General features: G+C 44.3%; 4 protein-coding genes across 5 annotated transcripts; 3 read left to right on the forward strand and 1 right to left on the reverse strand.

The window, feature by feature from the left end:
- Positions 1-4,144: 4,144 nt before the first annotated feature.
- On the reverse strand, positions 4,145-112,229 carry ACSM5 (acyl-CoA synthetase medium chain family member 5). 2 transcript variants are annotated; one of them, XM_047087472.1, is made up of 14 exons: positions 112,170-112,229; positions 25,169-25,387; positions 22,844-23,054; positions 20,084-20,291; positions 18,010-18,153; positions 15,468-15,621; positions 13,044-13,123; positions 11,311-11,434; positions 10,633-10,713; positions 10,390-10,491; positions 7,199-7,326; positions 7,015-7,114; positions 4,650-4,769; positions 4,145-4,255 (listed from the first exon to the last, which is right to left on the reverse strand). In XM_047087472.1, the coding sequence occupies exons 1-14, from the start codon at positions 112,227-112,229 to the stop codon at positions 4,145-4,147; spliced, it is 1,842 nt and encodes a 613-aa protein (XP_046943428.1). The 2 variants fall into 2 exon arrangements, with proteins under 2 accessions (XP_046943428.1, XP_046943429.1); XM_047087473.1 differs by lacking the exon at positions 112,170-112,229 and having other exon boundaries at positions 4,195-4,239; positions 25,169-25,372.
- PDILT (protein disulfide isomerase like, testis expressed) lies at positions 39,385-73,980 on the forward strand. Its single transcript, XM_047087474.1, has 11 exons — positions 39,385-39,586; positions 51,653-51,859; positions 57,748-57,881; positions 58,719-58,856; positions 62,017-62,127; positions 62,210-62,335; positions 65,012-65,209; positions 68,270-68,390; positions 70,608-70,786; positions 72,197-72,286; positions 73,744-73,980. The coding sequence occupies exons 1-11, from the start codon at positions 39,385-39,387 to the stop codon at positions 73,978-73,980; spliced, it is 1,743 nt and encodes a 580-aa protein (XP_046943430.1).
- On the forward strand, positions 81,743-94,342 carry UMOD (uromodulin). The gene is made up of 10 exons (XM_047087471.1): positions 81,743-81,836; positions 82,988-83,761; positions 83,869-83,976; positions 85,170-85,378; positions 86,331-86,479; positions 88,358-88,603; positions 91,505-91,667; positions 92,271-92,352; positions 93,086-93,127; positions 94,281-94,342. Exons 1-10 carry the CDS (start codon positions 81,743-81,745, stop codon positions 94,340-94,342), a joined length of 1,929 nt encoding a protein of 642 aa, XP_046943427.1.
- Positions 100,264-114,492, forward strand: GP2 (glycoprotein 2). The gene is made up of 10 exons (XM_047087475.1): positions 100,264-100,360; positions 102,690-103,076; positions 103,932-104,042; positions 106,215-106,426; positions 106,925-107,073; positions 108,263-108,508; positions 109,384-109,546; positions 110,397-110,481; positions 111,725-111,769; positions 114,434-114,492. Exons 1-10 carry the CDS (start codon positions 100,279-100,281, stop codon positions 114,490-114,492), a joined length of 1,539 nt encoding a protein of 512 aa, XP_046943431.1. The 5' UTR covers positions 100,264-100,278.
- Positions 114,493-144,179: the final 29,687 nt, after the last annotated feature.

Raw genomic sequence — 144,179 nt, forward strand, 5'->3', positions numbered from 1 at the left:
TCAAAAATAATGAAATCTTGCCATTTGTAATGACATGGATGGAGCTAGAGAGTGTATTTCTAAGTGAAATAAGTCTGTCAGAGAAAGACAAATACCATGATTTCACTCATAAGTGGAATTTAAGGAACAAAACAAAGAAGCAAAGGAAAAAGAGAAAGAAATAAACCAAGAAACAGACGCTCACTATAGTGATCAAACGTGGTTACCAGAGGGGAGGGGGGTGGGGAGATGGGTGAAATAGGCGATGGGGATTAAGGAGTGCACTTGGCATGATGAGCCCTGGGTACTGTATGGAATTGTTGAATCACTAATATTGTATCCCTGAAACTAATACAACACTGTATGTTAACGAACTGGAATTAAAATAAAAAACTAAAAGAAATAATAATAAGAAAAGGAACAGGGTGAAGAGTGTGAGGAGAAAGAGATGGGAACCTAGAAAAGGTGGGCAGGGGTCTTGGCAGAGAAAGGACAGAGGTGGAGACCCAGGGAGGGGCTGCTGTGCAAAATGTCCCCAGCTTCAGTCTTTCCATTTGTTAAATAGTGATTTTAATGCTCTCTTCTCAGGATTCGAGTGGGAAACTGCTTGGATCCGTTTTCCCCAAGATGGCTCTTGCAAGATGATTTTGCTTGAGCAGTGTTCACGTTCACTTTTTTTTTTTTTTTTTTTTTTTTTTTTGCTGCACAAATGCATTAGGAAAAAAATGAACAGGACTCCAGACTCATTCTCTAACATATATATATTGCTTAGGGTGAGGATACTTTTGTTTAAATGTGAGTTGATTTATAGCACAGATGATATGTGGAGACAGCCACATTTCTGAAGGTAACATGGGAGTGAGTGAAGGTGAGAAATAACAGAGTTAGAGGACTTTAGCAGAGCATCTAGCACAATGCCTGGCACAGAATAGTCAACAGAGGGATGGTAGCAGTTCTTGTTGGGGCTGTTGTAATTACAATGACTTCTAAGGCTGGGGCTGCTGGTGGGGAAGTGTGGGGTGCTGGTGCCTGGCTCCCAAGGGTGCAGCTGCAGTTGAGTTTTGCCTTTTTCGTTTTGGAGACAAGCTGGGCTGGGGCGACTGTGGGAGAAATGGCTGAAGGGGGGAGGGGCGGTCAAGGGTATCAGTTTGGGAGGATTCTTGGGGGAGGGTGAGTGGGCCTCCCCATGCCTCCACCCCTGCCCTTCATCATCCTTGGCTTATACTGACTGAAGTCTGGACAAAGGACCCTGGGTGGGGAGCTCTGATTACCGCTAGAGAACAGACTGGCTCAGCCAAGGGGCTTAGAGGAGAAGACTCCAGTTCCAAGTCCCTGGCTTTTAGGGAACTGACAATTTGCGGGGCTCATTAGGAATTCCAGCAGTGTCTTATACATGACTCCAAACCCCTGCTAAGAGCACTAATGGGGTTGCAAAGCCAGACCTGTTGGGTTGGGGTAAATCACCAAAGCCCTCTGAATTTCCACCTTTAAAATTAAGAGAATTAAAAAAAAAATTAAATTAAATTAAATTACATTAAATTAAGAGAATTTGTCCATGCCATAAAGGCAAAAGACTTAAAAACAAGTAAATCACTTTTGACAAGTTTTTTTTTTTTTTTCTTTTTAAGAGCTAGTGAAACTTTAAGAGGATTATTTCACGCCATAAACCTTCAGGGGCTTCTTAGCACTCGTTGAAGACAAAATTCCTAACAAGCCATCCTGAACTCCAAATTGCATAACCTCTTTGTTCTACCTGTAAAATGCAGATATGTTATCAGTACCTATTCAACAAGATGGTTGAGAGTTAAGACATTTGGAACTGTGTCTGGACATAGCTGGTGCTGAGTGTGAGCTGTTCTTAGAAACACAAATCTATCTCTCCCACCTCAGGGCCTTTGCACATGCTATATTCTTTATTCAGAACACTGGGTCCCAATCTTTTTACTTAGTTTCCTTCCACCTTTCAATCTCACTTCACCAGGGACTTCCTTATGGAAGGCTGTCCTGATATCCTGAGTCCTCCCATAGATTGATCAGTCCCGTCAATCTATGTTTTAACTAAACTCTTTCCCTCGTGGCATTTATCACAGTTGTGCATTATGTGCCTTATTCGTTTGATGAATAACATCAATGTCCCCACTGGACTGTAAGGCTAGAGTCATGGGCTGAATTGTGTCCCCCAGATTCATATGCTAAAGTACTAATCCCCAATACCTCAAGTTGTATTTGGAGATGGGGCCTTTAACGTGGTGATTAGATTAAACTGGGGTCACCAGGCCCTCATCCAATCTGACTGGTGTTCTTATAAGAAGAGGATATTAGAACACAGACACATACAAAAGAGGGAGGAACATGTGAGGACATAGGAGAGGATGGCCATACAACCAAGGAGAAAAGTCTCAGAATTAAATTAACCCCACTGACACCTTGAACTTGGACTTCCAGCCTCCAGAACTGTGGAAATAAATTTCTGTTGTTAAAGCCACACAGTCTGTGGTACTTGTTATGAAAGCCCAAACAGACTCACATAGGTATCAACTGAGTTGGATTTTGCTTCCTTTTGTATTCCCAGAGCCCAGCACTGAGCAGGTGCTCCATAAATATTGACTGGTGGGTGAATGGAGGTGCTGGGGGTCAGGCAAACAGCACTAAAGATCACTTTGAGCTTTTATCTGCTTTGCTGCACATGGCTGGTCTCAGCTGCCCAGAACCACCTCTTTCTGTTTCTGGGCCTGGGACATGGCTTTGGGTCTTTATGTCTTTCCTGGGCACAATGTAATACACTAGCACTTGGGGGATGATGTGTTGGTCTGTGGAGGCAGACTGTGGCTTGGGGGAGTTGTTTCTTTAAAATAATTTTTTCTTTTTTTTTTTTTCAACGTTTATTTACTTTTTGGGACAGAAAGAGACAGAGCATGAACGGGGGAGGGGCAGATAGAGAGGGAGACACAGAATCGGAAACAGGCTCCAGGCTCTGAGCCATCAGCCCAGAGCCTGACGCGGGGCTCGAACTCCCGGACCGCGAGATCGTGACCTGGCTGAAGTCGGACGCTTAACCGACTGCGCCACCCAGGCGCCCCTAAAATAATTTTTTCATTAAAATAGTTAACAGAGACTCACTGAGAAAGCCAGGAAAATAAAGAAACACACAGAAAGGAAAGAACTATCGTCCACTATTTTCAATCCCCAGGAATATTGCTCTTAGCACAAGTATTTCCTTTCAGGCATTTTTCCATAGTTTTCCCTTTCCCTTTCAAAGTTTTGGTTCTCCACTATACATACACTGTTTTTATTCTGATTTAAAATTAATTTAGCTCAAGTTTTCCCCAAGGCATATTTTTTAAAGCCTCAATATTTATTGAGTTAATCTATTACACTTGAGTTAATCATTGCCTTATTGGTTGGACATTGAATTTTTCAATTTTTTTCAGTTTTAACACAATGCTCCAGAAATGTCCTTTGAATTCTTCCTTTTTTTTTCTCCCTAAGTTTATTTATTTATTTTGAGACCGAATATGAGCAGGGGAGGGGCACAGAGAGAGAGAGAGAGAGAGACAGAGAGACAGAGAGAATCCCAAGCAGGCTCCGAGCTGTCAGCACAGAGCCCAGCGCGGGTCTCTATCTCATGAACCGTGAAATCATGACCTGAGCTGAAACCAAGATTTGGACGCTTCACCAACTGAGCTGCCCAGGCACCCCTGACTCCTTTCTTTTGTAATGACTGCTAAACAGAATTTCTGAGCTAAAGGATATGACCAATTTTTTATGACCCTGGATGTGATTACCAAATGGCTTTATCAAAAGGGTCGAGTGGTTATACTCCAACGGGCAGTGAATGAGATCACAGGTGCCCTGACTCTGTGATGACCTGTCCTTCAGAGAGCCGGCTGGAAGGAAGACCAGTAGGCAGCTGCTGAGGATGCCTCCAGACAGAGGAGGGGGAAGTCAAGCCACCAAACACCACCACTAGACTGGTGGTGGATGTGCACTCTGGGTTAGTGACGTTCTTCTGCTCTCTTCCTCCAGGGTCCTCCAGGTTCCTCCAATGATTCTGGAGATGCCCATTTGGAAGTGAAAGCCTCTGATACTGTAAGGTGGAAGGGATGATGCTCCAAACAAGGACTAACCAGTGATCGCACCAGCTCCTCTTAGAAGCTTCTGAGGCCTATGGGGCCTTTCGTGGGCTGCCTCTCGTCTCCCCCCACTCTTGGCTTCTCAATTTACTCCTTTGGATCTTTCCAGAAACCGTCTTGGGCAGTTCTGAAACAAAGGTCACCTAGTGGCCATAAACAAAAAACATTTTGAAATCATCATTTCCCAGAAAGACTTCTGTCTTGAGTCATTACCCTCTGCTGCTTCATTGGAAGACCTCTGTGATTCACAGATTGCTCCAAATGGCAAAGACCAAAATGGCTAGGGCCTGGGGCATATGATCTTGCCAGCAGCAATTCAGCACCATCCCCCTAAACCTGGTTTATGCCACTTTTTAGGGTCAGAACAAACTGTAGTTTGGGGTGGGCCCGATGGGGAAATAGGGAGAAAAGGCTGAAGCAGCAGGTAGAGTTATTTGTATCTTCATCCCCCCAGCACCTGACCCTGAGAGAGAATCCACCTAGTGTATGCTTAGGTGATTTCCCAGCTCATCATGTCCTAGAACCCCCGACGTTTACCTTCCTGGGGTACTTGTATGGAGCAGTCACCCTCTTCACATGCTCCTGGAGCTCCCGAGTTAGTTTCTCTGGATCTTGAGAGGAGTAAGTTGGAGAAAGGACTATAAAAGCCTTCACCACCTGCCAGAAAAAAAAAATCCAAAACAAAACCCCCCAAACCAGAAAGAATCAGGCCCTGTATAACAACTCTTTTCTCCTTAACCTAGCCTTGTAAATAAGTGCTTACACTTGCCAGCCCAGCACGAAAATCCTGCCAGCAGGATTCAGCCAGCGAAATGGACGACATCATTTTTTTTGCCCTGTTGCCTCCTTTCCAGGAACAACTATTGGAAGCACTGGCTTTTATGGAATGATTCCAGGATCCTACCTGTTTCCCAAACTTCTCTCCTTTCCTGAAATGACACCATTAGCAGTCAATGGGCTTCTCTTCCACTGGAAATACTTTGGAGTAAAGAGCTTCACAAACTCCTTAGGGTCCATACCTTCCAGGTCTTCCTGACTAAAAGATAACTGGCAGTGCCCCAGATAGGCAGGATTCGGGAAAATGCAGACCACTCTCCCAAGGGGAGATGGGTCTTTCTGAGCCCGCATATATGAGTGTTTACAATCAGCAAACGTTTTGCTGCACAGCTTCCACGCCAGGCATCCTGAGGGACATTCTGCACCTTGGTAGTTTCTGCCCGAGTCTTTCTTTGCAGGCTGCCTCCTGCCATGGAGGAGGAGTCCTGAATTCAGGCACAACAGAACATGGTTTCTGATAGGAATGGAAGAGTTCAAAGGCCACTAGGTTGCTTATCCACCCCAGCATATAGCTCAGTCAACAACATCCTGTTAGGTGGTGGTTCACCATCCTTGCATACTTCCCAAAGGCGGGCATCTCACTACCATTCCAAGTTCAAACAGATCTGGTTATTAGGAAGGGCTTTCTCTGGCCGTTAAAACTACCAAACATTTATTGAGTACCTTCTACACGCCAGGCTCTGTTCTGAGTACTATAAGCAGATTAACTGTGCACACAGCCATTTGTCAAAACCCCAGTTAATTTGTGGCATACAAAACTAGCTGTACGTTTCCAGCTGTGATTTCTCCAACACAGACATGGGGTTCCCACCTCCCTTTTTCCAAATTAGTGGCCTCAAAGTTTTTTTTCATGTTAACTGATTTATTTTAAGATGGCAGGGAGGGGAGGAGAGTGATGGAGAGAGAGAATCCCAGACAGACTGCGCTGTTATGAACTGTGAGATCGTGACCTGAGCTGATTCAAGAGTCAGATGCTTAACCAAATGAGCCACCCAGATGCCCGTGGCCTGAAAGTTTAATGGGCACCAGGATCACTTGGATAGGGGCTTCTGGTCAAAATGAAGATGCCTTGGGCTGCATCCCCAATCGCTCTGATTCAGCAAGACTGACTTCAGGTCTAGAAATCTGTAGTAAAAAAAATTTTTTTTAAACGTTTATTTATTTTTGAGAGGGACAGAAAGACAGACCATGAGTGGGGGAGGGGCAGAGAGAGAGAGGGAGACACAGAATCTGAGGCAGGCTCTAGGCTCTGAGTTGTCAGTACAGAGCCTGACGTGGGGCTTGAACTTACCGCGAGATCATGATCTGAGCCAAAGCTGGACAGTTAACTGACTGAGCTACACAGACACCCCTACAAATTTTGTATTTTAAACAAAATGATGCAGCTGTGAGTAGTCCGGGGCCCAGATGAGAATCACTCTTGTGGCCCTGGTGCTTCTGAGAACAGAGCCCGATTTTGCACTAACTTTCATAAGGTAACTACACTGTAAGTAGGATTATGTTGCATTTACAGCCAGTGAAAAACACATAGGTCTGCCTATGGGCTTAATCCTCCCATTCTATCTATTCTTCTGGGACCCATGGGAAGAAATTTTCATTTCTCCTAAGAAAGGTCAACTTGTTAAACTTGGCCCATCCTTCCGCTATATCAAGGTCACTTTGGATACTTATTGTGTCTTCCCTCAAGTTGGATATTCCTCAGCAGTCATGTCTGGCATGCTTGCTATATCCTCACCTGCAAACGGGAAAGTACTCTTTATTGGCCAGGATGGATGACAGAGCCTGCGTTCACCAAGATTTCCTGCCCACAGTCCACCTCTTTTGGACCCAGTTCTATGTTCACTTGACAGCAAAGTGTTGGTATCTTCTTATCATGTCCCTCTAGACAGTCTGTCTTTAAATACATGAGGGTAATGCTTAACCAAAAGGAATGTGTGCCTGATGGTGACACTCAGACTTTGTAATATCTGGAGTCAGGGGAAGATATGGGGGAGTTTCCATCTTACTCTGCTGGGTGCTAACAGGTACACAACCAGAAGGAAAAATTCTTGGATGGACTAGTTACCTCCCCTCTGATGGGGTCTGGACTGCTGACCACAGCAGCCTCCAGGACAGCTGGGTGCTCGGCAAGGGCACTTTCCACTTCAACAGGCCCAATCCGGTAGCTGGAAGAGAAAAGCAAATCTTCTAAGTAACCTACCCGCCCCCACCAAGCTTCAAAAAGAGAAGGAAAGAGCAGACAGCTTGACCTTGAGGAATTGATCACATCGTCATTTCGTCCCATGAACCAAAAGTAGCCATCCTTGTCCTTGTGGGCTCGGTCCCCTGTGATGTAAAAGTCCCCTCGTTCTGATGCCTCTGTCTTCTCAGGATTGTCCTGGAAGACAAAAGAAGTCCATGAGGGGCCATCTCAGCACAGCCACTAAAGCCAGCTATGGCCCTAGCAGCCCCATGCAGGAGACCAGGGACCCCTAACAGGAAGTCCACAAGTTCCCAAAGACCAAGCTGGCCAGAACTTCACACTGAACAAGGAGCTATGAAATGTGTGCATTATCTCTCTTTTAGATGGAAGGAAGTGTCAGGAAATGATTAAGGACAGCCCCTCGCTACCATTTTTAGAAGGGTCCAAGGAAACATAGTTGGAACACAGGAAGGTGGCCACAGGGCCACTGGCTCTGGGTTTTGTTTGTTTTGCTTTTGTTTTTTTGCATAAAAGAACACACTCTTTGTGCTCAGAAATCACTAAAGGTAGAAAGTGAGGGCTTGGCCACAAAGCAGGGGTACAGGAAAGATGAAAAACTAAAAATCAAACTCTGATTCTTAAAGATTTAAAGAAGCTACTACCCAATAAGAAAAATAAACAAATTAATTACTGTTGTATGCAACTATCTGGATGCATGTCAAAAACATTATGCTGAGTGACAGAAACCAGACACATAAAAATGAGTACTCTGTGATTCCATTTATATAAAGTTCTTTAAAAAAAAAAAAAAAAAAAAAAAGGCGAGGCACCTGGGTGGCTCAGTCAGTTAAGTGTCTGACTTCTGCTCAGGTCATGATCTCATGATTCGTGGGTTCTGGCCCCGCATTGGGCTCTGCGCTGACAGCTCAGGGCCTGGAGCCTGCTTCTGATTCTGTGTCTCCCTTTCTCTCTGCCCCTCACCTGGTCTCACTCTGTCTCTCTCAAAAATAAATAAACATTAACAAAGAAAATTTAAAAAAAAATAGGCAAAATTTTTCTATAGAAACAACAAATAATTTAGCAATTGCCTATGGCTTGGGGATTGACTGAAAAGGGGCACAAGGGAACTTTCAGGGGAATAAAAATGTTCTATATCTTGATTCTGGTGGTAGTTACCTAAGTGCATACATTTGTCAAAAGTCATTGACCTGTACACGTAACATAGGTTACATACATTTTATTGTATGTAAATTATGCCTCAATTTAAAAACTGCATTCTGAGAAAAAAGAAAAAAGCTAAGCTGTCAATACCTAAAAATAAATTTCATACAAAACCTGAAAGAAGTATACAGAGAAAAAACTCTTTAGAACATTTAAGAAGATACATTTAAATGGAAAGCTAGAAAGACTGAATTTCATAAATATGTTAATTCTCTCCCAAACTGATCTAGAGATGTAGTGACACTCATTAGAATACTAACAAACATTTTCCATGGAATTTGACAAGTTGATTCTACAATGTATATGAGAGAGTAGAGAGCTAAGAGTAGGTAAAACATGTGTAAAGAAGCTGAGGAAGAAAGAGCTTTACTCTACTAAATATTAAAATTTGGGGGAATGTTTTCCTGGATAAGGCTCTATGGTATCAGCACCGGAATAAAACACATGGCCAATTAAATAGAAGAATCTGCCAAAACTTAGCTATCTATGGATATATCAAACGTCTATTTCTGACCAAGCTGACATGACAGATCACTTTTCTTTGAGATTTAATTTTTTTCCTTAGTTGAAAAGGACTCCAGAAGAAAACTAACAGTTGGTGCTGCAAAGAAAAAGTTGAAACAAGATTCTTGTGCAGCAAGTAACTTTACCAATTACTTGACTCCCTCAATGGGCTGATCACAGACCCAGAAAGGTCCTGTATGTGAGCGCTGTGAGGACCAGGGTCATGTCTTCCCTGCCATTGCTGGATACTTAGCGGCATGAAGTAGCCACTCAATAAATAATGAATGTATAAATTATTCAGAAAAGTCAAGGATTTTCTATTGCTTACAAAAATGATTAGAAGGAAATACATTAAAAATTTTATTTTTTTTAACTTTTTTTTTTTAATTTATTTTTGAGACAGAGAGAGACAGAGCATGAACGGGGGAGGGGCAGAGAGAGAGGGAGACACAGAATCGGAAGCAGGCTCCAGGCTCTGAGCCATCAGCCCAGAGCCCGACGCGGGGCTCGAACTCACGGACTGCGAAATCGTGACGTGAGCCGAAGTCGGGCACTTAACCGACTGAGCCACCCAGGCGCCCCCAAAATTTTAAATTATCTCTGATTGGTGTATTACTGTTTTATTGTTGGGAGGCTTTTTTGGCTTTTTTTTTTTTTTTTTTTTTTTTTTTTTTGGTTTATTCTGGTAGGTAAGCTTCTGTGACTTTAAATGAAATACCATGCCATGAAAGACTATTTCTCTTGTAGTCACAGAAGCCACTAAAACACATATACACCACTCTAAAAACAAATGGACTGATTTTTATGTGTTCCTCCCGGTGTAGCGGACTGGCAGCTTCGCATACAGCCAGATAGAGTTCCTACTAAAGCCGTGGTTCTTAACCTTGGCTGCACATCTGAATCACCAGGGGAGCTGATCCACATCCTCAGAAAGGTTGATCTCATTCAGTGGGGCTTGAGTATCAGTAGTGTTTTGAAGCTTCCAAGGTGTTTCTAATGTGCAACCAGGGTTGAGAACCATGTCAATAGAGCTTTATAGAGGAGTCTCACAAAAAGAAAGCCCATCATAAACACCAACAAAAGTGGGCACAAGAGAGAGGTAATTACTGGGTTATCACAGAAACTTAGACTAGAATTCTTGGGCACAAGCCCTGCCAGTAAACCCCTCTTGCACACAAGACTCGAGACAAAAAGAATTCTGAAAATTAGGCTCTGACACAAATTGCAGTTTGACTTTTGTGAAGTCCCTTCCTTTCTCTGAACTGCAATTTTTCATCATTGAAATGATGGGGTCTCCCCTGTGTTTTAAATTTACACTCTCAGACATACCCATGCTCACATCCATGTCCTGTACATACTAGGTGCTTGACATTGGATAAGTCACTTTATCTTCCCAACTTCTTTATCAATAATAATACCAACTTACCTCATGCAGTTATCGCAAGGGTTAAACAAACAGGTGTTTATAAATCTAGGAACACAATGCTCGGCACACAGAAATCATTGTGAAAATGGCCATCCCCTGCCACTTACCAAATAGCAACTGAAGAAACAGAAGGGCCGGGCAGGCCTGACTCGGACAGCAACATTTCCCTCTTCTCCCGGAGACAGGATGTTGCCCTCATCATCCACAATCTGGCAGAGAGATCATAGGGCAGTGTCTGGATATCTGCACAGCCAGGCCACCCCCCAGCTAAGCCTGCTGTCGCTAACCCAGAACATGCATTGTGTTCTCTTTGAACCAAGCTTCAGCAGCAGTTAGGGGAGGCTGCCTACCTGCACATCGTAAGGTGGGGACGCTTTCCCCATGGATCCAGATTTGATTTTCATGCCTTTTGAATTGGCACAGATTACAACCTGGAGAGAAAGTAGTACCAACAAGGAGGAAGCTTATCCCCTTCGCTTCCTTCCTGGTGCCCATCTTTTCTCCCACTTTGCCTTCTAACTCTCCTCCCCTCCCTCCTCTCCTCCCCCCTCTTCCTTTCTGTCTCTTCCTCATCCCTTCCTTCCTTCTCTTCTTTCCATAGTCACCACACATTTACTGAATGCCTACTGGGCACTCAAACGTAAAGAATCAAATGTGTCACTAAGCTGAAAGACTCAGTTGACCACCAAATCTCTGCTGCCCAGATGGCTGTAGGGAATAGTGTCTAAGATCGTGAGTGCTGACCGGAGACAAAGGTAGGCTGTCCTAGTGGACACAAACAGCACCCTTGGCCATGAGAGTTGGTTTGCTGGCTGTGGTGTCATTGTGAAATCACTTCAAATTATCTTTAAACCAAAAGGGAAGAAAAGCTGATGGGATTTTGTTATCAGCTTCTCCCAGTGGGCAGGGCAGTCCCTGACAGGTGTCTGGAAGGCAGGAGGCTCGGTGGGTTGGCCATCTCCCCCTACTGGCCAAGAGCCCAGGTGGAGGTGACCTGTGGCAGGGACCCAGGCCCCAGCAGCACTCACTGTTTCAGACTGGCCATAGCCTTCATGCAGCTCCAGGCCCACTTGGCTCTTCCATTTCTCTCTCACGTCAGGATTCAGGGCCTCTCCTCCGGTCAGACAGTGCCTCAGGCTCTGAAACTGGTACCTTTCTCAGTTGGAAAATAAGGCCACCTATGTCAGGAGTTCCCCATCCCCCACCTCACTCTCCAGTACTGCTGCTCAGGTCTAGACATCTAAACGCACTGGAGGGTAAAAGGCAGGCTTTATAATCTGTTCCAACTACCCTATCCTCTGGCTTTGCAGGCATGTTCCTCAGGGGCAGGTAATTTTTGAAAAACCAATCCTGTCTGATTCTGAAAAATCAGAACCTCATATAGTAGGTTTTGGCATAACAGTCAATTGGCCAAAATAACTTTGTTGAAAACAAACAGACAGTAAATTGCTTAGGAGAGCCACCTGGTTATAAATCGATTACAAATTTAAACAGTAGAAAGTAGCCCTCTAGGAATATGAAAATTGTCAAGAATGGGCCAAAATTCCTACAGATATTAAATACATTGCAAATCTACCCTTCCATTTAACAAATTATGCAAAATGTAACAACTGGTGGTTGCAAATACATTTTCAACCATTTGTCCCCCTTTGGATAAACTCGGTTTGCGTATTAATTAGTATTACCTAGTATCTTTCAACCAAATTGCTCTTGAAAAAAATCATTCAGAGTTTGCTTTCTGTTAAAACCATGATATAGAGGTATACACAACGGGTCAGTGAATGGGATGAATTCTTACATTAGGAAAGAATTCCCCAGGAGAGACATGCAAGAGCTCCCTTGGTGCTTCACGGACAGATACATGGGATGAGGGAAGATGTGGGGAGGGTGGGGACAACTCCCCACGACTTGGGAAAGAACAGAAGAGGCAGACATAGATCAGAGTCAGTAAGGACAACAGATGTTTCTCCACATACCCCAGCAACTAGACTTGTCCTGCTAGCAGATGTCGCTTTGGATTCACCCAGGATGGGAGCCATAGGCACACAGTGTCTTGTTGCCTTCCGTGGGATACCCAAGGCATTCACTCAGAGGGTAGCTGAATGGGCTTAATCTGGGGCTGAGGCATGTAACATCAATTGTGGTGGGCTTGCTAGTCCTTGGCCTTGGCCACAAATCCCATTCCACAGGTGGCTAACAGGTATCCAATAATTCCTCCAACCTCACAGAAGTAGCAGACATATTGATGAGGGAATGGCCTATGGGTATATGATGGAGACACAGCCCACCTCAAGTGCTAAGATTCCAGACTATCTTAAATCTATCCAATTCCATCTGGATGCAAATTCCTGGGTGGGGGAGGGGCAAGAATTTCATTTATGTGGGGCATCTGCAAAGGATATAGATGCCTATGTGCTTGAGTATGTGTGCATGAGAGAAACACAGATATATATAATATTCTAGATATATATTCTCTATATAGAGAATCACAGATGTATGTGTGTATATTATATATACATATATATGTATACATATATATATACATATGTATACACATATATATATACATATACACAGAGAGAGAGAGAGAAAGAGAGGGAGAGAGATAGGAGAGGGACAGAGATGAGACAGAGACAGAGAGACAGAAACACAGACAGAGGTGGTATGACAGCATAGGTGTGCATGTGTACATATACTGTATGTATATGTACTGTACATTCACATACTTAGGTCCCCAAAGCATCTAACAGTTGGGCTGTACCTGGTCAGATCCTCCTGTACAAGCAACCGGAAGATGGTGGGGACACAGCAGAGGGTGGTGATCGGGAAACTGGAGAGAGTCTAAACAAAAACAATTAGAGGTATTGGGGTGGGCCTTTGTGCAGATGGAGCAGGTGAACTGGGTCTTCATACTCTCATTACCAGAGCAGAGAAGTTGAAAACTACACGAAGCATCCAGCCTCCAAGGTGGCTCCAGATGACTTCACTTCCTGGTATTTTACCAAAACCAAGTTTGGTCTGTGTGACCAAGAACATTCGGCACAGGTGACAGATGCCACTTTCGAGATTAGATTGTACAAATACTACAGCTTCTGTCTGGGGTACCATCCCTCTCTCCCCCTATCTTAAGTCACTTGCTCTGGGGAAAACAGGCCACCATGTCATGAGTATACTCGAGCGTATATAGTCAGAAACTGAAACCTTTGGCCAATAGCCAGTAAGAAACTGAAGTCCTCTAAAAACCATGAGTGGGTTTTTAAAGAGATTCTCTAGTCCCAGTCAAGCCTTAAGGTAATTGCAGTCCTGGCAGATGTCTTTCTTTTATTATGGTAAAATACACATCACATAAAATTTATCATTTTAACCATTTTTAAATATACAGTCTAATGGCATTAAATACATTCACATTGTTGTACAACCATCACCACCATCCATCTCCAGAACTTTAAAAATCTTCCCAAACTGAAACTCTGTACCCATTATAAAATATTGCACCATTTCTCCTTTCCTCCAGCTCCTGACCATTTCACTTTCTGTCTCCATGATTTTAACTACTCTAGATACATCATATAGGTGAACCATACAGTATTTGTCCTTTTGTGGCTGGCTTATTATTTCACTTAACATAATGTCTTCAAGATTCATCCATGATATAGTACAGGTCAGTCCTTTTTTTTTTAACATTTATTTATTTTTGAGAGACAGCATGAGCAGGGGAGGAGCAGAGAGATAGGGAGACACAGCACAGGGCCTAACGCAGGGCTCCAACTCAGGAACCATGAGATCATGACCTGAGCCGAAGTTGGAAGCTCAACTGATGGAGTTACCCAGGTGCCCTAAGTGTCATTCCTTCTTTTTAAAGACTGAATAATATTCCACTGTATGCATGTATCACATCTTGTTTATTCATTTATCTGCCAATGGGACTTGGTTGCTTCTACCTTTGGGCTATTAGGAATGCTGCTGCTATGAACATGGATATACCTAGCTGACAGCTTGACTGCTACCTCATGAGAGGCCCTGATTGAGAACCACCTGTTAGACTGCTCCCAGACTCCTGACCACCAGAAACTGTGAGATACTAAATGTTGGTTTTAAGCTGCTAAGTTTAGGGGTAACTTACTACAATAGATAACTAATATACTAGGTAGGGGCTAGAGGCAGTAGAGGGACAAGGTACACAGTGGCTGATCAAGCCCTAAGTGAAAAATGATGATGGTGAGCTTGGTAATGGCAATAATAGTCAATACGTGTTAGCAGCCCACTCTGTGTCAGGCCCCATGCCTAGGATTGTTTCATTCTCCATAGGACTGTATTATCCCTTTCTTTCTTACAGATGAAGAAACTGAGGTTCAATTTTCTCATCTCAAGGAAAGAAGTTAGGTACCTTTCCCAAGGACACACAGCTAGCAAATGGAAGATGTAGGATCAGAGGTCAGGTCTGAATGACGGCATGGTCTATGCTATTAGCCACCAGGTGACACAGCTTACCTCAATGCAAAGAGCACGCACCCGCAGACTGCCCCTCAGATGTTTTAAGGAATGGTGGTTTAGGATGTAGAGGGCAGAAGGAAGGTGCCTTATGTCAATAATTATGGGGTCAATAATTATGACAAAACCCGGGGAAAGTGGGCAGGAGTCATCAGGATACTCCGGCTGGGTGAAATATTCACACTAGGCACCATGGATAGTAGCACATGGAATTGAGGAGTAGAGTATGGCTTTCCCCAAGGTTTGGAAAAGTAACTAGGGTTTTGACAGGAGCACAGGAAGAAATTGGTGGAGGGAGAGGCACCCAATGCAGAAAACATACAATATGAAAATGTTCAGAGATATTAAATGGTCTTGTCCAGGAATCTAGTTATAGGACAGGCAATAACTGAAGGTAGCCAGGTGGTCAGGAGTCAGATATGGATGGTCCTGGGAGCCATTTTGTTTAATATCAGCACCAAAGAGGCCTTGTGGTCACTTATGCCTTTTCTCCTGCAAATTCAAAACCTGTATTCCTTTTTTTAAAAAGCTTTATTTCTTTAAGTAATCTCAACCCCCAATGTGGTGCTTGAACTCATAACCCTGAGATCAAGAGCTGCATGCTCTACTGACTCAGCCAGCCAGGCATCCCCAATGCCTATACTCCACTCATTTCATTTACACCCAACACATAAGCCATATTTTTGTTTCTTACATTCAGAATAACCTTGGCATCAACTCGGGGCAGTTCATGCACAAAAATGCAAGATCCATTAGGCCAGGCAGAGAAGAGGGTCCAGGCTGCCTTCACCCAGCCCGTGTCTGAGGTGTTCCAGAAGATGTCTGATTTGGTCAAGTCCACCCAATGCCTGCCAAAAATTAGAGAAAGTCAGAACCTCCAGCAGTGCTTCTTCTTTTAAAAAGGATTACAGTATCAATGTTACCTTATTTGGAGCCTTGACCAAGGTTCACTTATAACTCACTTGTAGTTATCAAATTGGTACAAGAACCCTAAAGCCACTCTTTCTCTCAACAAGCATTTATGGAGCATATTCTGTGTATTTATGCCATAGGCGAAGGATACAGAATTAAACAGACAGATCCCATGCTTTCAAGAGTTGACAATCTAGTGGGAGTGATCTGTAAAGGAACACATAATCTCAGTACAATGTGATGAGGAAACTTCTTGATTCAGCCAAAGTTTATTCAGCACTTATTCTACACTTGGCATTAGAGTGTAGCAAAGAATGATCAGTCTTGCTTTGAGGAGCCTACAGTTTAGTAAGTTTAAACATCTAGGAAGACCCTGAAGAGCAAGCTTTCAAAGAGTTAAACACAGAGCCATTTTACAATTATGCAATTACGCAATTCTGGAGAATGGGCACCCAACCCAGAGACAGGATGGAGACGGATCTGAGAAATGGTTCCCCAGAGGAGGTGAGGGCTGAGTGAGATGTAAATGATGTGCAGGACCTACACAGGGGAGGCAGAGAAGGAAGGACATCCAAGGAAGGGTGCCTGTGAGCATAGAAAATACACAAGTGGTCATGTTCTGCACTTGGATTCTAGGACACACGGTCTTCCTGGTCCTCAACCTTGGCTGCTCCTTCTTGGTCTCCTTCTCCTAGTTCTCCTTGCTTACCACTTCATTGCAGAAATGCCTCAGGCATTCAGTGCCCAGGCCTCTTCTCTTCCCAGTGTCTTTTACTCTTTGCTGATCTCATCCAATTTCATGGCATTAAGTACCACCTTGCTGACAATTCCATCATGAATATTTCCCACTAACTCTACACATGTATCTCCAAATACCTCCCAATATCTCCTTTCTTAACTCAGGGTATGGAGATGTCTACTAAGCATCTCAAAGTTAGGACGCTGAAAATGAACTCCTCGTGTTCCTCCCACCAAACCGCTCAACATAGTCTTCCCACTGCCAGTTAACGCTTCGAATTGTTCAGGCCATAAAACGAGGCATCACCCCTGACTCTTCTCGCTGTCTCTCACTTCACATCAAACCTGTCAGCAAATCTTATTAGGCCTATGTTCAAACTACATTCAGAATCTTGCCTCCTCTCACTTCCCCTGCGGAAGCCTCCCTCCACCTTTGCCTCTTAATGCACTGGCTTCTGAAGTGGGCCTCTGCTTCATCCTTTGCCCCCTACAGGTTATTCTCAACCCAAACTCCTGACAGATCCTTTAAAAAAGCAAATCACTCCTCTGCTCAAAATACTCCAATGTTCCTCAGAAAATTAAATATAGAATCACTGTATGATCCAGCAATTCCACTTCTGGATATATACACCCAAAAGAATTTGGGTTTGAATAGATGTTTATATACCCATGTTAATAGCACTAGTGATAACAGCCAAAAAGTGGAAGCAACCCAAGTGTCCATCCTTGGGTGACTGGATAAACAACACTGATAAGTTACATACGTTGCAATGTTCATTAATGAGCCTTAAAAAGAAAGGAAATTCTGACACATGCTACAACATGGATGAAACCCGAGGACATTTTGCTAAGTGAAATGAGTTAGACATGAAGGGAAAAATACTGTATGATTCCACTTATAGGTGATTCCCAGAGTAGTCAAATTCATAGAGACAGGAAGTAGAATGGTGGGTGTCAGGGTTGAGGAGGGAGGAAATGGGGAATTAATGTATAAATGGGCATAGAGTTTCAGATTTACAAAATGGAAAAGTTCCAGAGATGGATGGTGGGGATGATTGTATAACAATGTGACCGTCCTTAATAACACTAATTCTACACTTAAAAAGGTTAAGATGGTAAATTTTATGTTATGTATCTCTTACCACAATTAAAAACAAAAACAAAAAATCTCCAATGGCTTCTCACCTTGCTCAAAGTAAAGCCCAGGCAAGGCCTTCTGATTCTACCTGAGTTCACACTTTGTTAGCTCTCTGACTTCATTCTTCTTTTTTTTTTAAGTTTATTTATTTTGAGAGAGAAAGAGAGAGAGAGAGAGAGAGAGAATGAGCAGAGGAGAGGCAGAGAGAGAGAGAATCCCAAGCAGGTTCTACACTGTCAGCTCAGAGCCCAATGCGGGACTCGATCTCACAAACTGTGGAGATCATGACCTGACCCGAAACCAAGAGTCAAACGCTCAACTGACTGAACCACCCAGGTGCCCCATGTTAGTTCTCTGACCTCACTCTTGCCACTATGCCTCTTACGTTTCTCTGGCTCATTCCCTACTTTCTGTTACTTGACCTGCCAGATGAGCTGTCCCCTGGTACCTTCCACTGGCCACAAAACCCAGTCCATAGCTGGCCTGGGAGTGCTCAACCATCTTGGGGGCCCCAGTAGTGCCACTTGTGAAGTAGATGGCCAGTGGGTCTTGACTCTTGGTCCTCACACAGTTGTGTTCTGTGGATGCCTCGCTGTAAAATATAAAAATCCTAGGTGGTATTACAAGTAGTAAAAATAGTCATAATAACAATAATATTTACAACAACAATACTGGCTACCATCTTATTAAATACTACCTGTGAGGCACTGTGCTGGAAGCTCCAGTTGGCATTGTCTCTGAGCCCTACAATCACCTCATGGGGTAGGTACTATCATTATAACCCTTTGCAAATAAGGAAATTGAGGCTCAAAACTGGTGAAGCAACTCACTCAAAAGAGCCTGTGCTCCTCCACCTGGGCATGAGGACTCTCTGGCGGATAAGCACATTTCTGTGTCTATGCCTCTGCACAGCATAGCCCTCACCCCAATTCCAGGTAATTTAGGGCTGAAGGATTCCCTAAATTTGTGGGTTTGAGATCTGGGTAACTCCTAAAGTTCTGTGATCTGGCAAATCTTCTCACCCACTGGTTCTCAATCCTGGCTGGACCACAGGGGCATCTGGTGAGTTTTTAAAAGAAATCCCATTGCCCAGGCTCTACCCTAGAGAAAAATAGAAGCTTTGATGGTGGGCCTGGGGCACTAGGATTTTTTTTTTTTTTTTTTGTATATTTTGGTTTTTTTAAAAGCTCCTCGGGTAATTCTAATGACAGCCAAAATTGAGAATTCCTGGTCTAGGCCAACCCGGCAGCTCATCAATGTCATCTGGGCAGATCTCTTACAATACAGATTCCCAGAGCCTTTGCTCAGGTACATCTGGTTAAGCAAGTCAGATGTGGGAATCTGAATTTAAAACAGTACCCAAAGATAAATGGCCAAATAAATAAGTAAAACAAAATAAACAGAATTTTCCATAATTTTTAGTAGAAAGTTTGCATTCTAATATAGGCAAGAACAATCTAAAGATTATTTACCATGTCCTCAAACTTCTAAATGTATCTTTTTTACTTTACTACCTACACGTGCTGAGTATTTTCTGTTCAAGTTTCTGCTGATAATCATTGCAATGAAATATAACATAATAATATATTATAAAAAGTGTCACATATTGGAAATATAATATTTTGGAAAATACAAGATAAATTACTTGCAATGCATGCTTGTGGGTCTTATAATCCTAAAAATCTGTAACACATTTAAGTGAATGTGCACATAGTTCTTTTTCAAATAAAGCTACTGATAAGAGACAAATGTTGATATTAGTAAGAAAAGTAAAATAAAGTGAAACAACACCCAGGTGAATGGGTGGTAGTTGGTCTGTGGAATGTGCATGTGTGACTTCATGGTACAGGACTCTGACAGGGCCCCTTTTTGTTTCTGCCTCTGATCAGGACAAAATCTCAAATGCCAAGGTAGGCTTCCACTAGGGTGTTGCTCAAAGGCAGATGGCTTTTGGTTCTGTCCCAACCATCACGTAACTACTTGTTAGCATCTTGCATAAGCCACTTTACTTTTTGAGTGTCAGTTTCCTTACCTGTAAAATTGGGTTAAAGGGTACTTCATAGGGTTTTTTTCCAAGTATTAAATAAGAGCACCAAACACAATGCTTACACAAAATAGATGTTCATTACATCTTTGGTGCATGAATGAATGTAGGTAAATGCTTACCGAGCACAATGCCTAGCATACACCAAGCACTCAATGCATGGCAGCTATTATTATATTACTAATTGACCACCCACTATGTCCTAAGTGCATCATATGGGTTATCTAGTTTACTCTGGCTACCAGTTCTGTAACCACTAGCACCATGACAGAAGCAAAAGACACCCAGAAAAGCTAATGAAGGATCTTAAGGCAGTCACTGGGATTAGGTCTCAGGTCCACGTGATCTCCACAGTTGAGTGCTCCTTTCTGGTTCACTCTCTTCGTGTACAATCAGCAATACACTCCATCCCCTATTACTTAAAGGGGGAAAACCTTGGCCTCATCTTTATGCTGTTCTCTGGAAAACCCCAACTTACCGGAGGAGTTCCCTGAAGTTCATCCAGCCTGGCCGACTGCTGTCTGACACCAGTAGCTTGGTCTGAAGGGAGGGGCAGTCAGCACTAATGGCGTCGACCCGCGGAGCCAGGGAGTCACTGGTGATAATGGACTTGGCCCTGGATGCCTGCAGCCTGTATTTGAGGTCCTTCTCCGTCAGCTGAGAGACACCCGGAATCATGACAGCCCCTGGCACCACACAGAGAGGGGATGTTGACTGGGCAGCAGGGAAAGAGCCCTGTGAAGAAGTCCAGACCCTAATAGTCCCATCAGAGAAAGGAACAGGAAGGGACTGGACAGGGTTGGAATGCCTGAACTGGAAAAGGTAACAATAATGACAATAATGGAATCCAGAATATGTTTATGGAGCACTTATATGTGCTAAGAATTTACACGCATTATTTCATTTAATTCTCACAACCCTGATGAGTAGGTGCTATTTTTATACCCATTTTGCAGATTCAAACAACAACGACAACAAAAACAACAACTAAGACTTAGACCCTTATGCCTTAATTAAATGAAATAACTTGCCCAAGATCACACAGCTAACATGTGGTAGAACTGGGATTGTGAGTCTAAGAGGTGGTAAACCTAAGGGTCCAAGATCTCAAATACTGTTTTAGAAATGACCTAGCTCCTTGGTTTGCCATGCCTTCACACAAAAGGCTACAATAAATCCTAGTGTTGAGAGTGGATCTCTTGGGGTGGGTGGTGGGAGGGTAGGTACAGTAGGTGGGAGCTTGTATAACATCAACCAAAACCATTTCTGAATGCAGCTGAGTCCATCTCTTCCCAAGGGGAAGGGATGTGGAAGCATAAAACATGGACAAATTTTATCAGACACCTGAAAAGCCACCTGAGTATCTCAGAATGGAGGTTGTAAACACCCACTGAGCCCAGCACTCTCATTTCACAGATGAGAAGAAAGAGATCCTAAAAGAATGGGTCATCTTGCCATGGCCAGTGAGTGAGGACAGTAGACAGAGGAAGGGGCCAATCCCAAATGGTGTTGGAGCCAAACCAAAGTTCTCATTACACTTTGCTTTATCTCCTAAGCTTTTACAGGTTTTAAAACCCAGCATGAACACTTTGGGAGGTGAATGGTATCTCTTTACTTCATCCCTCTGCTTTAGCTATTTCCAGAAGTCTGTCCCACCTGGAGTTGTGTGTGCTGTTTTGGGGGCCCAAGCAGATGGTGGACAGCTAGGGCTGTCAGCAAGAGAAATGAGTCTAACACCATAGACTAGAAGACCAGTAATAAGTGCATATCAGGAGAACATGGCAATGTGAGAATATAAGGACATCCAGCTTGGGGATCCTCTAAAATGTTGGAGATGATGTTGGACTTGACATGGTCATGTATGATGTAGTCTTGAACTATTTTATTTGGACATCAAAGAAATGGGTAAATCTGCACAATTGGGGGAACTGGAGACATTTAGATAACAGGAAAAATAATGAAAATAATACCACAAAAAGAAGTTTTGATCATGCAAAGTGCCCAACACACTGCCAGGCACATAGTAGGTCCTCAAGAAAAACATAAGGGCTCCTTTACCTAGGCTCTCATTTAAATAAACCTTATATGCCATGGCAGGATATGGAGAACTCCCAAAACCTGTGGGCCTGTTTCTTTTCCTCAAGCTGGATGTACTATAATGGTGATTTTTATATTTTGTGCAAGAGTATATAAAAATAGAAGTAAAGTTCCTGCCTTTTTTTTTTTTTTTGACAATCCATTCACAAAATGGTTGACTAAACTTGTTTGTATAGAAAAGCTAATTCTCTGGTATGAGTTTGTACCCCCTCTGTTTTGCAAACATTATTTGTAAAAACATCCATATTTCAGACAGTGTTCTATGGACAGGGTTGGAGGGCGTGGTCAACCTTTCAAGTAGTGGAAAGTTCCCAGTGGGTGGAGAAACCAGCTCTCCACCAAAAGTAGTTGTCTTGCTTTTGTAAAGTCAGCATAAGAACTCTAGCCCGTTCAATAAGAGCATCAGAGGGTCAGCAGTGGCCCTCTGAGTTCTATTTCCGCCTCTGCTCCTGTGCTGGAAGAATCACCCCAAGAAGATCAATGGTCCGTTGCCTTGGCCATTCATAACAGCAGGAGGAGGAATCCTCAAGGGCTAATCTTATGGCTTTGATTATTTTGTCCTTCTCTTTCTTCCCTTGGCAGCTGGTAGATGCTGTGGTGGTGAGAGCCATAAAGTCTAAGAGTGAAAGTAATGTAGACTGACTAGGAAGGTCTCTCATGCATACTTGCATTACTCTCCATACGCTCACAGCTCCCAAACCATGACCAGCAAAAAATATGTTTGGTTTGTTCCACTCAGATTTTTTCTAAAGTTTGTTTCATTCTCAACAGTTTTTCTTCCCCCATAAAAATCCAGAGTTTTCTATTACAAAGTCAGAAGTGCTGGAAACACTGGCCCTCATTCACACACGGAAACATCTGGCTGGAGTTGAGAAGCAGTTGCCCCCTTTTGATGAGCCATGTGAGCTGCACTATCCGGCAGTCACTAGTGCTCCCTACCGCCACACACCGACCTGCTTTCCTCAATTACATTACTACCTGGCCCCCCGTGCTCAATCAAGTTTGTGACTGTTAGGCAAAGGGGAAGTAAACAAAACTCCACGTAAAGTTCACTTTGCTCCATCTCCCAAACCATGTGGACTCTGCAAAACTCCGGCAGGTGTGTTGGCCCCAAGTGGTAGCCTCAGCCCTGCTCACTGACCTGTCCGTATACATGCCACACTGACCAGCCACCATTCAGGGAGCCGCGGGAGCACCAGCATCATCCTGTCCCCAGGCTGAAGGCTACACGTGTCCCTTAGCACATTCGCCGCCCTCCTGGACTGCTGCCCCAGCTGCTCAAAGTTCCACTTGACTTCTGCTCCCGTGCCATTGACCCACCAGAATGCAGGGATCGGGGGCCTGTGTCCAGCCTAGATGGCAGTGTAGGCAGAAAAGAAAAGGAAAACATTTGTTGAGGACTTTTGTTTGCTTGTTACTGTTTTATTTGATTTTGTTGCAATAGTGTTTAAATTCAACACAGTGTTCAACAGTGTTCAAATTCAAAACAATATGGAAAGATGCATTGAGAGGCTTCCTCCCATCCTTATGCCCATCTGTGTTGCTCCTCACTTCACCTGCCTCAATGAGTAACCAGTATTATTAGTTTCTTGCATATCTGTTCAGTGTTTCTTTAGGTAAACATTAAGTATATTCTGTTTTCCATACCACTTTTTTTAATGCAAAAGACAGCATATGATTCCTACTGTTTTGTGTCCCCTTTTTTTGAGATATAATTCTCATACCATAAACTTCACTATTCTGAAGTGCACAATTCAGTGGTTTTTAGTATATTCCCAAAGTGCTGTGATCATTGCCACTATCTAATTCCAGAACGTTTTCATCATCCCAAAAAGAAACACTGTACAGATTAGCAGTCACTTCCTATTCTCCCCTCTCCCCAGCCCTTGGCAACCACTCATCTACTCTGTCTCTATGGATTTGCCTGTTTTGGATATTTCATATGGATGGAATCATAATATGTGCCAGCACCACTAGTTGGAAAGATTATTCTTTCCCCACTGAATTTTCTTGGCACTTGTGTTGAAAATCAACTGACCATAGATTTATGGGTTTATTTCTGGACTCTCAATTCTATTCCATCCATCCATCCAGATCTATCCCTATACCAGTGTTACACTGTCTTTTTTTTTTTTTCTCACACAGGAAAAAAAAATACAGTTATTACTATAACTCTGTAGCAGGTTTGAGTCCTCCAGGGTTGTATTTCTTTTTCAAGGCTGCTGAGGTTATTAAGGGTCCCTTGCATTTCCACATCAATTTTTGGAGAAGATTTCAGCAAAGAAGTCCCCTGGGATTTTGATAAATATTACATTGAGTATCTACATTAATTAGAGATGTGTTATCATTTTTTTGAAACATTATACTTTCTGCTTCAAGGGCAATCAAGTTTAAAAAATGTACAATTCAACTTTAAAAAGTCAGACTTCAGGTAATCTGCTAAGTGCATACATAACGTAGAGGGTAACATTTTCTGGCAGTCCTTGTTTCCCTAAAGTTGGAGTTCATCAGATGTGTTTTAAAATTTTCCCAAAATTGTCACGAGGCATACGTTATTTTTACATAATGAAGTAATATCTCAGGGGAATTCTTACGGAGATTTATCCGAATCTTTAATGAGTGTTTCTTTAAGAAACGCTCCCTGATCTATTCCAGCCTTTGGTAAGTCTCCAGAATTTTAAAAAGTAGATTCTGACAATTTTTCCAAGGTTTTTCATTGCTGTTGCTTTTATAGAGGATAAAATTATAGCAAATCCTGATTCCACCATTTTTGCTGATGTAACCCTGTTTGTATTTATCATTGAGAGAAATCTTCTAAGGACAATGCCAGGTTGGAAAAAGAGCTCAGACTTTGTAGACAGGAACAGGCCCTGGCTCCATCTTCTACATATGCTTCCCAGGTGGCAGATGGTATGACTCCCATTTGATACATGCGGAAACTAAAGATGAAAAAATATGGGTGAAAAAAATCCAAAGAGCTTGGTGCATTTATCCAAGGTCACACTTCAAGTGGATGAACCATGTCTATCTAACTGCAACCATCTTCATACTTTACTATACCCACGAAAAGTATACTTTTAGTGAATCCACTAATGGTGTTAGTTCCCTCATTGTTTTTCTTTAAACAAGCTCTTCTTAAAGTTAACATAAACAAATTGCTTTGAGATAGTTTATATTCTCCTGCTCTAAATACAAAGTTAGCACCTTTAACATAAATAAAAAGCGAACTATAACATGCAGACAGAGGCACAACAGACACATAAGGAAGGGAAAATAAAGAAGGAAGCATATGAACGCAAACACAAAAAGAAATCCAGATAATCAGTTCCTAAAACAGTTTAAATTTTAGGACTTGCAAAACTCCTAGGTCAAAATGTCCACCTATCTTGTAGCTCTGAGTCACAGTGGGGTTCCAGAGGGCAGACTTTGATGCCCAAGCTGGACACTAGGACACAGTGCGCCTCACCTTTTCTAGCTGGCTCCACATGTCCAGTACATCGTGAGCAAAGTTGAAGTACTCAGGCACTGGCTGCCTCCCCAGGCTGATTGCTTCCCAGGTGGCCACAATGTCCTGAGGGTCAAGTAGAGGTGGTGGTTGCCCATGAGGCCCACAGAATCCCCGCGCACTTCTCAGCACCTTGAGGACTCGTCCTCTTAGCCATGGCATCATGTTATTGCCTCTGGTCTGTCACCAAAGAGAAGAGATAGAGCATCATGCTGAATTCTGGGCTTTGTGGACAGACTGAGCTTGAGAAGAAACCTGTGGTCAGCCCTGATGGTGACTACAGTGCACACCGACCTGTAAACAGAGTCTTGGAACTCAGTCTTAGTACCACCATGTGATTTTGGTCATTTTTTTCTGAGTCTGAGGTCCGTGTCTTCCACCTCTCGCTGCCTGTGGACCTCTGGGGGTCTGAGGTCAGTAACTCAGAACCCACTTCCCAAGGCTTCCCAAGCCCACTTTCCCAAGATAAACCCTGAACTAGCTGACAAAGACAAGAAAAGCTTTAGAGCAACACTGCACAATAGAAATATATTGTGAGCTACACCTGTAATGTACAATTTTCTAGTAGCTTCATTCAAAAACATAAAAAGAAAGGGGTGAAATGAATTACAATAATATTTTATTTAATCCATGTGAAAGGTGAAATAAGATGGGGTCATTATGTCAAGGGGTTTTAAAATGAGTCTGGAGGCCATTCAGGAGGCGGGCCTTAACGTTCACACCTCACCAGTGGAACCATGAACTTTTGAACTGGGCCAAACCACAAATATTCCAAGGACTCAGCCTGAATACGTGTTACAGTAAGAGACTTTGTTTAGCCTTAGCAATCAATTATATTCAGTCAAGATCAGTTTTCTTCCGCCAACATCAATCAAAATTCGTTGTAAGCAATATATAGAAGCATTCCCTTTTGTCTTTAAAAATCGTTGCCTGTTGCTCCCTGGAGTGGGGGTGGGGCACTATTTGGGTTCCAGCCCTAATCTGTGTTCTCTGAATTGTAATTCTGAGACACCAAATAAACTTTTTTTTTTTTAGCTTTGCTCTTTTTTTTGGTCAACACCAGCTGTATCCTATAATTTCAACATGTAATCAATGTAAAAAGAAATTACTAAAGAGATAATTTACATTTTTGGGGGGTGGAGGTAGAGGATTGTAAATCCTCACAATCCAGTATGTATTTTACACTTACAAACACACCTCACTTTGGACAAGCCAAATTTCAAGGGCTCAACAGCTGCAAGTGGCTGTGGCTACCATATTGGACAGGGCAATTTTCAGTGTCTTGCTACTCAAGGTCCGTCTATGGGACAGAAGCATCAGCACTCCTGGGAGCTTGGGACAACTGCAGAACCACAGACCGCACGCTAGACATGTGGAATTAGACTCTGCACTTAAAGGGAGCCCGAGTGAGGTGTGTGCACTTGGAAGTTTAAGAAGCAGTGGCCTAGAGGCTGCATCCCCAGATGCAGTTTTTTTCCACCAAATTCCTTTTGGTCATTATAATAGTAACAGAATATGGTAATGTAACTGCCAGAGACTAAAAGTTTGAGCTTCCCACCCCCAGATTCTTTTATTAAGTTCTAACCCCCAATGTGATGGTAGCAGGAGGTGGGGGCCTTTGGGAGGTGATTAGGTCCTGAGACCCCAGAGAGCTGGCTTGCCCCTTCTGCTTGTTGAGGAGAATGCAGACCCACTTTGCCAGACCTGCTTTGTCAGACCTGCCTGGTCTGTGAACCAGGAAGGGGGCTCTCACCACACTTGGAATCTGACTGCTGCACTTTGATCTTGGACTTCCCAGTCCCCAGAACCATGAGAAATAAATGTTGTTTGAACCACAGCTGCCAAACAGACTAAGACAATAACCAACAATAATAATGTATCACAATACCAAGAAGAATGATTATAATTGCCATCTACAGAAGACTTACTGTGTACCAAGCAAGCATTTGGAAGGCGCTTTGTAGATGTTATTTCCTTAAATCCTTACAACTCTAGGATCTAACTGTTCTTTTCTCTGTTTTACAGATAAAGAAAGCGAGGCTTAGAGATGACAGACAAGTGACTTGCAGGTCTCAACTCCCAGAGATGCCCAGGCCCCAGCCTCTGTTGTGGCCGCCAGCCCTGGGGCCTCAGACTCCCCCCCTCTGACCCTCTCCCCCCCATTCCTCAGCTCTCCTGAACTCTGCCCCAAGCCTTTTCCTCTGCCTCCCACACCTGGATTCCTCCACCCCTTGACAGCTGATAATTACAGTCCCCAGGCCTCCTTTCCCAGGGCACAAGGCCATTTCAGGCAGGCCTCTTCTGATACCTGTCCTTGAAAGATTTCTCTCTATAGTACCTTGCTCTTGAACCCAAGAAATGCAAAAGGGCTTCGGTGTTCTGCTTCAGCTGAATACAGGCTTTAATGCCTATAAACATTCAGGTTCCTCCAGGACTGCTGGAGAAGGCAATCTGCTGACTCAGCCTCCCACAGGGAAGTTTGGCCCCAGATGCAGCCAAGAGAGAGCAGAGCCTGAAGCCAGCAGAGGACAAGGTAACTTCAACTGGCCAGCAAGCTTGAAGCCTGTGAGTGTGGCTCCACCAACAAGTTTTTCTCAGAGCTCACAGGGCTGGGAGATTAAACTCCAGCTCTGGTGGAACATCTTCCCTGAAAATTCAGTTCACCACGTCATCTGAAAAGAGAACAGGAACTTTATTATGTTTTAGCAGAAAGAACACAATAGTGACAATAATATAAGTCAAACCATGTTCCTTTTCGGCTCCAAACCCTCCAAAGCACAGAGACAAGAAAGTACATCAGTAGTTGCCTGGGGCTGGGTATGTGAACAGGGAATGACTGCAAATGGACACAAGGGATGTCTTTGAGGTGATAGAAATTTTTTATATCGGAATGTGATCACGGCTGCACAAATCTGTAAATGACTAAAAATAATAGCAATAGTAACAATGGCATACTTGAATGAATTTTATGGTATGTAAAATTAAATCTCAAAAAAAGAAAAAAAAAGCTTTTTTTGTTTTGTTTTGTTTTGAAACCTCCTATGTCTCCCTGTCTGACTCAAAGTCCAGGTCAAAGTCCTGCCAGCAGCTGCAAGGCCCCACATGATTTCCTGGCTCTCCCCTCCGGCCCCCTGCTAGCTCTGTTCCACCCACACTGGCCTGCCTGCCCTTTGTTCTCCCTGCTGCTGGTTAACTGGATCTCTGAGAACAAGAGCAAAAAACATCTTGTCTCATAGTGTTTGCCAATATCTGTGGTTAAATATTCCCACCATGGCCAATTTCAATCAACCAAAGTTTTAAAAACCGGCTTGCAAAGTTCCTGATTATTAACTGTCTCTGGCACACCCCTGTGAGCTGGCTCCAGCCCTGCTTCATTCCTTGTGCTCACTGGCTTCTCTGCCACAAATTTCCTTTCACAGGGTTCACTCATTGTCTCACCACTCACACACAGGCCCCTGCTCAGCATGCCTTCTGCCACGGCCCTAACCCCAACTGGAACCTTCTCCCATCTGACACTTCCCACCTTCCTTCTCTGCTTGATTTTCCTTCTTAGTGTTTATCACTTTCTTTTTTAAATGTTTTTTTTTTAATGTTTATTTATTTCTGAGAGAGAGCAAGCGCGCGTGCAAATGGGGAAGGGGCAGGAGGGAGGCACAGAATCCCAAGCAGACTCCAGGTTCAAAGCTGTTAGCACAGAGCCGGACATGGGGCTCAAACCCGTGAACCATGAGATCATGACCTGAGCTGAAGTTGGCCTCTCAACTGACCAAACCACCCAGGTGCCCCAGTGTTTATCACTTTCTAACATTCAATGTATTTTATAAAAAACATTTTTTTCCAGTTTTAATACGAAATGATTGACAGATAAAATTCTATATATTTAAGGTATGTGGCATATGCATTACATAAATGGTTACTACAGTTAAGCTAATTAATACAGCCATCACTTCACCTACCTGCCATTCAATATTTTCTACTCATTCACTTTTGCCGTCTGTCCCCTCCCCCAACCCACACATGCACACTAGAATATCAACTCCACCAGAACATGGATTTTAGATGTTCAGCCGTTTCCTCAGGACTTGTAACAGTGCCCTGCCACACTTTAAGAGTTTAATAAATACTTGTTGAGTCAATGAAGAGTAAATGAGAATTAACATTTAGTGAACATCTTTTGTCTGCCAGTCATTGCTACGTGGAGCAAGTACAAATTGACCTCTGATGTTCTCTGACCTCAGATCACCTTTCTTCCTTAGCACTAGAAGTGGTTCAAAGTCCTTCCGATGGAAAAGGGGCTATGAGTGCCTCCTGGAGAGGATGCTTAGGCATCAGCTGCCTTGCTTTACAGTGGTTAGCATCACACTGGGTGTTCATCCTCCACTGTGTTTTGTTCCCTGAGGTTCTGGCTTATTTCCTGGCCAGGCTGCTGTTACCCCTTCCCAAGGAGGCAGCTCCTCTTCCTCCCTGCCAAGCATGGCCATAGCAAATCATCTCTTTGATCTTCAAATTCCACTTCCTCAGTGCCTAGGCCTCTAATGGGTCCCAGGCAACTGCTCTTATCTGCAAATCTGCAGCCAGATCTAAAGATACTTTCTCTAGTCTCAGGAAGGTGGATGGTCAGATGACCTGCTTTTCAGAGGACCTGAAGTCAATTTCACTGCTATCCATCAGTATTTGATAAGAATCCAGCCACACAGAACTGGAGGCTACAAACTCTGACAATAATTCTGTTGCTACTGCTAATAATACAATAACTGCCTTTCATTTAGTCATTCAACAAACATCTTTAAGCACCTATTAGCTGCTAGGCAAAGTAAAGTATAAGGAATTTAAAAGGTGATTGCTACTGTGATGAAAACTAAAGCCTAGAAAGAGACAGAAAGTACCTAAGAGGATTGGGGAGGTTAACGGTTTTAAACAAAGTGACGGGGAAAAGGCCCAGGCTCAGAAAGTGATGTTTGAGCAAAGACTTACAGGAGATAAGACAGTAAACCTGGGTGAAGAGCCGACTATAGAAGAAACTGATATGGGAAACAAAGGCAGAAGGAAATGGCAGATAAAATTGAATTTCTTTATATCCTGCAGCCTGTTGACAAATACTTAAGGCAGGCAGAGTAAAAGTTTCTCAGGGAACTCCCTGCTGTCTTAATGCTAATGCTTTGCTGGAGGGAAAAACAACCTTAGGGTGACAGTCGCTAGGCCTCCAGTATCCTGGGAGTCTTCTTTAGCATATGAACTCCCAAGTATATAACCAGTCTATCCACAGGGTCCTGGGCAGCTCTTTCTGCCCAAGGGTTTTGTCCCCTGGCTTTAATACAATCACCTTTTTGCACCAAAGACATCTTCAAGAATTCTTTCCTGGCTGTCAGCTCCAAACTCCATGAACCCCCCTCATCACCCCAAAACCTTATCAGAAACCACGAGTGCCCCTGAGGTGGGAGAGTGACTGTCATATTGGAGGAGTGACAAGAAGGCCAGTGTGGCTGCAGCAGGGAGTGGGAGAGAGGCTAGGAGAGGAGACAAGGGCCAGCTTTCTGCCCTCCAGGTCCCTTGCAGCTCACTTTGGCCAGTCAGCTCTGTTAACCCTTCCAACAGCCCTGTGAGTTCTATGCCATTTTACACGTGACAAAACTGAGCCTCAGAAAGGGTGAGCGACATGCCCAAGGCCACCCAGCTATTCAGAGACAGAGCTGGGATTCCAATTCCAATGTTTAGACACTTCTGTGCCACCCTGTGCCACTCTTGGCCGGGATGTATTTTGTTTCTGGTGTTCCCTGTGACCTCCAGCCCTACCCCTGTGCTTGGGCAAGCTCCTCTCAGCAAGGGCAGGGCCTTCTTACCCAACAATGGCCATTCTTCTCCAGGGTCACCCTGGTCTCCAGAACCCCAGAATGTGGAACACTGCTGCTCAGGCTGCTGTGGTTCCCGTGTGTCTGGGAAGGGTCTTCATTTCTGCCTCTGGATTTCTTTAGGAAACTCGGCGGCCTCCAGGTCCTACTCTGTCACAAAGGGAAACCAGGAGTCTGTTCTTCAGGCCACGACTTCCCTCCTCAAGTGCCCCGGAGTTTGCTGCCCCAGCTCGGCCCAGTGGGCCTGCGTGTAACCAGACTTCCTACAGGTATGGGCTTGAATGAATGGTATGTGCTCATGAATGCTCTCTCTCTCTCAAAATAAATAAATAAACATGAAAGCAAACAAACATCTGCTACATGGGATACTGCCTGATTCATTAATCATTGAATAAAGCCAATAAGATCTTTAAAATTTACTCAGTTGAATTTTGTTTAGCAACTGAAGGGAGCAAAAAAGTGAACTGTATACATTTCCAGGATACAATGCCACAGTATGGCAATTCTGATGGATGGGCCCTGCCCTGGCCATATTCCTTCTGCCAGGGTGGTTAAAATTTAAGTGTGGTTTACTGCGAAGATGGCTACACATTAGTATCACCTAAAGAAACTCACCGCACCCCATACAGACCAATGAAATTACACCTAGTGTATTTGGGTTCAAACATCAGTATTTTCTTGAGGTTCCCCAAGAGATTCTAATGGGCGGCAATGGTTGAGAATCACTGAAATACACCGTGGGGTTTGTGTGAGAATTAAATTAGATAATTTGTTCATTCATTCATTAAAAAACATTCACTGAGTTCCAGATCTGGACAAGCCACTGTTCTAGGAGGTGGGAAAACAGCTGTGAACAAAGGCACTTACAGGAAAAAGTTTAGAAATATAAACTGTGGAGCCCCTGGATGGCTCAGTGGGTTAATCGTCCGACTTCAGCTCAAGTCATCACCTCACAGTTAGTGAGTTCAAGACCCATGTCGGGCTCTGTGCTGACAGCTCAGAGCCTGGAGCCTGCTTCGAAGTCTGTGTCTCCCTCTATCTCTCTCTGTCCCTCCCCTGCTCGTGCTCTGTCTCTGTCTCTCAAAAATGAATAAATGTTAAAAAAAATTTTTTTAATAAAAAAATAAAGCATGTACACTCAGAAATAATAATACAGGATTTGAAGCAAATGGGGGTGATGTGGCCGAGAATGCTGGAGGCAAAGGTAGTGGGGAGACAGAGTGGCCTGGGAAGACCCCCCTCAGAGGAGCTTGTGTTAGGGACCTGAATGACCAAAAAAGGTTACAGATCAGGAAAAGGGTGTTCCAGGCAGAGGCAAAGGTCCCAAGCAGTGTCTGCCTTAGGAGAGGGAAGGAACCGGCCTGGCTGACATGCTGACATAGGAGGGAGAGCACAGGGCTGAGGTCACAGGAAACGGGATGATGGAGTCCTGAGACGCCACCATATTGTATGTGATGGCAGGCCCCTGGTTTCTCCATAAGACAGTGATGTGATCTAAGCTGTGTTTTAGAAGGAAATCTCTAAATTCTGTGTGATGAATGGATTGGGAGGAGAGCAAAAAGAATATAAGTAGAGAGGAGGCCACTGCTCCAGCTGGACCAGAGACGATGCTGGCTGGGACAGGAGGCTCTGTGTTGGCGACCAGGGACATTTAGTGCTCAGAGCAGTGGTAACTGGTAGAAAGGCCCTCTGCATTAAATACTCTTATTCTTATTTATTCTTATTCATAAGAGTTTTCTATGATGGCACTCCTCCCTGTGTGGGGGTGGAGGGTAGAGGCTGGATCTAGGCTTGGAATTGGCTGTGGCTGGGGCTGAGGGTTCCCCAGAGGGACACAGAGGAGCCACCAGGATTATCAGGCCAGAGCAGTGGGTGCAGGGAGAACCGGGGTTCCGGACAGGAGCAGGGGTCTGGGTGGGGTTGAGGGTACAGTGTCAGGGGTTGAGTCACAATGGGGTCCAGAGTTTGAGGAGGAGCTCTGTGATGAATCAAGGCTGAGCTGTGGTCAGAGAGGGTCGCAGGAAAGAGTAAAGGGTGTGGTGTGGAAGGTGGAAGGTGGTGGAAGAGAAAGAGAAATGGGGCGGGGGGGAGACAGAGAGAGAGAGACACACACACACACACAACCTGCCCCCCTCCCACTCTTTTCCTGGAAATGTATACAGTTCACTTTTTTGCTCCCTTCAGTTGCTAAACAAAATTCAACTGAGTAAATTTTAAAGATCTTATTGGCTTTATTCAATGATTAACGAATCAGGCAGTATCCCATGTAGCAGATGTTTGTTTGCTTTCATGTTTATTTATTTATTTTGAGAGAGAGAGAGCATTCATGAGCACAAGCGGCAGGAGGATTAGAGAGAGAGGGAGAGAGAGAATCCCAAATAGGCTCCCCTCTGTCAGCACAGAACCCAACTGGGGGCTCGATCCCATGAACCATGAGATCATGACCTGAGCTGAAATCAAAAGTCAGACACTTAATGGACTGAGTCACCCAGGCACCTCTTTGCTGGTTTCTTTTTTTTTTTTTTTACAAGTATTCCTCAGCTTTGTTATTTGTATATTTGTTTATTCTTACTGAAATGTAATTAACCTACAGTATTATATTAGTGTCTGGTGTGCAATACGATTCAACATTTCTATGCATTACTCAGAGCTCATCACAATAAGTGTACCCTTAATCCCCTTCATCTGTTTCACCCATCCACTCACCCACCTCCCCTCTGGTAAACACCAGTTTGTTCTCTGTATTTAAGATTCTGTTTTTTTGTTTGTCTCTTTTTTTTTTGTTTATTCATTTGTTTTGTTTCTTAAATTCCACATATGAATGAAATCATATGGTGTTTGTCTTTGTCTTACTTATTTCATTTAGCATTATACTCTCTAGGTGTATCCATTGCAAATGGCAAGATTTCATTCTTTTTTTATGGCTGAATAATATTCTGTTATATGTATACACCACATCTTCTTTACCCATTCATCTATGGATGTACACGTAGGTTGCTTTCATCTCTTGGCCATTGTAAATAATGCTATAATAAACATAGCGTTACTTTATTTTTTCAGATTAGTGTTTTTGTTTTCTTTGGGTAAATATCCATCAGTGGCATTACTGGATCATATGGTAATTTCAGTTTTAATTTTTTGAGAAAACTCCACCCTGTTTTCCACACTGGCTGCATTCCTACCACACAGGATTCCTATCCACACAGTTTGCATTCCTACCAATAGTACAAGAGGATTCCTTTTTCTCCACATCCTTGCCAACACTTGTTATTTCCTGTCTTTTTGAGTCTAACCATTCTGACAGGTATGAGGTGGTATCTCATCATGGTTTTGATTTGCATTTCCTTGACAGTGAGTGATACTGAGCATCTTTTCACGTGTCTTCTGGCCATTAACATGCAGGAATACTCTTGTCAAAGGTCTTTGGGGGAGCCCACCATAGCCCTGATCAGCCTGGCCTGCACTCCGATGCTCTGCCATCCACTCAGGCCAAATGACTCGCTTTGGTTGATTTCATTTGACTGCGTGGTTCTCTCTCTTTTTTTTTTTTTTTTTAACGTTTATTTTTGAGAGAGAGTGTGTGAGCAGGGGAGGGGCAAAGAAAGAGAGGGAGACACAGAATCCAAAGCAGGCTCCAGGCTCCATACTGTCAGCACAGAGCCTGATGCAGGGCCCAAACCCACGAACCTCAGGATTATGACCTGATCCAAAGTCAGGCACTTAACCAACTGAGCCACCCAGATGCCCTGATCGCATGGTTCTCAACCTACAGACTGTAAGACAGAATTATCTGTGATTATCAATGGCAACACATGGATCTCATTTGGACCCCAATTCAATCAAACTTTAAATTATGAGATAACTGGGTTAATTTTCACACTGTTTGGATATTTGATAAGAAGTTATTGTTCATTCTGTTAAGTAGGATAATAGTATTGTGGTTATGTTTTATTTTTTAAAAAATATCTTTTAACTATTCATAATTCATTATTTATGGATGAAATAATGTTAAGATATGGGACTAGCTTCAAAACAGTTCAGAGCAGGAAGTGATAAGAATGTAAACAAGATTGGTAGTGACAGTAAACCTAGTTGAATGATGCTGGAGGCACACCAACCAGTCTACTTTTGCATATATTCAAAATTTTCCAAATAGAAAGTTAAAAATAAAAGAATCATTTGTGGAGCTTTTAAAACATACAGCTCTCTGGGCACTACTCTAGTGATTCTGAATTAGTTGGTCTGGGTGGAGGCCTCACATAAGTACTGTTTAAACAGCTCCATGTGAATTTCAGGATAAGAAGTGCTAATGGAGCACAGGTTCTTTATCATATGCCCACAACTACCTTGGGAGGCAGGCACTACTCACTCATTCTACAGATGGAGATGCTAAGCTCTAACAGTGGACTTACAAATTTGAGGAGTCCAAGATCTAAGGTGTGAGTGAAGTGTAGGGGCATGGGCAGCATGGTGATTTAGACGCTAAGTTTGAGAACTTTTCAGGCAGAGAGGCAGATAATAAATACTTTTGGTGTCATTGGCCACATACAGTCTCTGTTGCAACTACTGAACTTGGCCATTATAGTTAAAGCAGCCAGACAATAGCAAAAGAATGGATGTGGCTGTGATCCAATAACACTGAATTTACAAGAACAGGCAGGGAGTCAGTTTGCTGAACGCTGGTTTACACCACAGGCATTGGGCTTAGATGTACCTGAGCCCACGTGCTCCTTCATCTACCTGTTGGGTGGTTTTGTATGAGTCTCCACCTTGGTGAAGGGGGCATCATAACTGTACCTACCTCATAGACATGCTGTAAGGATTAACAAGATGGTGAAGGTAAAGTTCAAATACTAGCTTAATACATAATGACGTTACTTAGTATTATGGGCTGGCCTAGTACCGGGTACTGGGGCTGCAATGGTCAGCAAAGAGTCAGGGTTGGGGTTTCACTGCAAAGGAGAAACAGGGTAGGGTCCCTGTGATACTGTGATTTGTAAGTGTTACACAAAATTCAGCCTAGGAAATTTGAAGATCTAATTGGTTTTATTAAGCAATTCATGACTCAGGCAGCATCCAATCTAGCAAGTAGAGAGATGCTCCCAGGGGTTGTACAAAATGGAAGGTTTTTATAGGCAGGAGAATGGGGTAACATGTTATTAGCCAACAAATGAAAGGATTGTTTCAGGCCAGAGCATCTTTGGTTGGGAAGGTAAAAGCATGTTTTTTTGCTGTTTTTGTTTTTGTTTTTTTTAATCATGCAGATTATCTTACTACTGCTGATCAGGAAATTCCAGGTTGACTTTTAAAAGGTCACATTCCTATGTATACAATGGGATATTACCCAGCCATCAAAAAGAATGAAATCTTGCCATTTGTAACTACTTGGACAGAGCTAGAGTGTATTATGCTAAGCAAAAAAAGTCAGTCAGAGAAAGACAAATACCATATAATCTCACTCATATGTGGAATTTAAGAAACAAAACAGATGAACATGTGGGAAGGAGAAAAAAAGAGAGAGAAGGAAACAAACCGTGAGAGACTCTTAAAGATAGAGTACAAACTGGTTGTTGATGGAGGGAGGTGGGTGGGGGATGGGCTAGATGGGGGATAGGTACTAAGGAGGGCACTTGTTATGACGAGCACTGGGTGTTGTATGGAAGTGATGAATCACTGAATTCTGTTCTGAAACCAATGCTGCACTGTATGTTAACTGACTAGAATTCAAATAAAAATTTTAAAGAAAAAAATTACAAATAGAAGGTCACATTTCTGGGGTAGGTTGAAACTGCAATTAAGTCTTGCTTCCTATGGGGGGGGGTGCAAATTACTCTATTGGGGCTTGTTTTTCTTTTTTAACATAAATATATATATTTGGGCATTCAGATGACCAGATACATTCTGATATTTATTTGGTCTTCATCCATAGTTCCTGGACCAAAACCCTTGGAATTTCCTGAGCAATAAAAGCAAAGGAGCATCTTTTGTTACAACATTTGGTCTCTTGTCTTCAGTTCCTAAAAAAAATGCTTCAGAGCATAAACCACAGGGTACTCAGAACCCCTTTCTTTAAAAAACAAAACAAACCAAAAAAACCCATTCTTACAATTTGAGTCCTGACTTGCAAGTGCCTGGTCCCTGCTGTGAGTTTCAAAGGCCTGCTTTGCAACCCCAAATCAAAAATCTGGCTCTGTTCTCTGTTGCAACCTCAGCCCTCCCCTCCAAGGCAGGACTTGATTGAATGATGGAAGGTACAGGGTATCAGGGTGGGGGAGCCTCAGTTAATGTCTCAAAATATTGTCCACTGCACCCATTTTGCAGTGGGTCACTAGAGAGACAGTATATCATTGTGGTTAGGGGCATGGATTCTGTAGCTAGATTGCCTGGGTCTATGACCTATGAGCTGTGTGACCTTTCTGTGCCTTGTTTTATAGTCATTAAATGAGGATTATAATAATGCTATTCCTACCTCATAGGGTTGTCATAAGAGATGTGATGGCATGGAAGGCACTGGAACAGTGCCTGGCACATGACAAGTATGTTAAGTACCTTTTTACTCATAAAATTTAGAGCTAGAGTTGGTCACATTCTCTATATTTTAGGCCGAAAAATTACATTAGATCTATTTTTTAAAAGCCTTCAGATAGTCTGACAAACCTATTTCACAGGCAAAAGTCATTTATTCATTCTTTCATGTATTTATTCTCACCACTTGTCCATTTTCCTACCATAAATACCAGGTGCTAGGACTACAGCAGTCAACAAAGAAGTTAAAATACTTATAAATTTAATCCGAAGGTGTGACGTAGAATATACCTGCTATAGGTCATTTCCTTTTCTTTCTTTCTTTCTTTCTTTCTTTCTTTCTTTCTTTCTTTCTTTCTTTCTTTTTCTTTCAAGTTTATTTATTTTGAGAGAAGAGAGAGCGTGAGCAGAGGAGGACCAGAGACAGAGAATCTCAAGCAGGTTCTGTGCTGGCAGTGCTGAGTCCAACACAGGGCTCCATCCCACAAACCGTGATATAATGTCCTGAGCCAAAACCAAGAGCTGGACGTTTAACTGACTCAACCACCCAGGCACCCACTCCTACCTGCTATCAGTCTTCTTCTTCAAGACACTCAGGTAGTCCACGCTACACAGAGAAATAGCTCTATGCTTGAGGAGTACTTACAAAGATCTGAAGAGGTGATTCTATGCTCTAAATTGTTAGGGAAGACAGGAAGACATAATTAGGGAAAGTGAAACTTACAGAAAGGAAGCTTCTGATCCAGACCATTCTACCATTCTAACAATTAAAAAATGTAGAAAGAAAGAAAGAAAGAAAGAAAGAAAAGAAAGAAAATGAAAAAAAGAAAGGAAAGGAAAAGAAAAAAAGGAATGTACTTTTATAGGAAAGTACCTAGAATATATTTCACATTATGGAGTAAGAAAATCAGAACACTGAACAATATGCATAGCTGACTCCATTTATGTTTAAAATTCTACATTCAAATGTGCATTTATATAGGAATTTTCAATATGTATAAGGATCCATTCCAAACTGTTAATAGTAGCCTTCTCAGAGGTGGGACTATGAGAGACATTTTTATTTTCTACTTAACATGTTTTTATTGTATTGCTTGGAATTTTTACAAGTGTGACCTACAATTATGACTTAAAAAAATGTTTGTTTATTTATTTATTTTGAGAGAGAGAGAGAGGGAGGCAGAGGGAGAAAGAGAATTCCAAGCTGACTCCATGCTGTCAGCACAGAGCCCAACGAGGGGCTCAATTCCTGGCACCTCATGACTTTTAAAAGAAATATTTACAGTTGAGAAAAATTGTTCAAAAATCAAATGGGATACATGAATGAGAAGCGAGGTCACGAGCTTCCCATTATAAGGGGCATTCAAGCAGGAGCTGGAGGAGTGTGAAGCAAAAGCTGTGATGGGGAATTTACCCCTTATTTCTGGGGTCCAGAGGCTCATCCCAGGACTCTGGAGCGGGACTCATCTCTACAGTAGTCTCACCTATTGCCTGGGAAGCCAGCGGGCTCAAATGCTGGCATGTGATTTGGCTTCGTGGAGCTCTGAGCAGGCCCCTGCTGCTCTGAACTATCCCTGCACAGTTTACGTAGGGGCTGAGGTTAAGCTAACACTTTGCATCTCTTCCAGTGCTACTGCCATGTGTGGGCACTGCTAGGGAGCAGTGGGCCATGGTCGGGCCGTGTTCTCCATAAACAAACTGGCTGGGCGGGAAAGGAGAGTCGGGGAGGGAATGATGACGTGGTGCCCTGCCACCTGTGTTGATAAGGGCTCCTGTTCCTCCTTGTGGCCCTACAAAATAGCCATGGAGCTGCTATGGATCTCCCTGCTGCTGGCTGCCTCTCGCGGCTCCACTGTCCAGGGCTTCCCAGAGGAGGACGTCAAGGAAGCCAGCATCAACATATCCCAGCCTTTGCATATTGTGGAGGAAGGCAACCTGCTGGTGCTAACACCTGCTGGCCTGACCCAGATGCTGAACCAGACCCGCTTCCTCATGGTGCTCTTCCGTGAGTGTCCCCCACTCCTGGGTGATGGGTGATGGGTAGGGTGAGATCTATCTCTTTGCTCCTGGAAGCCAGAGAAGTTTTATATATTGCTGAACAGATGAGAACACATATTATTAACATATTTAAAATTAATATGGATATACTATCATTCCCGATTTCCAGATGAGAATGCTGAGGTCCAGGGATGTTAAGCAATTTGCAAAATACTACGCTCGATTTAGTCTTGATTTGTATGTTGCTCCTCTGTACCACTGAAGGTAAAAAGCCAACTTTTACTCATCAGTGTCTTTATATTCTGAAATTCAACTTTCCCCTCTGTTACGAGGGCAGGAGCATCCCGACCATACTGGATTGTTGTAAAGATTAAATGAGATAATATGTTAAGTGGCTGGAACACAAGCAGAGGGCAATAAATGGTGGCAGCTATGGGCAAGCTCTTGAGCAAAGATTTGCAGACCATCACCTTTATCTGAACTCTGCCTGTCCACTTTTGTTCTTTGGGCTGTTGTTCTTCATTTCAGTGGACATTTCTTCTTTTCCCTGGGGCACTGGGCACAGAGCTGTGCCCTTGGGAGGGATTTTCATAACAGCTTTCACATAGCCAGTACTAACTGTGTGCTGGGCACTGTCCTTAGTGCCCCACAAAACGTTAAGTTAGTTGATCTTCACAACAACCCAGCATGGTGGCACCATTTGTCTCCCTATTTTATAGCTGAGGAAACAGAAGCTCAGAGAGGCCAAGCGATTTGCCCAAGGTCACAGAGCTCACAAGTGGGGATTACAAACCCTGTGCCGCACCACTTCCCACGTGCAAGGATTGGGAGGATACAGAAAGTAGATGTCAACACTGGATTCCAGAATCCTGCTTCCAAAGCCACTCCTGGGAAATGTCTGGCTGTGTGTCAGTCCCCAAAGACCTGCTGCTGGTCTGTACCTGGCCTGACTAGCATCCAGATTCCCTGAAGCCTGGCAAGGACTCAGGTTCCAGAGCTGGGCAGTGAGGTACAAGTGCTGCCCCTTCTTGGTTTCTGCCCCTTTCCATGCAGCCCCTCCCCCTACATTCTCTTCTCCTCTTGGTTGCTGCTGTGGCATAGCCCTTTCTCCCTTCTGTCAGTTTGCCTTCCACTAACCCTGATGCCTCACAGGTTTCCTTTTCTCTCCAGTGTGACCAGTGCATGTCCTGGGATGAAGTTCAGTGCTTAGAGGTTCACGGTCCTAGGCTCAAACACAGGACTCTGCCACTTACTGGTCAGATGACCTTGAGCAGGTGACCTGGATCACTCTGAGCCTCTCTTTACTTGGCTGTGAAATAGGGAATTTAGCAATAGGATATAATTCCTAGTGTGCTTCTCACAGTGCCTAGTGCATAATAAGAGCTTAAGAAATGTTTTGGCTGCCATTCTCTTTATCATTATTAGATTCCTCTGCACAAACATGCTAATAATGTCTCCCTTGCAGGTTGCTGTGGTGATGAAAATGGGTTCAAGTATGCAGTCATGAGTGCCTAGTGAGCACCCATTGGGCACAACTATTATTATTGCATTCTGGTTCATCCTACTTTTACTCAGCTCTGCTCAGTGCCAGGCCTTGGGTGGGTCCGATGGGAGCCCCAGAGAAAAGAGGCCTTGGTTTCTGCTCTCCGAGACTTTGTAGTTGAATCCATACTCATGCCATTAGAATAGTCTGAACGGTATACACTGAGTGTCTCATGGAGAAGTGACAGCTTGGAATTGTCCTCAGAAATGGTTCTCCAAGCTGCAGACCACTGAGCAGCCTCCTCTGGCTTAACTCCTGCATCCTCGCATCCTAGAATGCGCTAGGGTCTCCAGTCCAATTCAAATGCATCTTGAAACTTGAAGGTTGGCCTGAAGTGAGAGAAATCTTCACTATTTGGCCTCCCAGTGATGCCCAGTGATGGGCAATCTTTAGCCAGAGCAGTGGAGTGAACGCTTTGGAATCTATTGTTACTGACATCAGTATTTACCAAAGACCACATGCCAAGCACTGGTAAATCCTAAAGTGTTTTTTGTTGTTGTTGTTGTTGTTGTTGTTGTTGCTTTTTATAACTTGACTCACCCACACACTTTGTCTATAGATGACATCAAGGTTTGAAGTAAAGTACACAAGTTTGGGAGCCAGGCAAGCCTGAGTATAAAGTTCACTGCCATGAACTAGATATGTGGCCTAAGGTACATTTCTTTGTGTCTCACCTTCTTTATCTGTGAAGTGGGAATAATGAAAGTGGTAGAGTCATTATAGGGATTGACTAAATATCTATGAAGGATCTGGCACATGGAAAATACTCAGTAAATGAGTCTTCATCCTCCCTTGGCCCCAAACATATGATCAACTTTCTATCAGTTAGGACTGGGTTCAGCTTCAAGGAATAAAAAAAAAAAATCTGCTAATGATGACTTAAATCCAAGATTTATCTCATATTCTCGTATGTAGACCAGGGATAGGCAATCAATGGCTGTCCTAGCAGCTTCACAGTATCAAGGACCCAGGCTCCTCCTATCTTCTTGCTCCATCACCCCTGATATATTGTATGTAGCTTGCGGTCACAAGATGGTTGTGACACTTCTTGCATTGCACTGCACATTTTGCTAGGGAAAAAGAGGGACAGGCAAATAGCAAAAGGACAAAATACATGTCAGCCAAGTATGTTCCTTGAAAAAAACAAAAACAAAAAAAACTTTTTCAGAAGCTCCACCAGTGACTTTTATTATATCTTATTGGCTAGAACTGTGCCATGGCTATTCCCAAATGAGGAGTCTGAGATGGTGAATATTTTAGGTTTCTGCCCTCAATGGTTCAGGAAGCAAAGAGCTTGGGAATGGCTGATTCACAGTATTTGCCACAAGATCCAAGGTTGTAGGCTAATTTAAGTGTGCCAAACATTTTACTAGTTCTTTGTACATTGTGGCTCAATTTTTAATGCTAGATGAATGAAGTCCTTTAATGAAACAAATTCTAAAAATGATTGCCCACCTTTGTACCCAAACTCTTTCATTGTTCTGATTTTGATTAGATATTTTAAAGATCACTGTGTTCGGGAAAGCTAACTGCTACAACAAACCCCAAATCTAGTTTTGTAAAGGTTGATTTCTTAAATCTTAGTCTCAGGCAGGTCTGCAGAGAAACTTTGCTCCATACAGTCATTCAAGTGCCCAGGGTCCTTCCATCTAGTGACCCAAGCATCCCTTAGGGCCTAGGGTACTCCACTGAATCCTCTGCCTCCAGCCAGGAAATGGATTGAGAGACACAGGACATGCTTCCGGGCCAGGCCAGCCCTGGAAATGGTGCACATCAGTGTTATTCAAAGTGTGGTCTATGGACCAGCAATGCCAGCATCACATAGGAGCTTGTTAGAATTGCAAAATACCAGGCCTTACTCCAGACCTACTGAGTCAGAGTCCCAGGTGATTCACATTCATATTACAGGGTGAGAAGCACTGTTTAACACCACTTCTGCCTGCATTCCAATGGCCATAGCTCTGCAAGAGAGGCTGGGAAACAAATTCCAGCAGTATAAATGAAGAGGCAAAAGAAACAGGTTTTGGGGAACACGTGGCATTATCTGTCTTAATCACATTATGTAAAAGCCTTGAAACGGCTTTTGATCAAATGCAACCTGAAGCTGGGGTGGCTGAGAGGCAGCTGGGTGGTATAAGATCTTCTAGACATTGAACCACCAGGAACAGTTTTCTCTTCTGGGCAGGAATGTCAGCAACTGTGTCCTACGTAGGGTTGGCTTTATGGACTGTTTGGCTCAGGTTAAGTTTCCAAGGACAAGTCATTCCCAAATCCAATAGGCGCTTGCCAGTCCTCACCTTCCTTGACCTAGAGTACTCCAATCTGAGACCCAACCTGAGTCCCTTCGCTCCTTGGTGCCCATGAGCCCATTCCCTTCTGGTTCCCTTTGATCTCCCTGGCGCACTTCTCCGTTCTTTATGGCTCCTCTTCTTTCCTGTTATCCTAAAATCAAGGATGTAACAGGCAGCCCATAGACACAAGATGGCCAGCAGGTGGGTTATGTTTGGGCCACACAATGTTTTAATTTTTTTTTAAATGTTTATATATTTTTGAGAGAGAGGCACAAGTGGGGTTGGGGCAGAGAGAGAGAGGGAGACACAAAATCCGAAGCAGGATCTAGGCTCTGAGCTGTCAGCACAGAGCCTGACACAGGGCTCAAACCCACAAACTGTGAGATCATGACCTGAGCTGAAGTCAGAACCTCAACCAACTGAGCCATCCAGGTGCCCCTAAGCCACACAATGTTTTAAAAATCGAGAGATTTCACAATTATAATTGAATTTACATCTGCTCTTAAAGAAATAGAAGATCTGGAGGCACAGGCCCACATTCTTGCAATGTGACAACTGGCTTAAGCTGAGTAGAGATTTTCCTTTTGGGTCAGAAAACATGCCTGTTAGTTCACCACATCTCTATCCAGCCAACCCCACACAGTCACACTCCCTGCCTCACCCCTGTAGCATTTGAGTCTGTGTCACCCCATCTGAAATGCAGGTCCCAGTCTCTTCTTATTTGGTGCGGTCTGAGTGATGTTACTTGAATCAGGAAATTCGGGCATGTGACGGCATCAGCTGCCCTGGGTCCCAGAGCCTCCTCAGCTGGCTTGTGCAGCCACTTCATAGCACCGTGGAACAAAAACACTCTTTTTTGTGCCTTTAACCTTGATAGTTCCCAGAAGGGAAAATGTGATTGTGTCATTTTTGCTTCCATCCAATGTGGAGCATTCCTGATGTGTAAAATTCCATCAAAATAGTTCTGAGACTCTGATCTCCATCTAGCCCAGGCTGTTAATGGTTTCCTTCAACCTTGGCGCCAGGGTACATGCTGGGTTTTACTTCGAGCCCATGGAGTAAGATCTTGTAGGGGAGATCCAGTATGGGCTATTTGCACAAGCCTGCGAGCAGGGCAGGCATTTCCACTTTGTTGATTGACTCCTCCAGCCGGTTCCCCACATCTCTCATCCACCCCAGAATGTGGGCCAGCACTTACACATCTGTTTTATGGTTCCTTTCAGGGAAGAACTGAGAACCCTGCAGCTCTATTCCACCTGAAGTAGAACTGTAAGCTAATGGTTTGCACAGCTCAGACATCCAAGAAGAAGACCTCTGTCTTTTCTTTTTTGCAGCTGATCCTGGACTCTCAATGTTGAGCCATACACTTTGCATGACACAATACACATCTCAACACACATTTACCCTTCCAAAACTGGTGCAGCAGACACAAAAGAAAAGGAAACTGTCCTGCCCACATAAGAACACAAATCTCTGCCCAAGTGACTGCTCTGTTTTAGTCAGGCAGAAGGGGGAGTCCATGGTTCTTCGAGGCTTTAACTGACATCTTATAATTCAGGGATTGACACTGAACCTGGGGCTACAGACAGAGTCAATCAATTTTACATTCCTTAATGACATTTAATGACAACCAATTTGAATACTTTAGACTTAAAGCATTCCCATCAGCAGGTATTTCAAAGCAGTAAACACCAGCAGAGATGTTGTTATCCAAAAGAGACAGTAAAGCTCATTACATCTGAATATTTGACTCCTTCCAATACTCAGTTTAAGTCAAAATGAGTTTTCAAAACCTGGCAGGCCTTCTAAAGTGACCTTTGGAAAATCTAATCCCTTGGGGAAAGTATGATAAACAGTTTTTTCTAGGAATAAATAGGCTCTTTACAACAAAATATTTTTCCAATATTGTCCCAGGGACATACTATATAGTAAGTCTCAAATCCTTAGTTGTTGCTCACTTCTTCATCTCTCTGAGGACTCCAGGCTAAAGAGTCAATTGTCAGTAGGACCCTTGCTCTTGCATGTCCCTCACATGTCTCAAATGCCACATGTGTTCAAAACAGGCCTCAGCATCTTTGATTTGCTCCCTACAACTTGCTTTTTCTCATGCCCTGCCTTAACTGATAGCACCACTATCCACCCAATGTCAAAGTCATGAATCTCAAGGTCATTCTTGACTCTTCTCTTTTCTCACATCCAACCCATCACCCACCAGGTCCTGTTAATACCACCTCCTAAAGCCCTCTGCACTCTCCAGATTTCGCATCCCCCTGCCACTGCCTTAGTTCAGGTCACTGTGTTCCCCACCTAAAACACTGCAGTAGCCTTCTCAAGGGTCTCCCTGCCCCCTCCAGTGCTGTCCCTACAGCACACCCAGAGGTATTTTTTTTCTGAAATCCAAGTCTGATTGGGTCACTTCCTGATTAAAAACCCTCAGTGATTCTCTAAGACCTCAAACTCCTTAACATGGTTACAGTGTCCTCTGCTTGGTCTAGACTTGGCCAACTTCCCCACTTCATTTGAGAGCTATGCTCTAGTCCCTGAATAATTTGTGGTCCTCAGGTAGGCCACATTGGCTCAAGCTTCAGGGCCTTTGCATTTACAATTCCCTGTGCCCACAGTGTCCTTCTTATACTACCTCATCTGGATTGTGAGGTTTAAGTTCATGAAGCCACCTTCTCAGGAGGCTATGTCCACCCTTACTCCCACCTACACTGACTGGCAGGCCCTCCCATGCCGACACAATCCTGTGTACTCACCCTTTCATAGCATTTGCCACACTGTATTGAAACAGCTTTTAAACTTGTGGGCTCCATGGGGGGGGGGGCAGGGGCCAAATCTCATTCATCTCTTGATTAGTAACATCTGGCATTGTGCATGGTAGGCCTGCATGAAATGTTGAATGAATGAGTGAATGAACTGAACTTGCCTTTGGCCATAATGTTCTGCATGAATGAGGCAAGGAGAGAAGGGTAGGCTACCTTTAGTGGGGAGAGGCCAAAATGAGATTCATCAGGAGCTGTGTCTAGGGTCATTTAGGAAGTGCCTCTAAAGCAGAGATGGCAAGAGTCCTGGGAACAGGTTAGACGATGATAATGATGATGATGAAGATGGCAATATGGATAAAGGATGGTGATGAAGATGAAGAAGATGATGATAATGGCCATTTATTGAGCATATGTATTCCAGGCACTGAACTTGGTCTCATCATCTCCATCTTACATTATGAGGTAAAGGCTTCTTAGAAAGGCTGGAAAATTTGTTCAAAGTCATACAATTGATAAGTGGTATAGCCTGGATTTTAGACGAGGTCTGACACCAAATGTACAATCCATCTTATAAAACTGTGCTGTAACTGAAATACTTATTTAGCAACTTACTTACTTATTTTTCATTCATTCATTCATTCATTAATTCAATATTTATCAAATACCTGTTATGTGCCAGATAGACTTCTAGGCACAAAACAGATGGACATCCTTGCTTCGTGGCACTTAGGTCCTAAAGAGGGGAGACCCAAGATAAACAAATAAGTAAAAAATATAGTATGTCTTATGGTTAAAAGTGTTATGGAGAAAAACAGAAGAGCAACAGGAAGTGCAAAAAGTTAGTGGAAGTGACGCTGCAAGTTTATTTAGGGTGGTCTGGGAAGGTGAAAATTCAGCAAGGAACTGAAGGCAGGAAGGCAGCAACCCATGCAGATAGCTGGGAGGAGCGCATTTCAGGCAGAGGGAACAGCAAGTGTAAAGGCCCTGGGTGGGAATGTGCCAGGATGGCTAAAGCTGAGGTGCTAAAGAAAGTGGGAGATCAGATCAGAAAGGAAGTACAGTCCTTTAGGGCCTTAAAGGCCATTATGATGGTCAGAGGAATTTGTTGGCTGACCCTTGAGGAACTAAAAGGGACGGATTACCATCCCGAAGTTCCTATCATCTGTGAGCACTTCTATACACTATACTGGCCCTTTGGAATGGGAGAGGATTATTCTCAGAATACTTTTCCATGCTTGATCTAAAGTAGGGTTTCTCATATTCAGCACTACTGACACTTTGGCTGGATCATTCTTTGTTGTGTGTGCGTGATGGGTGGGGGATGCACTGTAGGATGTTTAGTGGTATCCCTCACCTCTACCCACTGGATTCCAGCAGCACTCTAGTTGTAACAACCAGAAATGTCTCCAGATATGGCCAAATGTCCCCCATTGAGAACCACCATCTAAAGAAAGGCAGACTCCAGTTGCCTGTGCTGGGAGCTAATCTCCAGTCCCTACACTCACATTTCCCCATCCACCAGCCCCTCCCCTGATTCACACTGGCTTCTCAGAAAAAGGGAACCCATGGTTATCTACTAAAGACCCAGGCAAATATTGATCCTTGGTCCATTAGCCATTAACACATCTACACATCACACAGACATTCAGAGACCAATTCCCTATTCTAACATGACCCTGGGTCTCATTTGCTTACACTAAAACCAATGTGAGAGCCACAGAATAGACCCAGGCTTATACTGGATGACTTGGTGCTAGTCACCCTTGTGTCTCTTTCCCCAAGAACCAGAAGATCTGCTGAGGATCCTGACATTTCTATAAGACTCCCCCTTCCCAGAGAGAACCTAGTCAGAGCAAGATCAAGGGTTCCCCCACCTATGTCATCAAAATAGTTAATGTTTTTCAGGCACTTTTGTGCCAGAGCTTTGAACACCTTGTCTTACTGTGTAGGATCATCTTAAGGTATAGGATCTGTTAGTATCCCCATTCTGTAGATGAGGAAACACAGGCACAGAGATACTTAAAAAAACAACCTCCCTGAACTGCAGGTGCTATAAACCACCATAACTGTCTCTGTTTTATGAAACAACCTAATGAAGTTCAATGAGTGCCATATAGTAGTATGTGTCAGACAATGAACTCTCTCTAGGTAGAGCTTAGGACCCAAAGAAGCCTGTACTTGCAAGAAGTCTCAGCCTCCCAGCAGAGGGCTCCCTACACACCCACAGCCCACTGGGCTCCACTCTGCCCAAGCAACAATGTACATCTGAATTGTTACCATACCCCAGCCAAACTGGCATTTCCAGTTGGCCAGGGCAGGACATAGGCACCAAGACCTGAGGAGTGTACACATTGATTTCATCTTTACAAGCTTGGAATTCAAGGTTCCAGAACCACAGGGGTAAAACTGATTTGCAAATTTTAAAAAGAAACCAGAAGACAGGACTGTAAATCATAAAGAGTGGATTTGGCTCTACAGATACTCTCTGTTCTGATGGAAACCACCCATAGCAGGGGAGATGGAAAATGCATCCCATCCCTCCCTCCAGGAAAAGAAATCTTTTTCAGATCAGCTAACCTATATGGTCAGTTAGAGCATGAATCTGGGAGTCATCCAGTCTTGGGGCTGAATCTCAGCCTAACTGTGTACCAGCCATAAGACCTCTGGATTTCTATCTCTTGTCTGTAACATTCCTCACCTGGAATGGTAGATAACTCAGAGGTTGTTATGAGGATTAACCAGGATAAAGCATGTAACATTTAGCAAAGTGATTGGCACAGTGAGTGCTCAATAACTTGTAGTTGTTGTTACCTTGTTATCATCACCATCATCACCATCACCACCACCACCATCATCATCATCAGTGGAGTCATCCTTGACCTCTTTTCTTCACTCACACTCCACATCCAATCTATCATCTCCTCCCGTTTCTCTCATCTATCTCCAGTCACCTCCTCCTTCAAAATGTCTCCAGACTTTGACCAGTTCTTACCCCCTCCATTGCCATCACTCTGGCTCAAGCCATTATCACCTCTCACCTGGATTATTACAGAGGCCTCCCACTGGTCTCCCTGGATCCACCCCTTTCCCCTTCAGTCTAATGTTCATATAACATTCAGTACAATCCAGTTAAAAATAAGTAGGATCATATCTAACTCTGCCCCAAACCTTCCAGTATCTTTCTACAACCCTCAGAGAAGGGGTTATTCAGGGGCCAACAAGGTCCTATGTTATCTGACCCTGACACCTGTCATGCTGCTCCAGGCCAGACTCCTTGTCATTCCTCAAACATGCTGCACATACTCCCACCTCAGGGCCTTTGCACTTATGGTTCCCCTGCCTGGAAGCTCTCTCTCTCCAGATATCCACATAGCCTGCTTCCTCACCTCCTTCAGTCTTTATTAAAATGTTGTTTCTCAGTGAGGCCTCCCTTAGCCTCCCTACTTAAACTTAATCCCCCTGACACTCCCAACGTCCAGCTGCGCTTTTTTTTCCACTTAGCATCTAATATAGCATATATTTTATTTCTTGTTTATTTTCTGTCTTCCCCAACAAGAGCAGGGATTTTTATCTATTGGTTGTTAAATCCCCAGTACCTAGAACAGTGTCTGACACATGGCAGATCCTAAAAAGGATTTGCCAAATGAATTGTGAATGACTGGATGAATGGACAGATGAATGGGTGGATGAATCTCCAAGGCTATTATTGTTAGATCCTGTCCAGCTAGCTTTCAGATCCCAGCATTCCAGCTATTACAGACTACTTCTCTCATTTCTTCCATTCCGGATACTCAAGAGCACTGGGCTGTGGGTGGAACTTCTAAAAGCTCCATCATTTGGACAATCATTCCATGTGTTTCCCTTGCCCTGAGCTGCTTCCCTTAGAGACTCAGATTTGGACAGGAAGTCAATCAGCAACCCTGAGCCAGGCAGGGCCAAATCCACAAGGAAGCCAGGGGAGAGGCCTGAGGGCCTGAGCAGCTGGCAACAGGCCAGGACCTGCTGGTGGTGATGGATTGGGGGCAGTGGGTATCAAAGGCAATGACGGTGACAGAGCAGGCAGTGGAGAGGCGAAAAGTCCCACTTCCTGTTCACTGATTGGGAATTTAATGAAAACCATCATTCACTTTCGGGTTCCATCGCAGGAGCAGGTGTGCTGACTGATAGCGGGGCGTGTTCCAGTTGTCCTGAAGCAGGCTTTCTGGGTTTTGCTTTATAAAAGACCTCTCTGTTGGACTTGGAATTTGCCCAGGCAGTGGGGTCACTTACACTTTTTCCAAGTGCTCCAGATGGACAGGAGAGAGGTGTGGGGGCTGAAAAGGGGAATGTGTTCTGACTTGAAAGGGAATCAATGACCCCCCTGCCCTGGCTCAGTCCATCTGCCACAGACATCAGGGCACTGAGGGGCCTGCAATCTCAGTGTTATCAGGAAGAAGGAAGGCAAATATGAGTGCCTTTTCGTCCCCTCTCATTTAGGCCAGGAAGGCCTTCTTCTGCTAGGATCACATTCCGGCTCCCTGCCGCCATTTTCCAGAAAAGGGCTCCCTACTCCTAAACCCCCACCCCCACTGCCCAGCAATATGAGGGGCCAAGGAATCTTAATTGAGAGTGTGAGGTCTCTTTGACACCACCAACCCCAAAGGACAGGATCAGAAAGAGTAGGGGAGCATCATAACCTCTCCCCACCTCCATCTTTCTCACACCTGACCTTGCTTGCTTGAGAGTCCCCTGAAATATTACATGCAGCTATAGGGCAAATGGAGGGGCTCAATTTGGCCTGTAACTCCAGGATTTTCTACCAGATGGTGCGCATGTCCCCTCATTCTTTTCCCTAGAATTTCTGACCATAGAAACTGCTCAATAATAATGGTAGTAATAATAATGCATTAGGTCCTTACCATGTGCCAAGCATTGTGCTAAGGGTTTAACATGCCAATATTGGTTACAGAGCTGATTTAGTGGTTCCAAATCCTGGCTATATCTCACTGCCATGTGGCCCTGGGCAAGTAGGACATTTTGCTGCCAATCAGTTTCCTCATCTATAAAATTCATATAATAACCATACCTACCCCATAGGATTAGATGGCTCAATCCATAGAAATCTCTTAGAAATTAATAGGCAACATATAATTGATTGCTAAATAAGTCTTATTTGACTGACAACTCTATGGGGTAATCACAATTATTTTTTTCATTTTACCCATGAGGGAAGTGAGACTCACAGAGTTGGAATGAATTGCCCAAAGTTGTATTACTTCCAGTGTTGTTGAGCACACAGAACCCTGATGCACCTCCCAAATGACCAATTTCACAAAATATGTCTCCCATCCTGTCACGTTTCTGAAAATTTACCTATTACAGCACAGCATGAGGAAAGCCCAGGAGCTAAGCAAGTGAAACCGAGCCTCCTCCCTGAGAGATGGGGAATAAGAGAGGCTCTAGCAACTTCTGACTTATACTGGCTTTTTCAGATAACCCATCATCCAAGCAATCCAGGAGCCTGGCTGAGGAGCTGGGCAAAGCGGTGGAGATCATGGGCAAAGGCAAGAATGGGCTCGGCTTTGGCAAAGCGGACATCACAGTCGAGAAGGAACTTCAAACGGAGTTTAACGTTAAGGAGGCCCCAGAGTTGAAGCTGTTTTTTGAGGGCAACAGGTCAGAACCCATCAGTTGCAAAGGTAATAGTGGTTGCGTGTCAATCAAGGCAATGTTAGCTGTGGAAACACAAACACCAGCATTTCAGTGGTGTGAAAGAATTACAAGTTTACTCCTTGCTCATGTAGAGCCCAGTTGGCAGTCAGAGGGTGGAGGTGGGGGAGTTCTGCTCCCCAAGTCTTTCAAGGACCAAGGTTCCTTCCAGCTTGTGGCTCTGCCCTCCCTTAGGGCCCCTGAGGCCTCCACCATTTTCTCTCTATCTAATAGTTGGGGCAAGGAGCCAGAGGGTTGCCAATGGTAGTGTTGGTGACCCAAGCTTGGAAGTGGCAAACATCATATCTCTTTCCATTGACCAAAATTCTATTACATGGTCCCAGTCAACTGAAAGGCTGGGCAATATGGCCCTGATCTGTGTCCATAAGGAAAATAAGTTTTGGTGAATCCATAGCTGCCTCCACCACAGTTGTATCTCAGCTGGTGGGTTCTAGAAGTACCATGAGGTGGGATAGTGAGATACATAGCTCATAAACTCCCAGAGACCAGAGAGTGAGTTCCTAACTCCACTACCTACCTACTATCCCAATCTTCTACTTTAGAATGATTTTGACAGGGTCCCAGGACAAGGAAGCACTGGTTAACCAAAAGGGAGACTGGGAGATCATGAAACAAGACAGATTTGGGACAGAGTGACTACCAACCACTTTAGTTTCTATCATCATCGACTTTGTTCATTAACTTGTTCATTCACATAAACAATGATCTTACTGAGAAACTACCATGTGTTAAGACCTATATTGGTGTTAAGGATGCCTGAAGATTTATATGTCTCAGTGTGGTACATGGTAAGTCCTAATTTTTTTAATGCTAAATATATAAATGCATAAATGTGTGCAAAATTGATGGATGGATGGATGGATGGATGGATGGATGGATGGAATGAAACTGACGAATGCCAATGTGCCCAAGACAGCCTGTACTATGTTGGGAGAATGCTCCCCTTATATGTATGAATGACTGAGTCAGGAAACTGAGATAGTCTTTTGCAGGGTCTGACATTTAGCAGGTCTGCAATAAGCCTGTTTCAGTTTTGTTGACAAAAACCAAAAGGGCCCAGAGAGTGCCATCACCTCCAGGAGCTGCAGGATACCTTGTGGTTCTCAGAGTGGACACAAGGAGGAATGAGACACAGACTAGACTTTCAGGGGAAGGTGCAGCAAAAGCACCTACCTCAGGGCAGATTAGAAATAAGACCCAACAAGACCCAGCAGTGTAGTGGCTCATAGCCGGCCTATGGGATAATGAAGAGGCAGGGGGAGGGCAGAGAAGAGATGGAGAGAGTAGACAGGAGCAGTGAGAGAAGAAACACGGTGACTGCTGCTTCCTAGGGATATACTGAGTGACAACTGTCAACAATGGTGACTCAATGATCCCAAGACAGGAATCTTTTGTGATGTGTTGGCTTTGGGGAAGGTGGTGAAGAAATGAGAGACACTGGTTATTTTGTTGAAGTCTATATCTGCTTATGGAGTGGCTTAGGTTCTGGGGTGCCCTCACCTCCTAAAGGCCAGGTGAGGTCTGACTTCTTTTTGAGGCAATAAAGGTGACAATGTGGCAACTTCCAGACTGTCGGAGCCCCTTTTGCTAGAAGCCAGTGCCTGGGACCTCCTCTGCCATACAGGAAGCTGCATCACCACCTCCCCCAGGAAGTCTCCTTTGACTGCCCAGGTCAGGGTGCCTGCCCTCCTCTGGGCTCCCACAGCACCTGTGCTTCCTCCTTCAAGGCCCTTACTTCACAGAACTGTATTTGTACTTAGTTGTCTGGTGAGAGCACAGGGTCAGGAGCTGACCTCACTTCCTTTCCCAGGTCCTCTGAAGAGGCTGCCAGAACTGGCACACACCAGCTGGCTTTAAATCCTTACTACATGCCTGAAGAACAATCACTTCCTCTTGTCAAATTTTAATTTCCTCATCTGTAAAATGGGGATGGTGCAAGTATCTACATCCAGGGGTTGCTGGTTAGATGAAACAAGTTTATAAGGCACAAGCCCTGACACATATCTGAACCATTTACTGTGTTCCACCACTGTTCTGGCCCCCTTTTCATATGTCACAGCCCAGTGTAGGGGCTGGGGAATCCGAGGCTTAGAGAAGTGGAACAACAACTTTCTCAACAATCCCCAGCTAATAAGCACTGCAGAAAACAAATGTTTTCTGTGAGGGGCCAGACAATCTCTTTCACAACTACTTAACTCTGCTGATGCAGTGGAAAAGCAGTTCCACAATAATAAATGGGTGTGGCTGTGTTCCAATAAAACTTTATTTATAAAGGCAACTGGCAGGTCAGATTTGGCCCATGGGCTGCGGTTGACCAACCCCTGCTGTGCATTGTGCTGCACTCTAAAGTAAATGGCAGGTGTGGTCCTTATTATTATCAAACCATTAGTTTCCTGACCCTTGTGCAGTGCCCAGGGACACTTAGGTTCTTCATGAATAGTTTTTGAGTTTGAATGGGATAGAATTGCAATTGCCCCACTGCAGGCAGACTTGGGACAAGGAGCCAGCCCATATTTCTACTAGGTTTGCCCATCCCTCTTCTTCTTCAGTATTACCCCCAACCAGGGAAAGAGGCAGTGGGATACTGGGAGGTAACCAGGGCCTAGACTTAGGACAAACACTAGTTATGAGAATTTGAGCCAGCCTTCCAATTCCTCATTTCCTAAATAGGATGAATACTGTCAGTTCTGCCAACTTGACAGGGCTTCCCTGAGCTAAGACGGGCAACAGAGCTCTGCTAGTCTCCTGCCCCAACTTTTATGAAAACTTCCCCATGCAGGGGTTAGTCCTTATTGGGTCAAAGCTATAGTTCTGGTTCCCTTCTAGTCTCCTAAGGATTAATGGTGGGAGACTTGGCCATGGCCTCCTCACTAGCGGGAGGGAAACTCAGGTTGGCTTCAGGGCCTCAGTTAATGATGCATTCACAGCTTGTGCTTCGAAATATGCAGTGGAACGACAGCTCCAGTCAATCATTAACATAACATTCACACCTCAGTTGTTACCATGTCCTCTGGCTCAGAGTCAAGAGTCAGGGGAGACACATGGCCAGCGGGGCAGTGACTGATCTGCAGACACTCAGGAACAAACTATTTATCAAGTTAAGAGCTACCTCAGTCCCATGGGATCCAGAGGGGCAAAGAAAACTCAGACATCCCAGAGAAGATGATCTGAGATCAAATTCCTTTAAGCCAGCTTATCTTATAATTCATTCACCTCATTCATCCATTCTGTAATTATTTCTTGAGCACCTAGTATGAGCCAGATGGTTACAGGAGCTAGCGAGCAAGCTAGACAAAAATTGTAGTTTCAGAAAAAGGTAGAAAGTTTCAGAAAATGTAATAGATCATAAAATAGAAAATGATATGATGGGGAGGAGGGTGGTGGTAAGAAAAGTCCAAACCTAGGACTAATAAGCCAGAGGAGATGCCCTGATTGCTGAGGAAAAGGCAGCACAGGTGGAGGGACTGGTGGGTGCCAAGGCCCAGTGTGCCGGGGGAAGAGGGCATGGCTGCCGTACGGACAGCAGGAGACAGTGGCACATGAGATCGGCACTATGGTTCTGATGACCTGAAATTCAAATGGACTCGGAGGGCTTTTTGTTCACCTTTTTTGGTATTTTCGGGACTTTGAAACCAGTTCCTTTCAGAGCACTTACAACATTTTTTTTTTTCAGACAAATGCCTGTAAGAGAAACTATTTCCATAATTTGTGCCTGCTTCTTTCTGAAAGATGGCTTAGAACATAGAATAGTCTACATGAATGTGAAAATAGAAACTCAGCCTTGGGGCTGAATCCAGGAAGAGAGGGGGACTGCCACAGGGTGGAGTGCCGTGGTCTGAGGCTGGCATGAAGCCTCCCCCATCTCTCTCTGTCCCTTGAGGCCAGCACATCGTCCTTCTATGAACTTCTATAGGCCTGACTCATTGTGGCTTTTAAAATGGCCTAATTGGTATCTACTAAAGCTGAATGCAGCATCCCCTATGACCAGAAATTCTACTCCTGGGCATGTACCCAACAGAAGTGCATACAACGTGCCCCCAGAGACATGCATGAAAATTAATTAACAGCCCCAAATTTGGAAACAACCCAAATGCTTACCAACAGAGGATGGATAAATTATAGAATATTCACAAAACACAATGCTACACAGCCCGTGCAACAGCCCATGAATCTCACAAATGTAACAAAGCCAGACCCCAAAACACACACTGTGATTCCATTTATATGAAGTTCAAGAGCAGGCAGACTAATGCATGCTGTTGGAAGTTAGCATGGTGGTTACCCTTAGGTAGGGGTGTGTCAGGGGCTAGGAGGGGGCCCAGTAGGGACTTGTGAGAGCCTGGCAATGATCTATCTCTTGATCTGGGTAGTACGCAGGTGTGTTCATTCTGCAAAAATTCATAAGACTATACATTATAATTTGTACACCTTTCTGTATGCAAATATACTCCACTGTAAGTTTTTTAAACTTATATTGTTTATATTTATATAAACATATATATTTATATGTAAGCAAGATGCTGAAAATAGAGTCCTTTCCAGTAGATTTACCACCTGACATGCATTCATCAAGCTGCATGCAGCAATTTGTCCTGCACAGACTGCTTGCTCTGCCTGGAAGCCTTTCCCTCTCCTTCCTTGTCCAATTTCCTTCTTATTGCTGCCTTCTTATTGACTCATTTGCATCCTTCAGTTTTCAGCTCATAAGTGATTTCCTCCAGGAAACCCTCCTTGAATACACAGTCTAGGTCATGTATCTTTGCTACAGGCTCATAGAACTTTGCTTTTGAATACCTACTTTGAGTGTGATTATATGCTTGTTTGTGTAATTATTTGACAATTGTCCTAGTCAACAGAACGAGAGCTGCAAAACAGTGTGATTGTGTTTGTTTCTGCTCACCATTATATCCCCAGGACCAAGCACAGCACTCAATAACATAATAGGTACTCAGCACATATCTGTCAAATGAACGAATGAGTGAAGGAATGAATGCTGAGTGAAGGAATATGGGCCTATAGATGTGGTCCAAAGCTACTTAAAACAAACACTGCTTTATCTCATAAACTCAATTTAAATGCTTCATTTTATTCTATAGTAATCTTTGATAGAAAATAGTATTTTATGTTATCTACCATCATGTGGAATTGATGATTCTAGCAAACATATGTCTATAGCTTCATGTACATTTTGGCACACTATTAAGTCTCCCCAGACATGGTATATGTGTCCCAATTTTAGAAGCTAAGATTTTGCTGTGCTTAGCACCTCCCATATGATAGCTGAGAAATGGAAGTCATGACCTATGACCTTCATGAGAAGGTCTCAATGAGAAGTTGGAGGCATAGGCAATAATGGAATTTTCCCAAAGTCACAAAGCTAGCTGGTATTTTTATTTACATTTCATTCATTTATTTTTTTTTTTTTAATAAATCTATCTTCCTGTCACTTTGGAAGGTAGGTAAGAAAAGAAGAGAAGGCATGCTTCCTCTTGGGTTTGATTCCCAGGTGCACTAGTAGAATGGCCATTGGAAAGTCAAACCTCAGTTTTCTCTTTTGCAAAATGGGGAGGGTAAGAGTATCTATCCCATATGATAGTGTTGTTTTGGGGATATAATATATGCAAATTGCTCAGCAGAGTGCCTTGTCCTTGGTAAGTGCTCAATGAAGTTTAGCTGCTGCTGTTAATGTTCATGCCTTGGTACTGGGATGGGGAGGAGTAGAAGGACTGACCTTGGCCTTTAATGTGTCGGAGTCCAAGACTGAGATGCTGCTGCTCATTAAACTTGGAAAAAACAAGTCTTGCTCCAGTTTAAGAGGAAACTGCTATGAGATCCACTTAACTGTCTCTGTTTCCAGGAGTGGTTGAATCTACTGCCTTGGTCGTTTGGTTGAGAAGACAAATTAGCCAAAAAGCATTTTTGTTCAATAACACCCAGCAGGTGTTAGATTTTGTGAAATCCAGGCCCTTGGTCATCATTGGCTTCTTCCAGGTACTGGGGTCAAGAGGTGGGAGGTGACTTTTCAACTGGTAAGGATCCTGTGTCTGGGAAGGGGGGGGTGAGGAGAGGTCTTCCACTTGGGTTAATTCTATGCCCGTTCTTCCTTTTCCAACAAGCTGTTTTTCCAGGGTTAAAATGAAGAAGGAAAGAATGGAAGGTGAAGTGGTAGGAGATGCTAACCAGAAAGGTGGACAGGAATGCAGAGAGAGGAGAGGAAACTGACATTTATTAAATTGGTTTTGATAGTATAACTGATCTTTTGGAGGCCCATTTAGAACATCACTGAATAATAAATAATTTGCAAATTGTTTTTCCTTGTGCAGAATGGTTTCTCATATGTCTCTACTCATGTCCTGTAACTCTGACGATTCTTTCCTTCCCCCAGTAGAAGTCAGAACTTTGGCATTATATTTTTACATAGGAAGAGTATGTGCCTCTTTCTGTCTCATTTCACTTTTCAGCCCCAAGTTTCTCATATTTGGTGATCCATGTGGCCAGATCAGTCGCCTCTTCTGAAAGCGATTAAGGAATAAATGTTTAAGTCTAAACCTGTGTGTTTAGAACAACCTTATTATAAATAATTGGAAAAAATCAAGTTTATCAATTCTCTTCATTAATCTCTGTGGAGTTGTCTATTTTGGGCTTAGTCATAGCCATATAAGTATTCTGAGTATGAAACATCCATGAAAAGGGATTTAGGGGACCCAGGAAAACCCCAGAACTTGGAAAGGTGAGGAGACAAATTGGTCACCATTTCTACCTTGACCTTAAATAAGCCAGGTATTTTGCTTTCTATCAAAGCCTTACCCAACATCCTTCCCCAAACAGGATTTAGAGGAAGAAGTAGCAGAGTTGTTCTATGATGTGATCAAAGACTTCCCAGAGCTAACGTTTGGAGTGATATCAATTAGCAATGCCATTGGGCGTTTCCACGTCACCCTTGACAGTCTTCTGGTGTTCAAAAAGGTAAGATTTTGATTCTATTGATAGTGAAGTGTCTCCAGTTCAAAATAGTGTACAATGCATGTATCTATAGGCTTTGGGTACAAATTCTAGTTCTGCCACTTGTGAACTAAGTGGCATTGGACTAGGCAGCTGCTGTGAGATCACACAGTCTCCTGGAGTTTCTCTGGCCTTTCTAGACATTTTTTATTTTAAGCTCCTCCTCCTCTTCTGGATCAGTAAATGCCATTCATTAAGGCTCAGTCCTCTACCTTGTGTTTTCTTCTGGTCCATCCTCTCCCACCCAACCTCCAACAGCAAATATTGTTCATATAATCATGACTTACAAATCTCCATCTCCACCCAGACTTCTCTACCTCCAGACTTTCATATCCATCACCAACTGTCTCAATATGACCAAGCCTAACACAATCTCCCCTCCAAATCCTCTTACAGTGTTTTCTCCCTTCTCAATGAATGGTGTCACCATTTCTCCCATGTGAGGAAAGTCAGAATACCCAGGCATTATTCTAAAACCTCCCTCTCCTCCACCCTTCACAACCAGTCCATCACTCCAATCCTATTTATTTTAAGTCTAAAATACCCCTTGAATCTATCTATTTAGCTATATTACTACTATCCTAAGTCAAGTGACCATGATCTCCTATACCCTAATACAACATCTACCCAACTGGTCTACCACAATCTCTCTTGTACTGTAAAGAACAATCTTTCCAAAACTCAACTGATGGCCACCTGCCTCCTTCCCACTGGAAAGCCTTTTAATGGCTTCCTATTATTCTTGGGATAAAGACTCAAGTCTCCAATAAGACCTACATGGCCTTTCACAGCCTAGCCTCTATTACACATCTTCCCCTTCTTCCTCTCTGGGATCTAGATCTGAGCTGCCCAATATGGCAGATACTTGTCACATATGACTGTTTACATTAAAATTAGGTAAATTAACATTCTAGTTCCCCAATCAAACTAGCTACATGTGGATAGTGGCTACTGTATTGGACAGCATAGATATACAGAGCATTTCCATCATCACAGAAAGTTCTATTGAACAGTGTTACTCTAAACACTGTAGTCTGGTTCCTGAAACATGCCTTACTCCCTCCCCACACAAAGCCAAATCCTTACAGTAATCATGTTATTTATAGATATGGCTCAGAGTGGTTAGTTTACTTGCCCAAGGCCACATAGGAGGTGGGTGAAGTGATACCCAGATCTGCTTAAGACTGTGAGCCACTACATTTTTACTTGGGCTCTTGGAAGTCATTAAAAAGTGTTAAGTGGGAGAATAAAATAACCTGATTTATGTATCTGAATGGGACAACATAGAGTCTAAAAATAGATCCAAATACATATGGAAATCTAGTATATAATAAAGGTGATATTTTAGATCATTAGGGAAAATATGTTATTCAATGATTAGTGTTGAGAGAATTGGGTAGCCATTTAGAAAAAAAAAATAAAGCTAAATCTATATATTCTCCTTCCACCAAATTAAATTCCAGATTGATTTCTTATTGATTTAAAAATATAACGATGAAACCATGGAAACACTAGAAGATGTCATGGAGGATTTTGCTTCTAAACTTGTAGTGGGAAAGCCCTTTTATGAAGCATTGACAGAAACCCCAAAATCTATGAAAAGAAATACTGATAAATTTGGACCACATAAAAAAATTATTGACAGTTCCACAGAACAAACCTCATCACAATATCAAAAGCCAAAGAGCAAATTTGAAAAATTCAGTTAGGACAAAGTTGGTCTATTTTTATGGTTAAGAGCATGAGTTCTAGAGTCAGACAGCCTGGGGTGGAATCTTGGCTCTACCTCTCACTAGCTTAGCAACCCTGGGCAAGTCACTTCATTTTTCTGTACCTTGATTTTCTCAACTGTACAATGGAAGAAATAATGATTCACAGCTCAGTGAGATGTTATGAGGATTAAGAGTTCTTGCATATGGCATATTTAGAACTGTGTGACCGGTACAATATGAGCTCTTGATAAGTCTGATTAGTATTATCAGACTATTACTACGACCAGAAAAGGGTTTTGGTTCTGTCCAAAGGACAACAGGGGCTGTGCAGTATTTGAGCAAGAGAATGACATAAGTGCTTTTTTTTTTTTTTTAAATTTTTTTTTTTTCAACGTTTATTTATTTTTGGGACAGAGAGAGACAGAGCATGAACGGGGGAGGGGCAGAGAGAGAGGGAGACACAGAATCGGAAACAGGCTCCAGGCTCTGAGCCATCAGCCCAGAGCCCGACGCGGGGCTCGAACTCACGGACCGCGAGATCGTGACCTGGCTGAAGTCGGACGCTTAACCGGCTGCGCCACCCAGGCGCCCCGACATAAGTGCTTTTTAACCGCATCACTCTGGCTGAAGGTAGGGAATGGGATGGAGGGAAATAAGGGGAGAAATTGGAAGACCATTAGAAGGCTTTTGCAGGAGTCCAGGGAAGGGATTTGGACTAGAGCGTAGGATTGGTGGACGCAAAGAGGAGATGGAGTAGAGAGAAACCAACGAAAAGAGCCACCTCTTTGTTCTCCTTCCCCTGCAGACTTTGATCCAGGGCTACAGGGAATTATTTCCTTCTCTATGCTAATTGCAGTCCTTCTGAGAAGCAGTCATCAAACAGGATTAGATATGCAAAAGATTGGGGAAAATGCCTATGAAGGGGAACAAAGGGAGCTGATGTGGGGGGAGGGGCAGGGAGAACTCATCAGGCCAGGATGTAGGTCTGACCCTTTGGAAGGAAAGAAGGTCCTTGATTGCAGTGGAGTTCTAAGAAAGTTGGCCAAAGTTGCCTACCAGAGAAGTCCTGCATCTCCCAGAAATGAGCTTGCCTTAGTATCCCTGAAACAGTGCATCGGTTAGGAGCAGTGTGTAAGATACTGCTCAGCATCAGTACAACTACGTGGATGGGTTTCAAAGCACAGCAGCTGGTTACACCCCCTGCTTTGTAGATTGGAGATTTTCACGGCTGCCACAGACCCATGTTTCACCCACAGGCTGGCCATTCCTATTTATGAAGTAAAGATTATGGATTACACTTGTCATGATGGTATTCCCCTTTTGTCCAAGGGGAAAATTTTGCTATTTATATTTATTAAGTGTCTATATTACGGAAGCTACTGCCCTCTAATGTTTTTCTCCTTTTGTCCAAGGGAAAAATTGTGAATCGGGAGGAGCTTATTAATGACAGTACAAACAAACAGGTCCTCAATCAAGTCATAAAGCAGCACCTTACAGATTTTGTTATTGAATACAACACCGAGGTCAGTGAGCCAAAAGGTCCCTGGGAGAAGGGCAGCTGGGGCAGCTGTGTGCCTGGATGACCTATTTCCCTGGTAATTTCAGAGTAAGGATCTGATTTATGAATTGCACATCCTGAATCACATGCTGCTCTTCGCCTCTAAAAGATCCGAGTCATTTGGTATGATAATGCAGCATTACAAGTTGGCATCGAAGGAATTTACAAACAAGGTTTGTGGAAAGTGGTATTGCCCTTGCCTGCCAGGCTGATTATAAATTAAGCCAGGGAGAACTTGCATATTCATTTCCATACCAGCTTCCTTATTTACATATTGATACTACATATTATTTACTACTTAATTTTAAACCAGCCTCCTCGCTTCTTCCTGTCCAGTGTCTCTTCCTTTCTTGCTATACCTATGCTTCTTCTTGGTATGTGAGGTTTGGTTGCTTTTTGATGGACTATGCTCCAGCAAGGGTGAGTGGTTGCACTGTGGGTGGTTTTTGGCCTGCAGGTGAGGAGGAGGAGAGACCACCCCTGCCTGAGGTCAGGGAATAGGAACAGCCTGAAGGTGTGAAGCAGAAAGGCTTAAACTTTACACAACTTTTCTTCCTCTTACAAGGGATTTTTGTCACTGAGTTTCTAAGCCTCTCAGTTTCAATCACCTCATGTAAAATGGAGAACTGTGTGTAAGAATTAGAAGCATCGTATGTAGAGCAATGAGCAATGTACAGTGAACACTGCTATCATCATTGCTATCATCATCATTAGAAACAAATCTGTTTTTCTTAAGACCTATACCTGTATTTATGTAGTTACCACCACCTGGACTATGGAGGCAATTAGTTTCTTTTTTTCTCTTTATTTTTTTTATAAGAAGTATGGTAATGGCAGGCTTTTTTTCCTTTTCAAGAAAATTACTCTAAAATTCAAGTGAAACAATTAAAAAGCTTAAACCCCAAAATAAATACAAGTAAAGCCACTAGGGCATGAACATATTTAATGTTTGTGCTACATCCCACCATATTCTCCAGGAAGTTTGTTCCAATTACAGAAATATCTCTGGTTAATATTTTTCCTGCTTTATTCAATTTTAAAATATAGATTTTTGATGTAATTCAGTTGATCACAATCTGATTGCTTCCCTCTATTTCTCTTATGTTATGATAGTCAGTACTTAGCCATATTTCTTCCAGATTATTTTTTTAAATTTAGCTCTTTAATCTGGGTGGAGTTTATTTTGGCATATATTGTTAGACAAGGTTCTTTTTTTTTTAATGTTTATTTATTTTTGAGAAAGACAGACAGGTAGAGTGCATGAGCAGGGGAGGGGCAGAGAGAGAGAGGGAGAGAGAAAATCCCAAGCAGGCTCTATGCTGTCAGCTCAGAGACCCACCTGGGGTTCCATCTCACTGTGAGTTCATAACCTGAGCCGAAATCAAGAGTTAGACGCTTAACCAGTTGACTGAGTCACCCAGGTGCCCCTGAGATAAGGTTCTAAATGCCCTTTACCCCAACTATCTAGGTTCCTGAATGCCATTTATTGACTGTGATCCATTTTAGAGCCAAAGACAATGGATGAATACTATTCAGACAGGTCATACCCCCATATCTTATCCTGTTCACATCTAGCCAATATTTGTTGAAAGTATACAAAGGATGGTTCTAATACGTTGCTCTGTTTTCACAGTCTCCCCAGCACCCGGAAGAGTGTCAGGCACATAACAGGGCCCTTAATATTTTGATAGATGAATGACCTGAGGGTATCAGTGTTTGCTGTGGCCTCTAAGTGGCCTCCCCACTTCCAATCTTACTGCTTCTCTGCAACCAGAGTCATTTTTCACAAATTATTGTAGCACTCTCTGGCTTATTATTCTTCAGTGGCCCTCTATCTTATTCAGATAAAACTCAACCTCCTTATTAGAGCTCTGATCTCATCTCTGACATGTCTCTAACCTTGTCCCCCGTGACTCTGTCCCTCATGATGCTGAAGCCACACCAGCCTTTCCTTTCTATTCAAGAACACTTTATGTTCCCTGACCCCAGGCTTTTGCATTAACAATTTCCACTGCCTGGTTCAGTGTTGTCCTGACTTGTTAACTCATCACCCATGTCCCTGCTAAGATGTCACCTCCTCAGATACTCTTCTTGACCTTCCTACCTAACACTGAGCTCTGACCTGACTTCACCTATATGGTCATGTTCTATCACAGTGCCCTTTTTACTGTCTAACTGGCACTCATTACTATATGAATTTATTAATTTATTCACTCCTTTGTTGTCTATTTTTTCCATTAGAACATAAACTCCATGAGGGCAGATCTTATGTCCCCAGTAGGTAGCAAAATGCCTAGTAGGCACTCCACTAATATTTGTTTAATGATGAGTAAATGAAGTCATGAATTCCCTTGACAGAAGAATAATTTAGAACAAAAAAAGCTGACATATGAGCATTTTCTACCTCCCAGTTATTGAACTAAGCCATTGTCCTGTTTAATTCTCTCAACAACCCTATAAGGTGGGTACTCTTATAATCTCTACAAGATAAGGAAATAGAAGCACAGAGAGGGTCAGTTATGGTTTTGCCCAAGGACCTGGATGAAAGTCCAGGACCTCCTGACTTCCTGTGGTTGTGTGGATGGTACCCTGCACAAGGATGGTGAAACCGGGCAGACGGACAACATCAGCCTGTGCCCTTGGGCACAGGGCTGCCCTGCCTGATGGAAAGGGGCCCTGTTCTATCTTTCAGAGGCACTCCATAGACCCTGCTATTTGCATTCCGTTAGTGATCTCCCATGGCTCTGGAGTTTCTTTTCCTCAGTAAGGGATTCCTTAGCCAGTTTTAATCTTTAACCTTCTCATGGCCTCCAATCCTAGAGGGACACAGGTTTTATTTGATTTGGCAGATCCTTTTCATCATTGTGGATGCAGATGAACCCAGAAATGGACATATATTCAAATACTTCAGGATTACAGAGGTTAATATCCCATGTGTCCAAATCCTAAACTTAAGCTCTGACGCGAGGTACAAAATGCCTTCTGAGGAGATAACCTACGAAAATCTCAAGAAATTTGGCCGCAGCTTTCTGAATAGAAGTGCCAAGGTAAGTTTGTTGTTGGACAAACTTTACCCTGAACCTCAAAATTTCATAATTTTGCTGGCTTTGGTCATCTGAACAGGGAGGCAGAATAAAGGTCAATCTCATGGTTCAAAATGGGGAAATACCCTTATCTCTCCACCTCCAAACTTTTCAACTTTTGACTTGTCCTGACACTATGAGTCCACCATTAATTCTTTATTCTGAAAGGCATTTCCTTTGCAGATACTCTCAACTGAAATGCAGGAGCTCCCAGGGCCAACATCCTATGAAAGGAGACACTTTTCCAACTTTTGGACTCTCCTGTGAAAGATTTAAGGATAGATGGATTTTGGGGGAGAGGGGGGTGGGGATGTATTAAGCCATCAGGATTTAGCCCTAAAGGTTTTAGGGACCTCTTGTCTGGGAGGTTAGAAATGAGCCTGTTTTGCTATAAAAGGAAGGAGAAGGTACAGAAGGATCATACATAACACAACATCTCCTGCTGTTTATGTAGCACCTGTGAAGTCCTTCAGCCACCCTGCTGCATTAGGTGACCATATTTTTTATTTACCAAATGGAAACACTTTTGAGAATAATGGGGGTTGGGGGCATGCAATCTTTAAAAGTATTCTGAAACAGAATAAATTGGAACTTTCCAGGCAAACCAGAATATTTGGTCCCTTTCCCTCTGAGGGTTCCCATCACCTTCTGTCCATTCCCACACAGACACTCCTTCTCAAGTGAAAGCTGTTTTTTTTTTACTCCTATGCACATCATCATCACAGGCCAAGTAGTGAGGCTGGTGTCCTCCATGACATTTCCTCCTACCTTCAAAATGCCAGACCCCACGCATTTGGACTTTTAGATCACCTGCTCCTACCTTCCATTGCTGTCCTCTGATCATGTCCCTTTCACTCTCTGAGGACTTAAGCTCATTGCAGACTTGCTTTCCATCCCTTCTCTGCCATCACCTCCAGAAATGTCAGTATGCAAAACCCTGGTCTCTCTCTTCTCTAGTCACTGTTTGCCATTCCAGCCACCTGCTCTTGTGGCCACATTTTAGAGATGGCAGCCCCTCTGAAAACCTGATTTCAAGCTTCCCATCCCTTTAGTTCCTTTTTCTAGTATCCATATTGTTGTAAATCCTTACCCTTCTCATGGCTTCCAGTCTCCTGATCCCATGTCACAATCTCTCTACTGCCTTCATGAACTTGGATTCCATAGTTCATCGCTCTGGTGATGATTCCCTTAATTCCTTTATCCCTTTATTTCTTTATCTATCTTCTACTTCTTTACACCCTGTAGAATTTACAAGGCAAAATCACAACCCTGGTTGAACCCACTTCATGTCCCTACTGCTTCCAGGCCAATGCTAGAGAAACAGAACACCACCCTGAGGCAGGCTGGTTTCACTGAATCACAAACCTCCTGTGGGCTCTTTGAAATGTCTTGACATATCTATAGAAATTTCTCTTAGTGTGTTCATTTTCTTCATCTCTGAGTCTCTTTGTCCTCATATCCCCTTCCTTCTTCCAGTCTCAGCTGAGCACGAGACCATGTATCATTAAGACAAGGGCCCCTCATTTTCTGTCAACATATCTACAAACCTACCTGCAGCACTACCCTTTCTCTCTCTTCCCTCCAGTTGAACCTCAGGAGGTGTCTGTCTCCTTGTCAAGGGCCAATACATCCACCAAACTCTTGCAATAGAGATGAGCATGCTTCACATGACGTATGAGATGTCACATGCCTGGTCTGGCCCATTTCTAATTTCCATCTTTTTCACCATTTCCCACCTCCCATGTCCAGCCCCCACCCACTTTATGCTTCCTCAGAAAGAATCTTCAAGTCCCTTCCAGAGGCTGGGGTCGGGACGAGGGAAGTATTGTAGGAGCTGGCAAACTGGGTAAAGGCCAGACAGCTATGCATATTAAGGACTTGGTGTCCTGAGAGCAATAGAAAGGAAAATTTGCATGGTGAAAATAAAACCCCACTGGTAGAATAAAGGTGTGGAGAAGACTAGGAGATGCAGAAAGAACTCTGTGGGGCTACTGCAGTGATCTAGGTGAGAGATGAAGGCTACCTGGGTTGGGGAGCAGCAGTGCAGATGGAGAGAAGGGTGTGGATTCAAGAGACTGCAGGAAGCAATGGTTGTAGAGAAAAATATATGTTGTGAGATTTATACCACTTCCTTCAAAAAGAAGCAGAGCTAGGTTCATTCTTCAATGCATTCTCTCACAGAATATTTACTGAGGTCCTACGATGTATCAGGCTGTGCATACTCAGTGATGAAAGACAGAAAAATCCCTTGTGACATTCTGTCTAGTGTAGTAGAGACACATGAATCAAATAACCAGAAAAGAAAATAACGAGAAAAATAAGATATAAATGATAAACTTGAATAAGTGATACAAGGAAAAATATCAAATGTTATGAAAACTTACGGTAGCAGGATCTGACCTAGTTTGGGGAGAGTGAGGGAAGCCCTCCCTAGAGATCATTTTGAAGGGTAAATCTGAGTTAACTGGATAAAGAAAGAAGAGCAAGAATGGGGAGTGGGGAAGGCCCTCCAGACACAGGAATGGCATCAACAAAGGCCTGAGGTGGAAGAAAGCTAGCCCTTTGGTTAAACAGAAGACCAGTATGGTTGAAGAAAGCAAAGAAAGAATGGTAATGAGCTTGGTGAGGCTAATGGGAGCCAAAGGGTGATAAAGGTTTAACAGGTCATGTAAATTATCTTGGTTTTGATTCAGGAAGTAATTGGGAACAGATAAACTTTAGGGGGGAGGTCAGGACAAACTAGTTAAGATGTTAAAGACATGAACCCAACTCTCATCTGAGAACCTCACAAATTACATATTTGGAAGGCTAGAATTCATTCCAGCTTGAAGCCCTACCTCTTCCTTAGCCCTCTGATCTCAACTGGCCCTGAGCAATTCAGGCTGAACATGAGCATTTCAAACTCTTTCCCAAGGCTCTTGTTAAGAACAAGAGAAAACTTCCCATTGTTTCCCATTGGGGCAGGGAGCCCCAACTGCCAACCCTTTTCTGGCGACTGTCAGATCTCTCAAATTTGCTTCCTAGAAACATCAATCCAGTGAAGAGATTCCAAAATATTGGGACCAGGGGCCAGTTAAGCAACTCGTTGGGAAGAACTTCAATGTGGTGGTCTTTGACAAGGAAAGGGATGTATTTGTGATGTTCTGTAAGTATCTCTGCAGAGGCCATAGAAAGCAGTGGCCCAGACATTACTTTTTCAAGTGTTGCTCCTGAATTCTTGGGCCCCCAAAACTCAAAAATCTATCAAAACACTATGTGAAGGATGGTTTTCTAACATCCAAAGAGTTTGGATTAAGATGCTATCACCCACAGTGCAACTCTTCCTGAAAATCTAATGCTTGGAACATGTGGAATACCGTCCATATAATTCAGGTCTATGGCTTTTACAACAATAATATGCTGATGGCTAACACTGATTCAATGCTATGGTATACCAGGCCTTCTGCTGAGCCATTCTATACTTTATCTCATTTAATCCTCACGACACACTTTTGAAAGTAGCTACTACTATTGCTCTCACTTTGCATATGACTAAACAGAGTCTCAGGTGGGTGAGGAAACTTTTCCAAAGTCAGGCAGTGACTAAGTACTGAGAATAGGGATTGGAGCCTAGGCAGCCTGACCTCAGTGCCTTGGCTGGTAACTGCTGTACAGAAGAGCAGCTCTGACTTTAAGTAACTTATCAAATGGCCTGTATTTAACCTACCTGAGTTGGTGTGGCCAAACTGGAGACTCAAATCCTGTAGGAAGAGAGCTTAGCAGTGTGTGGCATATTGCAAGCACTTGATAAATAACAGCTATTATTGCTGCTATTATTGTTGTTGTAATTATTTCCAGTGCTTGCCTAAGGACTATTGCCCTTTCTCTACTCTTTCTGATTTGCATGTGAGAGTCCAAACTGGGGACTTCACTCCTACTCTAAGATACAGAGAAGGGTGATAATGAAGTTACTTCAGACATCTCTCTTATTTACTATTTACTGAGAACTTACAATGAGCCCGACATGAGTTGGCTGTTCACACACCTGCTCTTTTTTCATCCTCAAAACAAGCCTCTTAGGAAGGTCCAGTGGATTTCTCCATGATACAGATCAGGGAATTTAGTCTCAGAAAGATTAATTACCTTACCCCAAGTCACACAGTAAATTCATTGCAAGGCAAAAAATTCAAATCAAGCTCTGATGCCATTACTTCCTGAGGGCTGGAATGCAATGTGCAGACCTTTAAAAATCTCACTGAAATGGACTCTCATCCACAGGGTGAGGTGTTTAAGGTCTGCGTGGTTGAATAACCATGATCTGTTCCCTTTACGTGAGAGGGTGGGCAGCTTTTCTATACTTACCTGACACTGGAGTTATGAGAATGCTCATTTGGCTCTGGTAAAAGGCAAGAGCAGCCTCATTTTCTTGGAAGCAGGCCTCTCAGATTGGCCCCCTGGGACTGTGACCATTATGCCCCCTCCTGTTCCAACCCAGGGCCCATTGGGCTCCAGGGGAGCTGCAGGGAGAGCAGATGGTCATGGAGGCACTTGGTTTGTAAATGGAGGGATGATCATCCAAATGTAGAGTGTCAGGGCCCTGAAAGCCACCCCTCCCACAGAGCCAGAAACTTTAATGCGACCACAAAGAGCAGGGAAGGTTCAGTTTCTTTCCATGCTAGAGCTGGTCCATGATTCTCTCCAGAGGGCTAGGTGCTTGGGCCAGACTCAAAGCTTAAAGGAACTGTCCCTAAGGAAGTCCCCTTTCCAGGGGTCATTGTACTTGTTACAACTTCCTGTTCAACCTCTTAGGTACATTCTCTACCATGGGACTAAAAGGCAGTGTACTATAATAGTCACAAGTCAAAGAAGCCTGACTTCAAATCCCACTTTCTGCTTAATTACCTGGGTGACCTTGGACTGTGAGCTTAACTTCTGTTGGAAAACTCTTGTGCTCTCACTCTCTCTCTCTCTCTCTCATATTCATACACACACACACACACACACACACACACACACACACACGATTTCTGGTAGAACATGAGGAATTATCTAGCATAAATATTTTTCTTGTTTTTTTTTTTTCTCTTCAACTGGAGTGGAAAGCTATGTCAAAGGAGAAACAAAGAATAGAACAAAATGTTCCAGCATGCTTAAAGTGTTAGTGTCTGGGTGGAAGGGGACTATATCAGTTTTTTTCTAATTTATTTAATAATGACCAGGTGCTGTGATTGAAATGTAAAATAATGTAATACGGTGTTAAAAGAAAGAGTGCAATTTGCAAAGCAACAGAACCATTAGTAAAATATGGTGATGGTGTTTATGGGGGTAGTATTGACTTTCAGTTTTATTAATGTGAACTTGAGCAATGGCCCTTCTCTTTCAGATGCACCCTGGTCAGAAAAGTGTAAGGAACTCTTCCCAGTGTTGCAGGAGTTGGGCAGAAAGTATCAAAACCACTCAACAGTCACCATTGCCAAGATTGACATTATGGCAAATGACATTCAGCTGATGTACTTGGACCGGTACCCCTTCTTCAGGCTCTTCCCCACCAACTCTCAACAAGTGAGGAGCTCTTGGGACCCACATACCTGGAAATGCCATTATGTCATTATCAGAGAACCAGTTTCTCCCTATCTCCAGCTCTGCCTTCTACCCAAACAGCTTCATCCTCAGCTCAAGCCCCTATTATCCTCTCATGTTCAGGTTGAAGAGTGTTTTCCATTAGCTTCCCCACAAGTCCCAAGACTTGCTGTAATTGGGTCCAGCTTGGGTTAGCTGCTCTTCCCTTACCCAGTGTAGTCAGGCTGATGTGAGTGTCTTGATTAGTCAGGCCCAGTTTCCTCTGGTACTGGGGCTGAGCTCTACCCAGACTATATGGAATAAGGTGGGGGAATTTCTACGTGAATATTGAGGGTGGGGTGCTATGAGAAGAAGGAAGATCACATGATAGAAAAGCAGTTAATGTCTTTTACACTTCAGTATTATAATCAGCAAGCATCATCAATGTCATGGAACATACTCTCCATGCTGCTCTGCTTTGGCACCTGGAGAAGGGTGTCCATCAAAACAAAGCAAGCCAAGATTCCTGCTCCCAAGAAGAGTATGACTGAGTGTGGGAGAGAAGTCATGATGTAGGCCCACCTCTACATGCAATTGGAATTGAAGGGGACAGATTCTGGAAGGCAAATATTTCATGGAGACATGAGATTTTGAAGAATGCTGAGGATTTAAATCAGATTAGAAGAGGGATGTGAACTACACATAGGAAGTATAATATGCATGAGGATGTGGGCAGAAGGGTGGCCATAGCACTCTGAAGGAGATGCCATCCTTCTGGTACAGAAGATGCATGTGGAGGAGTGGTACAAAATGAGGCTGAGTTGAGAGGGTGGAGGTATCTTAAGTCTTTAGTTATCTGAAAGGGAGTTTAGACAACCAGTGGGCAGTAAACAGCTTCATAATCTTCTTAAAGACTAAAAAAGGAAAGGGAACTAGTGTTGACTGAGCAATGATCATGGATCAGATGCTTTGTAAAATAAGAACTATTCTTATTCTTCTTGTTATGATAATAATGTCAACTATATGTAGTACTCACTATGAGTCAGGTACTGTTTTAAGTGCTTTTCATATAGTAATTCAATAAATTCTTATAACAACATATATGGTAGGTACTGTTGTTATCTTCACATTACAGATAGAAAAACTGAGTCATAGAGAGGTTAAACAGGGTTTGAACCTTGACAGTATGCTCCGAGGTCCGTGCTCTGAAGCACTACATTATAGCCCTATGGTGGAAGAGTTTTTATTATTCTTATGTTAGAGCCATGGTAATGGAGGCTCAGAGAGGTTAAAGAACCTACTCCCTGTACTCAGGTTGTCAGGGATTTGACCCTGGACTTATCTTACATAGCAATCCCTGGATATTTTGCAAGAAGAGGATATTGTCTTGACCTTGTTCCATTTTCTTCCTAGGCTGTATTGTATAAGGGAGAACATACCCTGAAGGGCTTTTCTGACTTCCTGGAAACTCAAATCAAGACCAGGATTGAGGATGAGGATGGGGTAAGGTGAAACAGCAGTACCTGGATTATTCTGTCTCACATAGAACATCAAGAACTCAAAGGACTAGGAGAGGGTGTGCCAAGAGTCCCATAATCTTGTACTCTGGAGATCATTGACGACTCGGTGAACAACTACCCATTTTGGATGACTTTATTTCAAGGGCACTTATTACAAGGAAGTAGAAATGGCAGACTTTAGAAATGAAGGGAAAGACAAAGGCTCTGAGGTCTCCTAAGGTTGCTTCCCTGGCCTCTGTTCCTGAGTCAGTAACCAGATGTCTTGACAGGATCCAGCTCTCTGGCATTATTTTCCTAATGGATGAGATGACAATCCCCATTCTCTCTGAATCGTGTTCCTGCCTCAGTGAGGCCATCTGCAGGAAGGTGCCATCTCTATTAGTTAGGACCCTTTTGTTTGCAAATATCAGAAACACGATTTCTTTCGTTTAGGCAACAATGGGAACTTAATCCATATAACTGCTAGAACATCAGGTAGATTCAGAAGCTCAAACTCATTTTCTGTCTCCCCATCTCTGTTTTACCTTTGTTGGCCTTATTCCCAAGCAGTCACTTCCCCATGGAGGGTCAAAGATTTCCCCACAGCTCTAAACTAATATCTTCCCAGCTTAAAAAGCAAGTGCCTAGGGGTGCCTGGGTGGCTCATTTGGTTGAGCATCTGACTTTGGCTCAGGTCATGATCTCATGGTTTGTGAGTTCAAGCCCCACATCAGGCTTTGTGCTGACAACTCAGAGCCTGGAGCCTGCTTTGGATTCTGGGTCTCAGTCTCTCTCTGCCCCTTGCCCACTTGTTCTTGTTCTCTCTCTCTCTCTCTCTCTCTCTCTCTCTCTCTCTCTCTCTCTCCATCAATCAAAAGTAATCATTAAAAATTTTTTTTAAAAAAAGAAAGAAAAGGGGTGCCTGGGTAGCTCAGTCGGTTAAGCACTTGACTTCAGCTCAGGTCATGATCTCACTGCTCGCAGATTCAAGCCCCGTGTCGGGCTCTGTGCTGAAAGCTCAGAGCCTGGAGCCTGCTTCCAGTTCTGTGTCTCTCTCTGCCCCTCTCCCACTCATGCTCTGTCTCTTTCTCTCAAAAATAAATAAACATTAAAAAAAATTAAAAAAAAAAAAAAGCAAGCAGGCACCTACTTCTTAGTAGTCCTAGGAAATGTCCTGGATAGGGATTCATGATAGGCCTGGGTCACATGCCCAGCCCTGGAGTTAGAGCTGGGGCAGCCACACGTGTGGCCTTAGAGTGGAGGAAGCAGGTTCCACAAGGGCTTTCTTTCCAGAGGGGCAAAACCACAGTTGGGCTCTGGCATCTATGAGGATGCTCCAAGTGCCTCTCTCTGGGCATTTCCAGAAAAAGAAGACTTGGTAATTACAATCACAATTACCACATATGTCTTGCCTCTTTATTTCTTTATCCTACTTCTTCCCTCCCTTCTTTTCTTGAATAGCTGTTGTCTACTGAGCAAAGTAAAGTGACAGAAGAGGAGGCATTAGCCGAGGAAAAGGAAGTACCTATTATCAAGAAAGAGTTACGTGACCAGAAGTTGCCTGGGATAGAGAATGTGACAAAGCTGGAAGAGCCAGCTGGGCAAAAGGAACCAGCCAAGGAGGAGGAGGAGAAAGTGGCTAAGCCAAAGGGACCTCCAAAAGAAGAGAAGAAACCAAAAGTGAAGGAAGAACTGTAGCTTCTCCAAAGCTAAGAGCCATTTTCCATGTCCTGGCATCATTTTCTAAGTGGATCTGCTCTAAAAAAAAATGATATATCATTGCAGTGGGTGGAGGCTGGATAATTAAAAACTCCTGAAAGTCTTTGGCCCTGTTCTTTGCATTACCTCTTTTTCGTGGTTGGTGCTGCCTTAGAAAAGCTGTTTGGCCTGGAATTCAGGGTTGCAAGCGAAGCCATAACTGGAACATTTAATGAGTGTTTACAACATGCCACACAGTCATGTAATTCTCACATTACTTTCATTATCCCCATTTTACAGATGAGAGATCTGAGGCAAAGAGAGGTTAAGCAACCAGTCAGGACCACATAGCCAGAAAGCCCTTGAGATATGATCCCAGGCACTCTCACTCCAGAGACTACATTTAACCACTCTACCCACCACCTTCACTAGGTTGGAGTCCCCAGAGTTTGGCTAAAACTTACAAATGAAGTGGACTGATTTGTTTAGGCTGTATTTTAGCACAGTAAGAAAGAGATCAGCCCCAAACATGTCCCCAGTCTACTATATTTCAGTAAGTGACCCACTATCTTAAGCAGCAAGGCGCTAGGATAATCCTCAAGCCCCTTTGTTTACTACCCTAAAAGTAACTCTACCAACGCATGTGACTCCACCCACTTGCACTGATTCCATCCACTTCTGTCCACTGACACGTGCCACTTATCTCCATGTGACTCCACCCACTTCCCTCCACCTCCACCCACCATTCTCAGCCAAGGAAGTCTCTCCAATGGTGCTTCTATTGCCATTCTGTAGTTCCTTGCCCACCCCTCACCCCTATTCCATAAAGCTGCTGAAATTCTTTTAAAAAGCCATATTCTTGAAAGCTTGCAACACTACCTTGTTTTAACTCTGTAATGGCATCTTTATCCCTTTTGGAATAAGATTGGTCTGCTCACCATGTCTTCCAGGCCTAGAAATTTCTGGCCCCACAGATCTCTTCTGTTCCCCTCTCTCTCTCTGTCATTTTCTAGGCTCCAGTCATACTTCCTGTCTATTCTTGAACAGTTCAAGTGCTTTGTCTCCTTATGGCTGTTCCTTCTGCCTAAATGCACACATGATGCACTCCCATAGATCTTCATGCAGATGTCTTTTTTATCCTTCAAACCTCAGTTCAAATGCCACCACCTCAAAGAGGGCTTCCTAGATACCAACATTTGAAAGCACCTTGTTTTGCTGTGCACTAATATACTGCTTGATTCCCCCACTGTTGGGTAAGTCCCTGGAGAGCAGATATATCTATTCTCTTCCCCACTGTATTCCTAATGCCTAGAATGCTGCTTGGACACAGTAAGTGCTCAGGTAATAAATATCCATGGATCAAATAAAATTTGATTTCAGCCAGCACCCTGTCTCTGAGATACATGATTTCACTGTCATCCCAAAAGGGGCAGGTGCTGACACAGTGTTGCCTGGAGACCCAAATTAGATTCTATATTAGTTTCCTATTATTGCTCTGAAAAATTACCACAAATTTAGTGGCTCGAAAAGTACCAACTTACTCTCTTACAGCTCTGGAAGCCAGAAATCAGAAGTTAATTTCACTGAGCCAAAGTCAAGGTGTCATGAGGGTTAGTCCCCTCTGGAAGAATCCCTTGACTTGCCTTTTCTAGCTTCTGGGGGGCTGCCTGAATCCCTTAGCTCATGGGCCTGCCCAGATAACCTCATATCAAAGTCTTAAACTTAATGGTACTGCAAAGTCCCCTTTGCGATGTAAGGTAACATTCACAGATTCTGGGGACTAGGACACAGACATCTTGGGAAGTCATTATTCTGCTGACCACAGACTCATGCTGCTAATTTGTGTTAATCATTTTGGCCAAGTGGCAACAGAGCTCCTCTTGAAAAAGGGGGCATATTATTTTACCGACCAAAGTCTCTGCAAGCCATCTAGGCCTTTCTACTTGCCACCTATCATGTGAGAGAAAGGCTGTTTATACTTCTTCAGGCTCCTGAACCAGCTCCTATACCTCCTTCTCCCACCCCCAAACCTGGCGTGTCCACATCCAGACTAAGCAGGGAACAGCCTGGGGCCCTGGAATTCACCTGAGCCAGACTGCCCCAACAGGAGCAGGTGTTAGTATTCAGGACATGGTGTGAAACTCACCTGCCTCAGCCTTAAGGCTACGTGGCTGCCGGTCAAAGGAGGGGTTCATGGAGGCTGCTAGGAATAAATCACATGCAACAGAGTTCCTAACTGGCCACCAGCCAGAGAATGGATGTGCTACCTGCAAGTCCCCCACATGTATTTGGGGCCTCATGAAGTGGGGGCTCAGATTGGGATAAGCAGTTATAGGTAAGGCTGGTGGTGACCCTCTCTTGGAAAGGCCTTCCCCCTTGACTCATTTTCTACCCCCTCCCAATACACAGCACTCTCACAAAAATCCTTTGCATTCTGTTTAATCAATTTTTCAAATTTCTTCACAATTTAGCTTCATTACCTGAAAAAAGGACCCAAAACCACCTACCTTTCATTGCTAAGCATGGAATGTTTTTTATCCCCAAGGAGTGCAATGCATCACAGGAGTAAATCTGAATAAGATATGCACTTTAGTATGGATTTAACACAGGCTAGCTGGGTAATCTCAGGGAAGCAACTTAATCTTTCTGACCTACAGTCTTATTGGTAATATGTGTTGTAACAATTATTGTATGACACAATAAACATAAAAGCATTCAGTACAGTGTCTGGCCCAAGAGAGGCACTTAGTAAGTGACAGCTGTCAAGATTATTAAGATCAAGTCTCCTACCCATGCTTAAAAGTTGAGAGAAGAGCATTCCAAGAAAATGGGAACTTCTGATAAATTGAGTAAGGTTTGTTCAAAAACAAATATTTTTGACTACTCTTCCGGAAGCAAGATAAAGAAAAAAAAAGTGATTGAATTTGGCAACATGGATGTGTTTGGTGATCTTGATGAGCAAAGTCAATGGAGCTGGCAGATCAGGAAGCATATCAGTGTGAATTTGAGTGGAAAGTGTGCAGATAAATCTTTTGTGAAGTTTGGCTATGAAAGGTTGGAAAATAGGATGGTGGCTGGAGGGAGTGTGGGGTCAAAGGAAGGTTTCTATAGAAGGGACTAGCAGATGAGAATACTCTCAAGTGACTCCAAGAAGAGGAAGTTACAGGAGGAAGGAGTAAGCGAAGGTGAGGAAAAAAGCTTATCAGTGCAGGAAGAAGGATGCTGCCTCATCATGACAGGAGAGGAGATGTGGAAGATGAGTCCAGAGACAGGAAGACGGAGAAGATAAGGGAGGCATTGCTTACTGGCTCCCATGAGTACACTGTGATGTCATTAAATGTGTGGGGCTGAGAAAGGGTGGGAATTTTGAAGAAAGAGTGGAAAAACATCCAACTAGAGAAACACCACAGGACGATCCAGCTGCACTGAGTGCAGGTGATGCTTATTGTTTTAAAATGTAGGTTTTATTATTATTCAGGTATTGCAAGGCCAATAGATGAGAAAACAGATGCCATTGAAAACACAGTTTATTATATTCACAGATCCCAACAGGAGGGGGCACACAAGGTCAATCAGGAGGTCAAGGGAGAGGGGGGAAGATGAGCAAGAGCCTTTTTTGTGGTTTCCATGGGAAGGAAGAGGAGAGGCAGGGTAAGCAGGTTTAGGACTGGCTAGTTTGAATAAATTTCAGTGGGCCCTGGGAAGTGGGAATTGGGAATCCTGGGAATCATCCCTGGTTGTCTGGTTCTGGCACTGGGGTGATTAGGGCAAGGGAATAGTGGCCCTGAAAGTGAGGGGTCCTGGCAAAGGAGGGTGTGGGGGTGGACTCTGGGTGATTGGTTTGCATATGAAAAGCAGATCTCAGGCCAGCCCATTGCTATCTGTAGAAATTAGTTAGCTTGGGAGGGGCAGTCCCTCCACGGTCAACAAAGCCCCAAGATGTAAAAGCATCAGAGAAACTAGAAAAATATGGTTATTGGACTTATGAATAGTCTCCAACACAAAGGTTCCGCCCGTGGCCTTTGCCCAAACAACTCCAGGAGCCACCCAGAGCCTCCATTTTAATCTTTTGGATATCTTTTAGATCTTTTAGATAATCTTTTAGATAATCTTAAAGATACCTGGATGTGGGTTTAGACAGGGCCTCATTTGCACCAACCAGAAATGATATTCCCAATCCAAAATGGAGAAAAAGATTATTTTCTTCTTAAGCAATAGGAGGAAAAAAAAAAAAAAAGGAAAGGACACAAACTGCCAATTTAGAAAAGAATTAATAACCAACAAATGAAGAGACAATGACTTCTCCTTTCATTGAAGAACTGCAAAAGTAAATAATGAGATTTCTCACTTATTTTTTTGACAAAGATAGAAGAAAGTGTACAATGTTCAGGGTTGGTACTATGGTGGGACCATAAAATAATTTTTAAAAATCTCTCTGGGGTGCTGTTTGGGAAGAAGTATCAAAATTCGTAAAACTGCACCACTTCTTTGACCCAGAAATTTCACTCCTACAAAATTATCCTGTGGAGATGAGTACACAGTGCTGATGGTTACCCTTGCCACTAAATGAGACAGGATGAAAAAGATCCTGAAAAAGTACATGCAGTGGGTCATTGTTCATTTCCTACTCAGCCCAAGTTCACACATATTCAATTTTTCTCAGTGGGACTGACTCTTAAGACTGAACTGTCATCTACATGGGCCTGGGTCAGGAGTCATGGAGTCGAGCCCAGGCTCTCCCTTTTCCTACCCCTGTGACTGTCCATCAGCAAAGCAGCATTGGCAGTGACTTCCGCGGGTAGAATTGTTACTACATGTCTGTCCTTACATCTTCTCCTCTAATCACCATAACTACTCTAGGAGATGGGCACTTCCCCTTTACAGACAATAAAAATGACCTCAGAAAGATTAAGAAATGAGCCCTCTGGCACACTATAAATGGCTGATCAAGAGCCAGAACAACTGACTCAAAAGTCAGTATACCCAGTCATGAAGTTATCCACCTCCCAAGGGGCCTGTCCTCATGGGAACTCAGAATCTTTGTTTCACAGAGTGGGTCTGGTGCAGTGATGTCTGAATTATCTTCTGGCTCTGACCTTCAAGTATTTTCAGCTCCTCTCCTGCCATGCCTAGACCATCGAAGAGCTTGCTGAGCCCGTAAGGATGGAGTGTGCTTCTAAAGGGTGCCTTCTCCAGGGTAGGGAACCCAAATGGCCACAGGTACATGTCCTAATGGGGACAATAAACACCCCTTTTTTTGGTCTCCTGGGTCACTCAGTAGGTTGGGCATTTGACTCTTGATTTTGGCTCAGGTCATGAACCCAGGGTCGTGGGAACCAGCCCCATGTCGGGCTCTTGCTGAGCATGGAGCCTGCTTAGGATTTTCTCTCCCCAACCATCCACTCTCTGTCTTGCCTCCTCTCTCAAATAAAACAAAAACAAAAACAAAAACAAAAACACCTCTCTTCTTCCCAGGACAGCCTGGCTTGGGATACTGGCCTCTGCTTGGCTCCTTGAGTCCACCTTGTCCTTCTCATTGAGCAAGAAAAAGCCTAGTACCTTGGCACTGCTTTTGCAGTTAATTTCTAACTCAGGAATCTCTTTATGTCAAAAGGTGCAAAACAGAGGCCTTGTATTTGCAGGCACAAGTTTGACCCCCAATGTCAATCATTTGGGGTGTCTACATATTAGGAAAAAGAACAACAACCTGGCAACCTAGGAAAGGAAAACACTGTGCCCAAAGGGGAAAATATTCCACCCTCAAGAAAACAATCTCAAGAAACAGAACCAGAGGATAATTGGAGGAAAGACTGCCAGCCAGGGGTAGATGTATATATAGGAGGCACATACTTGTAAACAGATTAATTCTACCTTTCTGGCTTCAGGTAAGGCTATCTACAGCTCTCTTTTCTTCTAGCCACTTCTTCCCACCTAGCTGTCTTCTAATTCCCATTCTGCTTGGGAGAAGGGGGAAGAAAATCAAGAGACTGGACACTAGGGTCAGACCTAGAGTGAGTCCTTCCTCTGTTGATAATTGGCTTCATTATCTCTGGTTGGCCAGTCTCCCTCTCTTTGAGGCTGTGCTCTGTGCTTTTCTAATAACAATGACTACTATTTCTTCACTCATTCAATGCATGTTAATTAAGTGTCTACTATGTACCAGGCACTGGGAATATAGCAGTGAACAATAGCATTGGCTCTGTGCTAGGTCCTGCTTTGAATATATCATCTTAGTTAATACCCATGACAATATGCAGTCAGTTATTACCCACCACAGTGTTTTCAAAGTATAGATCACAACCCATTAGTGGATCATGAAATAATTTGTGGATTATATCCAAAATCTTCTTTTAACTAAATACTATAGACAATGTCAACAAGCAATGTACACAGTAACGAAAAGAATTTTTTTTTATAAAACTTCTAGTGTGTGTGTGTGTGTGTGTGTGTGTGTGTGTGTGTGTGTGCGTGCAGGCACATACACAAGCAACTGCACCAATTTAACTTTTTTTTAACATTTTTTAAAATATATTTTTGTGAGACAGAGAGAGACAGAGTGTGAGCAGGGGAGGGACAGAGAGAGAAGGAGACACAGAATCTGAAGCAGGATCCAGGCTCTAAGCTGTCAGCACAGAGCCTGACACGGGGATCAAACTCATAAACCGTGAGATCATGACCTGAGCTGAAGTCAGATGCTTAACTGAGCCACCCAGGCGCCCCAACAACTGTACCAATTTATGGCAAAAAATATTTTCTTTATAGCAGATCCTAGTCATAAAGGCTTGGAAAATACCGCACTAGAACACAAGTTCTTTGATCACAGGGACTTCAGACTAAGCCTGGCACATCACAGGCACTCAGTTTGTGGAAGCAATGACCCATATTTCATAGATGAGAAAACTAATTCTTCCCGAAATGAAATACCTTGCCGAAAGTCACACTGTTAGTGGTTGGTAAAACAGGGATTTGAATCCCTGTTACAGGCTCCAAGTCCCGCACATTTAACCACCATGCTACCCTACTTTGCTACTGGAAAAATTAGGGTAGTATTAGTAGTACCCACCTAGGATTATTTCACCAATTGAGTGGAATAATAAGTGACTGCTCTGGAAACATTAAAATCCATTGTGAGGGTTAATCGCCTCTCAAGTTTTTATCTCAAGCTATTTCTTTGTGATATGTGAGTTGCATGAAGTCAGGGATCTTGCCTATCCTGTTCATTGTTTTCTTTGGTGTGTAGCTCCCTGTTTGGCACAAGGTAGCTACTCAATAAATGTTTGTTGAATAAATAAATGGATCTGGGCAAGCTGAAAGTTTCCCAGCAGGGATCAGCAGTTGGCTGTTAAAACCCAAAACTGCCTCCTATGATGGTGAGTCCAGAACATTCTACCCTATCTTGCTGCTTCCTGTTCCAAATGAGACTCAGTTCTTCCAGATGCGCTGAGACTTGGGGAGCAGAGGATGGCATGTGGGTGGGAGTAAGGGTGGGGTCACAGATGAGAAAACTACCAAAGCAGGGGCCACAGCACTGCACACTTTTTGTAGTTCATATAAATGGCATCTTCTGGAGCTGTGCAGTGCACAACCAAAGCACTCCTCCCAACTGTGGGGAGGGGAGTTAGATCATGCGTTTATCCCATCCATCTCTGTTCACAGGACTCCTCAGGCATCACAGACTGGGAGGAAAACCCAGGGGGTCAACCTGTCCTTGTCTTCGGGCAGGTCTTCCCCAGATCAGAAGTAGCTGTGAAGAGCAGAAGGAATGGGGCGGCTTTCTTCTCTGACCCTGATGCGGATGGTAGTGGTGGTAACCTCTTGGGTCATAACAGCTGTCACCATTGAGACCTCAGAAGCAAGTAAGTGTGTGTGTGTGTGTGTGTGTGTGTGTGTGTGTGTGTGTAGGGAACAATGCCACTATTAGCAGAGGAGGTCATGCTCTCTCTCCTGTCATGCTTGGAATTTGATTTATTCTAAATACAGTTTGATACTTTAATGTATATAGGACTCAGATGGGAATTTTGCTAAAATGCAGGCTCTGATTCAGTGGGTCCTGGGTACGGCCTGAAATTCTGCATTTCTGACAAGCTCTCAGGTGATGCTAATGCTGTGGTTCTTAGATCGCAAGAGTCTAGAATACCACTAAGGTCCCCTGCCACTTTACTGGAAAGTCGGGAACATACTTAACCACACAGGAGGTTTAAAACACCTAAGTGGCTCCCAAATACCTCCCCTTGCATTCTTAAGAGGTCTTTCCATTGGGTCTTACATCACCCTCATGTAGCTTTCAGCTTCTCCATGCAAAAGGGAGCTGGGCACCTCCCATGAGCTGGAGTACTCGGGGGCACAGTAAATGCCATTTCAGTGTCCTGGTTAAGAGCATATACTCTGTGGTCCTGCCACTTGGGTTTGTGTCCCGGCTTTTACCAACAGAGCACATGGCTTAAACCCTCTGAACCTCAGTTTGCTCATCTTTAAAATAAGGGTAAACACAGAAACAATCCCCTAGGGGCCATTGGGGAAGATTCAATGAGATAATGAGTGAAAAGCACACATCCCAATTTAAGTGCTTAATAAACAACAGCTCATTATCTTTATGGCTTTTATTGTCATGGAGGATGTCACACAAAGTGTGACTGCCCCTGTCAGGGAGAGTTGGGGAAGTCTTCAGGGAAGAGGCAGGGAAGATCTGAGCAAAAGGCATTAAATGTTCAAAAGTGGGGAAGGGGTGACAGGGTCACCTAAATCCTACCAAAGTGTCAAGAACTCTGTATTATTCCTCTGGATGTAGAAACATGGATATTTTAAAAGAAGACACAGTTTGAAAGCAATGCTTAACACAGAAGAATGCACAGTGCAATCATAAGGGGAGTTTTGTTTATTTGTTTTGGAGGGAGTCCTCCAGGGACCAAGTCTAAAGAACATGGTACCCAAAGGGATATAGGAGGACTCTCTTGGTGACCACTGGTCCAGCTGTCCCTACTCTGAGGCTGGGCTCTTCTGTCCGCAGGAAGCTGCTCTGAATGTCACAGCAATGCCACCTGCATGGAGGATGGGGTTGCCACAACCTGCTCCTGCCAGGTGGGTTTCACCGGCGACGGCCTTACGTGCGTGGACCTGGACGAATGTGCCATTTCTGGGGCACACAACTGCTCCGAGGACAGCATCTGTGTGAACATGCTGGGCTCCTACTTGTGCACCTGCCCTGACGGCTTCCGCCTGATGCCTGGGCTGGGTTGCACCGACGTGGACGAGTGTGCTGAGCCGGGACTCAGCCGCTGCCACGCCCTGGCCACCTGCGTCAACCACAAAGGCAACTACTCATGCGTGTGCCCCGCTGGCTACTGGGGTGATGGGTGGCACTGTGAGTGTTCCCCAGGCTCCTGCGGGCCAGGACTGGACTGCGTGCCTGAGGGCAACACGCTTGTGTGCGTGGACCCATGCCAGGCGCACCACATCCTGGATGACTACTGGCGCAGCTCTGAGTACGGGGCAGGCTACACCTGTGACTCAGGCCTGAGCGGCTGGTACCGCTTTGTGGGGCAGGGCGGCGTGCGCCTGGCCGAGACCTGTGTGCCAGTCCTGAGGTGCAATACGGCAGCGCCCATGTGGCTCAACGGCACGCACCCATCCAGTGATGAGGGCATCGTGAGCCGCACGACCTGCGCCCACTGGAGGGGCCACTGCTGCCTGTGGGACACACCTGTGCAAGTGAAGGCCTGTGCCGGCTACTACGTCTACAACCTGACCGCGCCCCCCGAGTGCTATCTGGCCTACTGTACAGGTGAGTGGGTGTCTTCCCCCCACCCCCACCTCCACTCCAGGCCTGGGTGGGCACCACAGGAGCCTGGGGAGCATCCCTGCTGACTGTCTGTGTCTGTGACTCTGCAGACCCAAGCTCTGTGTTGGGGACGTGTGAGGAGTGCAGTATAGACGAGGACTGCAAAATGGATGATGGCACATGGAGCTGCCAGTGCAAACAGGACTTCAACATCACTGGTGAGGCCAGTGGGAGGAGGCAAGGTGTTGAGAAATGTCAGCAACTGGGGGAGGGACATAGTCCTGTGCGATACATATCATCCAATTTGAGTGAAAAGAAGGTCCAATAATATCTATTAAAACCAGCAGAAGCTCTCTAGGCTCCTGGTCTCATTTTAGTTGGCCCCAAAGCTCCCAGAGCTTGAGGGACTTCCTTATCCCCACCTTCTTTCTGAGGCTCCCACACCACAGCAGGACAGGGGAAGCTGCTACCTGTTGGCCAAAGACTACCTAAGCCATATTTCTGCAGCCCAAGAACACAGGACTGGTGACCAGCCTGCGGTTTCTTCCACTGACCCCTGGAAGACCCATAGCAGGGCTCTGGCCATCTCTGAGCCTCAGATTCCCCATATGTACAATGATTGAAGCAGGAAAGTATCTCCCAAACTTCAGTCATGATTTTAGTCACATCCAAGTTCCAATTTTACAATTTTTCTTTATGCAAGTACTAGCTTATACTGGGATTTTTCTTAGTAACTTGTTTTTCTTTAAATTGATTGAATCGTTCTTCTTTGAAATAAACTTGGGACATTGATGGTCACTACTGCATCTATCTGTGGCACGTAACACCTTCGACAGAAGGTAACAGTAAAAATGAATACAAGAAAAGAAAATTATTAAATTCTAGCAGCTGTGTAATACTTCAATTTTAAAGTAAAAAAAAAAAATCCAGCTAGATGTTATTTTGTTCCCCAAACACTTAGCCTGATATCTGCATTCTGTTGTTTTGAAAGGGAAATTAGTAAGTGCAGAGCATTAAAAACATTAGTAACTAGTGAGGACTATCTCTTTGATATAGAAAGGATGGAAAGATACTATAATTAATGTGTTGTTTTGTTTTGTCTTACTGAGATTCAATGTATTTAATGCTGGGGGGTGAATGGATCAAAAATGTTTTCATTTGTATACAATCCACATAGAAAGTTAACAAGGGGCTGATGGATGGCCACCTGAATCCATCCAGTGATTCTCAGAGTCCAATCTTGTGTCTCAGTCCCTATGATAGGGAAGACCACAGCAAGAACAGACAGAGGCTAATCTGAGTGCCCTCCAGGTGGTGGATAGCCCAACCAATTGGGCCCAGGGCCTGGAGATGTGGTGGACCCCGAATTGTGGTCACTGGCTTCCAATCCCACCTTCCCTGCCTATTTCAGATCTCTCCCACCTGGAGCGCAGGCTGGAGTGTGGGGCCAATGACATCAAGGTGTCCCTGAGCAAGTGCCAGCTGAAGAGCCTGGGCTTTGAGAAAGTTTTCATGTACCTGCGTGACAGCCAGTGCTCAGGCTTCATTGAGAGGGGAGACCGGGACTGGATATCTGTGGTGACCCCAGCCAGGGATGGCCCCTGTGGGACAGTGATGACGGTATGTGCTGGTCAGTGTGGGACAGGGTGAGAGCACTGCCTGGTTCAAGCCCTAGCTTTATCATTTTCCAGTTGTATGAGCCTGGCTGTGCCTCAGTTTCCTCAACTATAAAATGGGATAATAGTACCTACTTCATAGGATTTTTAAGAGGATTAAATGAGTTATTGTATGTGAAGTGATTAGGACAGTGACTGGCACAGTGTAAGTGCTTAATAAATGTTAGCTTCAAATAAAGAGAATGATCCTGATGACAGTTCCCCATTTTACAAATGGGAACAGAAGGGCCTACAGGAAAGTAATTCTTCTCAGCCAGTAGGTATTGGCACTGGGCTCAGAAGCAGGTCTGTCTATCTTGGGTGATCCTGGGAGGCAAGGTCTGCATCACTGGTGTCTAGAGAACCAGGACTTCACCTACAGAAACCTCCTCAAAAGGGACCCAGAGGTCAATGTTTGAGTGAACACTGCTTCCCCAACTCCCTCATCCCCCGGAAAGAAAAGGAAAGAAGACAAAAGAAAGGAAGAAGGAAGTTTTCATTTTCTGCATGTAGCGTTTAAAATTCCAGTATTAACAATGAGTCAGGACATGGTTTTTAGTCTTTTTAGTGTATGAGAGAGGAAACATGGCCTAAGTGGAAGAGCCCAGGCTCTTAGATCCCACGTCTTGTGGGCAAGTTACTCAGAGTTAGTCAATTTCTATGAAGCCCCATCTCCTCATCATGAGGCAGGAGATAGTAGAGCTTAGGGTCATTGAAGGGGCCAATACAGTGATGCCGGAGGAACATTTCGCTCAGGACCTAGCACGTGATGCATGCTCATAGATGGCTGCTGTTGTTATAACTTTTGATTATGACAGCTGGGAGGACAGCTCACAGGTAGCTAGAGAAACCCATTTGGTTTTGAGTCCTACTCAGATTCTCATGCCCCTTTCTCCCACTCCCACCCTCCAACACAGAGGAATGAAACCCATGCCACGTACAGCAACACCCTCTACCTGGCAGATGAGATCATCATCCGTGACCTCAACATCAACATCAACTTTGCGTGCTCCTACCCCCTGGACATGAAAGTCAGCTTGAAGACCTCCCTGCAGCCAATGGTCAGGTGTGGCCAGAGAGGGTCCCCGGTATCCCTGGCTGGCTCTACCCCACGACCCCTTAACCACCAGGTCCTCAGTTTCCCTGTCAACTGCCAGCCATAAGGAGCTGGGTGGGGGTACTGGGAGCGAGCATTCCCAATGGAATACAGCCCAACTGGGAATACTGGAGCCCAGATTCAAATCCAGGCTCTGTCACATACTAACAAGATGGCTTTGGAAACTGATAGCCCCACCCTGGGTGATGGTCTTCAGTGAAAGGGACTTAGCAGTACTTTATTAGAAGCACAATAGTGCTTTGCATATGTAAATCAAATATTAGGGCCTCTAGCTTATCAGAGGGGCAGGGTGGTTGGACCAGACGGAAGGAGGGAGGGCTCCTGGTCCAGACCTGCTATTTATATGATACATAAATCATATGCCATATTTGAATCTCTGTTTCCTTCCTTCTCTGTAAAAAGAAGGAGTTGACTAAAGAGGGATTTAAAATTATGCCTCTTGGGGTTTCAGGGTCTTTAAGGAAGTGCCTTTGGGGATGCCTACAAGGTGAACCAGAGATGTTCCACCTATAATGGGTGCCACATGTGGTTTTATTATTTACAAAAATAATAAAAGGATCCTGTTGCCAAATAAAACTGAAAATCTCTGAGTAGGACGACTCACAAGCCAATGATGCTGATGTTGGAAAAATTACAGTTGTAATTAGAACAAGCATTTATGAAGAGCTGACTATATGTCAGGCATTGTGCTAACAGCTCTACAGGAAATCTCAGTGAAATCTTAGAGCACCTTAAGAGGTATAGGTATTACTATTATTATTATTCCCATTATACAGATGTGGAAATTGAGGCTCAGAGAAGGTTTAGGAACTTGTCCGAAAGTAGAGTTTAGTAAGTGACAGAGCTGGGATTCAAACCCAGGCCATCAGGCCCAGAGTCCCCACTCTACCATGGCCTTAATTGTGAAGCTCACCCATGGTTACATGCTCTTTGGGCCAACCAGACTTGGGGAAGGGCACTAGGCACTGATGAGGGTGCCTGGCTTACTTGGGGGAAGAAGGTTGCTCATTGTCTGCCTTTGGATGGGTCATCATCTGGTCAAGCAGTTCACTGAAGCAACGTGGTGGCCATGTCTCAGCCTGACAGACTTCAGGGAGCAAAACATCTGTGTGCAGATGTGTCTCTGCTTTGAGCTGGGAATCTTGCCTTACTCCAAATCTGAGTCCAAGCCAACAACCCACTTCTCACTTATAACATGGACTTCTGCATTACTGCGCTTTTATCATACACCTTGTTTCTAGGGTATCAGTCTTACAATGTCCTTTATTGGCTCATCCTGTGAAGTCTACATCAGTGCAGCTATTTCCAGTGTGGTTTACTTGTAACCACAAATAAATTTACAAATTTACAAATTTACAAAACCCCTGTCTTCTGCTGTAGGTAGAACCAGAACTCTGACTTAGGCCTGTAGGACTCATAGTCTCCCTTTCAACGGTTCCAGGTTGAGACCAAAGAAGAATGTAGATGACTCCCTTGAGAATTTGTTTATTGCACTTCTTAAAGGCAAGGGCTACCATGTGAGGGAGGCAGACATGTGATCTATGGATCAGCAGCAACAGCAACACGTGGGAGCTTGTTAAAAATGTAGAACCTTAAGCCCGACCCAAACCTACCAAACCAGAACCTGCATTTCAACAAGATCCTCAGGTGACCCATGTCTGCTCATTGCAGTTTGCAACCATTGCGATGGTGGTGGGTTCCAGTCCTACTGCTGGATAAAAATGCAGAGAGCTACCAAGGACTTTCCAGGACTGTAGACCAGAAAGGGTGGGCCATGTGTTGCTGTTCTCAGATCTGGTTTTCTCACCAGCCCCTCTCTCCCTGTAGCACCCTAAACATCAGCGTGGGTGGGACAGGCATGTTCACCGTGCGGATGGCACTCTTCCAGAGCCCTGCCTACACACAGCCCTACCAAGGCTCCTCCGTGACCCTGGCCACAGAGGCCTTTCTTTACGTGGGCACCATGCTGGATGGGGGTGACTTGTCCCGGTTTGCACTGCTGATGACCAACTGCTATGCCACACCCAGCAGCAATGCCACAGACCCCTTGAGGTACTTCATCATCCAGGACAGGTGAGGCTCCTGGATGGAATTCCAGGGAAGAACGGGGCAATCTCTGGATTGGGATTTGGGGAAAAGTACATCTTTATATTTGTTCATCTCTAGCTGAAAATCTAACATTACCATCCACTATGAACATAGGCAACAAATCATGAAAGTATTAGCAGGACATTTGCACGTGTTAATACTTTTCAGTTACTAGAATATTACAGTTTCTACTAGAAATTATTTAATGTATTATCAGTATGTATTTATATATAATAGATATGTAAAAGGGCACCTGGATGGCTCAGTCGGTTAAGCATCCTGACCAGCTCAGGTCATGATCTCACAGTTCGTGAGTTTGAGCCCCACGTCGGGCTCTGTGCTGACAGCTCAGAGCCGGGAGCCTGCTTTGGATTCTGTGTCTCCCTTTCTCTCTGCCCCTCCCCCACTCACATTCTGTTTCTCAAAAATAAATAAGGGGCGCCTGGGTGGCGCAGTCGGTTAAGCGTCCGACTTCAGCCAGGTCACGATCTCGCGGTCCGTGAGTTCGAGCCCCGCGTCGGGCTCTGGGCTGATGGCTCAGAGCCTGGAGCCTGTTTCCGACTCTGTGACTCCCTCTCTCTCTGCCCCTCCTCCGTTCATGCTCTGTCTCTCTCTGTCCCAAAAATAAATAAACGTTGAAAAAAAAATTTTTTTTAAAAATAAATAAAAAATAAACGTTAAAAAATTGTTATAATAGATATGTAAATACATAATACATATATCAAATGTTTGAATATTTTGAGAACTACACTTCAATTGAACTGGTTTCCTTTATAATCTTAGGTACTTTATGTGTTTAAAACATTATTTTTGAGGAGGGATGCATGGGCTTTACCAGAAGGCTGGAGGTGTCCAGGACTCAAGAAAAGGTTAAGAAACCTGACTGAAAGGTGCACCCACCCAAGGCAGGAGGCAAGCAAGCAGGACTTGGCTGGGAGGAGTGCACTGGAGACAGTTAATCAAGGGCCAGTTGTAAAAGGGAGGACACAGAAGTGCTGCTTTTTACTCCAGAGGCATTGGAGAACCATGGGCCACACTGTGAGAAAGTAATTCACACTGTCATTCAAAATGGAACAGATGTTTCTGGAAGCTTACGGTATACCAGGCTCTGTGGATAACACAGTGCATAGAACAGACAAACCTCTATGCCCTCATACAGCTGATATTCCAAGGGGTGGGGGGAGACCAATAATTAACGAAGATGAAATCCATAGCATGTCAGTGGTAATGGAGCTAAAGGAAAAACCCAAAGCAGGAAAAGGGGAGAGGCATTTGCAATTTTAGTAGCATAGTCAGGAAGACAGTGAGCTATTCCTGATTCAGTTCTTAGAATGTGTCAATTACATCAAGGGAAAAGTCTAAGTTGGGTGCTCATCTGACATTTACACTTCTCTGTTATTTGCTAATCCCCTTTGCAGCAGAAAGAAAGCAGAAGTCTGTTTTAGGGCCTTTAGCTGTGACAGTAGCTAACTAAAATTTAATAGCACTGTTTTACTTTGTATTTATCTGTAAATGGTCATGTTTTGCTTATGGCAAGCGATACTGGTTTGCCATTTGTGGTCAGGATCTGAAGATTCTTCTGAAAAAATTGATGTATTCCAATAAAAATTTACATGTATTTGATGAAAATAGTAAGTAGATAATAATACAGATGTTGGGAAACACAGGAAAACATACATGAAGGTGGTTTCTAGGTAAGGCAAAAAAAAAAAAAAATGGGAAAGGGTTGGCATGATCTTGATTGGGCCATCATGGAGAAATTGGGTTCACATCTTGGCTTTGCTGTTTCTTTGTCCAGAGACACAAGCCATCTCATCTGTCTGACTATTCATGTTCTCATATATGAAATGAGCATATGTGCAGTTGAACATGTACACTGTGGAACGCTTGGAAAGTTTTGAAAAAGAAGCAGGAAGAAATGCTGGATGTGCCTTTGTTTTTCTGTCTGGGCATGTGTGGGAGCTGGATTGGGGACCACCAGTCTGAGAGAGATGTCAAACATCTCAGGATGTGTAAGGAGGAGCTGGCTCGGGAGACAGTAAGAGGGGCTGGATGCCCTGCTCAGGTTGTGTGCATGGGTCTTTCAGGCAGTGGGTCCCCTTAACCTCAGGGCCTTTATTTTGCCAAGTGGAGTGTGCACTTTTGCAATCAGATCTGAATTGTGGGGGACACAAAGCAAAGATGTCCCTTCTCAGTTCTTCCTCTGTGCAATCAGCATTCAGCCCCTCTCCTAAATCAATTCTGAGCAAATCATGTAAAATAGCAGAGAAGATGCCCAATTTGTCTGCCCATGTGTCCTGATCCAGCCCAGCACATACAGGAGTCACTGCATGTGCAGTTTTGAGTTTAGGTGCCATTGTGTACATTTACAGATGGGCACACACACATACACACACACTCCCATTTGGTCATTGCCCCTCAGGACTTGGAAGTTGCCCACTGTTATAGTTAGAACCACCTACATAAAAGATAGCAAAGGAATGGTAGCTAAGGATCCTGAATGTCATTTCCTAGGAAACCAAGCTGACTTCATTACATAGTTTCAACTCTGTGCTGACCACAGTTTTACTTCACCATCATGTATATGTAGCATCTACTATGTGTCATATACTATAGTGAGCACTTTGAAAAGTTAACTGGCTTAATTTTCACAGCTATCTTATGAAATGGGTTACAAATAGTACTCCCTGTATACACGGGGAGACTGGGGCACAGAGAGATTAAATTGCTCAAGGACACACAGCAAATAATAGGGGGAGGAGTGAGAGTTGAACCCAGAAGTTTGGTCATAATTGCTTCTCGGCCTTTTGGCTAACATCAAGTGCAGGAAGTCTGGCCATAGAGTGCTTGTTTAACCAACCATGTTTTATGACTTAAATCTCCCAGATGTCCACGCACTAAGGACTCAACCATCCAGGTGGTGGAGAATGGGGAGTCCCTTCAGGGCCGATTTTCTGTCCAGATGTTCCGTTTTGCTGGGAACTACGACCTGGTCTATCTGCACTGTGAAGTCTATCTGTGCGACACTGTTAATGAAAAATGCAAACCTGTGAGTTGCCTTTTCCTCCCTCAGGCTGCTTGCCATGACCTCTCCCTCGCCCATCTCCAATAACCAAAGACATCTGGCCACAAGGTCTAAAAGAAAATAAACATTTTGGCTGTGTTTCTCTTTTAGTCCAGGAATAGAATGAGCAGTAAGACGGGGTGGGCGTGGCCAGGTAAGAGACCTAAGCTGTTGGGAAATCAGGCGAGATCAGTGCATTGCAACTGGCTGGTAAAAGCTCAGGCTTGTGTTCTGATAACAGGCTTGTGTTCTGATAACAGAAGCTGACATTTTAAAGCACCAGGTGCACCTTATCTGTGTTAATTTTTTAATTCTTTGCAGTAACTAAAGGGGAGGAATTTTATTAGTTCCTTATATGAGCCACTCAGAGAACTTTGGTAACTTGCTTAAGATCATATACCTAACAAATGGTAGAGGTGGGGCATGAGCCCAGGTATGCAGATTTCCTGACAACCCCTGCTTTGACCATCCTCAAGCCCCAGACTGAGGCAGGAGGATGCCCTTGTGAGGAGTGCAGCCCATTCCCCACGGCAGGACCACATTCAGTCTCCCTCATGGAAGGGTTTCTTTGTTGCCCTCTTCCTGCAGACCTGCTCTGGGACCAGATTCCGCAGTGGGGGCATCATAGACCAAACCCATGTCCTGAACCTGGGTCCCATCACACGGAAACGTAAGAAAGATACTCCCTCCTCCCATGCTCCTGGTGGGGAATATTCTCTGGAGATGAGGAGGAATGACAGAACTCAACATGTGGATCTTACTATGTTCAGAACTGGAGCAAGTCAATTCTGTGGGGCAAGGTGGACTACAAGCTGCCTTCCTTTCACCAGTTCCGAATCATGTGTTCTTTCTGTTGCACAAATTTGTTCTTCTGCCTCCTGTGTACTAGGCCCTATACTAGTGGTTGGGGATCCTGTGGTGAGCAAAAGCAGACACAGATCTGGTTCACATGGAACTTAGAGACCACTGGAGCCGACATTATTCAACTGAGGAGGGATTAACTAAGAGGGGTCAGGGAAAAGGGGTGAGGGGAAGGGAATCTCAGGGTACAGAGGGTACAGCATGGGCAAAGGGCCTGTAGTGGGACGTAGCCCAGCCTGCTAGAGGAACTGAGAAAAGGCCGGGCAGGCTGGAAAGAAGAGGATGTTGGTATAGGATAAGCTGATGTAGTGGGGTCCAGACCATGTGGGGACTTACAGTTGTTGCTAAGTTTTGGGGCCTTTCTCCTGAAAGTAGTGGGGAACCCCTGAAAGGTCAAAAGCAGGGAAATGACATGATCAGGCCTGGGTTTTAAAAAGACTACTCTGGCTGCAAGGAGAAGAGCAAATTGAAGGGCTTTCTCTCAGGATTTTTGCCAACTGCATGCCTTCTCCTCACACTGATCCTTCTCTTTCCATCTACAGATGTCCAGGCCGTAGTCTCAAGGGCTGCTTCCAGCAGCCTGGGTAAGTTCAGGTCCCCTTTTCAGGGGGCATCCACGAGAACGTTCCTCTGGGGCTTTTATCTATAAGCCCAGGATGTGCTGGAGCACCTGGCCTGGTTGGCCTGAGCTCTGAAGAGGTGACTACACCTGTGGAAATGCCTGGTCCTGGGGATGTACATATGCACATATATGTATGCTGTCCCCCACTAGTGCACATGTGCACACAGACACAGGCATGCATAGACAGGCACCCCAGAATGTACATCACCCAAACATGTTTGCACACACACAGACACACACACACACCAGGTCACATGCATATATTCATATTTGTACACACAGATACACAGACAGCTAGAGTTGCATGCATGCATATTTGCAGGTACAGACACACACACAGTTAAACAAACTTATACCTAGTAGACATGCACACACTAGATCTGCATCCTGGGCACCTCCTGAAGCTTTGTGATTTATCTCTAACACTATTTTCAGGATTCACTCAGCAGGTAACAAATATATGTTCAGTGCTACTACATGCCAAAGACAATGCTTAGTTCCAGGATGAACACAATAGACAAACAAGAAACCCTGTTTCTCTGCTTCTCTGATGACAAAAGCCAGGGACAGGTGGCATTTTATGGCCTTTGACTGACTTGTCTGAAAATATGGATGAAAAGTGAATTAATGTAACTGTTGCCCTTCTTGGCTCCTGGTATCTAGATCTGAAGGAGTTGTTACACCAACCTAGTGTTTTACCTGAGCTAGTCCAACCCTGTACCAGTGACCTTGGAGCTGGAGATCTAAGGTGTTCCTAAGAGGCTTCTCCTCTGTGAATATCTCAAGGTTACAAAGGATGCCTGAGTAGGTTGGGCCCTGCACATCAGTGTCCTTTTGAGGGGCTACCAATGCCCTTCCTAATGCCAGAGGAAAGACTGTCTTCTTCAATCTGGTCCACCTGAGAGGGCACCTTTCTCTATTTTTCTACTCTGAGTGGCACCTTTCTCTAATTGGATTTCAGAGCAGATCAAGAGAAAGAAGTTTCCTTTTTCTAACTGATCAGCCCACAGAGGGTATTCTTTCCTAACTGGTCAGTCTAGAGGAGGCACCTAATGTTAGTTTTGCACAAAAACACATCCGTGTTAGCAGCAGCCCTATAATTGCTTTCTTTGCAGGGTTCCTGAAGGTCTGGCTGCCTCTGCTTCTGTTGGCCTCCTTGACCCTGATGTCTCAGTAATAGGCAGCTGGAAACCCTGTGCTCTGCGGCTCTCACTTCCTGATGGCTGTAGGTGATGCAGTTTAGTGCTCCAGCCACAGAAAGGGAGCTCACACTTCAATCAACCTGCTCCTCTTGCCCCGCCTTTGATCCTTGCTATTGCAAAACGGCCTGTATCTTTAAATTCTGCCATCTCTCAAAATGGGACTTGTGATGTGTCTGCACATAAGGTCCCATGTCTCCTTAAAAAGTGTGGCAAATAGTAATAATTTTAAAAGCTCAGTCTTTGAAGTCATTCATTCATTATTTTTCATTGAGCATCTACTATATGTAGGAACTGGTCATAGTGCCAAGGATCCTGTGGTAAAAAAAACCCAGGACTCATGGAGTTCACACCCTGGTTGGAGAGACTGGGTTTAACTGGTTCTGCTGTGTAATCTTAGACAAAATACATGATCTGACTGAGCTTCATCCATCCATCCATCCATTTATTCAAGAAATATTTGCTGAGCATCTCCTCTGTGCCAGGCACTTCTGGGGATACAGAAGTGAGCAAGTAAAACACAATCCCTCCACTCCTGGAGTTTACAGTCTGGCAAGAAACGGAGTGAACCTAAAAGGGCATGGTAGAAACGGAAGGTATAACTGGGGGGCTGCTGCTGCTGTATAATGGGACCAATAATGATGCCCTCACAGGGTCTATTCAGCTTTGCAAAAACATTTATGTGAGCACCCAGTACGTGCCAGGTACCATGATGGGAGCTGGGGAAAGACCAGTGAATAGGATAGATGCAGTCCCTGTGTTCAGGAGTCTCACAATCTTTAGAGGTGATGCACTGACACAGCCTACAGACTTCCTTCCTTCACTGCACTTGTCCCTCTCCATCTAGAATATGTAGGCCTGTTTACACAGCCACAGCAGCAGCAGCAGTGGAGAGAAGACCCACTACCCCCATTGGCCAGGGAGGCTTCACAAGGCAGGGGTTGGTGGGGTGGGGGGCTCCAGGAGTCGCACTGAAGGCACAACCAGAAATAAAGAGGCTCTTGGGCCCAGGAGACCCAGATATTCCAAGGACTCTGGACTTGAGTGTCAAGTGGGCCAGTAGAAGCCAATGTGATGGGAAATGTCTGCCCTGACACCAGCTGCTTCCTGGAAGTCCAGCTGTGGCTTTTCAGGACAGACCAAGGCCCTGTTGCTTTATTAGAAACTTCTGACCTCAGGGAAAACCACACGTGTGTATCAGCAAACAGGGCTATGGGGACAGTGTATCTTGAGCTAAAAGATCTCACATGCGGGCACACAGACATGCACTGAATCCCCAGGCCTGCTGCCTTTGCAGAAGGGCTTTATGTAGGAGGACTTCAGTGCTGAGCCTGGCCCTGTCTATGGTCAATCCATGCTTAGTGGAGCCTGGTTGGATCGTGTGCAGATTTACTTTGACTCAGGTACAACCAAACATGAAGAAAAATAAAAATGCCAAAGGCAAGAGCCAGGGAAAAGAAAACACATCAGAATTAATCCTTTCGTCCCTCTGCTCCTTTTTTCTTTTCCTTTCTTTTCTTTTTCTTTACTTTGCTGTTGTTTGTTTTTTTTAACAATGAAGGAGCAGACTTCTGTTTATTTATTTTGAGAGAGAAAGAACAAGAGAGCATAGCATGAGCAGGGGAGGGGCAGAAAGAGAATCCCAAGCAGGTTCCACATAGTGTGGAGCCCGATGCAGGGCTCAATCCCAGGACCACAAGACCATTACCTGAGCCAATATCAAGAGTCAGATGCCTAATCAACTAAGTCACCCGGGTGCCCCTACTTTATGGGTTTTTTTTAATCAGTTAGGTATTCAACTGCAACATTCAATAGATACTTTAAGCATAAATTAAATGCTAGGCACTTTTATAGGCACCACAGTAATAGCAAGTAATCAAAACAGAGTCCTTGCTGGTAAAGAGCTTAAGTTTAAAAGGGGGATACAATTAAACAATAACTATGTGAAATGCCAGTGACATGCACTTTGGTGTAAAAAACAAGGAAAAGAGAATAGAGCTATGGGGGTGTTATTTTATATAGGATGGCCAGGGAAAGTCTCTCTGATAAGCAGAAGCTGAGACAAGAGAATGAACTAAGGGGATATCTGAGGAAGAACATTACAGGCAAATGCAAGGGCTCGATTTTGTGTCTTCTCAACAAGGTTTCACTAAGAGTTGAACAGCCATAAATTTTGAGGCATGATTTGCAGGAGAGGCTCTGAAGCATGCATGTTGTGATTTTTTCTTTTTCCATTTGTTTACCCAACAAGTACTTACAAGGCGCTGGTTACAACTGCAAAGACAGGGTCCCTGTCCACAAAGATCTTAAAGCCTTCAAGGGAGACAAATAAGTTAGCAGATAATTGAATGGAACTGGAATCATCCCAGACAGGCACAGGGGCAGAGAAGAGAAACACTGGCAAGCCTGTGGTGTTCAGGAGTCTTCCTGGTGAAGGTGGACTTAAATATGTAGTAGGAACAGTATGGGAACAGTATGATCTAGGCAGAGGGAATAGCATATGCAAAGGGCTGGAGGTAGATAAGAGCTCAGAGAGCCACAGATTGGCTGAAGCATAGAATGTGTGGAGAGGAAGCTATAGACGAGGTAGGAGCTGTGGCCAGCTGTCAGATCCCAGGAAGCAGGAAGTTATAGGAGTGGGGGAAAATGCCAAGATGTGATACTATGGCATTTGGCCGCATGGAAGGTAACAGAATCAAAGGAGGCAAGAAAGCAAGCAGGGAGACCCACTAGGCAGCTATTAAAATCACCCTTATCAGATGATGTTGGCCTGAAGCAGGGTTGGTGAAATGGGGCTGAAGAAGGAAAGACCGATTCAAGAAATATTTGAAAAGTGAATGACAAGTTGTGGTAATTACCAGAAATGTGAGCCTGAGGGAGAAAGGAAGGAGCCAGGCAGGTCTCCAGCTTGGGTGACCAGATGCATAGTAGTGTCACTGATTAAGACAGACAATGGGGGCACCTGGGTGGCCCAGGTGGTTAAGTGTCAGATTCTTGGTTTCAGCTCAGGTCACGATCTCAAAGTTCATGGGTTCAAGCCCTGCATCCAGCTCTGTGCTGACAGCATAGAGCCTGCTTGGGATACTCTCTCTCCCTCTTTCTCTGCCCACCCCCTGCTTGCTCTCTCTCTCTTTCTCTCTCTCTCTCTCTCTCTCTCTCAAAATAAATAAATTAAACAAACACACAAACTTAAAAAAAATAAGACAGGCAATGCAATGAAAATGGAGAGATCTGAGTGATGGATGAGTTCAGATTTGAGCCTGCTGAGGTGAAAGTGCCTCAAGCACCTCAGCCCAAGGAGAGAGGTCTGGCAGGAGCTGGGTAGAGAGACAGTTATGATTGGAATGGAGGGGTCAGAAGAGGGATGGAGTAAATGACTGTTTTGTGGGCCCAGATGAATTTTGGAACTCTGCATTTGTGGTGGTTGTAAGTTCCATATTTAGGGGATTTTTCTCCAAATGCAAGAGGAGTAGAGAAGGTGGCTTATAGCACCTTTCTTTGACCAGGTTGGGGTTTACTGGAAGATGCTACCAATGCCAGGACGTCTGTACTCCCTGCCCCCAATAGCCTTGGCTCCTTAAAGAGTCCCAGAGAAACACAGAAGAGGCAGTGACCATTTGTTCTGCAAAAGCTTTGACTCCCTTATTTAAAAAAAATTTTTTTTAATGTTTTTATTTATTTTTGAGACAGAGAGAGACAAAGCATGAGCAGGGGAGGGGCAGAGAGAGAGGGAGACACAGAATCTGAAGCAGGCTCCAGACATCAGGGCTGAAGCAGGGCTCAAACTCACAGACTGTAAGATCATGACATGAGCTGAAGTCAGACGCTTAACTGACTGAGTCACCCAGGCACCCCTTGACTCCCTTATTAATGCCACAATACCATGCCACAAAAGCCGGGTCCAAGCCTAATGCTTCAAAGTCCAAGATCTATGGCTTCCTCTCCCTTCCATACCTTCCAATCTCTAGCGTAGCCCACATATCAGAAGGGATTGGAGAAGAGGTGATTCTGACACTTATTTTGCCTTGGGGCTTTGTCTGTCCTTTGATATTCTGTAATTCACCATCCCCAAATTGGCCCTTCCCAGACTCTTCAACACTGAGTATCTAAAAATGTATAAAGTCTATGGGCCAAAAATAGGAAACACCCATTCCCCACTTCCTTATTTATTCCCTTGCTCTAACTGGCCCTGAGTGGAATGGCATCCAGACAGAAGCAGAAGTGTTCTAAGGTGATTAGCTAAGAACACAAGGTACAATTGGAAATCCATTGTGCAAACAAGTGCTGTTTGGTTACTCTCACTTCCCTTTGGGTATTAAGCTCCCTTTTGATTAGTGTTTGGTTTCTGGTAATAAATATGGCACCAGCTTCATTGGTTTATTGGGGGGGTTGGGGAGCACATACGCTTCTTCCACTATTTTCTGTGGTAAATCACTTATCTTACCTACATACACCCAACAAGATCAATGTATACCTGGGAGATTAACTCCAGTCCTACCTCAGCACCAATCACAGATAGCCACGTGGGTGGGGAAATACAATAAAAGGATGGTCCACAGTAGGCTTTCCCAGAGCTGGACAGACGAGGGCCACCCTGTGTTCTTACCCCAAGGTAAGTCCTACTTCAAGACCCAGCAGGCTTTCTCCTGATTTGGTAGGCGCTCCCCTATCATCTCTGACCCACTGGATGTGCTAGGGTTGTTTATTTCTAGCAACTTTCAGAAACAGCAAGGACTTTGGATCCTGGCCCTATCAAATATTCCAGATATCACTCTGTGTCCAACTCAACCACAATTCCAGCTACCTGCTGGCTACTCCAGGTCTACAGATGCCTCCTGCCTCCTCACCCTGCCCGTCCCCCAGGAACGTAGGCCCCTACTTGGGATCTCATCCCTAAGAACTGCCAGATCTGCGTGCTCTCTAACATATTCATGATATCCCTTCCAGAAACAGATCTCTAGCTTCAACCTGAGTCTTCCAGAGGCTTTAAGAAGTCATCAGAAATTTGTCCATCCGAGCAAAGTTTTCCAGAAAAGGGAATGTTGCTAATTTGAATGTTGGCAGGCTCTTCATAGCTCTTTGTTTCTGCCCTCCCTACCCCCCATTTACTTTTTCATTCACTGCTCAGACCTTTAGTGAGCCCCCTTGTGTGTCAGACACTGTGCTAGGAGCAAGCTATGTGGGGCTCAGTCTGACATGGTCCCACACTCACAGAAACCTACACGTATATAGGGTGCTTCAGGAGTCTCTTAGCACGGCACGTGATACACAGAACTAAGAAAGCAGCTGCTACTTTTGTCTGTAGATACTCACAGCACTGTAACTTTCTCCTCCATCCAGTCTTCCAGAGTCTCTATCTGTACCTGAGCAAGAACCAACCTGGGGCATTCTAGGACGTCCTACAGCACCGGCCACCTCTAAGCTTGCCTTTGGTTCTCTTGATGCCAACCTCATCCCTTTGGCAAGCCACCTACTCTCATTACCCCCACCTCCTTTCTGCAAGTCACGCCTGCTTTAAAACAACACAGTCCTTCACGAAGGAAGTCATAGGTCCGTTTCTGAGAACGTGGGCCTGTGGTCTTAAACAAGCTATTTAATTTCCAGCACAGTGCCTGCATGCAGGAGGAGCTCAGTAAATATTTCTGTGATAAATATGTTCTGAGTCCCATCTCCCTCTTCATCCATAAAAGGGAACAATAATAGTACCTTCCCTGGATGGTGGTTCAGAGCCTTAAATGAGCTAAGGTATGCAAGGGGCTGAGTACAAGCCATGGTGCTGAACTGATGTGAATTTCTTTCTAACCCTTATACCCAGAGGAATGACTTCTGTCACCCTGATTGTATCTGGGTCTTTCCCTCCCCCTAGCTGCATGGAGAGTCTGCATGCTGCTGAGTAACCTACACATCTCAGCTTATGGAAATGATGGTGGGCTCTTATGTCTTGTGGCTGGCCTTGGCCTCCTGCATTCTGACTCTGGCATCTACAGAACAGCAAGGTATGTGCTCTGTTCATCTGGCATCTCAGATGGCCCACCAAACCTGGGGAGAGGGGGAGTGTAGAGAAGGCAGTTCAGGGCCAGTGAGGAGAAGAGGGACATGTCTAAAGCAAAGACTCAGCAGCTAGAAGTCAAGGGGAACAAGATGAGAGAAACCAGAATGCAGCCATAATCTCTCAAAGACTCAAATCAGAAATCCCCACCGTGAGGACCATGGAGCCAGTTAATATAACTTCCTATGCCCAGATATGTGGAGCTCAGATAGCAGATTCATGGGGACATGAATCGCCCAGTCACTCTGTGCCCTTGCTTTGGCAAGTACCTTCTCCTTCCTCTGTATGTTTGCTCATCTGTAGAAAGAAAGGATTGCAGGTAGTGATTTCTTGGGGTCCACTCAAAGATCTGTGGATTGGGCACCTTAGATGGTTGTAGGAAATGTCCTCAGGCTCAACACCAGGGTGAAATCTCTGCCTGTATCAACTGTGGAGGGGGCTGTGGGGAGGGGAGAGGAGGGACTCAGCTCATGGTGTCCCTTGGGAAAACACATCGTGTGGGAGGGAAATAATCCAAGAACAGCTAGTGCAGCGACTTATTTCCTTAAAACAAGCACATACATAAGCAAGGCTTGAAAATCTTTTTTTCTAAAAACTCCCTCTACCGTGTATTACAAGAATGCAATCCTGCGTGTGTTCTTAGTCCATAATTCAGGCTCTCACACCGTTCAGTAAATCAGAACTGGAGGAGAGCACCAGCCTCAACTCCTCTTAGGACTCAGGTGCTGTGTTTGGCATTTTACACTTATTACCTCATTTAATCCTCTAGCAATGCTTTAGGGTTTTATTTCCTCAAAACAGGGGACACATTCCAGGAAGACTACAGCAGTGCATGGCAAACTCTTAAAAATTCTTTTGATGGCTATGTATATTTTTTCATGTGTATTAAAAATCTGTAACTAGTACAACATACCTATGGTATCACAGATTATTCCTTAGGATGAAACAACTTTATAAAGAGAAGCATTGAAAGAAACATATTAAGTAGATAATTGGATAGGGGGACACAGATGTGGCAAACACCATGACTCAAGGCATGAGAATGGAGGGAGTTTGGGAACCACTAGCAACAGCTGTTGTTTTGCAGATTCGTCTCTGGGGAGTTGAACCACCTGTCAAGGTCATCCAGCCAGCAGGTGTGGAGCTTATTTAAACTCAGAATGACCAGCCCACCCCTTCACTTCTCAGCCTCTTCACACATCATAGTTCCTGAATCTGCTAAAAACAGATCAGCAAAATCAGAAAGGGTCATGTTAGAGCAGTGGTTCTCCATTGGGGGTGATTTAAGCAATATCTAGAGACAACTTCCAGGAGGAAGGAGCTACTGAAAGCTAGTGAGAAGAGCCCAGGGAAGCTGCTGAACATCCTATAATGCACAGGATGCCCCCACCCCCGCCTGCCCCAACACAGAATTATCCATCCTCAAATATCAGTAGTGCCAAGGTTGAAAAACCTTGTGTTAGATCTGTATCTACTGATAATGGGAAAATGTCTATGATATATTAAATAAAAATGTAAGTGTACAAAAAAGGGTGCCTGCGTGGCTCAGTCGGTTAGGTATCCAACTTCAGCTCAGGTCATGATCTCAGTTTGTGGGTTCGAGCCTCGCATTGGGCTGGGTGCTGACGGCTCAGAGCCTGGAGCCTGCTTCAGATTCTGTGTCTCCCTCTCTCTGTGCCCCTCCCCTGCTCACACTCTGTCTCTCTCTCTCTCAAAAATAAATAAACATTAAAAAATTTTTTTTAAAGCTGTACAGCATTAAACCCATTAAAAAAAACCCTATAGTTTAAACATATGCATAGAAAGAGTCTGAAGACTATACAATAAATTTATGGATATTTCTGGGGATGGAATGGACTTGTGACAACTTTCATTACTACTTTATTCAGTGACATTTGAAGTTTTTTCCAATCAGCCTGTATTGCATTTATAACACGTAGACAGGACCATAGTATATGGTTGCACAGGGGAGCACTGCACAACTCTAGAGCCTGGGGGAGGGCACCACGCTCAATGTGAAGGATGCCCCTTGGAACTGTGCAGGGTGGAGACCTTAGTGTTCTTAATGCCTATAAAATACCACACAAAGTCCTCATTATTATTCTGACTCCAAGGTGATGAAGGCTAATGTTTAATGAATGGGTTGTGTGCCTCATGTCCTCATTAGGGTCCTTAAGCATATTGAAAACAGAGTGTGTTGGGGGGAGGTGAGGGGGATAAAAACCCTGTGGGCTCTGAAGATGCTCAGTAAACCCAAGCACACTGTTGCTTTCCAGGTGACAGATACTTCACCAACAGTAGTTCCTATGACCCCTGCCAGAATTACACCCGCCTGGACGAACCCTCCCGAAGCACAGAGAACACGAGAGAAGGCCGGGTGTGTGACAGGGACAAGCATGGCTGGTACCGCTTTGTGGGAGATGGAGGAGTAAGGATGCCAGAGACCTGTGTCCCAATGTACCGCTGCCAGACAGATGCTCCTATGTGGCTGAATGGGACCCACCCCACGCTTGGGGAGGGCATTGTCACCCGCACCGCTTGTGCCCACTGGAGCGGCAACTGCTGTCTCTGGAAGACCCAGGTGCTGGTGAAGGCCTGCCCGGGCGAGTTCTATGTATACCAGCTGGAGGGCACCCCCAAGTGTAATGTGAGATACTGCACAGGTGAGCCGCAGAGAGATGGGGGCAGCTGTGGGGCGGGGCCACCAGCTACCGGGTGACTTGCCAGGCCTCAGCAGAGTGAGTGGAGCAGGCCAGGAGACTAAGCAGAGCAGCCTGGATTCAACTCCTGCCAGTTACCGCCCAGTGGGGATGTCACCCAAGGTTGCCAGCCTTCCAACATTTCAAGTACGGCCAGAAATTCAGATTGGAGGGTGAAATACCCCTGATATACCATATGTGTAGCATAATATGAAGAACTCAGGCTCACTCAGATTTAGATTCCATTTGGGCAGTTCAATTTATCTTTCTGAACTTGGGTTTTCTGATCTGAAAAAATGGATAATGGCAAAAGTAACAGCCAGTGCATAGTGTTTCTGCTCCTATCCAAAGCCCTTTAGACTACTAACTCATTTAATCCTCACACCAGTCTCACGAGATAGAGATACTGTATAACTATACCTGATGAGAGGTCTGGGGCGTTAAGCAGCTTTCCCAATGTCACAGAGCAGAAACATGATAGAGCTGAAATTTGAATCCAAACACTCGTTCTGCAATCTATATGCCTAACCACTATGCTACTTAGTCAAACAGTTACCATGAGAATTGAATGAGCTCATGTGTGGAAAATACTTGAACAGTGTCTGCCACGCAGTAAGCATTAGGATGGCAGCCTCTGGGTTCTCATTTCACTGGATTGGGGGTCAGAAAATCCAAGTTTGAGGCTTGACCCTTCCACTATATATTGCACATCCTTGGGTGTGACTTCTGTGCCCTGGTAGAATGACAAAGTTGGCCTTGATAGCCTCAGATGGCCCTGCTCTGCATTCTGATCCTCTTCCTCTGTGCCTCACCCCCTAGACCCCTCCACTGCAAAGGCCAAGTGTGAGAAGGCCTGCCGCCCGGAGGAGGAGTGCCGCTTTCTCAACGGCACATGGGACTGTTTGTGCAGACAGGACCTCAACAGCTCTGGTAAGTGGCTTGGTGGGGCTGGGATGTGGGAACAGTGCCACCGAGGGAGGCTGAGTGAGGCAGCAGGGAGGGAGCCTCAGAGGGTCAGGACAAGGTATAGACCAGAGTCAGTGGGGATGGAACTGAGATCAGGGAATGAAAGTTCTCAAAGCCATTTGCAAGGATGGGAGAGCAGGGACGCAACAAATTGCCAGGTCAGTCTTCGGACCATGGTCTCAGAAAGCAGCTCTGGCATGGGCCAGCTTGACCCACAAGGGTGAAAGGTACTACGGACAAGCACCCTGCTAGTGTGGAACCTGTATTCAAATATCTGCATGTGAGAAACAAGGGCAGACTCTTTTGCTAGTCCTGGATTTGTGACTTAGTAGCTCTCTGGGGCCTGGGACAAGGCATCTATACTTTCTGAGCCTTAATGTCATCATCTGTAAAAGAGGAATAAGAGAATAGTAAAAATAGCCACCATACAGGGCAATTGTGAACATTAAATCAGAGCAGTCCAAATGGGCAGGCTTGTCAGGTGATGAGGTTCTTGTCCCAGGAGGTAAGCAAGCAGAGGCAGATGACCCATGAGAAAAAATGCCATAAACAAGCCCTAAACCCTGGATGGGGGGTGGATGAGCTTCCCATTATTTCCTTCCCTCCTAGGATTCTAATGAGGGCCTTAGACTCTTGCCCTTGCCACAAGCATGCCTTCCTCTGAGCACACTCCCAGCACACTTCCAATTTCTCTGTGGAAGAGAAAGTGTTATAGACAGAGGGGAAAGCACAAGCATATGTTTGGAAAACTGGGCTGGAGTGTGGATCATGTGGTGCGTGAGTGTGCCTGGCAGGAGTGGGGTAGGGATGAGGGGCAGGAAACTGGAAGGAAACAACCCTGCTCTCCATGAAGTCTCTCTCTGCTCATTGGGTAGACGAGCCCCCAGAGGGTCAGAGCTGTTTCCTGGGATGTGGGCCATCACAGAATCAGAATCAGATGTTGGGCTTCAAGGATGCCCTCCCTGTACCTGGAGACTCCTAGCGCATCCTTGGCAGGTCCTGTCAGGTGACTGGGTGAGCAGGTGGCCTGCCCTCGAGTCTTCAATGGTGGCTACTTAGCAAGTCCCTTTGCTTCCAGGAATAACCCCTTTGTGATCTGGCTTTTTTGCTGACTTCTCCATCTCTTGCACTCCACCCCCAACCATTCTAAGTTCCTGTACCTCTGAGCTCCGCATGTCTGTAAACACACCATCCTCTCCCATCACCTCTGCTGTGGTGCCCTCACTTGCCTTATACACCTGCAAAGCTCCTACTCTCTACTAAGTTTCAGCCCTCTGTGAATCTGTCCCTGACTTAACGGAAAGACTCAGATATACCTTCTTGTGTGCTCCCTCTGCACCTAGCACACACTTCAGTTAGTACTTTCCCCATATTGCATTATAATAAGCTACTGACATGTTGGTTCTTAGGTAAGACCAAGGAATCCTCTCGAGCTGTGTCCATGTTTATTTTTGTGTTGAATGTGCCACCCACATGGAGAAAGTGGTTAGTAAATGTATTTGAATCAATGCATTCATGAATATAATAGAAATGGTATTTCTCTTAATTTACTATCCATCTCCCCTATGAGAATGTTAGCTCTCTATATAAGCGTGGGGATTTTTGTCAGTTTTGACAAACACTGTGTCCCCAGTACCTATAACGGTGCAGACAGTAAATGCTCAAGCAGTATTTCTTGAATAAATGTTGAATGCATGAATGAATGAATGAATGGAATGAATGAGTGAATGAACAAATGAACAAAATACAGTGGCTGTGAACCTGTCAGATGTACTGGCTTCACAAAGCCAGGCAATCAGAGTAGTGTGTGTCTAGTTTTGATTCTAGTCTGAAAGGCAGGATAGTCCTGCTTCCCCAAAGACCCCAATCCCCAGAAACCCCGATTCCTGATCCCTGAGATATGAAAGCTCTCCCCACACCTGCACATAGGATGCTTAGAAATCTTGGGCCAGGGGCCTTGCCAACCTCATCTGCCACAAGCCTGGGTGTGAATCCCACCTTGGTCCCAAGTACCTACTAGTCTACCCTCTACTCCCTGGTGGATATGGGGGCTTTTCCAAAGGGCAGAGAATGTGGGCTCTGCCCATTGCTTCCAGAGCCCTGTCCACTCCACCAATCCTCTTCTCAACTTTCCAGATGTTCACGGTTTGCAGCCTAAGCTGGACTGTGGGGCCAAGGAGATCAAGGTGTCACTGGACAAGTGTCTGCTGGGAGGCCTAGGTTTTGGGGACAAGGTCATTGCCTACCTGCGTGACGGGAACTGCAGCAGTACCATGCAAAGACAGGACAGAAACTGGATGTCTGTGACCAGCCCTACCCAGGCTAGGGCCTGCGGAAACATCCTGGAGGTGAGTGGTGTTTATACCACGGCTGCCAGAGGGTGGGAGCTGGGCTGTGAAGCCCAGTTCAGTAGTTGTAAGACCTTGGTCAAGTCACTTAGCCTCTCTGGGCCTCTGGTCGAAGGCAAGATTACACATTCGTGAACGTGTTCGTTCACATGAATAGTTTAGAACATGTTTGCTGATTGAGCTCAATAAATGTAAGCTACAATTATGATTACTCTAATCAGGGGTGATGTGGGAGGGGTCAACATGGGAGCAAGCATGGTGGTTGCTGATTCTCCCCATGGGCCAAAAACTACTATTCCAGTTCTTGATCTGGGATCCTCACACCCTTTCCCATAAAGTGTCATAGCCACTGGGGCAAGAGGCCCCTGTGCTTCCTTGCAATCAGAAGGTAGGGTGGCAGTGTGATTGAGAGCATCAACCTTGCAGTCAGGCAGGCGTGAGTTCCAGATACATTTACATACACATAACCATATATGTGGTCTTGTTTTTATGTCAAAGAGAAATGGAACCCATGCCATCTACAAAAACACCTTCTCCTTGGTCAATGCTTTCATCATCAGAGACACCATCCTCAACATCAATTTCCAGTGTGCCTACCCACTGGACATGAAAGTCAGCCTCCAAACTGCCCTGCATCCCATTGTAAGGTAAGGCACTGACCCTCACTCTTTGACCCATAACCCTGACATTGATCATATTCACTTCAAGCACAGTTTATGATGTCCTTAGGATGCCGCCTACCTCCTTCAGGAGCTCTCACTCTTACCATCATTCATTCTGCAGATATTTGCTGATCATAGATTAATGTTCAGCACGCACAAGGCAGAAGTAGAATATTTTGTGCCTGTTAAAGATTATTATCATTAAATAATGTAGCAACATGAAATAATGTTAATTAAATATGCTAAGGAACAAAAAGAACACCATGGTTTCATTAATCTTGGGGAAGAAAGGAATTAAGCAACTAATTATATCAATCATTACTCACAAGTGACATGAATGCAATGTGGGAGAAGCAAAGGGCACTGAGGGCTCAGGGAGCAAGGGCCCCTGACCTAGCTTTGGTGGGTTGGGGATGGTGGGAGCAGGAAGGCTTCCCTGCAGATGTGGGATCTAAGCCAGGATCAGCTTTGATTGGATAAGCACATCAAATTCACTAGAAAGAGAACCAAATAGCAATTTGGGTGGGGGTCCATTTGGGAAGAGGCTTTCATCTGTTGTGTCACTGCTGTCTCACTATGCCCGGAATGGTGCCCTGCAGAATGGATTCCTCAGCATTTCTAGACTCGATGGGGGACTTTCTGAGGGTGTCAGAACTCCAGGGTGCCCTTCCTATCCCCTAATTGCCTCCTGGGCTCACAGAGGAGCAGGATTAGGACTAGAGATTTTTTAGTTCAATGGTTTTCAGACTGTATTGTGTTGGGGCCCCAAGTTTCGTAAGAAATTAAAATTAAAGTCGTTTCTATTTTAAAATGGATGTTTCACTGGTGACTGTGGGGTGGAGACAGGAAATCTGCTGCTAAAAATGGTGAATCCACAGGTCTTGTCCCATTGTACAGTGGGGAAGACAGAGGTGTAAACTTGCAGTTACTTTCTGAGTGAAGGAAATATGAATGATCTGTGAGGTGGGGAGAAATGGTGGAGATCCTGGAGACACACTCATGTACTTGCCAAGTTTAGTGCCTAGGGGATACTCAATGCTCAACTTAAGTGGGTGATTGAATCGTTCCTTTAGGGATCAGAGATGTGCCTTTGCCTTCGTAGCCTCAAGCAAGTGTAGGGCTAGATTTATCTTGTTCTCACTGACGGAAACTCTCCTGGCTTTCCTTTTCTCAGTTCTCTGAACGTCAGTGTGGACGGGGCAGGAGAGTTCACTGTCAGGATGGCCCTGTTCCAAGACCCGAACTACACATCTCCTTACGAAGGGGCTGCAGCTGTGCTGGCTGTTGAATCTATGCTCTATGTGGGTGCCATCTTGGAGAGAGGGGACACCTCCCGGTTTAACCTGTTGTTGAGGAACTGCTATGCCACACCCACCAAAGACAAGAATGACCCTGTAAAATATTTCATTATCAGAAACAGGTGATGAGCAACTCTGGGTTATCTTTTGGCCTGAATAAGATTTGGGGGGAAAGTGATCACTTTGACCCTACCTGACAGTTGTGTTAATTGGCTTACGTCTTTTGGAAGATAATTGGGTGTTACAGATCATGACCATCCCCTTTGACCCAGGAATATCAATATCACTCCTGAAATTTTAGCCTAAAGCATTAATACAAAATAGGACAAGGTTAAGAAATGCCAATTATTTTTCAGTTCAGTATCCTTTATAACTTTGGATATAGGTTCATAATTCAAAAATAGGGACTTATTAAGTAATGATGGACTATTATATAGGTATTAACACTGACTAATCAACATGAAAACACCAATGACAAGTGTTATGGGACAAAGTATCATAGAAATTGTTACCTGGAAAAAGCAAAGGGAAAATGCATACCCTATATCATGATTCAAACCATACTAGCTAATACTTATTGAGTTTAGCTATGTGCTAAGCAGTGTACATGGACTGTGTCACTAAATGCTCACATCAACCCCAGGGGGTATGGATTATTGTCTCTGCTCTACAGATAGGAAAAGTGAGGCCCAGACAGGTTAAGTCATTTGCTCATGATCACTTAGTTAGAAAGTGGGTCTAGCTGGAATTGAAAGCAGTCTATCTCACTTCAGAGACTGTACCCTGCAGAAATGAAACCACACGCGCTGATGGATAAACATCTTGGAGGAAACCCAGAGGAATAAAAGTCTATGTCAGGATTGACGGGGGGAAACAGGGAACTCTTTAATTCTCTTTGATGATGTTTTTATACTGGATACAGATTACAGATACAGCCAAGGGCCTCAGGTCCCCTGAATTGCTCTAGAATGTAGACCCTTACCCTGTCACCCTCCAGCTGTCCAAATCAACGTGATTCCACCATCCATGTGGAGGAGAATGGGGTGTCCTCAGAAAGTCGGTTCTCAGTTCAGATGTTCATGTTTGCTGGAAATTATGACCTAGTTTTTCTGCATTGTGAGATTCATCTCTGCGATTCCCTTAATGAACAGTGCCAGCCGGTGAGTATCACTTTAGAGTGAACTATTCAGAGCTTGACAGGGGGCCTAATACCTAGTAGGCTCTCCGTATGGATTTATTGGATTTATGAATGGATGGAAAGAAGGAAGGGAGGGAGGGGAAGAGAGAAGGAAGAGAAGAAAGAAAGAAGGATGAATGGATGGACATTCAGCCTCCAAAAAGCCCATGTGTAGACAATTATTGTGTCCCTAGAAAGCAGAACAGATGAAGGAGACTGTTGATGAGGTTTCCTTGGCACAAGACATATTTTGAATGATTTCATAATTGACTTTTTTAGTGCTTTCTCCTTGTCAGGAATTACACTAAAACTTTCATATGCCTTGTCTAATTTAATTCTCATAACAGCCCTTCACATAGATTCTTTATTGACCTCATTGTACAGTGAGGAACCTGAGCTTCAGGTCTTTTGCCCAAGGGCAACACAGCTAGAAAGCATCAGAGCTGGGACGTACCTCCATCGTCCATGCTTTTAACCCCGATTTGGCAGTGCCTGCTAGTAGTTGGCATTTGGTGGGTGCTTTCTATGTGTCTCTGTGTTGTAGACACACTCATCTTAATCTTCACAACCAGGAAGGTATATTTAATAGTAGTAGGGAGGTGAAGTCATTAGTCTCAAATTAGAAAACTAAAGGGAGTGGAGATGAGATTCAAACTTGGGTTTGTGTGACATCACAGTGAGGATTCTCTAGACTAAGAAAAACACAGCCTCAGAGTTAGGGCCATAGGGTGGGTGGGGTCCCATCCTTGGGCCAGATATGCCCATTGCAGGGGCAGCCTGGATAGCAACTGTGCCTTTAAATGTTGGTATAATGAGATTTCTCCATCCCACAGTCTTGCTCAAGAAGTCACCTCCGTAGCAAAGTAGTGGCTATTAACCCAGCCCAGGTTCTAGATTTGGGACCCATCACTCGGAAAGGTAAGTGGCCAACTTCTGGCGGGAAGGCCAGCTGGTCAAGTGCTGACAGTTAACCACAGATAACTGGCGTCACCATCATAACAACCTAGAGCCTTTTTAGCCTCTTCACTGTGCCCCCCCCCACCACCAGTGAATCTATCTTTACATAAGGTCATTGGTAATAATAATAGCACTTGCCACTTGTGCTGGGCCTCCTGTGTGCTAGAGACCAGGCTAAGCTCTCAGTATCCATATTCTAACTTCATCCTCCTGACTGCATCCATTTTATAGGCGAGAAATCAGAGCTCAGAGAGATTAAGTGGCTCACCCCAAATCATTCAGCTCATGAGCAGCGGGAGTTAGAACTGTACCCAGCTCAGACTGATTCCAAGGCTGTGTCCTTTCCCTTTTTCCTCCTGCCAGGTCCTCTTACCTCAGCCCCTTTTGGGTGAAGTCTAAGTCCTAACCCAACTTTGTTTTCTGGTGAATGACTATGTTTTTAAAATTCTAGTTATAATATTCTGGGGCATGATGTAGGGGAAGCTTTTCAAATGTTCCACAAATTTTCACCCATCCTACCCATGGGTTAGCAATACTGTTATGGTTTTTATTACCCCTGGAAAGGAGGAGTCAAAAAACCTAGAAGACTGAAAGCAATTTTTTTTTTGTCCTAAAAAAATTAGGACACAGTAATGTTAATAACAACAACAACAGTAATAATAATAACACACGTGGCAGGCACCAGGCAAAACATTTATATGCACTGTCACATGGAATGCTCACAGCAACTTAAGGAGGTAACCACTATTACCGCTTCCATTCTCCAGGTGAATAAACTGAGGCTATCTTGTAAAGAAGGCTCTGCCTTGAACTGTCCTGCCTCTTTACTGAGGCCTCAACTTGAAAAGCTTCATGTGGTACCACAGCGTAGTTGGAAGGTTAGGAGCTTTCATTTTGGAATCAGATAGACTAGAGTTCAAATCCCAGCTTTGCTACCTACAACAAGGTCAACTTGGCCTTGGGCAACTGAGCCTCAGTCTTCTCATCTGTTGAATGGGGATACAATCCCTCTGCTGGAAGAATTAAGTTTCAAATGCATGAAATGTGCTTAGAAAGGGAACTGCTAAACAACACATGTCTCAACAATGTGGGCTGTCGATGGCTGTGGTGACCAGGTCCAGAAGAACTTGGAGCAGCTACGGCCACAGTGCCACAGTCCCTGGCACATGACTGAGGAAACCTTCACCTCTGCTCTTGTCCCCAGGTGCTCCATCTCTTGGTGTCACGAATGGAACCCCCAGCACTGCAGGTACATCGTTTTCTCCTATCTCCCTGCCCTTCCTCCCAACCCTCTCTCCCCCCTCTTCAATTCGGTGCACATTGAGTTAGCCTGTGCTGACAACTGTGGACATGGAAATGAATCAGTCCCACGTCTGGCTCGCAGTGTAGCACAGGAGCCAGTAGTTTAACAGCAAGTATGTATCACAATACCTGGTACCTGCCTACCATGTGCCAGGTGTTGTTTTACATGCTGAAGATATAATAATGAACAGGACAGGACAGGTGCCTGCCCTCATGGAGCTTATATTACAGTGTGGGAAAAGGCAATAAAAAGTTAGCGAGATAATTAAGAAAAGAGGGTGATGTGATAGAAAGTTACCAGCATGGGTAACAGCGTCTTAAATAAGATAGTTGTTTATTTTACTCACATGTAAATGAAGTCTAGATGCAAGCAATCCAGGACTAGCAGAGTGGCACCACAAGGTCATGAAGAATCCAAGTTCTTTTCAGCTCACCCCTCCACATTCTTCATCCTCATGGTCCAAGATGGCAACCAGAGCTCCAATCATCATCTAGTCAGCAGGATGGAGGGAATATAGAAGAAATCACTGAGTGTTAAGGAACATTCCTGGAAGCTGGCACCTTATACTTCCACTTATATTTCACTGGCCACTGCTTAGTCACACCTGGTTGCAAAGGAAGCTGGGAAATGTAATCTTCATGCTGGGTAGCCGTGTCCCTAACCAATGTTTAATGGTTCTATTAATAAGGCAGGAAGGAAAAATAAATACCAGAATAGGTAAATGGACAAAAAAATGTCCACAGAAGGTGATATTTGAACCAAATAAAAAAAGAAGCCAGGCTTATAAATAATAAAGGAACAGCCCTATAGGCAGAATGAACAACAACTGCAAAAATGAGACAGTCAATAAGCAAATAAATCACAAACAAGTAGTGCAGAAGGAGAACAAAGAAGAGTAAATTAACTGCATTAGATAAGGTCAGGCAAGAATTTCAGCAGGTGGCAATATCTGAATGGGGTTTTTGTGGATGAACTGCAGTTCAACAGGGAGACCAATCCAAGAAATGTATTTTGGGCCAAAGGGAAAGCAATGCTATTAAGATTTTACTGCCCCGCCCTTCCCCAACACACAAATGACCTATATTGGTGAACCCAGACATGAAAAAGTTCTTTCTACCCTTAATTACCCAGCTAGGTAACAGTCTAAAAGTTTCCAGATAAGCTCAAGACAGCTTGCTTAATGCTAATATTCAGACAACATTCAGAAAAGTAGTGCTCATCAGAGAGAGGGGTTGGAGCTCAGGCTAAAGGCAGCTTGAGAGCAGACCTCAAGTCTCATTCATTTCTTCCAGTACTTCAGGTAAGCACAGTGCCTGGAACAACCTGGCTTCCCAGTAGAGTCTGCCAGACTGACTAATTTCTAGGGTGGGCAATGGGTTCTGGAGCCTTCTGGAAGAGGAAGGGATCAATCTTATGTGGTAATGAGACTGCCACAAGAGGGCACTTATGGCATTCATTGTTTGCTATCTCCCACAAACATTTCTGATGTTTTAGAATTAATTGAACTTCAGCCTGTTTCATAATTGCAAACTGGTTGTCATACACTAATATTTCTGAAAATTGTGATATTCTTCACCACCCTCCCTTCTAGGACATTAGCAAGTTACTTTGAAATTTGTGGGACGGGGAGAGGTTATAATCTTGTGGTGGGAAGGGGTACACATGCCCCTCCCAGGCCCCCCAGTATAAGGCAACTATCATCTAGGATCCATGTCTTTCATTAACACTGAGTGTATGGTAACTTTCAGAGGAGATATGACCCCAACCTTCCCACATCTTAGGGTCTAATTTTCAAAACCAGTACTTATACGGCGTTTACCATGTATCAGGCACTGTTCTAAATGCTTGATATGAATTTACTCACTTTAACCTTAAAAAATCCCATGAGGTAATAGCTGCTAGTGATATTTCTGTTGTGCATACAGATGAACTCAAGCATGGAGAGACTCAGGAACTGGGCCTGCACAATTAGTTGTAGAGCTAGGATTCTAAGCTAAATAGGCCTCAGAGGCTTTGTAACCTCTGTTGTCTTTCTACTTCTTTAGTATTAGAGTAAGTAATGTTAGCTGCTGTGACAATCCTCAACTTATTGTGCCTTTACACAATAGTTTATTTCCCACTAGATCACTGGGGGGATACAGTTCTGTGCTTTGCAATCATTAGGAACTCAGGCTCTTACCTTCTGGTAACTTCTGGCAACTCCACTATCCCCAGCAAGTCCTCTGCTGGAGTCTTGGCTTCTGGTGCCTGGATGTGGATGAGAGAACATATAAAATCATGTAGGAGGTTTTAAGGACCATGCCTAGAAACAGCATATGTGATTTTTACCTATATTCCACTGGCCAGATTCAATCACATGGTCCCACCTTCCTGAAAAGGAGGATGGAAGTAAAATGCCTTCCAATGTGCCCAAAGGAATATGAAAAAGTGATGATTTGATAGCTTTGCCTCTACCATATGACCCCTTTGCCATTTTCCAGGGGCTATAACCTAGAACAGATATTAATATACTTTGTCTTGTCCTTGTAAGGCAGAGGATAGAGAGGAAAGCTTGCTTTGGCTGTTGAGCTCCAAAGCCAACACTTGACAGGCATCTCTCTTCCATTTCAGGGTTCCTGGTGGCCTGGCCCATGCTTCTCCTGCCTGTCCTTCTGGCTGGGCTATTCTGAGACCTCAGCTGGGCATGTGGCCTTAAAGCTCGTGTTCTTCCCTCTGGCGATGGCTTCCGGTTACCTTTTGGCTACGCTGGTTCTCTCTCTGAATCACATAGACAGTCTTGGTGTTCACACACTCCAGGACAGGCTAGATTTTGGGAGACAGAAGAGTTTTTCCTTGTTCAACACTCTCTGTGCCTTTATATTCCTCTTTTTCTCACAGTGGGGGCTCTGTTGGCCTGGCCTGGCCTGACTTCCTCATTTATTAGCAGGATCTCAAGGCCAGACTTGCTACATGCCTCTGTGGCTCCAGCCTTTACTAGAAATGTAGCATGTCTATAACTCCAGGGAAGATGGGCTGTGTCACTGGGGGGAAGAGGAGGGGGATGAGTTTGTAAAGAAGGCACTTCCCCACAGTTCCTTCCCAAGTACCCCTTGTTCTTACTGCTGATGAATTGAACAGACTGATCCTTGCTTTCACCCGTGTCCTCTGATATATTTCCATCATGATCTCAACAGTCGCCATGGGAATAATTGTAAAGGGTCCACTTTTGGAGACTCTACTCCAGAGAAGACTGGGTCCCATTGCTCCTCTGTCCCCCACCATGCCGTAGACATGTTTGACGTGCCTAGGGCTAAGCAAAAACCTACCCTGGGACCCAAATGCTGGAGGGATTTCTTGGTTTGGATGCAGAGATGCTGTCACTCCAGAGTACAACTCTAGCTCTGAATAGTGGTGTGCTTATGAAGTCCCAGCAGTCCCCACGGTGTCGACCCTGCCATGGGGATATAGCAGCAGTACCTGGGGGATGAGTGAAGTCCCTTTCTTGAGACCTCTAATGGGCTCTCACAAAACACTCCACAAAGATACCACAAACAGAGAAGGCTTCCCTTTCCTGCAGCTACACACAGGGCCCCTCCAAGTTGGCCTCAGGGAAAAATGATCAGATCAGGGCCAAGCCACGGGCAGGGTGGGGTGGATGGAGCCTGTTTATCTGCCAGGAGAAGACTTTCCAAAGTGCTCTCAAGTTCAGAGGTAGTGTGTTTGCAAGAAATAGAAACCCAATCCAATCAAATCAGGCAAAAGGAGAATCAATTATAAGGATACAAGAGCAAAAAGTCCAAGAACAGAAGATACAACCTGGCTATATGAGAAAAACCACCAGAAACCAAAGTTTGTCTTTCCATCTGCCATTCTTCCTGAAACCACACAGCCTTTACATCTTTGGGTGTCTCCTTTATTCCCCCCTGTCCTGAAACTAGCTTTTCCTGTTCATTTACCATGTCTGAATTAAATATGGACATTGCAGCTTCACCTCACTTACTAATTCAGGGACCACAGAGACCAACTAGCACTTGGTACCCTACATCCAAATTGTACCAGGGGTAATGTGATTTCCCTGTTTCAGTCAGAGTGCTTCCCTTGGTCCAAACATCTGAGGCCAGGTGAGTGTCTTATCTAATGCAAACATAGCCAAGGGGGCTTACAAGAAGGGGCAGGTCTCAAACACAGGGCAGTGTTTCCTGGATTGACATCTCAAAAGGATGTTACTACTATAATAGTGGCTTCTTTAAAGGGGAATTTCTTGGGAGGAATTGCTTCTGTTTCCCGGGAATTCAGAGAATTCATAGGTACTACATTTCAAGGGAGGAGGTGCACTGAGAATGCACCTGAAAGAGAGGTCAGAAGGTCCTAACCTTTTCCTTTCTCTGAGGCTCATCTTCTTCCTTCTGTAGAATAAAAGGGCTGGGCTAGAACAAGATTCTCTAACATTTAGAGTGGAACTCTTTCTTTAAATACAAATCTACATGAGCATCCAATAGGCAGACATTAAATGCTAATAGACTCTTGTTGATGTTAGGTAAGGGGCTTAACTCTCCTGTCTGTGATTCCCTCTTCCTCTTTGATTCTGGGCCATCAAAGAAACTCCATCATAACCCACAGGGTTACCAAAGACAAAGTTCTGTAACTTCCTGGGACACATCACCTCTAATAACTCTTCCAGTGTAAAGTACATGGGATTCTACTTAACAAAAGTCAACCCTGGCTATTTGTCTATTTGTCTATGAATCTAGCTGGCTGGCTAGCTAGCTATCACAAACTCTCCTACTCTACCTGCCCCCCATATATCTACCTATATATCTGTCATCTATCTAGCTAGTAACAGCTTTTTGTTTTCCACAAATGGGTATACTAAATGAATAACAATCTCTGAATGTCCAGCCTACTTTATTCATCTGATCAACACTAATCTGCTGAGCAACTGCTATGTCCCAGATCCAAGGGCCTAGGTAAAATAATGAATGAAACACAGTCCCTGACCTTAGAGGTTCACAATTTGGTGGAACACAAGCACACAAAGAGGCACTCACAGGCAGGTCACACTCAAGCATGCATACCCGCTGACCCTCAGGTACAGGGCTTATATACCCATACCAACATACACATTCTAACAGATACACATATCAACCTCAGGTGCCCAAAGACACATTTCCACACATAGATCCTCACCTGGGCCCTCAAGCCCAGTCACTTACATATTTATTGTCATGAATAACTTAGTAACAGTCAATATTTTTAGCACATCCTATGCACCAGGCATTATTCTAAGTGCATTATGGACATTTCATCATTCCACCCTCACATTAGATATTGAAGGTAGGTACTATTATCCCTAGTTTAGAGATGAGATAGGCAAGACTTAAAGAAGGTAATTATTCACTCAAGGACCTATAGCTTTTCAATGCTGAATTCAGGGCTTAGGCCTAGGTAGCCAAAATTTGGAGGATATACTTTTAACAGACACTGTATTCTGCCTCCATTTATACACAAAGCCCCCCTACACACACAGAGGCACTCATTTTCATACATGTACCACCATACATACATGCACCCACTTGTATACAGGCACATGGGAACACATACATGTGTAGTGACATGTGTGGACATATAATTTGTTAACAGAGGCTCTCACACATACACAGGCTTTGACATTCACAGATGCACAGGTGCTAACATGCACACTAACCTATGCATGGCCATTTAGATGCTGACACATACACTTTAGTATAGAATAAAACACAGGGACACTCATATCCTATGCTACACACACACACAAACACACACACACACACACACACACACACACACACTCACAGATACATAAACATATACGTATGTTCCTATAAAATACAGGACTTGAATCCCACTCCCCAAGGCCAAGACTCCACCCATGTCTCCTCTCCCATTTAGCTTTCCTCTCCTCTATCCCCTAGTCCTACCCAGCTGAGCACCAGGACAAGAAGTCCAAACCAGGGGGCACAGTGAAAATAGGCTCTGGATCCAGCATCTGGAAGATCTGGACCAGAAGGATGACAGAAACAGTGAGAAAGGACCTGACTCACATTCAGGGAAGGTGGCATCTCTGTCCTAGGGGAGCACCCAGAAGCAGCAGGTGGAGGATTCAAAGAGGTAAGGGCAGCCCTGCTCTCCAGAAGCTTCAGATCTGCTTGGGAAACCAGGGCATACAAATTCGAGGCAGCCAAAGCTCAGTAGTGTGAGACCAAGATAGACACTGCTGCAAGATGTGGAGAAGGGACAAGAACTCCACTCGGCCTGAGAGAAGAGGGAAGGATCTGTCCACAGAGTTCCCTGTCTGAGAGAGGAATTAAGTGTCGTTCCATAAAATGCTTTATATTGTGATTTGTGTTCACAAGGAAAGGACGGGTCTGGTTGTACATATTTTATTGCAATGCTGAAACCTAGCTCCAAATTCATTGAGAAGAGCTACAGTTTTAAAGGGCAGAACCCTTAGGCTCTGGGTCCCAAAATACCCATGCAAGCACTCCCACTCCTCACACTTCACCATGGGAGTAGCTGGTTGCTAGAGAAATAAAGGAGATAAAGGATGTGAAGTCACTTTGCAACACATGAAGCATCACACAGATGATAACATCAGCACTATCATGATTATCGTCATCACCTGCTATTTTTCCCACTGTAATGTATCAAGCTGCTTCTTACCTCTCTTCATTTGTCCTCTTACTGCCTAGATGTGACCAAAAGGAGACCATTTCTTAGAATCTTTGTGTTTGCCAGAAACAGGACTCCTCGGAGCAAGTGGAAGGAACCCATCTCCTTCCTTGGCACATAGAAAAATACTTCATGAACACTTAATAGGTATAAACCAGTGCACCAAACATTTTACATTTTTTTATCCAACTTAATCCTCACAATAATCCTTTGAGAAAGGTGATGTTATTCCCACTTCACAAAAGAAAAAACTGAGGCATAGGGGTTTAAGACACTCCTCAATATCATATCAATAGCAAATGCCTGTCATCTATTCAGTGCATATAGGTCAGTCAGCACTTCAAATTTCACATTTTATAGATAAAGAAGGTGTGATTAAGGAACACTAGATAACTCGCTCAGACTGCACAGTGAGGTGACATACTCCAAGACTGGAACTCAGATTTGCTTAAATTTAAAATATATGCTCTTCTTTATGCCACACAACCTCCCTGCATGACCAGTGATGTTCTACAATGATGACTGAAAACCTACCTCAGAATCATATCAAGATCTATGCATGTGTATTTACATGTGTGTGTGCATGTATGTGTACATGTGTGTAAGTCTGCGTGTGTGGTGGCAGCCACTAATTAACTGTGGCAAGGCTAAATGATATAAAAACCACTTTTCCTGAGACATCCTCAAGCTCCTTCCACACGCAACAGGAACTCATAAGAGTCACAGAAACTAGGAGACCCAGAGGAGATTTACAGATGATCTAATCCTACCCCCTTTAATGTCCACAAGAAAACTGGTGCCCAGAGTGCACTGAACCAGGAAGTAAGAAATTCCTGTTTCAGTCTGACTTCTGCTGATGTGAGAGTTTAAGAATGCCACTTAACTTCTCTTGGGCCATCTGTAAATTAAGATAGTAACATCCCCTCCACTACACTTAATGGTCTATGGCCCTGTCATTGACAGGTTGTGGCTGTCAAACCTTCTGGCCTCAGCACGGCCCTCTTTTATCCAGCCTGAGACTGTCTCAAGGCAGATTCCCATTGATAAACTCAGCCTCAACACCCTCGGATTGCTCAGAACCCAGGAGAGTGCCTCTCTGGTTCTGAACTGCCAAGCAGGAGGCAGCTTAGAACTCAAGAGATGACTGGGGAGCAAACTCTCCCTCCCTTGTTCCTCAAGCACTTTTCTGAAAAGCTTGGTGTGCCAGTTCCTTTGTCAGTCTTTTTTTCGCTCTCCAGGAACTCAGTGGAACTGGTAACCTTGTCAAGTGTTCCCCTCTGGTTGCAATTTCTCAGGTGGAAAAGTAGCACTTAGGGCCTTGTCCTCAAAATATTTGTGGCTGTGTTGCTCCTGCTGAGGGTAACAGCAATGTGACTGTGATAAAAAAAAAAAAAAAAAGGTAATGTCACTTTGTAGCCACAATAGTGCTTTTACTGTATTTTATTGGAGCATAATACACATATCATGCATTCATGTATATGACTTGATGAATTTTAACAAAAGGAACACCCCCCTACAACCAGTACCCAGTTAAAGAAATAGAACAGTACCCACTTCCTAAAAAGCCTCCTTCGTGCTGTCCAGTTACAATACCTTTCAAAGGCAACCACTATCCCAGCTACTAGCACCAAGGAACTTTGTTTTATTTATATATAAATATATATGTATATATATACATTTATATTTATATTTATAAAAGAGGAATCACATATTAACTTTTTAGCTTGACTTTTATTTTTTTTAACTTTTTTAAATGTTTATTTATTTTTGAGAGAGAGAGAGAGAGAGAGAGAGAGAGAACCTGAAGCAGGTTCTGTGCTGACAGCAGAGAGCATGAGGCCGGGCTCAAAGTCACAAACCATGAGATCAGGAAGTAAGCCAAAGTCTAATGCTTAATCTACTGAGCAACCCAGGCACCCCTCTTTTTTTTTTGAGAGAGAGAGAGTGTGTGTGTGACCAGGGTGGTAGGGAGAGGGAGGGAGGGAGGGAGGGAGAGAAAGAGAGAGGGAGAGAGAGAGAGGGAGGGAGGGGGGGAGAGAGAGAGAGAGAGAGAGAGAGAGAGAGAGAGAGAGAGAGAGAGAATATCAAGCAGGCTCCATGCTCAATTCAGAGCCCAACATGAGCCTGACTGCTTATGTCTGTTATCTCTGTGAACTTCACCCATGTTGTGTTTAATTACAGTTTGATGATTCTGACTGCTGACATTATTCTATTAGAAGAATATGACCTAATTTATTGATTCTTTCTATTGCTGGTGGACATATGGCTTGTTTCAGCTATTGTGAGGCATCCTGCTTTCTTTTTTTTTTTTTTTTTAAATTTTTTTTTAACGTTTATTTATTTTTGGGACAGAGAGAGACAGAGCATGAACGGGGGAGGGGCAGAGAGAGAGGGAGACACAGAATCGGAAGCAGGCTCCAGGCTCCGAGCCATCAGCCCAGAGCCCGACGCGGGGCTCGAACTCACGGAGTGCGAGATCGTGACCTGGCTGAAGTCGGACACTTAATCGACTGCGCCACCCAGGCGCCCCGGCATCCTGCTTTCTTGTACATGCCTGTCAGTGAGCACAGGTACCTATTTCTGGTGATGTGTGTATACTCAGTTTTAGTAGATACTGTCAAGAAATTTTCCAAGGTGGCTGTACTTTGACCAGACATGTTTTTAACATTACAAGATGCTTTAGCCTCCAGTATCTAGTCACTATTGACACAGCTTCTTTTGGCTCTTTGAATACTCCTTCAGGGCCTCTGCACAATGCTCTGTTTTGCTGTCATAATCTCTGCCCAACCAAAGGATGGGCAAGAGCTCATCCTTTGGGTATAATGCAATGTTGCCTCTTTTCAAGCAGGCCCTGTTCCTGTTATACTCACCACTTTACATATAGTATCTAGTCCATGCCTGGTAAATGTTTAGCACTAAACAAATGTTAGCTAACGTTGCTGTTGTTGCAATAAATAGTCTTTAAGTTTTACTTCCCAAAAATCTGTGATTGTGGGAAGTCAGATTTCCTGACTCTTATCCTGGTGTACTGACCTGTATGTGCCCCTAAAGCTTCTAAATCTTCCACAGGGGAGTAGTTAGCAGGCCAAGTTTCCCCAGGCTCCTTCCTAATAGTGAGCACCTATCTTCCTGAGGATGTACAGTCCCTGTTCTCTACTAAATGGCCAAAAGAGGGCACTGTGGGAACACGTCTGCAGAAAAAGAAGGAGGTGTTCAGAATTAGAAAGAACTAGAAGGGAACTTCATTTTGAAGACCCAAACCTTAATTTTATAGATGCTTAGAAGACGTGACTTGCCCAAGGTCACACAGCTACTGGATGGTGGGCAGAGATGACTCTTAGCCCCTTGGCATTCTCCACTCTGCAGGGGAGTCACCAAGCACTGAATGAGACAACTGCCCGTGGGAGCTGTAGCCTTGAGCCTACCAAGGACCATTTGCCAAGCCTCTCATTTCCCCAAACTGTCTTCTTCCCTCCTATTCCATGAGAGAAAAGATCTAGATTTTGGAGGTGAGACAAAGCATGCTGCCCCTCTGATTCCACAATGATCTCTGAGGAAATATTTTACTTTTCTTAATAATAGCTACCAATTATTGGGCAGTTCCTAGATTCCAAATACGCTGAGTACATTGCATAAATTACCAGATTTAATCCTCAAACCAGGATGGTGTGAAGGTTCGATGTTTCTGTCTCTTCTGAGAGTCCTTTCCTGATCACTCTCCATTGAGAGAGACTTTTCTCCACCTATTTCTACTTCATTGTATCACCCAGTTTGTTTCCTTCGCAGCTTTTACAATTATGTTTGTAACAATTCTGCCTATTTAATTGTCTACTTACTTACTGTCTGCTTCAACTCCTCTACTCCTCCCAGCAGACTCTGTGAAAGACTCTGTGAAAGAAGGATTCTGGAGCCAGACAGGTCCGGGTTCAAGTCCCAGCTGGTTCATTTACTTGCATTAGTCACTTAAACTCTGTGAGGTTGTTTCTCCCTTTGTGAAATAGGGATTCGTGCATGTATTTTACAAGTACATAGAGGACTGCACCAGTCATCTGTTGATTAGAATTCCTCTCCAACTTTGCCAACATGTGGTCATCCACCATATATTTGATTACCCTCAGTGATGAGGAACTCACTACTAAGCGGCCCAGAGAAGGCAACATGTTGGAGCATTCCAAGTTTGGTCAGTCATGAGTTACACATCTTTAGGAAAACCCAAACTTCTCTGAGCCTCAATTTCTTATTCTGTAAAGTAGGGATGGTGATGATAATACTTACCCCAGAGTGATCCTATTGTTAACCTTAAAAGTAAGTTATTTTACCAGCAAAAATGGGTTTATTTGGGAATAGCAGAAAATTGTAATTTGGGACATGCAAGTTACACAAAACCACAGACAAGACTAACAAACAAAGGAGAGGAAACTTTATTTTACGGAGAAGAAGGAGGAGGCTGGGAGGGATTGTTTTGAAGGGAAGTCCCTTGGAGAAAAGCAGGACAGGAGTTCAGGGTGATGATGGTTTCTCATTGGCTGAGTCATAGGGGTGGTCAATTTCTGGTAGGAGATGGACTTCTTTTCCTGTTGGGGTTTGCAATTAATGATTCTTTCCTATTGAGAATTGTTCTATTGGAGTCTATAATTGACAATTCTCCCTATAATTGACATTGAGTGGTATGGCTCCCTCTTCTAGCCTCTGACTCTACTTAAATGAGGTTTCCCTGTATTAGTTTTCACACTTTGAAGATGAGATGAAATTGTATTATGACTTAAGGGGCTTGCATATGGGAGGTACTTTCCTCACCTTGTTCCTCAGAAAGGGAAAATGACTCTAAAAAGCACATTTTTTTTTCACATTTAAGGATACCTAAAGTACTAACGTGTTTTATAATTAAATGGCATGTCATAGTTTAGAGGCAGCTTGGTGATATATAAAAAATGGTGTGTTTTATAACCAAAGCCATCTTAGAATCAGTGAGATGTGATAGTAGATGCCAGGGACAATATTCAAATTCAGGTTTGCCTAATTCCCAAAGGCCAATTTATACAACTCATTTCTGGGAAGAAGAGTCAGGTCATGGGGGAAGCCACTGAGAAGCAAACAGACAGTGGAAGACAGGGAGTATGTTCAAACTAAGACTTGTCTAAACACAGCTGCCTTCACTGCTCAGCTGGTAACTGAATTTGTAAAAGTTTCACCATACAGGTCTGTCTGCAGAAGACTCTCCTAACCACTGATGAATGGACTCCTCCACAACCCCAGCCCCAGCCAAGCCAAGCAAAACCTTAAAAACAGCTAGGGGTCATATTAATATGCTGTGCTTATGTGCCTGGAGCAAGGAGGAGAATCTGTAACTGAATTAAACAAAGATGTTCATCACCTGCTACTGTCAACAGATAAGTCTGGAGGTGGTACATGTGGCTGTTTCAAAGGACACAGCATTAACTGAGTTTCTACGGAGTTCAAGGCATTGGGCTAGGAATTCTGAGAAAGGCAAACAAGTTTAGCTCCTCACCTCAACTCAATGAGGAAGGTATTAATATTAATCAAGCTCATTTACAGACAAGGAAAATATAGACAAGTTTAAGAAATGCATCCAAGATCACATAGCTGGAACGTGTCATAGAGCAGGGATTGGAACCCAGGGTTACTTAGAGGCTGGAACTTCAAAGAAATTGGTTGAAATTATTAATTATAAACCTTAAATGGGCTATCATCCCTCCTCTTGGCTCACAGTGATCCCCAAATTCTGACAATATTCTCTCTGCAACATATACCTTGCATTAAAAAAAAAAACTTGGCAAAGGGATGTGAACTCCAATATATAAGCATTCATCCACTTCACACTTTTCCAAGAATGGGCCTCTTTATTGGGTAGACTTTGTAGCAGAATGTACCAGCTGGACCTGCTTGGTCCAAGTTCTTAACAACTTAGTGTCCCAGTTACCAAATCTAAAGGAGGATGACAACCCTTCATCTGTCAGAAGAGCTTGATAGGATGCTCTGAGGTCCAGGACTAATGGTCAAAGGAGAACACACTGGCGATGCCTCAGCTATGGAGCCATGACTTTGAGCACATGGTTTTCCAGACCCAAATGGAATAAAAGAAGAGGAAATTGGAAGATTTGAGCGGAGGAGGTCAGGTTCCAGTAAGCACACTCAACCATTGTTGCATGCCTTTCTGATCCCTATGGCTTCTATTCCCTCAAGTTTGTCTGCTCCACTAACTATGGCCCAGTTGAACTTGGGCTTCAACTACTTTATTCCAGGATTTCTCAAGCTCATCATTATTTATGACTTTAAAGTTAAACCAACTGGGCTCAGAGAAGTTAAATTACCGGCACACAGCTGAGTGGTTTGAAATAAGTCTGACTCCCAAACCTAAGCTTGTGGCACTACAGTATACTTTCTACCTACTGGAACATGGGGCAGGCAGAGGGACAGTCTTGGGAATAAGTAACAAGGTACTAGGAATAGGAAGTAAGGTCATTAGGGCAACCATTCCAAGGAGCTTTGGTTTAATGGAAGAAAGGTACAGGTTTCTGGCTGACCCAATACAACACCTGACATCAGCACATTCCATGGTTACCCCTGGGATGCAATTCCCAGGTCCCAGTCCCCTGGAAGCCTGGAGCACATGGTCTCACCCTGAAAGTCTGTCTACAGAGCTGAACAAAAGAAGTAAGGGCAGATTTTATTAACAAATACACATACAGTGTCTATCATGTTGTAGGCACTGATCTAAGCACTGTAGCAATATTGTCTTTGAACCCTCACAAGGAAGGTACAATTCTTTCCTCCTGCAAGATGGGAAACTGAGTCACAAAGACATTAAATAACTTGCCAGGTTACACAGCTAGCAGGAAGTAGAGATAGAATTTGGATTCAGGCAGTTGGGTTGCAAAGCCTGCATCCTTGACCATGATACTGTACTACCTATCTGAACCCTTCTGGTTTTGACCCCATGGTTTCTCTGTTCCCAGAACCCTGGCATCCTAGTTTGAAGGGTTTGTTTGATGCCTAAAGCAGAGATAGCCAGCTTTGCTCTCACTGACAGCCACTGGAGTCCAGCCAATAAATTACCAATGGGCCATCAAAAAGGAGGCTTCAAACTCATGCAGAAAGACCCTGTAGGATAAATTCATGGGAAAGCTCAATCTGTTCTGGATGTGTCTACTTCCTAGCTTCCCCTGAGATTTTTGTCTATTCTCAAGTCAAATTCCAAGGCTGTCAACTTCCCCTTGTCTTGCTGTTTCCCTCAAATGTGTTTATTTTACTATGGCCCAGAAAAGTCCTCACCCTTGGCAACGGGGGTTGTGAATCACATTGTGGCTTTTCACCTCCCATTGGCACTAGGCAAACAGATCACCACTGGTAAGAGTCTCTTTCCACACCTCTTCGAACTCACTGCTATTATGGCCTGTGCTGAGCTGTAAGATTTGTTTATGTGTCTCTCTCTATCCTTTTAACTTGTGAACTCCTGGAGGGAATAAGCCGTCTTATTCACCCAACACATCTAGTGTAGAACCTGGCACTTAGATACTTTATAAATGTTTCTTGAACAGGTAGGTGAGTGGATGGATGGATGGATGGATGGATGGATAGGTGCATGGATGGATGGATGGGATGGATAAGTAGATGAACGGATGGACAGATGGGTGGATGGATGGATGGACAGACGGGCAGACAGACGGATGGATGGATGGATGGATGGACAGATAATGGATGGATGGATAGATGGATGGACGGATAACGGATGGATGGATAGATGCATGGATGGACGGATGGATGGATTGATGGCTAAGTGGACTGACTGATGCATGGATGGATGGGTGGGTGGTTGGGTGAATGTACCAGATAACTCTTAGTGAGATCACTTTTCTTCCCCATCCAAGCCCTGTTCAACTCCTGTTGACAGATGCAATAGACTCCTAAAGGGCTCTTCACCTCCACTCTGCCCCCCTCCAAATCTTTTATTCATAAAGCATCCAGAGGTTCTATAAAGATGCAGATTTGATTATGTCAGCGTTGCTCCATCTCTGCCTAAAATACATTAATGACATCCCCTTGTCCTTAGAATAAAATCCAAAATCCTTCCCAGAGCCTATGTGGTACTACAAGCTGTGATATCTACTGACCACTCCATTCTCATTCCATGTCAGCCTCCTACTCACTGATAACAGTTGGATACCCTGGCCATCTTTCATTTCCTAGAATGAGCCCAGCTCTTTCCTGCCTCAGGGCCTGTGTCTGAACTTGCTGTTCTCTGTGTCTGGAATGCACTTCCTCTGACTTTTTGCATAACTGATTCCTTCTCCCTCTGGTCTCAGCTTCAAAATAAATTCTTGGGGAGATTTTCTCTGCCTCCTCCATCTAAACTATACCCCACATCTTCTTTATAGCATGCATGTAGTAACCCACTTTCATTATAGCACTTTACTGAACATTTGAACACAACATATTGGACACAAAGCATTATTAGTTAATGTCTGTCTTCTAGACAAACTGTAAGCTCTAAGAGGGCAAGAAGAGCATCTGTCTTATTCCCAGCTGAATCCTTAGTACTCAGTAGACAGCAGGTACTCAAAATACTTGTAATACATGTTTAGATGAATGGAGGGACAGGCACAAGCTAGATTCTGACATTTCCTAAGAATGAGGACACCTGGAGTACTGCATGAGGGGAATGACCAGGCCTCTTTCTCTTTCCCTGAACATTACTGATAAATAAGTTTAGGTACAGAGTCATGATATCTGACTACCTTGGAATCTCTTTGATCAGTAAATCCAACTTCATTTTATATTTGCAGAGATGGAGCCCAAGAGTGGAAGTCATTTGCCCAAGATAACCATCATAGGGGCTGCTAGTTACCTGCACAATAGACATTTTCTTCTTCTTCACTAAGAACAGAACCCAGATTTTCTTGATAATGATGATTAGCACAACTTCTATCATTTTTTTAAGTTTGTTTGTTTGTTTGTTTATCTGCTGAGTACTAAGGATTCAGCTGGGAATAAGACAGATGCTCTTCTTGCCCTCTTGGAGCTTACAGTTTGTCTAGAAGACAGACATTAACTTATAATGCTTTGTGTCCAATATTTATTTATTTACTTACTTATTTGAGAGAGATAGAGTGAGCAGGGGAGAGGCAGAGAGAGAGAGAGAGAGAGAGAGAGAGAGAGAGAGAGAGAGAAAGAGAAAGAATATCGCAAACAGGCCCTGTGCTGTCAATGAGGAGCCCAGTGCAGGGCTCGAACTCAGGAACCATGAGATCATGACCTGGGCTGAAATCAAGAGTCAGATGTTTGACCCACTGAGCCACCCACACAGCCCAGAATCTGCATTTTAATAAGATCCATTCTGTGGTGGTTCATATAGATGTTCAGACTTGAATGTCCATCTTAGTGAAGACTGGGGCTAGGGACAGGACAAGGCAGCCTATGTCCTGATCCCTAAAGCACATTCAGGACATATTTGTAAGAAAATGGCATCCATGCCTGGTGCCACAGGAGATGGGGACACAAAGCTGACAACCAGCGTAGCTGCCCAAATGGAACTGATTGGCCCCCACCCACCATCGTTTCCATCTTGCTGTCTCCGATTTCCCCTTTTACACCCTTCTCTCCATCCACAGCATAGTGGTTAAGAGACTACTGGCGTCAGATCTGCCTTGATTCAACTTTTACAACTTTTTTGAAAATTTATTTACTCTCTCCTGAGCCTTGTACCAACTTCATAGCGTTGTCATGGAAATTAAATGAGTTAATACTTCTAAAACACAGAGACCAGAGCTTTGCAATCCTGGATTCATATTTGCATCGCCAAAGGAGCTGATGGCTGAGCCACCCCAGACCAATTAAATAAGAATCTTTAGGGATAGGGCTCAGCATTCATATTAAAACAGATCAAACACAAACCTCTGCAGGTTGTTTTTTTTTTTTAAATGTGCAGCCAGGAGGGAGAACCACTGACCTAAAGTGATGCCCGGCACAGAGTAAATACTCCATAAACGCTGCTATTGCTAGTCACACTGTGTGTCCTTCCTCACACACACAATAGACTGCCTCATGCCTTCGCTCCGGATGAATCTCATGCCTTAGATAACCTGCTCTTCCTGGACTGCCTGGCAAACAGGTTCCTCCAAGATTCTGCAAGAGTCTCCCAACCTCGTGTAGCCTTTCCTGATTCCTCCAAAGAGTACTGACCACTTCCTTCTCCTGGTTCTAGTGTAACTGAGCTGCTAATAAAAATACTGACTTTGTCCTCTTATGGAGGATTTAGTCTATCCTGGGCCTTGTGCTGGGTCATGTGTACATTTCCTTTTTTGCTCTAAGGCAGGTTCCATTCAAAGCCCCATTGTATAGATGAGGAGACAAGGATCCAGAAAGGTGCAATGACATGCCTAAGATCATTCAGCTGGTACCCTGGGCAGGTGATATTTGTACTCAAACTTAGTGGCTCCAGAGCCTGGGTTCAAACTCCTATACCACTTCACTGGTATTTGCACAACTGTCTCCTGCTATAGACTCCTAAGTCTTTCAAGGACAAAGACTGTGTGTAATTTATCATTGTACTTCTAACACCTGGGACATGTTAGGTGCATAACAAATGATGTAATTAATGGACTTCCAGGGTAGGGTGTGATAGATATCAACCACCTACTGTGTGCCAGGCAATCTGCTTGCCACATTCCTAATACTAGGTGCAAGAAAGCATAGAATTTGAACCAAGAGCCCTGGTTTCAGTCTCACTGGGATCAAAGACTGCCCACACAACTCCCAGGCTAGTAACCATTGGTGAGTTACATGATCTTTCTAAGCTGTAACTTTTCATTTGTAAGTAGGGACAGCAAATATGGCTATTTCAGAGGACTGAGTGACACATACAAGGCACCTAGCATAGCGCCTGGTACATAGCCAGGGCTCAGCAAATGTGAGCTGCTACTGGCATCTCATTGTACCCCACAAACACCTGTTGAGGTAGCTACTGTTATCATACTGTTATTTTCTTTTTTAGCTGAGGAAACGGAATCTCTTGCCAGAAGATGCAAAGCTAGTAAGTGGCAGAGCAGGGACAAGAACCCAAGATGGTCTGACAGTAAGTCTGTGCTCCTTTCTCTCCAGATTCTCTCAGGCAGACAAAGTGGTTTAGTAATCATGCCTGCTCCCCTGGAGAAGGTTGCTGGCTGGGAGCAGTGGGGAGAGCAGCTTGCTGGAAGGAAGAGGCTGCCTCAAGCATCCAGGCTCAGAGGGAGACACCATCCTCTCTCACTCCCTGCATCTCTATGCGTGCCCAGGAGACAGGTGGCCCTAAGGACTGCAGGGGTGATAGCTAGTGGGCAGAGTGCAGGGAGAGGAGAGATGAGAATGACAAGAGGGGAGGAGGAAGGGTGGGGGAGTGTGAAGGTAGGGAGAGGGCTGGTGGTAGCCCAGGATGACTGTCCAGAGCAGATGGAAAGGTGACTAGGATAGCTGAGGGCAGGGAGCTAGGAGGCTGAGGAGAGGGAAAAGTGGCCTGTCTCCTCATGGTGGTGAGCTGATCTCCCCCTAAGTGGAAAAGCTGTTGCCATGACAACGCCCAGAGCCAGATCAATGCTTGGCACTGGATGGAGCTCTCAGTCACTGCCATCTCCCTCTCCCTCTCTCTCCCCTGAAGTGGGGAACACGTGAGGGAGTGTGGGTGGGGGGGAGGGTAGGGGATCATCTCTCGCTCCCCAGAGCCTCCTGGAGTCATGACAGGGATCCCCAGAGCCCCCAGTCTAGTACAGGAGAGTGGGCTTAGTGGGGGACAGGAGGAGATACTCTGCCTACCTCCTAGCTCCTTTGAATATGGGGCAAGGAGGGAGGACAAGGTTCCCCAGAGAACTGGAGTAACCTCCTGGCCTCTATCACTGGGGCTCAAGGGTACAGAAACCAAGTGTCACCTTCTAACCTCAGTCATGCACAGAGACCTGCAGAGAGGATCACAAGGCATGAATTCAAATTTCTTACTAGGCTTCCCCTTCAACATGTGGAAAATGCCGCCAGGGAATAGATTTTCTCTGAGGTTCCTTTCAGCTCTAAAAGCAGTGACTTTTGGGGGCGCCTGGGTGGCTCAGTCGTTTGAGCGTCCGACTTCAGCTCAGGTCACGATCTCATGGTCTGTGAGTTCGAGCCCCATGTCGGGCTCTGTGCTGACAGCTAAGAGCCTAGAGCCTGCTTCTGATTCTGTGTCTCCCTCTCTCTCCCCTCCCCCACTTATGCTCTGCTCTGTCTCTCAAAATATGAATAAACGTTAAAGAAAAAATAAAAGCGGTGACTTTTTTTTTTTTTCCTGTTAGTTTTATGAGGCAGAGTCACCTTTCTGGTGTGACTGGAGAACCCCCATGGAATGCCTTCCTGCCTCAATGTAAGTCTCCTCACTGGCCAGTTAAGAAGATCTGACAGGCCACTAGAGGGTCCACTTTTTTTGAGCTTCTTATACAAAAGCAAATACCACAAGGCAGGATAATGTATTAGCATATTACCAGGAGACAGGCCAGAGGCTCTGGAGCTCTCAGACCTTGAGTGGAATGCTAAACCCACCAATGACTGACTCGTTGATGCGAGTCCAAGTTCAAGGGGATCCATCAGGGATGAGCAGTGTGTCACTGATTTCGGTTCAAGGAGGAAGAAAGGGAGGACAGAGAGAGGGGAAGGAAGGAGGAAGAAGAGAAAGAGAAGTAAAATAATGGTGAACAAGAAATTCTAGCTGCAAAACAATAAACTCCTTTCCCAAAGTCTAAAGGGCACAGGGTTTCACCAGAAGCCCCACCTGGATGGTGCAGAGAACCCCCACCCAGTCACCTCCACTTTCCCTCAAAGTCTGGCCTCAGGGTAGTGCATGAGTAAGGGTGGAGGAAGCATTACAGAGCAAAGCAAGAAGTTGACAGACTGGGGCTTTCCAGGAGGGCAGGAGAGGGGAGGACGGCACCAGCCACACAGGTGGCCCTTGAAGCCAGGAGGTTTCAAGAAACTCCAAGCCTCTAAAAGCCTGGCAGTGGCTCCCCAGCATCCAGACTGGAGCTGTTAGTGTCCAGGAGCTGGCCCTGAAGGATAGAGACAGAGGCTGGGGAAAAGGCTGGCACTGAGGCAAAGGCATCAAGTTCTGCTCACTAACAGCAGCTGGAGATGCCAGCCTCCTGCTGTCTGCTTTGGTTTGGGAAATGAATACATTTTTTCAAAAGAGTGAGTTGTGCTCTTACTTTGAAAGTGAGCAAATTTGCTGGCACATAGTAGTCATTTTGCCTGTTAGGAGCATGGTCTGCGCAGTCAGGCAATCCTGGATTCTGCTCCTGGTCTGGCCCCTTGTTAGCAGTACAACCCCCAAGTATCAGTGTCTCCCTCTGAAAATGGGGATAGGGGATGTCTATCCTGGAGTGCAGCTGTAGGGATTAAATGAGATGATGTGTGAATGTTAGTTTAAAACAGCTGTCTTCTAACTCTGGACGTGCAAAGTGACAGAGGGGAATTTCTTCTAGAATCTCTGGGTCCAGGGTGGGGGGGGGGGTGCCGGAATGGTCTCTGAGGGGCCGTAGGAGGACACATCACTGGAGCTGTGAGGAAGCCAGTGTGTGAGATTATGGAGACGGACATGGGCCATGTAAGAGCAGAGCATTGCCTTTCTGTGGGGTGAGATTTTACAGACAGCCCCATTTTACAGAGAGGCTAAGGCTTACAGAAGGGTTGATATTTACCCAAGTTCACCTGGTCACCAAGTCCCACCAAGTGATGGAACCAAAGTGCAAGTTCAGGTGTTTCTGCTTTCAGAGCCTAGGCCTTTCCCATAATCTCCTCAGAGAGGGCAGCACATAAACGCAGGTGGTACTGGCACCCACTCAGGCAAGGGACTTCACCTCTCTGAGCCTCAGTTCCCTATCTGTAAAGTAAGGGTTAGATATGCTAATGTATATGAAAGAGTCTAGCAATTTCAGGTACACAACAGTGTATGGAGAAGATGCTGTTCTAAGAGCCAGGAGTCCTGGGCTGTAGTCTTGCCTCTGTATCATTGTGCTGTGTGACCTTGAACAAATCACAACCTCTCTGGGCTTTACAAAGAGCATTACAATTTCCAAGGGAACTTTAATGTTTATTTATTTTTGAGAGAGAGAGAGAGAGAGAGAGAGAGAGAGCGCACGAGTAGGGGAGGGACAAAGAGAGAGGGAGATGCAGAATCTGAAGCAGGCTCCAGGCTCTGACCTGTCAGCTCAGAGCCTGATACAGGGCTCGAACTCACAAACCGTGAGATCATGACCTGAGATGAAGTCAGCCACTTAACCGACTGAGCCACCCAGGAGCTCCCCCAAGGGAACTTTAACACAGGAGTGACTCAGCCTCCCCTCTAAAGATTCTGATTCATTTGGTCTGGGAGGAAGCCTACATATCTGGGTTCTTCTAAGCCCCCAGGTTCTTTGGATAAGCAAACAGGGTCCAGATGACAACAATGGTCCTCAGATGTACTCCCTGAGCCAGCAGCATGGGCATCACCTGGGAACTTGTTAGGAATGCGAAATCTCAGGCCTCCCAGGGACCTACTGAATCAGAAACATGGGTGATCTGTTTTTACAACCCCCCTCCCACCTCTCCTGGTAATTCTGATGTACATTCAAGTTTGAGGGTCTCTGGGCTATAGGAGGAATCAATCCTAAAAGCCTACACTTTTTAGGTCGTGCATCAGAGGAACAAGATGAAAGAACTGGGTAAGAGCAGGAGAAAGTGTGGGCAAAATTGGGAAAACAAAGAGGGATGGGAGAAGAGACCCAAAGAATCCAGAGGCAACCTTGACTTTGTCCCTGGGTGAGCTAGCATCACAGCTATGAAATGTGCTAAGAAATTTAAAAGGCTTCCAAAGACATGCTTCTCAAAACAAGGCATGCAGTGGGGGTGGCTGAAGCCACAGAACGAAGATGGCGTGTCTTCCCAGAAAGTCAATTTACCAGAACATGTTTTAGGGGAAAAAGTTAAATTATTTCATCAATGAGTAACTGAAAACATGACTGTTAGATTAAAGCAAACAGATCTATGGTGCCACAGAATACCACCTGCTTGTACACTTCTTAGATAAAAGGAAAGCCTCAAAGACATTTTATACTTGCATTGGGGAGTTTTAGACAACAGCCTTGGACCCCTTGGGGACCAGTTCTCTTTTCCTTGCCTTTTGGTGGAAAACACAACGATTAATGAATGAATTAATGGACTGATTGGTTAGATAAATGATTGGAGTCCCTACCTTGTGCCAAACATCCCACTGGACACCAGGGATGCACCAGTAACAAAAATGGGCAGAGTTTCTGCTCTAGAAAAGCTTACAGTATAACAAGGTGTGGTGAGCAGGCTCCAGCAGTAATGGGCCAGTCTGGAGTGAGGTCATGAAAGACTTCTACTGAGGAAGAGACACTGGAATTCAGACGGGGAGACCAGTGTGAGAAGCCTATTCCCAGGAGGTCTGGGGAAAGCATTCCATGTCTCTTGCTTCCCTTCCCTAGAACTCTTTTCTTTCTGCACCTTTAACCCCCAAATCATGCCCAACTTCCTCCAGGAAATGTTTCCTGACCCACTCCAGCAACTCTGACCATCCTCTGAATTTACATAATCTCATTCTTCCAGCACCTCTGGAATCACTACTCACTCACACTTTCTGTCATTTGGGTCCCATCTTCATGATGTTTTTCCATACCCAAATGATATCAACACCAGAGCTGACTTCATCTTTTATCCAATACCATTATAAAAAAAACCATGAATAAATAATGTCGTAAATATGCCATAGGAAAAGGGATAAAGGGATAAAGTATAAAGGTATAATTGTCTCTCTGTTATAGAGGGAGACTGGCAAATGTTACAAGCGTGTTCAAGGCAAATCAGCACTCACTGAGACATTCTCCTTGAGACCCCAGGAAGACCAAAGATACGAGAAGGGAAATGCAAGTGCTTTGTGATCTGATAGTTGTGTAGTTCCTGAAATAACTTCATGTTCCACTAACGGTACACAGTGTTGCCTATTATTATTATTATTTTTTGCATGTTTCATGTTTTGTTTTCAGGAGGATGTTAGAGCTCTGTAACAAAACTATAAAATCCACAAGGATAAGGCTCCTTTACATTCCCCATAGCACCTATGGTAAGTGTTGGAATGTTTCTCTTCTTTTTTTAAGTTTATTTATTTTGAGAGTGAGCAAGTGTGAGCAGCAGGGGAGAGGCAGAGAGAGAGAGAGAGAAAGAGAGAGAGAGAGAGAGAGAGAGAGAGAGAGAGAGAGAGAGAGAGAGAATCCCAAGCAGGCTCTGCACTTTAATGCTGGCAGCGCATTAAGCATCCTTAATCTTTTCCTTGAACTGTGCTAAACCCTTTGCATGTGTGACCTTCTTTCTTTCCCACGATATCTCTGGTACAGAGGTAATATTGTCATCTCAACTCTACAGAGAAAAAACAGGCTCAAGAGACAGAAGGAAATTACTTGATTGGGTTCATCCAGGAAGTAAGAGGCAGAGGGGGAGCTGGACCAGGTGTGGCACTGAAGCACTCAGGGTCATTGCAGCCCATGGCTCAGACCATTTGGACACAATTGGGGTAGCTCAGGCCTGCGTCACAGGTATTCTGATGAACAGTGCTTACTTTTGCAGAGGGGCCCAGCCCAAAAGATTCTTATGAAAATAAAGTGAGAACATAAATGTAAAAAGGGGTGGAAGAAAAGAAATGAAGCCAAGTATTACACACAACCGATTACTCAGTAAAACCCATCATGAAACTCTCCTCACCTGCTCAGTCCTTCTGTGACTCCCCACTGCCTCCCTATGGGACTCAGACACCCAACTTGCATGTTTTGCCATGATGATCTTCACTATATATATGACCTTCATGCACTGATATTAAGTAATTGAACTGTATTTTGCATGCGCTTGTATGGTTCAATGCAAAATTAAAAAATTATAAAAGGGAACATGGTAAAAACTCTCCCACCCTCTCCTTCCACCCAGGTCCGCTTCCCAGACACAACCACCACTGCTATGGTCTGAATGTTTGTGTCCCCCAACAAAATTCACAATTTGGAATCTTAACCTCCATCAAAATTCACAATTTGGAACCTTAACCTCAAATGGATGGTTAAAAGGCAGGGCCGTTTGGGAAGCAGTTAGGTCATGGGGGTGGAGTCTCCATGAATGGGATTGGTGCCCTGATAAAAGAGACCCCAGAGAGCTCCTTAACCCCTTCTGGATTGTGAGGACATGGTGAGAAGGCACAAGCTATGAACCAGGAAGAGAGCCTTCACTGGAGCGTAACCATGCTTGTACCTTGATCTTAGAATTCCCAGCCTCCAGAACTGTGAGAAATAAATTTCTGTGCTTTTAAGCCACCCTGTCTATGGTATTTTGCTACAGCTGACTGAGCAAACTAAGACAACCTGTATCTGTTTCTTGTGTGTCTACTAATATATAAGCAAACAGACACACACACACAGGCACACATATATACCCTTTTTAAACAAAAATGAAGCATATGGGGCATAATGGTCTTCCAACTGCTTTTATGACTTAACAATACACCTTAGTGCTTATTTTATATCATAATGTAAAAACTTCCTCATTTTTTAAGGCTGCTTTGTGTTTGTTTTCCCCATTCTTCAACCAGTCTCCAACTGATGAGCAATTAGGTGGTTCCTAATCTTTCGATATTGCAAACAATACAGCATGAATAATCTTCCAATTATTCTATTAATGACCTGGCGTCTTCCTTTCAATCAACTGTTTCTAAAAACTTTTCTCACATCTTAAGCACTATCTATGAAAGCATAGATTTGATGAGCTAATGATATATGTTTCTAATTCACACTAATATAGATAGATAAGAAATCCACAACCATTTAAATCAAAGTGCTTGCCTGTGTATCACCTATAACAATTCTGCTTAGCACCTGTGCCATGCATCTACTATCCTGGGAAACACCTGCTGCCCAGAAGTTCCAAACTCTTTGGCCAGACACAGGATGCCCTTGAGGATCTGCCTTCTGCCTCAACTCTCCAAACTCATTTCCCCTGTGTCCTATGCTCAAACCTTGTGGAATCATAGGTCTTTTTTGTTTTATTTTTTAAGTGTATTTATTTGGGGGGGGGGTGCGGAGAGAGAATCCCAAGCAGGACCCGTGCTGTCAGCATACAGCCCAACAGGGCTTAAACTCATGAACCATGAGATCATGACCTGAGCTGAAATCAAGAGTTGGGTGCTTAACTGACTGAGCCACCCAGGTGCCCCTGTGGAATCACAGGCTGTTTTAGTTGCATGCCAAACTGGATCATGCCCCAGTAACTTTCCACATGCTCCTCCCCTGCTTGGAACAGCATCTATGCCTTGTCCCCTGGAGAACTCCTGTTCTCTTCTCAAGTTGTAGTCCAAGTTCTCCCCCTCCAGGAAGCCCTCTCTGCCTTTTTCATCCAAACCTGCATCCACACACCTGGGACATACTTGCTTCTACTTGCTTCTACTTTAACCCTCAGCACACAGAGTTAGTATGGCAGAGTGGTTAAGAAAGTAGGGTCTGGGGGCACCTGGGTGGTTCAGTTGGTTACACATCCAACTTTGGCTAAGGTCATGATCTCACAGTTTGTGAGTTCCAGCCCCATTTTGGGATGTCCGCCCAGAGCCTGCTTTGATCCTCTGTCCCTTCTCTCTCTGCCCCTCCCCTGCTCATTCTCTCCTCTCCCTCTTTCAAAAAATAAATAAATGTTAAAAAAGAAAAGAAAAGAGAAAAAAAAAGAAATAGTCTGAGCTGTGCTGCCTGGGTTCAAAGCCCAACTCCACCGTACTAGAGGCTTGACCTTGGGCAGATTGCTTAATCTCCTGGGAGTTTCAATATTCCCATTTGTAAAATGGTGATAATCATAACATTGACCCCATAGTGAGGATTAAAAGATGTATTTAGCAGAGTAAATGCTCAGTAAATGTGCATTATGGCTATTACCCTTACAGCTGTTTCCCCCGCTACATTATTAGCTCTTTTTAGCCTCCAAGCTCTTCAGTTTCTAATCCTGTCAGGCCTACCTTCAAAATAGATCTCATTTCTGAGCATATCTCACCCGGGCCACACCGCCAGCTGAGCACAAGCCACCGTCCTCTTCCACCCAAGCATCAGCCTCCTAATGGCCTCTGTGTACTGTTCCCAGCAGCCCCTTTAAGATAGAAGTCAGATGCGGTCGTATCCTGCTCTGAACCATCCTGAAGTTTCTATTCTTATTTTTATTCTTAAAATAAAGGTTTCTTATTCTTAAAATAAAACCCAAAGTCCTTACTATGGCAAAAGAGGCCCACCCCATCTGGCCCCTGCCTCCTTCCCTCTTCATGATGCTCTCCCTTCTCCAGCCACACTCACCTCCTTGTTGTTCCTCCAGCACACAGAGTGAATCCCCACCTTAGAGGTCCACTCATTCCTCAGTCTGTTCTTCCCGCAGGTAGCCACAGGGCTCACTCCCTCACTCCATTGAGGCCCTGATCTCTATCCAGAATGACTGCATACCATTCCTCTGTGGTCCTTCTCTGTTCAAAAGACCCATGGCTTCTGGACATCCCAGTGGAATGGATGCTTCATAAAGACAAGGACTTCATTTTATTCCCCACTGTATCCCCAACCCCCCAACCAGTGCCTGGCACATAGTAGGTGCTCCATAAATACTTGCTGAGTGAATGGACAAATGAATGACTGCAGTGCCCAGAACAGGGCCAGCAACATTTCTGAGGATTAGCAAATGTTTGGAGAGGAATGGAGAGAGACAGGGAGAGAGAAGAAAGGAAGGAAGAAAGGAAGAAGAGATGGAAGCCCAGAGGATTTTGCTTTTTAGTTGTCATGTGTGTTTATTGAGATATAATTTACGTATCATGAAATGTACCCACTGCAAATGTACAGGTCAGTACATTTCAGTAAATTTCCACACTAAGGAAACCATCACCACCACCCAGTTTTAGAACTGTCCCTCACTCTTCTGGCCCATTTGCTGTCAGTCCTGCTCAGAGCTCTAGTCCCAAACCACCACCAATCAGCTTCTGCACACTCTAATTTTTCCTTTTCTAGAAATTTCATATAAATGGAATCATACATTATGTAGTCTTTTCTGTCTGGCTTTTTCTGCAACGTTTCATAATTATTTTTAGGTTCACCCATGCCATGCATGCATAGTAGCTCGCTCCTTCCTATTCCTGAGTAGCATTCCATGGTAGAGATATGCCACATTTTGTTTATCCATTTTCCAGTTGATGGACGTTTGTAGGGTTTCCTGTTTTAGGCTATTATGAAGAATGTTGCCATGACTTTCAGGCACACGTGTTTCCAAATGTCTAGGGTAGATACCTACGAATGGACTTGCTGGGCCATACAATAACAATATAAGTCCCGAAGATTTTGATGCCCTAAGACTTTTGGAATCTCCACTGAGGCTTGTAAGAAAATGCTCCAACTGTGGTAGAGAAAAATACACATAAAACTCAGTTTGAGCTGCAAGCCCAGCTCCAAGTCCTAAGTATGTGGCCAATTCATTATGCCTGTGTTTGAAGCCCATTTGCAGTTGTATTTGATGTATTGTCTGTGGGGAGACGGTGAAATTTGCCAGCCTTCAGACTAACAACTGAGCCTAATTTTTCACCCAGTGATTCTAAAGAAGTTTCTTCTTGGCAGAGGCTTGGGCTAGGAACAGTTGAAATTGATTGTGGCAAATGATGTGGGAAGAAGTGATACAGTGTTTACCACCTAAAGTGAAAGGTGAAGTGAACATCATTAGGCAGAAGAGTCTCTGCACCTGCCCACCCATGCCCTCCCATGAGATTGTGGACCCTGCCAAAGCATCCTGGACCCCCTGTCATCATTGCCAACCACAGAGGCCTTGAAACTTGAGTCTCCACCACCCCAGATCTCAGATCCTGCCAGGTTCATCCCGACAAATCCTCCATTCAGGTTTTATTACTTTTTAAATGTTTTATTCATTTCTGAGAGAGACAGAGAGAGAGAGAGAGACAGAGAGAGAGCAGGGGAGGGGCAGACAGAGAGGAAGACACAGAGTCCAAAGCAGGCTCCAGGCTCTGAGGGGTCAGCACAGAGCCCTATGCAGGGCTTGAAGTCATGAAAGGAGAGATCATGACCTGAGGTGAAGTCGGACGCTTAACCCAGGCGCCCCCCTCCATTCAGTTTTTAAACCTCATTGTTATGATGACGAAAATCATCAGGAGCCCAAGCTTGCCCGGGCTGCGCTGGCATTTACAGAAAGCTTCCAGGCTTTCATCTCCTGCCTTGCCACAACCCCCTGCTTTGCTCTGCTTTGCTTTAGTTTCAAAGACTTCACCCAGTAAGGGAATTGACATTCAGGTGAATGCCTCAAGGACTGGACCCCTTTAGCCTCTGTCCCCATCCTACCCCATGAGAAAGTGAAATGCTTACCACAGCTTTCCTTAGAGATCTTTTGTAGCATAAAATCAGAGTTGGTCCTAGGATATAATTTGGGCTTCAAAAGTCAGTCTCTGATGTTCCCAATTGAACAAGGTAAAATGCCCATTTGACAAAGGTAAAATTAAAAAAAAAAAAAGGTAAAAAAAAAAAAGCAGACTGAATGCAGAAGCTCTCAGAGCTTTGGGTCAATAAATATTCTCTCTGATGGGCTCCAGCCTCCCTACAAAGCGAGAGGACACTGGAAAATGATCGGTCAGGTGGGCAAATTTTGTAGGAGTTCTTCTTGTTGCTATTGTTTGTTTGATGCAACAGAGGTTCTATCTGAGAAGGGACTACAGGCTTTCAGGTCCACTGTGTTGGGAGGCCAGCAGCCTCCAGGTGATACACATGCAGGAGCTGACTGCCATGGGTGGAAATGGGAGAAAGAAGCGAGGACACTGTTGGCCTCGAGGCCAGGGTCTGAACCCTGGCAAAAGATGCTGAAGGACTGTCCATGAGACTCAAAGGCCCTGAAAACACAGCTTTGAGGGCCAGGGGACAAAGTGGGGCACATACAGGGGGAGGCAGCATTTGACTCATTTCAGCACAGCATGGAGTGTGGCTTCTGCTCAGGAAAGAAGGTGAGAATGCAGCACCCCCAACCCCACTCTACCGAGTGAGGCATGCTGCAGTATTGGGCTGGATGACCTGGTTTCAAATCCTGACTCTGCTTCTTTCTTACTGTCTTTGGACAAGTTGCTTCACCTGTCTGCACCTCAGTTTTGTCATCTGTAAACCGATATGTTAATAATAACTACCTCCTAAGTTTGCTATGAGGAATAAGCAAGTTAATACACAGAGAGGGCCTATAGACAGTATACAGAAATTGTTTGCTAAATGTGTTGGAGTTATTGCTGCTGTTACGGATTTCCAGGTTTGAGGAGCACTGGGTGATACCACCCTGGCATATACATTAATGTCAAGATGATTCCAGCAGGAGCTACTGAAAAGAGGCCTGGAGCAAACAGAGCCTGAAAGAATCATTTGAAAGCTCGCATAAAATCCCCTTGGGACTCCTAGCAAAACCTGGGTGAGACTTTGAGGGAATGTGGGGGACGCCAAGGCCTTTTCAGGAGGGATGACCGCTGTTAGTAATGACTTCGTTACACTCAGCTTTGGGAGCCTGGGAATATCTGAGTTACCCAAGAAGAGGCTGGCAGAAACATAGAGGAAACAGCTACTGAATGGTTTAGCAGCTGAAAGCACAGCCACCCACACTGCCCAGGTTCAAATCCCAGATCTGCTACTTCCTAACTCGGTGTTTTGAGTGAGTGAATGAAATTTCCCTGGGCCACAGTTTGACTCAACTGTAAAATGAAAATAAAAATAGTAGTCCCTATTTCATAAGGAGTTTGTTGGGTTTTCAAGAGATCCTTACATGGTACAGTGCCCAATAAACATGAGTGATCCAAACTAGCAGATTAGGAGCGAGAGGGCCTCATGTGGGGGGAACAACATGTGCAAAGGCCCAGAAGTGGAGAGAGAGCACAGGTGCAGGAATCAGTGAGGAGGCAAGGATGTGCGTGCAGCTGCCAGAGGCTTGTCCTGGGCTCACAGGCCTTCTCTTCAAAAATGGAGTGATGATGAGCAAGAAGGAGATTTCTGGCACATTGGTAAATGACCTCGATTGTGTTTGTGTCTCGCCAGCTACATTTTAAACCCTTTGAGGGCTGAGACCTTGTTTTTCCATCTTTGTACCCATAGCACCTGCCACCATGCCCAGCACAGAGTGACTGCTAAGTTGGTGTTTATGAGATGTTAAAAGCACTGGAAAAAGCTCCAGACCAGAATTCTGGTACAGCTTTGGCCTTTACTTATTCTCTCTAGGACCATGACCAAGTCATGCCATTGATGCTCAGCTTATGTTGGACAAACAGAGATTATGGAAGGGATTTTAGAGATGAAGAAACAGAAGTCTAGAGGACAGGAAGAACATAGTTAATGTGAAACATTAAGTTAATAATAGTGTAAGGGCTGCAACCATTCCCTCTGCTAAGTCCAGTGCCCATTTCCACCTGATTTCTCACGGGGAAGATTAATAATGGTTTTGCTGTGTAGTTGAACTTCATATTCTTGGTAAGCTTGCATATTTATTTCCAATGAGCTGGTCAATTCATCTCGAGACTCTATTCTTCCAAACCCACTTGGGAGTATTAACTCCCAAGTAATAAGCACTTATAACACTGATATGAAAAAAATAATAACCCCATATTACTAATGAAGAAACCCAGCCTCAAAAGAGCTGAATTTACTTGCCCAAATTCACACACCTGGTAGGGAAGTTGTGGCTTCTAAATTCAAACTCAGAGCTTCCTGAATCCAAAACCCCTGTGCTTCTCTCTAGGGAAAGTGGATTCTGGGTAGTAGTTAAGGCACTTTGCCTGGGGTGCAAGGCTTCTGTTGGAGGTCTGGGGTTCTGACCCCACAGAAAGGCCTCCAGCACAGAAGGCTGTGGCTCAACCATTCTGAAGGTTCAAGGCCACCTTGATGTGCTTGGCTTCTTGGGAAAACCAATGAAAATCTGAAACTCTTCTCTAATTCTCTCCCTCTCTCCTTCTCTGAAGGGTAGCGAACCTGTAAGAATAACCTCATCTCTCACCACACCCCTTGCTGATTCAGATAAACAGGTCAAAGAGAAAAGCAGCTTCACAGCTGTATAACTTACAATCACTGGGAGGCAGTAGGGCAACAGTAGGGCAAGCTGTGAGTTCTGACATTAGGTGCAGCACAAATGACCCTGGTCACCTTCCAGTTAAACAGCCTCCAGAGTCTCTCCCCATTTCCTCCCTTCCAGTCCCGATCCCCTTCAAGAGAATCAATGCTTTCATTTTGCTGGAGCTGAAATTCACATTTAAATCCCTATTACATCATAAGAAATGTCCCGTGCATCCGCACAGACTTACCAAATGTATTAATGTCTTTTGCATTTTTTTCCATAAAGATCTATCTGAATCTAATATTGTTCCATCTCCATTAAGGCACCTCCTTTAAAGACTATTCCTGTATGAAGACTCCTGAAGTGACCACAATTTTGTTCCCACTGTCAGCTGGAGAACTCTAGAAATAAACTAGCTACAATTTAGCAAGCACCTACTACGGGCCATGTATCTTATACAATGATAAATTATGTTACTTAGGCTGTAAGTTTGGTTGCTAAAACAGAGACCCCCACATTACAGTGGTCAAATGATACTTAACTTTATCTCACTCTCATTCAACTAGGAGTAAACTGTTTCGGACTGGTGTGGGGGCTCCAGGATGTCAGAAATCCTAGGTTCTTATGTCTTTTTTCTCTGCCATCTTTGGCTGTTGCCATCACTCAACTTGTCCAAGACAATGCATTGCTACCTTCCATCCAGCTAAGAGGAAGGGAGAAAAGAAATTCCCTTTCCCCTTTAAAGACATGAACTTATAGATGACATAGCTACACATTTCCAATTAGCCAGAACTTAGTCAAGGACTATGCCCAGATGCAAAGGAGGCTAGGTATTGCAGTCTTTAATCCAGATTTCATGGACTCGGTTAGACATGAGAGGTTTCATTTCTACTGAAGAAGAAGATAATGGATACTAGCACATACTAGCATTATGTGCCACACAAGATGGTCCTAAATGAGACTAGACCCCAAGATTTTTTAACCTATTACAACAACAGGCTAAAAATAAAATTCTCTGACAAAGGAACAGCCTCATCTAGACTAGGGTGTCTATACCTCATTTCCAACTTTACTTAATATGAAATAACCTAAAATATTGGTTGTGAGATTGTTCTATCTGTGTGGCAGGGACATATTACACCACTATGGGTGGGGATGGGGTTTCCCCTGAAATGAAGCAATGTTCCCACAGTCAAACCTCTTTGGCGGGTGATCAATCCTAAAGCAAGAAATGAGGATTCTAATGGAAAATTGTCTCCTCTCTCAGAATTAAAGGCCAGTTTGGCCTCGATTGCACAGTATAGAGATGCCTAGAATATTTCTGGTGAAGGCAACAGAGGCCCATCCATGGAGAAACAGGCTAAAGACAGAACAAAGCCAGGCAGTTAAGGGAAGCTGTTCAGTCATTGAAAATAACTGAGGCTCCTAAGAGCCTCTCAGAAATACCTGAGGAGACACATTGGGACATAAGGGGCTTAACCTGATGGCTCTCATGTTTTTGTCATTTGGATTACACACACAGAAATGATGTCATTGAAGT

The sequence above is a fragment of the Lynx rufus genome, unplaced genomic scaffold (assembly GCF_022079265.1).
Source record: "Lynx rufus isolate CCGP_SWC_20201006 ecotype Redwood Valley unplaced genomic scaffold, mLynRuf1.p SCAF_23, whole genome shotgun sequence".
Lineage (NCBI taxonomy): Eukaryota > Metazoa > Chordata > Mammalia > Carnivora > Felidae > Lynx > Lynx rufus.

Bases quoted from the DNA above. Each gene is read 5' to 3' on its own strand.
- PDILT (XM_047087474.1), top strand. From the start codon at position 39,385: ATGGAGCTGCTATGGATCTCCCTGCTGCTGGCTGCCTCTCGCGGCTCC. The intron at 39,587-51,652 runs GTGAGTGTCCCC...TGGCTTTTTCAG, and splicing joins CTTCCTCATGGTGCTCTTCC to ATAACCCATCATCCAAGCAA. The intron at 58,857-62,016 runs GTAAGATTTTGA...CTTTTGTCCAAG, and splicing joins GTCTTCTGGTGTTCAAAAAG to GGAAAAATTGTGAATCGGGA.
- UMOD (XM_047087471.1), top strand. From the start codon at position 81,743: ATGGGGCGGCTTTCTTCTCTGACCCTGATGCGGATGGTAGTGGTGGTA. The intron at 86,480-88,357 runs GTGTGGCCAGAG...CTCTCCCTGTAG, and splicing joins TCCCTGCAGCCAATGGTCAG to CACCCTAAACATCAGCGTGG. The intron at 88,604-91,504 runs GTGAGGCTCCTG...TAAATCTCCCAG, and splicing joins TACTTCATCATCCAGGACAG to ATGTCCACGCACTAAGGACT.
- GP2 (XM_047087475.1), top strand. From the start codon at position 100,279: ATGGAAATGATGGTGGGCTCTTATGTCTTGTGGCTGGCCTTGGCCTCC. The intron at 106,427-106,924 runs GTGAGTGGTGTT...TTTATGTCAAAG, and splicing joins CCTGCGGAAACATCCTGGAG to AGAAATGGAACCCATGCCAT. The intron at 109,547-110,396 runs GTGAGTATCACT...TCCATCCCACAG, and splicing joins TTAATGAACAGTGCCAGCCG to TCTTGCTCAAGAAGTCACCT.
- ACSM5 (XM_047087472.1), bottom strand. From the start codon at position 112,229: ATGACCTTGTGGTGCCACTCTGCTAGTCCTGGATTGCTTGCATCTAGA. The intron at 23,055-25,168 runs GTGAGGCGCACT...ACTGCCATCTAG, and splicing joins TGTGGAGCCAGCTAGAAAAG to GCTGGACACAGGCCCCCGAT. The intron at 4,256-4,649 runs GTAAACGTCGGG...TATGGCCACTAG, and splicing joins CATACAAGTACCCCAGGAAG to GTGACCTTTGTTTCAGAACT.